At 46.6% G+C, this 142,015-nt stretch overlaps 1 protein-coding gene and 1 long non-coding RNA gene across 2 annotated transcripts; one reads left to right on the forward strand and one right to left on the reverse strand.

Moving 5' to 3' along the window:
* Nucleotides 1-16,921: 16,921 nt before the first annotated feature.
* Nucleotides 16,922-27,655, reverse strand: LOC140391944 (uncharacterized). The gene is made up of 3 exons (XR_011935218.1): nt 27,313-27,655; nt 26,441-26,539; nt 16,922-17,984 (listed from the first exon to the last, which is right to left on the reverse strand). It is a non-coding gene; the product is annotated as an uncharacterized lncRNA (long non-coding RNA).
* A 71-nt stretch (nt 27,656-27,726) lies between these two features.
* rfc3 (replication factor C (activator 1) 3) lies at nt 27,727-90,860 on the forward strand. Its single transcript, XM_072477013.1, has 9 exons — nt 27,727-27,903; nt 39,149-39,286; nt 50,696-50,763; nt 61,777-61,874; nt 68,589-68,770; nt 71,982-72,118; nt 72,556-72,654; nt 88,178-88,247; nt 90,459-90,860. Exons 1-9 carry the CDS (start codon nt 27,817-27,819, stop codon nt 90,648-90,650), a joined length of 1,071 nt encoding a protein of 356 aa, XP_072333114.1. The 5' UTR covers nt 27,727-27,816; the 3' UTR covers nt 90,651-90,860.
* The last annotated feature ends 51,155 nt before the right edge of the window (nt 90,861-142,015 follow it).

A 142,015-nucleotide genomic window follows, 5' to 3' on the forward strand; every position in this document is an offset into this window, starting at 1 on the left:
AGGCACCACTACCCTCTGTGTAAAAAACTTGCCTCGTACATCTCCTCTAAACCTTGCCCCTCGCACCTTAAACCTATGCCCCCTAGTAATTGACCCCTCTACCCCGGGGAAAAGCCTCTGACTATCCACTCTGCCTATGCCCCTCATAATTTTGTAGACCTCTATCAGGTCGCCCCTCAACCTCTGCCGTTCCAATGAGAAGGGTGGGGTTACTGGGTTATGGGGATAGGGTGGAGGTGTGGACCTTGGGTGGGGTGCTCTTTCCAAGAGCCGGTGCAGACTCGATGGGCCGAATGGCCTCCTTCTGCACTGTAAATTCTATGATTCTATGAGAACAAACCGAGTTTATTCAACCGCTCCTCATAGCTAATGCCCTCCATACCAGGCAACATCCTGGTACCTTACCCGCCCACACAAACCCCAATATCATCTTATCCACCCTATTTAAAAAGCACTTGGGCACAAAAATCGTAGGATTCTGAAACACAAACAAAATCTTCGACAGCACTGTCATTGTTACCATGGACCCTTCTAGCCAATGACAAAAGCAACACATCCCACCTCCTAAAGTCCTCTTTCATTCCCTCCACTAGCTTTGCCAGATTCAACTTGTGCAGCTGGGCCCAGCTCTGTGCCACATGTCTCCCAAGATAACGACAGCTCGCCCCTACCAACCGAAACCGCAAATTCCTTAAACTCCCCCCCACCCCCACCCCCCGCCCTCGGGGTTGATCGGGAATACCTCACTTTTCCCCATATTGAGCTTGTACCCCGAAAAAAGACTGAACTCCCCCAAGATTTCCATAATCCTAAGTGCCATTGCCAACAGTTCAATTGCTTGGGCAAAGAACACAGGGGAGCGCGGACACCTCTGCCTTGTCCCCCGGTGCAGCCCAAAATACTCTGAATTGACACTATTGGTCTGAACACTCCCCTTAGGAGCCCTATACAACAATCTCATCCAGTCGACAAACCCTTGACCAAACCGAACCGCCCCAGTACCTTGAATAAGTACAGCCACTCCACACAGTCAAATGCCTTCTCTGTGTCCATACACACAATCATCTCCACCTCCTGGTCCACCCAGGGCTTCATTATCACATTCAATAGCCTCTGAACATTGGCCAATAGCTGCAGGCCCTTCACAAACCCCATCTTGTCCTCCCCTATCACACCAGGCATACAATTCTCTATCCGCACAGCCAACATCTTCGCCATTAGCTTTGCATCCAATGGTACGGGCGCTACAACCCACACTGCTCCGGTTCCTTGTCTTTCTTAAAAATGAGCGAGATGGACGTCTGGCACAGCGTGGGGGGAAGCTCGCCCTTCCCCGTCAACTCATTGTATATCTCCACTAACAGGGGCCCCTGCTCCGACCCAAACCTCTTATAAAACTCTGCTGGGAATCCATGCGGGCTCGCGGCCTTCTCCGACTGCATCGACCTCACACAATCCATCACCTCCCCCAGTCCAATCGGGGTCCCCAGCCCCTGTACCCTCGCCACATCCACCCTCTGGAACTCCTGGCCATCCAGAAACTGCCTTATGCCCTCATCTCCCGCCAGCGGCTCCGAACTGTACAATTTCCAATAAAATGTCTCAAACACCTCATTTAGCTCCTCCGGCTCCATTCCCAGCCTGCCAACCGCCCTCCCCACCTCCCCCCCGCCACCACCCACATCCCTCATCTACCCAATCTCCCTCGCCACTGCCTGCCTCCCAGCTGATGCGCAAGCATCCTACTTGCCTTCTCCCCATACTCGTGCATTGCCCCACTGACACTGCGCAGCTGTCCCACCATCTCCCCCATCGACACGAGCCCAAACTCCATTTGGAGCTTCTGCCTCACCTTCAGCGTCTCCTCAGGCGCCGCCATGTATCTCCGGTCCACCACCAGAATGGTCTCCATCAGCCTCAGCTTCTCTGTCCGTTCCGCCTTCACCTTATGTGGTCTAATCAAAATAATCTCCCCTCTAACCACTGCCTTCAACGCCTCACACAACATAGCCGCAGAGAGCTCCCATGCCTTATTATGCTTATATAGTTCCAGATAGCCACCTCTATCTTCTCAAAGAGATCCTTATCGGCCAATGACCCCACATCCAACCTCCACTGCCGCATCTGCGAGCTCACCCCCTCCACCCACAAGTCCACCCAGTGTGACGCATGGTCAGACACCACGATCGTCGAATACTCAGTCCCAACCACCCTGCCAACAGAGTCTTGCCAGAACAAAAAAAAATCAATCAGGGAATACTCGCTGTGGACATGCGAAAAGAACGAAAAATTTTCGTCCTCGGCCTCTCAATCCTCTATGGGTCTGCTATCCCCATTCGTCCCAACAACTCCTGCGCCATTGGCGACATCCTCATAGATCTGGGGCAGGACCTATCCAGCATAGGATCCAGGGCCGTATTAAAACCCCCTCCCATGATCAGCTGGTGAGTGTCCAAGCCTGGGATCTTCGCCAGGACTTGCCTCATAAACTCGAAACTGTTCCAATTTGGGGCATAAATGTTCAACAGCACCACCAACCTCCTACTCACCATCACAAATCTACCCCCAGGGGCCATCATTATGCTCGCCACCACAAAGGACACTCTCTTATTAACCAGCACTGCCCCCTTCATCTTCATATTCAGCCCCGAATGAAACATCTGTCCCACCCATCACTTCCTCAGCTTTGTCTGATCTAAATGAGTCTCTTGCAAAACCACCACGTCCGCTTCAAACTCCTCAAATGCATGAACATGCAAGACCTCTTCACCGGCCCATTTAATCCCAGAACATTTCATGAAATCTGCCGGGTCGGGGGGGGGGGGGGGGGGGGGAGGGGGGGGTTGCAGCACACACTCCCCTCTGGTCAGCTGTACCTCCGCTTTAACCAGCTCCCCCAGCTCCGTGGCTCGCGCTCCCCTCGGGCCTCCCCAAGATGTCCGCAGCCATCACCCCTGTAAAGGAGATTACAATGGGATGAGAGAAGAGCTGGCTCAGGTAGACTGGGAGTAAAGACTTTATGGTGAAACAGTTGAGGAACAGTGGAGAATCTTCCAAGCGATTTTTCACTATGCTCAGCAAACGTTTATACCAACAAAAAGGAAGGACAGTAGAAAGAGGAAAATTCGACCGTGGATATCGAAGGAAATAAGGGAGAGTATCAAATTGAAGGAAAAAGCATACAAAGTGGCAAAGATTATTGTGAGACTAGAGGATTGGGAAATCTTTAGGGGGCAACAGAAAGCTACTAAAAAAGCTGTAAAAAAGAGTAAGATAGATTATGAGAGTAAACTTGCTCAGAATATAAAAACAGATAGTAAAAGTTTCTACAAATATATAAAACAAAAACGTGGCAAAAGTAAATATTGGTCCTTTAGAGGATGAGAAGGGAAATTTAATACATAGAACATAGAACTTACAGTGCAGAAGGAGGCCATTTGGCCCATCAAGTCTGTACCGGCCCTTGGAAAAAGCACCCCACTCAAGCCCCACACCTCCATCCTATACCTGTAACCCTAGTAACCCCACTTAACCTTATTGGACACTAAGGGCAATTTAGCATAGCCAATCCATCTAACCTGCACATCTTTGGACTGTGGGAGGAAACAGGAGTACCCAGAGTAAACCCACGCAGGCACGGGGAGAATGTGCAGACTTCGCACAGACAGTGACCCAAGCTGGGAATCGAACCTGGAACCCTGGCGCTGTGAAGCAACCGTGCTAACCACTGTGCTACCGTGTTGTACATTGATGATTTGGAGTTGGGGGCCAAGTGCAATGTGACCAAGTTTGCAGACGACACTAAGATGAGTGGTAAAGCAAAACGTGCAGAGGATACTGGAATTCTGCAGAGGGATTTGGATAGTTTAAGTGAATGGGCTAGGGTCTGGCAGATGGAATACAATGTTGACAAATGTGAGATTATCCATTTTGGGAGGAATCACAGCAAAAGGCATTATTATTTAAATGATAAAATATTAAAACATGCTGCTGTGCAGAGGGACCTGGGTGTCCTAGTGCATGAGTCGCAAAACGTTGGTTTACAGGTGCAACAAGTGATTAAGAAGACGAATGGAGTTTTGTCCTTCATTGCCAGAGGGATGGAGTTTAAGACTAGGGAGGTTATGCTACAACTGTATAAGGTGTTAGTGAGGCCGTACCGGGAGTATTGTGTTCAGTTTTGGTCTCCTTACCTGAGAAAGGACGTACTTGCACTGGAGGGTGTGCAGAGGAGATTCACTAGGTTAATCCCAGAGTTGAGGGGGTTGGATTACGAGGAGAGGATGAATAGACTGGGACTGTACTTGTTGGAATTTAGAAGGATGCGGTGGGTTCTTATAGAAACATATAAAATTATGAAGGGAATAGATGGAATAGATGCGGGGAGGTTGTTTCTACTGGTGGGTGCAAGCAGAACTAGGGGGCATAGCCTCAAAAGGGGAAGTAGATTTAGGACTGAGCTTAAGAGGAACTTCTTCATCCAAAGGGTTGTGAATCTATGGAATTCCCTGCCCAGTAAATCAGTTGAGGCTCTTTCATTAAATGTTTTCAAGATAAAGATAGAAAGCTTTTGGAAGAATAAAAGAATAAAGGGTTATGGTGTTCGGGCGGGAAAGAGGAGCTGAGTCCACAAAAGATCAGCCATGATCTCATTGAATGGCGGAGCAGGCTCGAAGGGCCAGGTGGCCTATTCCTGCTCTTAGTTCTTATGTTCTTAAGCAATTGCGCCACACCAACACCATCCCCACATCAGCAACCCCCCACCCATCCCTAACAGAGAAAAAGAGAAAGAAAACACCCCCATCACAAATCTATCCCCACTTCACTCCTGTTAACTGACTTATCTTTTAGTATGGTGGCCCCCCCTCGAGGCAACAGTTTTCCCCCCCAAACCCCCCCCCCCCCCAATCCCTTGCGCGTGCTCCTCCACATTCCCACTTAAACCCACAACTCAATGAAACCACATGATATAAAACATGATACAACATTCAACCCAGCCGAAAAGCGCCAACGCTCCCTCCACTGGTATCTCCATAGTCTGAAGTTCTTACAAGTCCCCAAGTCCATGATCTCGAAAAAACCTGCTCGCCTCCTCAGCGTGCCCATGTAGAACTCCTGGCCCTGGTATGTGACCCACAATTGGGCTGGTACAGCACCCCAGACTTCACTTCATCCTTGAACAGGACCACTTTGACCATGTTGAACCCAACCCGGCACTTCGCCAGCTCCGCACCCAGATCCTGCTAGACCTGAATCACATTCTCTTCCTTGGTGCACTTCCTCATCTCCTTCGCCGACCGCAGCATCTTCTCCTTGTCCAGATATCTGTGTAGTCGTATCACCATCGTCCTCAGCTGCTCCCCCATCTTCGGCCTCCTCCTCAGCAACTTGTGCGCTCGATCCACCTCGAGAGTCGGTCAAAGATCCCCTCCGCCACCAGCTTCCCAAGCATGCTCACTACATATTTGAGGCTTGTGTTCCCTCAAGGCTTCAGGCAATCCAACAATCCAGATATTCTGCCTCTTCGACTGATTCTCTAAATCATCCAGTTTCCCCCTCAGCTTCCTTTGGCCCTCCGCCACCAGCATAACCAGCGGTCCTCATGATTCACCTTCGATTTTCCACTTTTTGGAGCGATGCACGATGTGCCTCCAACCACTGCTCCACTCTCTCAGTGGCTGCCCAAATCGGGTCTGCCATTTTAGCCAGATCCTCTGAGGCTTCTTGCCTTTGCTGCTGGGATTTGGCCGTCAAAAATTTCACCAATTGTTCCGTGAACCACTGAGCAGGTAACAACGCCCCAGGGCTCTCTGACATCTTTCCTTCTGGTGCACTTCACGCAAGCTCCTGATATGACTGTTGCCCCTTTACAGTTGCACTCCTTGCTTGATAGGGCTGAGACATGGCCACCCGAAGGAGAATTCCTAGCTCTGTCTGTTCCTCTGTTTGCACCCCTGTGAATGGGTAACAAGGACCAAACAATTCAGGCTCAAGCAGGAACCACCAAATGTGCGACCACTCACTCCATGGTCGTCAGCAGAAGTCAGCTGACTGCATAAACTTTGACATGCACCAAGCCCAGCAAGATGCCTGGGCAGCAGGATTCTCTGCCATTGCTGGGATACCCCAGGTCTAGGCGGTAATTGATGGCACACATGTCACCTTGTGAGCACCGGGGCATCAGGGAGTGCCATTCATTAACAGGAAAGGGTTCCTCTCCCTAAATGTTCAACTCAGGTGCAACCACCACCTCCAGGTCATGCGTGTATGTGCAAGCTTCCCAGGGAGTGTGCACGACAGCTCCAGATTTTTATTTTTTATTTTTTATTACTTTATTTCAAAGCCAGAGCTCAAGAGTGTAGACAGGGGCAAACCCCTAATCCAGCTCCTGGCCTTCTCCAAAAACCAATTCAAATTGAATCAAGAGAGACATACCAGATCCAGGCATTACACCTGACCTCACGCTCATCTGTCCTGGGGCAGTCGGAGATCCCCAGCGTCTTTGAGGAACACCTCAGGATGATGGGTTGGCTGGTGGGGGATAAGGGGTTCCCGCTGAAGTCCTGGCTAATGACGCCAGTTCAGAGGCCATAGACCGATGCAGAGACTCAGTATAAAGAGGCCCATGTGTCCATCCATGCTGTCATTGAGCGGTGCATCGGACTGCTCAAAATGTGGTTTTGATGCCTCGACAGTTCTGGTGGTGCACTGAAGTACACCCCCAGGAGGGTCGTCCTCCACAACCTGGCGCAGCAGCAGGATGACATGCTGGAGGTAGAGGAGCAGGGACGTGTAGCCTCATCTGAGGAGGAGTATAACGAGGGGCTGGACCAGGAGGGGCTGGCGGATGAGCCAGGGAGGACCCACAGGAGCGGCCAATGGATAGAGGACAGGCAGCAGCGATGGTCCTCGAGGACCAGGAAGGACCAGGAAGGCCCTCATCCTCACCTGCTTCTCATCGGACAAGGCTTCGTCCGACATCTCATTTCCTCTCCCCTTCCCACCGATTCCCGCTCTCCCTCGTCCTCTCCTCACCCCCATCCACCCACCCATTCCCCCCTCTTTCCACACGCCCCAACCACCCTGTTCCACCCTCCCAGGGTTTGTGCTACATCACTCCAGGGTGATGAGCTATGTCGCCACTGTCAGTATACAAGGCAGGAGGGTGATGATAACCCGCTACAAGGACAATTCTGGTGCTCCTCAATCTATGCCATAGTCTTACTCCTTGTAACTGCATTAACCTTTCTATAGTCCACACACAACCGTTGGGTACCGTCTGGTTTAGGCACCATCACTATGGGTGAGCTCCATTGGCTGCAAACCACTTCAATTATGCCATTTTTAAGCATACTCTCAATCTCTTTGTTAACCTGTGCCAATTTTAAAGGTTTAAGTCTATATGGACGTTGTTTGATTGGAACAGCATTTCCCACATCTACATCACGTATAGCCATTTTAGTACTTCCCAATTTATCTCCACAAATATGCCCATGTGATATCAATAACTCTTTCAGGTCAGTCCGTTTTTCCTCTGGAAGGTAACTCAACAATTTATCCCAATTTTTAAGAACATCCTCATTTTTCAATTTAATTTGAGGTATGTCAAATTCACAGTCATCTGGATTTAGTTCGTCACTTTGAGTTAGAATCACTAAAACCTCCTCCTTTTTCTCCCATTCTCTTTCAAAGTACCTTTTAAGCATATTCACATGACACACTCAGTGAGTCTTCCTTCTATCTGGTGTTTTTACCACATAATTCACCTCACTTAATTTCCTGTCAATCTGATAAGGTCCACAAAACCTTGCTTTTAAAGGTTCACCTACCACTGATAACAATACTAAAACTTTAGCTCCACTGGCAAAACTACGAACTTTGGATTTCTTGTCCGCTACCCGTTTCATCACATTTTCTGCAACTTTTAAATGTTGTCTAGCCAATTCACCTGCTCTATTTAATCGTTCCCTAAAATTTGACATGTAATCCAATAATGTAATTTCTGATTTCTCACTCACCAATTTTTCCTTAATCAATTTATGTGGTCCTCTTACCTCATGACCAAAAATTAGTTCAAAAGGATTAAATTTGGTGGACTCATTAGGTGCATCCCTAATTGCAAACAGTACGAATGGAATTCCTTTATCCCAATCCTCTGGATAATCTTGACAACAAGCCCTCAACATTGTCTTTAATGTCTGTTGCCACCTTTCTAACGCTCCCTTCGATTCTGAATGGTGCACAGTTGATTTAAATTGTTTTATTCATAATCTATCCATAACGTCTTTGAATAACCTGGAGGCAAAATTTGATCCTTGATCCGATTGTATTTCTGTGGGTAGTCCATATCTAGTAAAGAATTTAAGTTACTCCTCCACAATCTTTTTAGCTGTAATATTACGTACTGGAATGGCCTCTGGAAACCTAGTAGACACATCCATTATCGTCAAAAGATATTGATTCCCACTTTTCGTTTTTGGAAGCGGTCCTACGCAATCAATTAGGACGCTTGTGAAAGGTTCCTCAAATGCTAGAATGGGTATTACGGGCGCTGGTTTTATCACTGCTTGAGGTTTCCCTATCACTTGACATGTGTGATATGATTGACAAAATTTAACTACATCTTTACGTAGTCCAGGCCAATAAAAAAGGTTTCGGGATTTTAGCTTGAGTTTTCCTTATTCCCAAATGACCTCCCACTGATACCTCATGTGCAACGCGCAACACCTTCTTTCTATACCCTACCGGCAATACTACTTGATGAACTTCTGCCCACTTTTCATCCGCCTGCATATGCAAAGGTCTCCATTTTCTCATCAAGACATCACTTTTACGGTAATAACACTCTGGTATACACTCAGATTCCTCTTCCGTATATGCTTTCTGATACATCCGTTTTAATTCTATATCTTTCTGTTGTAACTCTGCCAATTTTCCTGAACTAAAAATATCCGCCTCATCCTCCACCTGTTCTTGTTCTTTTTCAACCATCTGATCAAAAATCGTTTCTGATAATTGAACTTCCACTTCATCTTCACTCTTTGATTTCTCCTCTTGTCTTAACCTGTGACTTTGAAACCTTGTTACGACACAATCTGGAAAAATCCCAGGATATTCGTCCTTCAACATTTCAGTTGTCTGATTCTCCAGTGGCTTATCAACCACCGTAGGCATCACTCCCACCTGCGATCCAGCTATATCATTACCCAAGATAAATTGTATTCCTGGACAAGATAGTTTCTCTATTACACCTACTACCACTTCACCACTCTTCACTGGACTTTCCAACCTCACCTTATATAATTGAACAGTACTCCTCTCATCCTGAATTCCACATATTATCACCTTTTCTGGCAAAATTCTTCCCAAACTACATAATTCCTCATCTCTTACCATTAAAGATTGACTAGCTCCCGTATCTCTTAAAATTGTGACTTCTTTATCTGCTCCTCCTGATACACATGAGTAAACTTTACCCACACAAGTAAATTCTTTAGAGATCTGGCACCTTCGTATCAATCACCTCTTGATCACGCTGTACAATATTTTGCACCTCCTTCGCTTCACTTGGGCTTTCCTTTACCACTTTCACAAACCCCACTGTCTTATCCTGTTTTACCACATCAGCCTTCCCAGTGCTTTTCTTCAACCAACAAAACTGTGACTTTATATGGCCTAGTTTATTACAGTGAAAACATTTGAAACTTTAAATTTCTCTTCCAACCTCCTGGATTTCTTTTTTAATTTGAGGTACACTCTCCGTATTATCTCCCATCAGATTACCTTTACCTTTACCACTTGAGTATTTCTCATGTCCCCAGTTTCTATCCCTCACAGGCTGAAACTGATGTTGGAAACCAAGCTTTGATTTATTAACTAATTCATAATCGTCTGCCATTTCTGCTGCTAATCTTCAGTTTTAACCCTCTGCTCTTCCACACAATTTCTCACTACATCAGGAATTGAATTTTTAAACTCTTCCAAAAGTATAATTTCTCTGAGTGCTTCATACGTTTGGTCTATTTCAAAGCCCTTATCCACCTATCAAAATTACTCTGTTTGATCCTTTCAAACTCCATGTACGTTTGACCAAATTCTTTCCTTAAATTTCTAAACCTTTGTCTGTAGGCTTCAGGCACTAGTTCATATGCATCCAAGATGGATTTTTTTCACCTCCTCATGTGTCCCAGATACCTCCTCCGGTAGTGATGCAAACACTTCAGACGCCCTACCTACCAGCTTTGTTTGAATCAGTAATACCCACATGTCCTGTGGCCATTTCATTTGTTTCGCTACCTTCCCAAATGAAATGAAAAAGGCTTCCACCTCCTTCTCGTCAAACCTTGGCAATGCTTGGACATATTTAAATAGATCCCCACCAAGCCTTTGACTATGATGCTCTTTCTCATTATCCTCATCATTATCCTCCAACTGTACGTTTCCCTTTACGGCTGCCAATTTTAACTGACTGTTATGTTACATAGCCATTTTTTGAAGTTCAAACTCTCTCTCTTTTTCTCTTTCCTCTCTATCTCTTCCTTTTCCTCTCTATCTCTTTCTTTGTTTCTTTCTTCTCTCTCCTTTTCTTTTTCCCTGATCTGTATCTCCCTTTCTCTTTCTTTTTCTCTCATTGCATATTCAAGCTGCTTTAATTCTTTTTCATGTTCAAGTTGCTTAATCTGCAACTGGATCTTTGCCATTTCTAATGAGTCAGACTGTATCTCAGGCAACTTTAAATGCTCAGCCACCGCCATAATTACCTCATTTTTTCACATTTTGTCAGGTAATGTTAACTGCAATGTTTTGTCCAAATCTAACAGTCTGCTTTTAGTCTCTGTCCGTAAGGTACTGTGTGTGACCGTCTCCACCCCCAAAAACTTCAGAGCCTCTGAAAGAGCCATTGTCCACAACACACTTCCCTATTTAACTGAAATACCACACCTGAATAGCACCCACAATATGCTCACCGTCTTTACGTTCACTAAGCCAATTCAACAAATAGACTTTTATCCCACTCGAGTCTCCAATTTGTTATGGGCCAGGGTTTAGAGAACCCCAAAGTGTATCATGGAGTTCACCTGACCCACAACTTTTAATAAATTGTGGTATGGGGAGCACACGGCCCACTCTCCAGGTGTGGCACAGCAGAAATGGAAAAGTATTTTTTTAAACAAAACAATGTTTATTCTATGAACTCAAGTTAACCTTTTTAAAACATTCAGTGAACATCTTAGCAACCATTAATTCCAATACAACCCCCAAAGACTACAACACTAAGTAAGCCTTTAAGCTTTCCTTTTTAACATCCATATGACTTAAAACACCTTTTACCAGAAGCACATCAGGTTAAAGTCACTACTGTTATTAGTTTTAAATCACCAGGATCGATTTACAGTCCTTAGATTACAGAGAGAGATTCATACACCTTCTGGCTGTGACTGCAGCTATCCAGCTCTGAAAACGAAACTAAAACACACCCTGCAGCAAACAGCCTGAAACGTGAGTAAAAAGCTGACAGACAGCCTTGCTCCAGCAACTCTCTGACATCACTGCAGTAGTAAACACCCATTTCTTGAAGATATTCTCACTCCAGATATTTATATACACACCCATTTATAAACACCCATTTCTTAAAGGTACTGTCACATGGCACATGGAACGTCAATATGCCTGTTAGTAGTCACAGACATTCTTTCTCGATTTGAGCATATTGACATTCTGTTGGTGTCATCGCTCTGGATGCATATGCAACAGGAGCCCAAGATGAGCTGTTATCTCTTTGCAACAGTACTGCTCCTATTCCATCCTAACTTGCATCAGTGGATAATTCCGTCTCCCTTTTTGGATCAAAAAAGGCTAAAATAGGTGCAGTCATTAGTTGAACTTTTAAATCTTGCCACTCTTTTTGATGGTCATCTGTCCACTCAAAAGAGGTAGATTTCTTGATTGAGTGTCTAAACTGGCTTTGAAAGCAGACCAAGGCAGGCCAGCAGCATGGTTCAATTCCCGTAACAGCCTCCCCGAACAGGCGCCGGAATGTGGCGACTAGGGGCTTTTCACAGTAACTTCATTTGAAGCCTACTTGTGACAATAAGCGATTTTCATTTCATTTCAAAAGCTATTGTTCTAGTGGACAAATTAGGTATGGATTTGCCTAAGAAGTTGACAACGCCTACAAATCATAGTACTGCTTTTTTCAGGTACTTTCATGTCTTTAATGGTGAAATTTTCTGATTGTCTGGTTGCATACCATGTTCAGATATCACCCAAAAACTTGAGCGTAGAAGTTCCAAAAGTGCATTTGGATTGGTTTAATTTGAGACCATATTTGTTTATACGCTGAAACACTTGTCTCAGTTGTTCAATATGCTCTTCTTTTGTCGATGACCATATTATAATGTATATCCGAACACCGTCTATTCCTTCCGTCATCTGTTCCATGATGCGGTGGAATATCCCAGATGCAGAGATTATTCCGAAAGGCACAAGATTAAAATAAAATCTTCCAAAAGGTGTATTAAAGGTGCAGAGTCGTCTGCTTTAGTCATCCAGTTGCATTTGCCAGAAACCATGCAATGCATCTAATTTTCTGAAGATGCGTGCATTTGTCATCTCGCTGGTGATCTCCTCATTTTGGAATGGGATAGTGTTCCCTCATGATGTTTTTGTTGAAATCCTTAGGATCAATATAGATGCGTAGATCACCTGAAGGTTTTCTTCGCGCATACCATCGAATTGACCCGGTCAGTCGGTTTAGTGACTCTTGAAATTATCCCTTATATAGATTATATAGAATTTACAGTGCAGAAGGAGGCCATTCGGCCCATCGAGTCTGCACCAGCTCTTGGAAAGAGCACCCTACCCAAGTCCACATCTCCACCCTGTCCCCATAACCCAGTAACCCCACCCAGCACTAAGGGCAATTTTGGACACTAAGGGCAATTTAGCATGGCCAATCCACCTAACCTGCACATCTTTGGACCGTTGGAGGAAACCAGAGCACTCGGAGGAAACCAATGCACAGACAGTGACCCAAGCCGGGGATTGAACCTGCGACCCTGGAGCGGTGAAGCAACTGTGCTAACCACTGTGCTATCGCGATGCCCTGTGCTACTGTGCTGTCCTGGTACTACCGTGCTGCCCTGGTGCTACCGTGCTGACCTTGGTGCAACTCCTTGCAGGCTTGTGCATCCAAGAGTGATGATTTATCTGACTTGACAATCTCAAATCTTAGTGACGTTACAATATTCTTGTTGGAGACCTTTAAATGGCAGGACCCAATCGATGAAATTGAAATTCCATTGTAACCTTTCAGCCTACAGGCTGCTGGAAGTATCTCAGGTGCATGTTTAAGCTTGTTGAGATCTAGCTTTGAGAGCAAGTTGAAGCGCCAGTATCCAATTTTAATTGAATTGGACAGTTATTAACTTTGACAACTGTGATCCATTCAGTGTCCAAATTTAGAGAATTGATTAGTTCAGGATGTTTTGTCATTTCAGTGAATTCTTCACATTTCTCTATTATCCCAACAAATAACGTGTTTTCCAGTGACTAAGTATCTGTGTCAGATGAAAAATTCTCTTCTTCGGATTCCACACTACAGACATTAACCTGTCTAGAAGTCTGTTTAGCAGATTTAAATGTGAGCGATGATCTGCACTGAGCAGCAAAATGGTTTAATTTGCCACATTGTGAGCATTGTTTTCCTTCTGCAGGGCATTTTTTTGGGAAGTTGTTGTTGAAAACTCACCACTATTCTTAGAAGTCCCCCTACACCAAAAAGGACCGACATACTAAATGGTGAACAGGGATTCTCACTCCCTGACTCCGATGCAGGCTTTAGTGGGTGCTATTCAGGTCAAACTATATTTTCAAGTTATCCCCCAGTATAACCCATACCTTCACTGAAGATTTCATCTACTTACCACTTAGTAGCATCGATCCTGGGTCCCGCATTGCTAAGTAAGTAAAGTAGACTTTGGAATAACCACTGTTTCAGGTTCAAACTGTTCAGTTATTTTATTATTATATTTTTTCTTTTAAAAGCTGCAATTACTGTCTTTACAGAAAGGTAAAAAGATCTTGCTTCTGGATCCTTCTGGTTGGTTGAAGGGACCTTCAGGCCCAACTTAACAATCAATCTTCTTTAAAGTCTGGTCTTCTTTAGATGTATTCATTGTTCTGCTTGGTTGCTATGTCCCATGTACCGAGCTGTGAGAGCTGCCTCTGCTGGCTATCTCTGAGCTGACTCTGCCTCCTCTTTAAATTCTAGTCTTCCTTAGATGTATTAGCTGTTTTAGCTCAGCTGCTATGTCTTATCTTTCCCATGACCGAACTGATGGTCAGCTGACTCTGCTTGCTTCTCTTGTTCCTTCTCTTCTTCTCTCTCTCTCTCTCTCTCTGAGTTCGGGTAGTTCCTGCTCTGGTCTCTGGGTTTCTATTCTCTTTCTAACAGTTATGAAGTGTTTATGGCTTTATTGTAAAGTAACTTTTATTTCACTTGGATTGTAAAAAGTATCTTTGATCTAAACATTCTAATACAACTAAGTATTCATTTTGACATAACCTCACCTCTCAGGTCTCTGATTACATTGTTTCCTTTGTGATGTTCAAAGTTCCTTTGTGATATTCAAAAATGCTTTTGTTTCAATAGAGGTGTGAATTTTGGTTTGGTTCCTGTCATTTTTATAGTTTTATTTTCCAATTGTGCCCCCATCTCATAATTTTGACTTTGATTTTGGCTTTAAATTATGTTTCTCTCAGACTGATAGTCTCCAATTTTCTTTAATTTACTTGGTGTTAGCAGAATTTCACACCTATATATTTGCCTCCCTAGTCATTCTTTTCCATCTGCAGATTTCACTTCAATGAAGGTGTGAATCATTGCTTTTAGCTGTATGCTAAAAATCCACTTGGTTATAACTTGAAAGGTTTACATTTATCACCTAACTCAAGTGAAACCCTCATCCATGCTTTTCCAGATGCTTACTAAGATGGTAATTTCAATGAAGGTGTGAGCCATTGTTTTTATCTTCATACAAAAATCCTGTTTGCTAAGCCTGTTTGGAAGAAGGAATCTGCATTTTACAATCCTGCTCTTTGCAGCTGCTGTTAACCCTTTGTGGGATCTTTCCCTGTATCCTCTCATGTTTCTCTCAGACCAGATATTGCCAGACTTCCATGTTTCAAATGACACATCTTTCCATATTATCAATTACAAAGTGGGAGGTTGCACACCATGAACACGTCATGCCGTCGACGTCATTACGCACGACACTTCTTCGCGCATGCTCAGATTGGCTCTCGTCCGTCTTACATTCTTCATGAAGTGCGCATGTGCAGAGTTTGAGTGCGCACGCGCAAGATGGCTGCCATCCGAAACATGCATCTTCTTCAACTGGGACACCGCTTTTACACACTCAACTTCGTGGTGAATTTTCGTGCCCTTTTCACGGATATAATACTCTTGGTACTGATTCTTACATTGTTGATGAGCAAGGCTTTTTTCGATCGCGATTTCTAAAGTTAAATCCTTTTGTCTCAGTAATCTTTCTCTAAGTGCTCATCATTGATACCAAACACTATTTGGTCCCGAATTAAAGAATCATGCAGTGCTGAAAAGTTACCGGATTGTGCTAGCAGTCTTAGAAGTTGTTAAACGATTCCTCCTTATTTTGTAATCTTTTATGAAAAATGAAGTGTTCAAACTTCTCATTAGTCGAATTTGTTAAGAATAATATCAAACTTTGTTTTGTCCTGACCGGCAGAGTATCGAAAAGAGTTGTAAATTTCTATTGCATGTTGACCAGCCATAGTTAATAGCAGTGCAATTTTGTGAGCATCGGTTGCATTAGTTAAATCAGATGCTTCCAGATAAATTTGAAATTACTGTTTAAACAGCTGCCAGTTTGCATTCAAATTACCGGTTATCCTTAGGTGTCGGGGAGCTTGACCTTTGTCCATCGAGTCATTTGTCTTCAAAGGTCTGTTATTTGCTGATGATGCTTCTCGGGGCGAATAGCTACTAAGGTTTCTTCTTTTTCTGATCTTACTATATTACTCTAGCTAGTTTACTGAAGCCAAATTCTGGTACCATGTTATATTACTCATTGGTAATATGTCGTTACTCTTTGCTTTATACTTTCAGAATGGTCTGATGCTGTGATTCTAAAGAAACTACCAATCTTTAACTTGAAGCAAAATAAGTTTAATGAATAACGAATTGAATAATGTTGAGTTTGTTTACACTTACAGAACTATAACTAGTGATTAAGTAATTCAGAATAAAGTATTAACCATATTTAACTACACGTGCTAACTATGCTATTATCTATCTCTCTAATACACTGCTATCTAAACACTTCTGGTTCGAAGAGACCCAAGATTCTTTGAGTTCACATAGTTTTACATGAATATAGTGCTGCCATCTAGTGGTTGTCTTACACTATGATGTAATCATTAATCCTTTATATATCTCTATCACTACATCCACTTTTAACTATCTGTTCAGCACTCTTTTGAAAGTTATTTCTGAATCTGCTTCCACCACCATTTCTGGCAGTGGAGTTTGTGATTTCATAAGTATCCTCTTCTAAACTTGTTCATGGAATGAGAGCACCACCAAAAGGCTCATCCTTAGTTTCCCATGAGAGATTGGTGGTAAACTGCCTTCTTGAACTGGGGAATGTTGAGCGGGATGGGGTTGGGAGAATAAGCAAGCGTCAGTGGGATCAGGGGGTTTGGGAGTGAGAAGGTCAGGAGAGCCAGCGAGCAGGATGGGAGACTCCCCAAAGCCGTGCAAGAACCCCAAACAATTTTTTCCATTTGTAAAACTGTGAGAAAAAGGTACATCACCGCAGGAGTGATGAACCTGACCAAGAGGTATATTTTATGTTAAAACAAACTTTAATTTAAACACAGAATTAACCACAACAACAACAAAGATAGCTTTACAGTGATCAGTTAAGCAATTCTTAAAAAGGAGATAAATTGAACTTACTGTATATCTCTGGTACTAATTCCAATTAAGCAACCCAATACAGTTCAAATGCCACTTATAAATAAAGTTAGCAAAACAGGTTACTTGCTTAGCTGTGTAGGGACTTGAGAGAGTTTCTTTCAAGGTCAGATCCAATATATTCCTGCTCAACCTAACTGCTTGTTCTTCAACTTAAAATGCTATAACAGACTGCAAAACTACAGACAGGCATGGTTCCTCCAATTAATTACATCATCTGTATCCCACTAAGTTGAATGCCCGATTTAGCTTGGACAAAATACAATCCCTCATAAATTATCTACAGTCCAGGGAATCTCCAGCAATCAAAACGTGATTTCATTAGCCTTTTATCTATAACCAAGTAAGTGGTTAGAATGAATGATTGCTTCCTCTTTTACGACTTCTTAATTACAGCTTTAGTAGAGACACTGCCTGTATATATTTGAAACCAGGGTTGTTTTTAATAACATTACTGCCGCAAATATAAAATATATAACAATTTCTATATTCACCACATTTTCCCCTTAAAAAATGACTCAGCAATGTGAAAAGGTGGCTTCATTTTCCAAAGCATTTTCAACTTTAAACATTACAAATTATTAAACGCTACAATTATACTATATGATGCATATCTCATCATATTTTTGCATGCAAATTTAAAAATCAGTGTGGTCCATTTTTGTCTTCCTTTCCCAACTTTGAATGTTTCATTCTTCTTGCATCTCAAAGTCATGATAAAGCATCGGCAATCACATTCTCACTTACTGCTAAATGTATAATTTTCAAGTTAAATGATTGCAGCAATAAATTCCATCTGAACAATCTTGCATTTCTACCCTTAATCTTCTCCAGAAACTTCAATGGATTATGGTCTGTATAAACAATTGTCTCCGATGAATTGTTAGCAACATAAATGTTGAAACAGCGATACAAACTCAATGTCTCCTCGATGGTCGAATACTTCTTTTGATGAGTATTTAGTTTTCTGGAAAAATAACCAATATCTTTCTATAACATATTAGTCTTCCTGTAACAGTACAGCACTAACACCATATCATGCGTATCAATAGCTACCTTAAATTGCTTGTCATAATTCGGTGTCACCAAAATTGGGGCGTAGTTAACACAGTTTTCAGATTGTCAAATGCCTCTTGCCATTCTGATGAAGAAATTTCCAGTTCTATTTTATAAGTTATTACTGGAGCAACCACACGGCTGAAAACTGGCACAGATTTTCTGTAGAAACAGCTTATGCCCAGAAATCGCAGAACTTATTCTTATTGATGGTATTGGGAACTCCTCAATAGCGTTCATTTCAGATTTGTTATGAAACGTAGATATTAGGAACTTGCGTCCAGAAATGAGATCTAAGATGAAGCAGGTAATTTAAGGGTTCAACAGACTGAGGGGGAAAAAACTTGTTAGCACGGAGTCAGAGGGATAAGCCCACACCTGGCCAAGTTGCATTGTCCCAGTCAGACTTAAACTCATCAGTGGGAATAATACCAATAATAATAATCGCTTATTGTCACAAGTAGGCTTCAATGAAGTTACTGTGAAAAGCCCCTAGTCACCACATTCCTGCACCTGTTTGGGGAGGCTGGTATGGGAATTGAACCCACGCTGCAGGCATTGTTCTGCATTACAAGCCAGCTCTTTACCCACTGTGCTAAACCACTGAATACACAGGATGCCCCAGATCTATTGTCCTTCAGGCCACTCCTGTCTAACCAGTTATTAGCCCAGTAGTCTGATGGGCTCTTTGTCTGTCAATGGGAGGTTAGTTGCATTTAAATAGCATACTCTGTTCTTTTGTATAAACAGGAATGAGCCATCAAACAGCAAAGATAATGATGATAAGTTCAAGGCTGAAAACCCCAGACTATCTTTGTTTGACGGGGCCGGTTGGAACTTAGAGAGAGAAAGACTGCTGTTTTAACAGGTACAAGAGAAGGATTTTGAAAATTGACCGAGAGGTCATGAAAATTGCCACCGAGGCAGGCTTTGGAAAAGGATTCTGAACAAATGTCCCTACCAAAAGAAAAATTACTTTGTAAATGCAAGTATTTCCTTGGCCTTCCTGTGTAAGTAGCATGAGAGCTCCATGTTCTGTTAAAGTGCTGCTTAATTGGAACTAGTGTCTTAAGGTTAAGAAACTGCATGTAATCTATTATTGTGAGGGTGGAAGTTTAAATATTGTTTTCTTTTATTTCAACAAGGTTTGTTTTTAAAATAACCAACCCCAATTTCTTATATTATCACTCCTGGAAAGAATCGATCTTTCCGCATCATCTTAAAAAAAAAATTTAAGTTATGGTTTTGGTCCAGTCTCGTAGCCAGTTAAGAGCTGACCAGGCATCCGTCACACATTCCATGGGGCCATCTGATCATGTCCAACAGTATGGTCTAAGAATATGACTTCGGCATTTGCAAACTCACTTTTAGTCAAGTTTACTACCAAGCCAGCCGCCTGTAGTCGATCGAATAATTCCTTGAAATGTTCCAAATGCTCTTTCCACGTTTGACCGAATACCACCATATCGTCTATGTACACTGCACAATCTTTAGTCCAGAAATGACCTTGTTGGTTAGCCTTTGGAAAGTTGCTGATGCATTCTTCATTCCAAATAGCATAACTTTAAACTCATACCAGTCCTTCGCCCTTTCTGGAAAGGTACTTGCCAGAATCCTTTAAGTCAATTTTGGTAATAAACATTGCGAATCCCACTTTTACAATTGTCTTTCAAGCGAGAAATAGGATAGGAAACTGACTTAGTAACTGCATTGACTTTCCGATAGTCCACAAACCATTGTTGCTTTCCATCTGTTTTGAGTATCATCACAATAGGTGAGGTACAATTGCTGCGACTCACTTCAATCTGTGAGTTTTCCTTCTAACTGCCGTTCTTATCAAATAATTCACCTCACTCAATTTCCTTTCAATCTAATCTTGCTTTTAATGGTTCACTTACCACTGCTAATAATACACATACTTTCTCCCCACTGACAAAACAACTTTTTGATTTCTTATCCGCCTCTTCTTTCATCATATGCTGTGACAATTTTAAATGCTTTCTACTGAACTCACCAGCCCTTTTTAATCTCTCCCCAAAGTTTGATACAGAATCCAACAATGTAGGCCCAGAACCTTGACTCACCGATTTCTCATTAATCAATTTAATTGATTCTCTTACCTCAAGGCCAAAAATCAATTTGAATGGACGGAATTTAGTTGATTCATTAGGTGCACCCCTTATTGCAAATAGTACAAATGGACTTCCTGTATCCCAATACCCTGGATAATCCTCGCTATAGGCCCTCAATAGAGGGACAGGTAGTATTGAGGAAGCAAGGGGGCTGCAGAAGGATTTTGACAGGCTAGGAGAGTGGGCAATGAAGTGGCAAATGAAATACAATGTGGAAAAGTGTGAGGTTATGCACTTTGGAAGGAGGAATTTAGGCATAGGCTATTTTCTAAATGGGGAAATGCTTAGGAAATCAGAAGCACAAAGGGACTTGGGAGTCCTTGTTCACAACTCTCTTAAGGTTAATGTGCAGGTTCAGTCGGTAGTTAAGAAGGCAAAAGCAATGTTAGCATTCATGTCAAGCGGGCTAGAATACAAGACTATGGATGTACTTCTGAGGCTGTATAAGGCTCTGGTCAGACCCCATTTGGAGTATTATGAGCCGTTTTGGGCCCCGTATCCAAGGAAGGATGTACTAGCCTTGGAGACGGTCCAGAGGAGGTTCACAAGAATGACCCTGGAATGAACAGCTTGTCGTATGAGGAACGGTTGAGGACTCTGGGTCTGTACTTGTTGGAATTTAAAAGGATGAGGGGGGATCTTATTGAAACGTACAGGATACTGCGAGGCCTGGATAGAGTGGACGTGGAGAGGATGTTTCCACTTGTAGGAAAAACTAGAACCAGAGGACACCACCTCAGACAAAAGGGACGATCCTTTAACACTGAGATGAGGAGGTATTTCTTCAGCCAGAGGGTGGTGAATCTGTGGAACTCTTTGCCGCAGAAGGCTGTGGATGCCAAATCACTGAGTGTCTTTAAGACAGAGATAGATAGGTTCTTGATTAATAAGGGGATCAGGGGTTATGGGGCGAAGGCAGGAGAATGGGGATGAGAAAAATGTCAGCCATGATTAAATGGCGAAGCAGACTCGATGGGCGAGTGGCCTCATTCTGCTCCTGTCTTATGGTCTTATAGTGCATTTGCAACTATGATGTGCTTGCCAGGAGTGTAAATGAGATCAAAATCATACCGCTGGAGCTTCATCATCATTCTCTGGATACTGGTGACATCTCACTTAATTTATTTCTGGCAATGGCTACTAATGGTCTGTGATCTGTTTCAAGCAGCAAAGTCGGTCGGCCATACACATAACTATGAAACTTTTCCAAGCCATTAACTAATCCAAGACATTCCTTCTCAATTTGAGCGTATCGACACTCAGAATTGGTCATCGACCTAGATGCAGAGACAACTGGTTTCCAATCTTCTCCACTTTCCTGCTGTAATAGAACTGCACCTAACCCATCTTTTGACGCATCAGTCAAGATTTTTGTTTTCTTGGTCAGATCAAAAAATTTTAGCATTGGAGCTGTTGCCAAAGCTGTCTTCAGAGTAAGGCGCTACACAAGAGGTGTATCGAAAGGCTTGAAGCCCTGGAGAACAGCTCGAGGAGGAAGAGGGGGAACACGGAGAAATGTGGGCGCCGGTGGAAAAAGGGACTGAGAGGGGGGATGGGGAATGAGGGAGCTGCGCCATAGGGGGCGGGGCCGTCAGGAAAGCGTGGGGTTTTTCCCACGCTATGGAGATGATGGCGGGAAGATAGGCGCAGGAAGGAAGAGAGTTCCACACACAGGGGGGTCAAAGAGAGAACGGGGGAAGCCGGGGTCAGTTAGAGTTAGCTGACTTTCGGAAGCATCATGGGGGGAGCAACCATGCTAGATGGGGATCTAGTGGGGGGACTAACTGGGTTGCTGCTGCTGAGAGCAAGGGGGAGCTGGCAAGAGGAGAGGTAGTCGGGGCGGGAAGGCGCCGCCTGGGGGATGGGTGGATGCGCGGGACCCGGACGGGGGGCTGGCCTAGAATAGGGGATGGCTAGTCGGCAGGGAGGGGGGGTGGCCCCCCAATCCGGCTGATCACGTGGAATGTGAGAGGCCTGAATGGGCCGATTAAGAGGGCCCGAGTGTTCGCGCACTTATAAAGACTGAAGGCGGATGTAGTCATGCTTCAGGAGACGCATCTGAAGGTGGCGGATCAGGTTAGGCTAAGGAAATGATGGGTGGGACATGTGTTCCACTCAGGGTTGGACACGAAAAATAGGGGGGTGGCGATATTGGTGGGGAAACGGGTGTCGTTCGAGGCTAGGAATACAGTGGTGGATAACGGGGTTAGATACGTGCTGGTGAGTGGTAGATTGCAGGGAAAGGTCGTGCTGGTAAATGTATATGCCCCGAACTGGGATGACGCGGGATTTATGAAGCGGATGCTGGGACGTATCCGGGACCTGGAGGTGGGAAGCCTGGTAATGGGGAGGGATTTCAATACAGTGCTGGATCCAGGGCTAGACCGGTCTAGATCCAGGACCGGAAGAAGGCCGGCAGCGGCCAAGGTGCTCAGGGGGTTCATGGAGCAAATGGGGGGAGTGGATCCATGGAGATTTGCTAGGCCGTTGGCCAAAGAGTTCTCCTTTTTCTCCCATGTCCACAAGGTATACTCCCGGATAGATTTCTTTGTTTTGAGTAGGGCACTGATTTCGAAGGTGGCAGGAACGGAGTACTCGGCCATAGCCGTTTCAGACCATGCCCGCACTGGGTGGATCTGGAATTAGGAGAGGAGAGGGAGCAGCGCCCACTCTGGCGACTGGATGTGGGACTATTGGCGGATGAGGGGGTCTGTGGAAGGGTGCGGGGATGTATTGAGAGGTACCTGGAGGTCAATGACAATGGTGAGGTCCAGGTGGGGGTAGTATGGGAAGCGCTGAAGGCGGTGGTTAGGGGAGAGCTGATCTCCATTAGAGCTCACAAGGAGAAACAAGAGGGCAAAGAAAGGGAGAGATTAGTGGGGGAGATTTTGAGTGTGGATAAAAGATATGCGGAGGCCCCGGATGAAGGACTATATAGAGAAAGGCGAAGACTTCAGACGGAGTTTGACCTGCTGACCACAGGAAAGGCAGAGGCACAGTGGAGGAAGACACAGGGGACGAGATATGAGTATGGGGCAAAGGCGAGCCGGCTGCTGGCCCACCAACTTCGCAAGAGGATAGCGGCGAGGGAGATTGGGGGAGTTAGTGATGAAACGGGAACTACGGAGCGGAGAGCAGGGAAGGTAAATGAGGTGTTTAAGACCTTTTATGAGAGGCTGTATAAGTCCCAACCCCCGGAGGGAAAAGAGGGAATGCAACAGTTTCTGGACCAACTAAGGTTCCCGAGGGTGGAGGAGCAGGAGGTGGCAGGTCTGGGGGCGCCAATTGAGGCGGATGAGGTGACTAAAGGACTGGGGAATATGCAGGCAGGGAAGGCCCCGGGACCAGACGGGTTCCCGGTGGAATTTTACAGGAAATATGTGGACTTGTTGGCCCCGCTGCTGGCGAGAACCTTTAACGAGGCCAGAGAAGGGGGGACTCTAGGGACTCTACCCCCGTCAATGTCGGAGGCGACGATATCATTAATCCTGAAGCGGGATAAAGATACGCTGCAATGCGGGTCATATAGGCCTACCTCACTCCTAAATGTAGACGCCAAGCTGCTGGCAAAAGTGCTGGCGACGAGGATCGAGGATTGTGTCCCGGGGTGGTGCATGAAGACCAAACAGGGTTTGTAAAGTGGAGACAACTGAATGTCAACGTTCGACGGCTGTTGGGGGTGATAATGATGCCTCCAACGGAGGGGGAGGCAGAGATAATGGTGGCGATGGATGCGGAGAAGGGTGGAGTGGGAGTATTTATGGGAGGTGTTGAGGAGGTTTGGGTTCGGGGAGGGGTTTGTCAGTTGGGTCAGACTCCTATATGGGGCCCCAGTGGCAAGTGTAGTCACAAACCAGCAAAGATCGGAGTATTTTCGGCTACATAGGGGAACAAGGCAGGGGTGTCCCCTGTCCCCATTACTGTTCGCGTTGGCAATTGAACCACTGGCCATAGCGTTGAAAGACTCTCAGAAATGGAGGGGGGTGGTTAGAGGGGGAGAGGAACATCGAGTGTCGCTCTACGTAGATGACCTACTGCTATATGTTGCGGACCTTGTAGAGGGGATGAAAGAGGTTATGCAGATATTGAGGGAGTTTGGAGATTTTTCGGGATACAGGCTAAATATGGGGAAGAGTGAGCTTTTTGTAATACACCCTGAGGACCAGGGAAGAGGAATAGACGCCCTGCCGTTAAGGAGAGTGGAAACAAGCTTCCGATATTTGGGGATCCAGGTAGCTAGGAGCTGGGAAACTCTACACAAACTTAATCTGACGCGGCTGGTGGAGCAGATGGAGGAGGATTACAAGAGGTGGGATATGCTGCCGCTCTCATTGGTGGGCAGAGTGCAGGCGGTAAAAATGATGGTTCTCCCGAGGTTTCTTTTCGTATTTCAATGTCTCCCCATTCTGATCACGAAGGCCTATTTCAAGAAAATAGACAGGAGCGTTATGAGTTTTGTGTGGGCAGGGAAGACCCCGAGGGTAAGGAGGGGGTTCCTGCAAGGTAGCAGGGACAGAGGGGGACTGGCGTTGCCGAACCTGGACGACTACTACTGGGCCGCCAATGTGGCGATGGTTTGTAAGTGGATGAGGGCGGGAGAGGGGGCGGCGTGGAAGAGGCTGGAGATGGCGTCCTGTAAAGGAACGAGCCTAAAGGCGCTGGTGAAGGCGCCGCTGCCGCTCTCCCCGAAAAGGTATACCACAAACCCAGTGGTGGTGGCAACCTTAAGGATCTGGGGGCAGTGGAGGCGACACAGGGGGGTGACGGGTGCCTCGGTGTGGTCCCCGATCAGGAACAACCATAGGTTTGTCCCAGGAAAGATGGATGGAGGGTTCCAGAGCTGGCAACGGGCAGGAATTAGGAAACTGAGAGATTTGTTTATAGACGGGACGTTTGCGAGCCTGGGAGCGCTGGAGGAAAAGTATGAGTTGCCCCCGGGGAACAATTTCAGATACATGCAAGTGAGGGCGTTTACGAGGCAACAGGTGAGGGAATTTCCGCTGCTCCCGACACAGGGGATCCAAGATAGAGTGATTTCCGGGGTATGGGTCGGGGAGGGCAAAGTGTCCGAAATATATCAGGAGATGAGAGACGAGAGGGAGGCGATGGTAGAGGAGCTGAAGGGAAAATGGGAAGAAGAGCTGGGAGAGGAGATTGAGGAGGGGCTGTGGGCTGATGCCCTAAGTAGGGCAAATTCCTTGTCTTCGTGTGCCAGGCTTAGCCTGATTCAATTTAAGGTTCTACACAGAGCACATATGACGGGAGCAAGACTGAGCAGGTTCTTCGGAGTGGAGGACAAGTGCGGGAGGTGCTTGGGAAGCCCGGCGAACCACACACACATGTTCTGGTCGTGCCCGGCACTGGATGAGTACTGGAGGGGAGTGGCAAAGTGGCACTATTTTTTTGTTACTTTGTTAGCTCACTTTTTTATTTAAATAATGTTATTTATCAGTTACTGTGCTATTTTTATGTTGATTTGTAAAGTGGAAAAATTCTGTTTGAAAACTTTAATAAAATATATTTTAAAAAGAAGGAATTTAACGCAGAGAAGCATGAGGTGATTTATTATGGTAGGAAAGACGAGGAGAGCTATATAGAATAAAGGGTAAGGAGCAGGGACACCTGGAGATGCTTCACAGCTCCCAGGTCCCAGGTTCGATTCCTGCTTGGGTAACTCTCTGTGCAGACTGCACAGTCTCCCTGCGGCTTTGTGGGTTTCCAGGTGCTCCGGTTTCTTCCCACAAGTCCCAAAAGACGTGCTTGTTAGGTAAATTGGACATTCTGAATTCTCCCTCAGTGTACCAGAACAGGCGCTGGAGTGTGGTGACTCGGGACTTTTCACAGTAACTTCACTGCAATGTTAATGTAAGCGTACTTGTGACAATAAATAAAGATTATAAGATTATTATTCTCTCATATTCACAATACTTCGGAGATTTGTCTGATCCTCAAATTTAGAAATTGTGCCCTGCACACAAATACAATATATAACAAACCCTGGGAAATGTAAACAAAGGAGTCTATTGAAACTGAACGACTGAAACTGGAAACCATTTTTTTCTTTTTCTAAGATGTTCTGTCAATCAAAGAAGTCCAGGAGCAGGTAAGGCTTTCTGCAGGTTTTTATTTTATTTTAAAAGGACCCTGGGCATATAAATCACTTCAGATTATTACACTAGAGACATCAATCACTGTAGCAAAACACCTTTTATTGACACTCCATCATATAACTTACATATAACATTCTGAATTCTCCCTCTGTGTACCCGAACAGGTGCCGGAATGTGGCGACTAGGGGCTTTTCACAGTAATTCATTGCAGTGTTAATGCAAGCCTACATGCGAAAATAAAGATTATTATTATTAACTATTGAAACTGAAATAACCATTTTTGTATTTCAAAGCTTGTCGATGAATGAATTCCAGGTGCGGGTGACATTTTGGGGCGTTGGGAGTTTCCTCACTTGGAACAGATGTTCCCCGTGCTTCACACCTCCTCTGAGTGACCGTGATCTATGTCTAATTACTGAAGGGCCCAACCTCACTAAAATGTTAGGGTGGGTGAGGTGGCTAAATTGCCCATCCCGACAAGGGTGGGAGTGCTGCTCGTGGGCAGCCTCATCCCTTGCTGATGTAAATTGCCAGAAACGTGAATGCATTGGGAATTCAGGAAATGGGTCTTGTCCACCATTTTTAAAGGCCACTTGAGTCACCCAACTTTGCAAGAATCTGAGCCTAGGTCATTGTTGCACTATCATAAATGTAAAGAACTGCAAGGCTTAATGTAATGTCTAAATTAACTACTAGACGGAGCTCGATGAGCCTTGTGGTGAGAGGTTGAGGAGAAATCTAGAAAACAGGCTGAAGGAAAGGTAGTGAGAGCAGATCATAGTTAATGTAATAGTGTAGAGATTAGTAGATGAGCGTAGATTGTATGTTTATTATCAACTGTGTATAATACAGGAGTAAGTGTTGAATCCAATTAAGTAGTGTTAATAAATTGATAGCGTTGTTCAATTTAAAGCTATTTGTGGTCTTTGCCAACCATCCTAAAATTAGCAACACAAAAAACACCAGTGGTCTTGACCTGCAAAACCTCAATATTTACCTTCCAACAATTGTTCATCACCATGATATTCTGTTTCCTGGTGCTCAGCCGACTTTGTATCTATGCTGCTTCTATAGGCGTTAACTTTGCTGAAATATCTGTTATGTGGTACTTCAAAAGAATTTTCAGCAAGTACACATCAACTCCATTTACCCTCATCAACCTTCTCTGTTACCTCGTCAAAAAAAACTGAGCCAAGTTAGCTGACACAATTTACCCTTCGCAAAATCCTCAATTAACTCACTCTTGCCCAAGTGACAAATTGGCCGGATTGGATTTGTCCTGCTTTCTGTGTGGCATAACCATTCAGCGTTAAACTTGTTATAAAATAAAACTTTTTGCCTCAATGAGAAGGAGAGAACCCAATGCCAACGAGGGGCAAGGCGCTGGTTGGCTGTGGTCGGTCACGTGGGCGCTGTGGCGCGCTACGCGCGCGGGCGGAAGCCTGTTTGAGACGAAGCGCGCGGAGAGGTGGTTGGTGCGCGCGGGCCGGACGAACGGACCATGAGCCTGTGGGTGGACAAATACCGGCCGACGGCCCTCGCCAAACTAGACTACCACAAGGAGCAGGCCAGCCAGCTCCGCAGCCTGGTGAGTGACGGCACCCAAGTGCGGGGACCGAGCACTAGCTCCTTCGGTTGCCGACATAACCTCCTTCCACAAACCCCTCTCCCCGATCCAAGTGTTGACTTTACATTGGAGAGAAAAGGCCTGTGTGTTTAATTCTGCGGCGTGTGGGTCAAATAGCAGGTTTTAAGCACCACCCATTGTTGCTGCGAAGAAGGAGCCAATGCTGTGCTGCTGTATTCAGTTTTTTGCTGCCTCCCGTCCTTGGATTGCTGCATTCGATTGCCAAAATGGTTTTTACCTATTGCGTCTAACTCAACATTTTATATTTTAAAATGTAACTTTCTTAAATGCACCTTGGCCATTTTCATATTTCCCCTTTTGTCGGCTTTCCCCTTACCTGGGAGGTCATCGTTTCTTGTGAATCTGGACAGTTTGTATGTCAGTACCAAGCGCAATGCAGCCTTCAAATGAACAGGCCTAATATTAAATTCCTCCCACCCTATGACAGGCAAGGTTAAAGACTTAAACATTGGACATATGATTTGCATTCTGATCTTTTTAGCATAACCAATCCACCTAACCTGCACATCTTTGGATTGTGGGAGGAAACTCGGAAGGAAACCCACGCAGACACTGGGGGAACCGCAGGGATCGGTGCTCGGTCTGCAGCTATTCACAAGATATATTAATAATTTAGATGAGGGAACTAAATAATCATTATTGTCACAAGGCTTACATTAACACTGCAATGTAGTTACTGTGAAAAGCCCCTAGTTGCCACATTCCTGCACCTGTTCGAGTACACGGAGGGAGAATTCAGAATGTCCAAATTACCTAACCGTGCCTTTTGTGACTTGTGGGAGGAAACCGGAGCACCTGGAGGAAACCTACGCAGACACGGGGAGAATGTGCAGACTCTGCACAGACAATGACCCAAGCCAGGAATTGAACCTGGGACCCTGATGCTGTGAAGCAACAGTGCTAACCACTATGCTGGCCACTAAATGTAATATCTCCACATTTGCAGATGACGCAAAGCTGGGTGGGAGGGTGAGCTGTAAGAAGGCTACAGAGATGCATCAGTGTGATTTGAACAAGCTGACTGAGTGGGCAAATGCATAGTAGGTGCAGAATAATGAGGATAAGCATGAGGTTATCCACTCTGGTAACAAAAATAGGAAGGCAGATTATTATCTGAATAGCTATAAATTGAGAGGGAAATGTGCAACGAGACCTGAGTGCCCTTGTACACCAGTCGCTAAAAATGAGCATTCAAGTGTTGGAAGGGGGTAAAGAAGGCAAATGGTATGTTGACCTTCGTAGCGAGAGGATTTGAGTACAAAATCAGGCATGTCTTTATGCAATTATATAGGGCCTTGGTGAGACCACGCCTGGAATATTGTATGCAGTTTTGGTCTCCTTATCTGAGGAAGGGTGTTCTTGCTATAGAGGGAGTGTAGTGAAGCTTTACCAGACTGTTTTCTGGGATGGCGGGACTACATATGAGGAGAAATTGAGTCAATTAGGATTATATTTTCTGGAGTTCAGCATATTAAGGGGGACCTCAGAAAACAAAAAAATTGTAACAGTAATAGAGTGCGGGAAGGATGTACCCAATGGTGGGGAGTCCAGAATCAGGGGTCACAGTCTAAACATACGGGGTAGACCATTTTAAGACTGAGATGAGGTGACATTTTTTCGCCCAGAGTGGTGAGCCTATGGAATTCACTACCACAGAAAGTAGTTGAGGCCAAAATATTGTGTGTTTTCAAGAAGGAGTCAGACATAACTCTCGAGGCGAAAGGGATCAAAGGATATGGAGGTGGGGGAAGGCAGGAATAGGCTATTGAGTTGGATGATCAGCCATAGTCATAGTGAATGGTGGAGCTGGCTCAAAGGGCCGTATGGCCCACTCCTAATTTCTATGTTTCTATGAAACTACTGACATTTGCTTCACAAGAGATTCACTTCCTCCACTGACCCCTTTGAGAGTGCTCTCACCATCTGCTTTGAAAAAAAACCTGTATAGCAGATTCTGTTTGATAAAAATAAAAACATTTAGAATACCCAATTCATTTTTTTCTCCAATTAATGGGCAATTTAATCCACCTACCCTGCACATCTTTTGGGTTGTGGGTGAAACTCATGCAAACACGGGGAGAATGTGCAAACTCCACACAGACAGTGACCCAGAGCCGGGATCGAACCTGGGACCTCAGCGCCGTGAAGCCGCAGTGCTATCCACTGCACCACCGTGCTGCCCTCAGATTCTGTTTCTAATGCCCTGTTATAATTTTATCAATTCTATCAAGCGTTCTAAAACCATTCCTGCAGATCCAGCTAGTTTTTTGTGAACCTTATTTAAAGTTTTGTTAAATTCTGCAAAAAACCATCAATGCTGTCGCTGTTTATCTACACTTTTGCTGAGTGAAAACTTTCTATTAAATTAGTCTGGCATGACCTTGTATACCTATGCTTATTCTGATGAATTAGTTTGTATCTCCCTCAGTGGTCCACAAACTTGTCCTTAACAATTTGTTTTGTTTCCTTGTGCTGATGTGAAATTAACACAACCATAGTTTCAGATATGCTTCTAAATAAGGGTAATTTATTTGTTGGTTGCCAATCCTCTGGCACAATACATTTATCTAAGCAATTGCTAAATATTTGTAAATAGTTCTGCCAGCTCCAGCACTCTTTATGTCCATTTCCTAACTTCCCTTGCAATTTTAAATAATATCTTTCACCACTTTAACTGTCCTTTTGATTGGAAGGTGTTTCTTTCTACTTCTATTATCTGTTTTTTTTTAAATAAATATTTTATTGAAAATTTTTGGTCAACCAACACAGTACATTGTGCATCCTTTACACAATATTATAACAACACAAATAACAATGACCTATTTTATAAACAAAAAATGAATAAATAACAAAAATGAAAACTAACCCTAATTGGCAACTGCCTTATCACAAGTAACACTCTCCAAAAATATAATTTAACAGTCCAATATATAATTATCTGTCGCAACGACCTATACATATTATACAGTATATATTAACAACCCTGAGAGTCCTTCTGGTTCCTCCCCCCCCCCCCCCCCCCCCCAATCCTGGGCTGCTGCTGCTGCCTTCTTTTTTCCATTCCATCTATCTTTCTGCGAGGTATTCGACGAACGGTTGCCACCGCCTGGTGAACCCTTGAGCCGACCCCCTTAGAACGAACTTAATCCGCTCTAGCTTTATAAACCCTGCCATGTCATTTATCCAGGTCTCCACCCCCGGGGGCTTGGCTTCTTTCCACATTAACAATATCCTGCGCCGGGCTACTAGGGATGCAAAGGCCAAAACATCGGCCTCTCTTGCCTCCTGCACTCCCGGCTCTTGTGCAACCCCAAATATAGCCAACCCCCAGCTTGGTTCGACCCGGACCCCCACTACTTTTGAAAGCACCTTTGTCACCCCCATCCAAAACCCCTGTAGTGCCGGGCATGACCAAAACATATGGGTATGATTCGCTGGGCTTCTCGAGCACCTCGCAAACCTATCCTCCACCCCAAAAAATTTACTGAGCCGTGCTCCAGTCATATGCGCCCTGTGTAATACCTTAAACTGAATCAGGCTTAGCCTGGCACACGAGGACGACGAGTTTACCCTGCTTAGGGCATCTGCCCACAGCCCCTCCTCGATCTCCTCCCCCAGCTCTTCTTCCCATTTCCCTTTTAGTTCATCTACCATAGTCTCCCCTTCGTCCCTCATTTCCCTATATATATCTGACACCTTACTATCCCCCACCCATGTCTTTGAGATCACTCTGCCCTGCACCTCTTGTGTCGGGAGCTGCGGGAATTCCCTCACCTGTTGCCTCGCAAAAGCCCTCAGTTGCATATACCTGAATGCATTCCCTTGGGGCAACCCATATTTCTCGGTCAGCACTCCCAGACTCGCGAACTTCCCATCCACAAACAGATCTTTCAGTTGCGTTATTCCTGCTCTTTGCCACATTCCATATCCCCCATCCATTCCCCCCGGGGCAAACCTATGGTTGTTTCTTATCGGGGACCCCCCCAAGGCTCCAGTCTTTCCCCTATGCCGTCTCCACTGTCCCCAAATCTTCAATGTAGCCACCACCACCGGGCTTGTGGTGTAGTTCCTCGGTGAGAACGGCAATGGGGCTGTCACCATAGCCTGTAGGCTAGTCCCCCTACAGGACGCCCTCTCTAATCTCTTCCACGCCGCTCCCTCCTCCTCTCCCATCCACTTACTCACCATTGAAATATTAGCGGCCCAATAATACTCACTTAGGCACGGTAGTGCCAGCCCCCCCCCTATCCCTGCTACGCTGTAAGAATCCCTTCCTCACTCTCGGGGTCTTCCCGGCCCACACAAAACCCATGATGCTCTTTTCAATCCTTTTAAAAAAAGCCTTCGTGATCACCACCGGGAGGCACTGAAACACAAAGAGGAATCTCTGGAGGACCACCATCTTAACCGCCTGCACCCTCCCTGCCAGTGACCGGGATACCATATCCCATCTCTTGAAATCCTCCTCCATTTGTTCCACCAACCGCGTTAAATTTAACCTATGCAATGTGCCCCAATTCTTGGCTATCTGAATCCCCAGGTAACGAAAGTCCCTTGTTACCTTCCTCAACGGTAGGTCCTCTACTTCTCTACTCTGCTCCCCTGGATGCACCACAAGCAACTCACTTTCCCCCATGTTCAATTTATACCCTGAAAAATCCCCAAACTCCCCAAGTATCCGCATTATTTCTGGCATCCCCTCCGCCGGGTCTGCCACGTATAGTAGCAAATTGTCCGCATACAAAGATACCCGGTGCTCTTCTCCTCCTCTAAGTACTCCCCTCCACTTCTTGGAACCCCTCAACGCTATCGCCAGGGGCTCAATCACCAGTGCAAACAATAATGGGGACAGAGGGCATCCCTGCCTTGTCCCTCTATGGAGCCGAAAATATGCAGATCCCCGTCCATTCGTGACCACGCTCGCCATCGGGGCCCTATACAACAGCTGCACCCATCTAACATACCCCTCTCCAAAACCAAATCTCCTCAACACCTCCCACAAATAATCCCACTCCACTCTATCAAATGCTTTCTCGGCATCCATCGCCACTACTATCTCCGTTTCCCCCTCTGGTGGGGCCATCATCATTACCCCTAACAGCCTCCGTATATTCGTGTTCAGCTGTCTCCCCTTCACAAACCCAGTTTGGTCCTCGTGGACCACCCCCGGGACACATTCCTCTATTCTCATTGCCATTACCTTGGCCAGGATCTTGGCATCTACATTTAGGAGGGAAATAGGTCTATAGGACCCGCATTGTAGCGGGTCCTTTTCCTTCTTTAAGAGAAGCGATATCGTTGCTTCAGACATAGTCGGGGGCAGTTGTCCCCTTTCCTTTGCCTCATTAAAGGTCCTTGTCAATACCGGGGCGAGCAAGTCCACATATTTTCTATAGAATTCGACTGGGAATCCATCCGGTCCCGGGGCCTTTCCCGCCTGCATGCTCCTAATTCCTTTCACCACTTCTTCTCCCTCGATCTGTGCTCCCAGTCCCACCCTTTCCTGCTCTTCCACCTTGGGAAATTCCAGCCGATCCAGGAAGCCCATCATTCTCTCCCTCCCATCCGGGGGTTGAGCTTCATATAATTTTTTATAAAATGTCTTGAACACTCCATTCACTCTCTCCGCTCCCCGCTCCATCTCTCCTTCCTCATCCCTCACTCCCCCTATTTCCCTCGCTGCTCCCCTTTTCCTCAATTGGTGTGCCAGCAACCTGCTCGCCTTCTCCCCATATTCGTACTGTACACCCTGTGCCTTCCTCCATTGTGCCTCTGCAGTGCCCGTAGTCAGCAAGTCAAATTCTACATGTAGCGTTTGCCTTTCCCTGTACAGTCCCTCCTCCGGTGCTTCCGCATATTGTCTGTCCACCCTCAAAAGTTCTTGCAGCAACCACTCCCGTTCCTTACTCTCCTGCTTCCCTTTATGTGCCCTTATTGATATCAGCTCCCCTCTCACCACCGCCTTCAACGCCTCCCAGACCACTCCCACCTGGACCTCCCCATTATCATTGAGTTCCAAGTACTTTTCAATGCACCCTCTCACCCTTAGACACACACCCTCATCTGCCATTAGTCCCATGTCCATTCTCCAGGGTGGGCGCCCTCCTGTTTCCTCCCCTATCTCCAAGTCTACCCAGTGTGGAGCGTGATCCGAAATGGCTATAGCCGTATACTCCGTTCCCCTCACCTTCGGGATCAACGCCCTTCCCAGCACAAAAAAGTCTATTCGCGAGTAGACTTTATGGACATAGGAGAAAAACGAGAACTCCTTACTCCTAGGTCTGCTAAATCTCCACGGGTCTACATCTCCCATCTGCTCCATAAAATCTTTAAGTACCATGGCTGCTGCCGGCCTCCTTCCAGTCCTGGACTTCGACCTATCCAGCCCTGGTTCCAACACCGTATTAAAATCTCCCCCCATTATCAGCTTTCCCATCTCTAGGTCCGGAATGCGTCCTAGCATCCGCCTCATAAAATTGGCATCATCCCAGTTCGGGGCATATACGTTTACCAAAACCACCGTCTCCCCCTGTAGTTTGCCACTCACCATCACGTATCTGCCCCCGTTATCCGCCACTATAGTCTTTGCCTCGAACATTACCCGCTTCCCCACTAATATAGCCACCCCCCTGTTTTTCGCATCTAGCCCCGAATGGAACACCTGCCCCACCCATCCTTTGCGTAGCCTAACCTGGTCTATCAGTTTCAGGTGCGTTTCCTGTAACATAGCCACATCTGCCTTAAGTTTCTTAAGGTGTGCGAGTACCCGTGCCCTCTTTATCGGCCCGTTCAGCCCTCTCACGTTCCACGTGATCAGCCGGGTTGGGGGGCTTCCTACCCCCCCCTTGTCGATTTAGCCATCCCCTTTTTCCAGCTCCTCACCCGGTTCCCATGCAGCTGTATCTCCCCCAGGCGGTGCCCCCCCCCCCCCCCCCCGCCCATCCCCTCCCATACCAGCTCCCCCCTCTCCCCAGCAGCAGCAACCCAGTAATTACCCCCTCCCACCCCCCCCCCCCCGCTAGATCCCCCGCTAGCGTAATTACTCCCCCCATGTTGCTCCCAGAAGTCAGCAAACTCTGGCCGACCTCGGCTTCCCCCCGTGACCTCGGCTCGCACCGTGCGACACCCCCTCCTTCCTGCTTCTCTATTCCCGCCATGATTATCATAGCGCGGGAACTAAGCCCGCGCTTCTCCCTTGGCCCCGCCCCCAATGGCCAACGCCCCATCTCCTCCACCTCCCCTCCTCCCCCCATCACCACCTGTGGAAGAGAGAAAAGTTACCACATCGCAGGATTAGTACATAAAACTCCTCTTTCCCCCCTTTTTAACCCCCCTCTTCGCCCCCCACATTCGCCCCACCACTTTGTTCAAACGTTCTTTTTAATAACCCGCTCATTCCAGTTTTTCTTCCACAATAAAAGTCCACGCTTCATCCGCCGTCTCAAAGTAGTGGTGCCTCCCTCGATATGTGACCCACAGTCTTGCCGGTTGCAGCATTCCAAATTTTATCTTTTTATGAAGCATCGCCTTGGCCCGATTAAAGCTCGCCCTCCTTCTCGCCACCTCCGCACTCCAGTCTTGATAAACGCGGATCACCGCGTTCTCCCATTTACTGCTCCGAGTTTTCTTTGCCCATCTAAGGACCATTTCTCTATCCTTAAAACGGAGGAATCTCACCACTATGGCTCTGGGAATTTCTCCTGCTCTCGGTCCTCGCGCCATCACTCGGTATGCTCCCTCCACCTCCAACGGACCCGCCGGGGCCTCTGCTCCCATTAACGAGTGCAGCATCGTGCTCACATATGCCCCGACGTCCGCTCCCTCCGCACCTTCAGGAAGACCAAGAATCCTCAGGTTGTTCCTCCTTGCGTTGTTCTCCAGTGCCTCCAACCTTTCCACACATCGTTTCTGATGTGCCTCATGCGTCTCCGTCTTCACCACCAGGCCCTGTATGTCGTCCTCATTCTCGGCTGCCTTTGCCTTCACGACCCGAAGCTCCCGCTCCTGGGTCTTTTGTTCCTCCTTTAGCCCTTCGATTGCCTGTAGTATCGGGGCCAACAGCTCTTTCTTCATTTCCTTTTTGAGCTCTTCCACACAGCATTTCAAGAACTCTTGTTGTTCAGGGCCCCATGTTAAACTGCCACCTTCCGACGCCATCTTGGTTTTTGCTTGCCTTCCTTGCCGCTGTTCTAAAGGATCCACTGCAATCCGGCCACTTTCTCCTCCTTTTTTCATCCGTATCCAGGGGGGATTCCCTTCTGGTTTACCGCACAGTGTTTTTAGCCGTCAAAATTGCCGTTGGGGCTCCTATCAAGAGCCCAAAAGTCCGTTTCACCAGGAGCTGCCGAAACGTGCGACTCAGCTGGTCATCGCCGCACCCCGAAGTCCTTCTATTATCTGTTAATAAATAACTTGCAATATTTAAATGCACCCCCTTTATTTCTAGTAACTTTAGTTTAAATTTGTCTCTCACTAAAATTCTGTGCAATCACTGTTCCCAATATTTGTTTTATATATTCTTGGGACGATTTAACGCATCACAATATGGTTCTGTACCATTAAGTAACAAATGTGTCTGTGGCGTATAAATTGCGTGTCGTCATAAACAAATCTGAATAACAGCAGCAGGTGATTTGAAGATGAGACAGCGAACTGCACATTGATAATGCAGCTGCAAGGAAACAGATCTTTTCTGTTGAAAGATAACGTTCAGTTTAAAAGTTTACTTTTGCTGATAGAATCTCTTTAATAATAGAAATAGGATTAAGCTTTGTTCTAATGCTCAGCAAAATTGCCTTCAAAAAGTGGGGCAGCACAGTGGATAGCACTGGGATGACGGCGCTGAAGACCCGGGTTTGAATCCCGGCCCCGCGTCACTGTCTGTATGGAGTTTGCACATTCTCCCTGTGTCTGCGTGGGTTTCACCCCCACAACCCAAAAAGATGTGCAGGTTAGGTGAATTGGCCATGCTAAATTGCCCCTTAATTGGAAAAAAATAATAATTGGGTACTCTAAATTTTAAAAATAAATAAATACTTTCTGTGACGTTCCTTGAACTGGAAGCCTATATCATGATGACATTCTCTTTGACCTTTGTGTTGTGCCAGGTGAAGCATTAAGATTAGTGCAGAGCTTGAAGGTATGAATTTCTGTACTAGGTTAAGAATTATTTAATCAAAAGTACATGGTGAAGAAAGAAAACATTCATGTGCCAAAGATATCCTGAAGTTAACCATGATCAAGCAATTGTGCTCAATTTTAAAGAATGAAGCACGTTTATTTGATTGTATCTGTGTGAAGATACTTTCCTTTGGTTCTTTCTTCCGATCCCCTTTCCTGTCAAAATTTATAACATCCGAGTAAGACATTTAGGCTGAAAGAAGTGTAACAGATAACAACACAGTTAAAGGTTAAATGATTTTACTTGCAATAAGGAGAGAGGCCACTGGAATCAAGGGTCGCAGCAGGCACACTCTGAGGAACATGAGGGACGTATGCACAAAAGAACCCCACCCTCCCCCACAGGCGATACATTGATAATTGCTGAGCCTTTCAGTTGGCTTACACAGAGACAAAGGTACCATTCTGATACAAAGAGAGGGGTGATCAGATGACGTCAATGTCGACTGCAGTAATTCTACAGAGATGAATATCTCTGTGAAGATACTTTTCTTTGGTTCTTCATCTGTCTTCTTATCCCCTTTCCCCAAACATGGGACACGTCCAACCCTGACCAAAAGGCACCTTATAATGTGGAAGCTCTAGTTTCTCACAGAACATGTAATACTATGTATGCTGGAACAATGAAACTTGCATTAGCATTGTTTCAAGGCACCTCACAGAAGAATTATCAGGCACAGTTTGACACCCAGCTACATAGGGATGATAGGACAGGTGACCAAAGTCATGGTCAACAAGGTGGGTTTTAAAAAACAGGCATGTGTATATATCTGCATTTGCAGCAATGGTCATTGTTTTAGAAGAAGTTAGGATGAGACAGTGTAGCTGAGCTTGGTACCCACTCCCATACAGTGTACTGTGGGGAGTTTTTAAGTTTGATCTTGTAGACTGGGAAAAACAAATTAGCAAAGTAGCTTGGAGAACTAGTTCGTGAAATGCATTCAAAGACAGTTTACTTTAGAACAATATGTTGAGGAATCAACCAGCAACAGGCTATTTTAGATCAAAGATTGTGTATTGAGACAGCTAATTGGTAATCTTGTATTAAAGGGTCCTCTGGAGAAGAGTGATGATATCAAGGTTTAAGTGATATGGTTAATTCCAAAACTAGGCTGTTGAACATTTTGTATATGCTCCTTTGCACATGAATCACTTCACACTTAACCTTCACTCGACTTGTTACCTGTGTTTTGGGGAGCAAGTACAAAAAAACCGGAGGAGCATTCCCCTTACCCCATTTCTAACCTGCACCTACACCCTGCCTTGAAAAGGATTTATTTCAAAATAAACATTTCTATTGAAATAAAAGCAAATTACGAGGAAAGAAACTGGATTTGCCTTTTGACTTCTCCCTCCCTCACCTTTTCATAGATTTTTTTTTTTTAATTTTCAATGGGCCTATGCCATTATCATTGAATTGAGTGCAACACAGGGGTAATTCTTGATAATTGAAAGCTCAACATTTAACTGCATCGGCTCAATGGTCTATTTCGCTGAATGCCATTTCTGTCTTCCAGTTGTTGGTCATCCTTCTTATTTTGGTGTAATTCTCAAGTTTGTGAGAGAAAGAAAGAACTTGTTTACATAAACATTTCATAGTCTCAAAACCTCCACAAATGTTTCATTCCCAATGCTGTACATTCAAATGGGGTCAAAAAAGGTGTTGGAAGCAGAATTGATGGTAACCCTTAAAAAGGAAGTGGACAAATATTTGAAAAAGTATAACTGAGAATGTTTTAGGGAAAGTGGGTGGGACTAAAAATATAGTGCTCTTAAGAGCAAATATGGTAGGATTAATTGCCTTGTTCTCTGTTGATTTTAATATATTCTTAACTTACATTCAATACTGCCGCTGAAATAAATGATCTATGGAATTCTTTTGTCTGGCTCTTTGGAAACTTTAGTTTATAACAGTGATTTCAGAAAATACTGGTCAGAATAGTACCATCCTCACTCTATCACATGAAACTCTGGCTGAATATGACCTTTGTTTTGTTCCTACCAGGTTCAATATGGTGATTTCCCTCACTTGCTGGTGTACGGACCTTCAGGCTCAGGAAAGAAGACGAGGATAATGTGTTTACTTCGTGAGCTTTATGGTGCAGGAATAGAGAAGCTAAGGATTGAACATCAAACAATAACAGTAAGGAATTGGTTTGAATGTTTAAATGTATACTTCAGCAAAATGATGCTATTTAGAACCTAAAAAGATAATGATAAACAAAGGTGTGTGTGTATAATATTTTCAGTTTCACTTGTGTCCAGATACATAACGAAAACAACTCTTCTGGGAATTGTGAATTTTGTGGAAGGTCCCTTGGGAAAACTCTTTTGTTCAAGTATTGTTACATGATAAAGCAACTAATTCCTATTTTTATAACTTCAATCTATTTGGAGCACTTTACACTATCTTCAGCTATCCCACATGACAGATTTCCTGGTTCCTTTGGCACAGTATCCACAACTTTCAAAATACCTCCACTTCCTTCCAAATGGCAAAGCAATTTTGGTGCATATTTTATTATTGGATAATTCAAGTTCAAACTGTGTCCAAATTAAATTTGATTGATAATGGATAAGTATGGAGGAGGAATGTTCCTTCCCCATATCCACTCTCTATGTAAGCATGATGCTAGTGATTTTGTAAATCTAACTGCTGATTTGTGTTTCTTTGGATTTCTTGCTTTTCTACTCTGTCTCTTTAAAGCCCACAATTCTGTATGTCATGTTAACCATCTTCAATGGTGTGTGCACTTTTACTCTTGGCCCCTCTGTTTCGCACCCCCTTTAGAATTGTACCTTTACTTCATATAAAATATATCTTTTCAAAAATGTACACTTTTCTGAAATAATCTACCATGTGGGTATCCATTCCAACTGTCTTGTGTCCTCATTAAGTCGATGCTTATCCTCCTCACATTTCACAATATTTTCAAGTTTAGCAACATTTGCAAATTTTGAAATCGCGCCCTTTAATATAGAGTAAAAGAGCAGCAGTCCTAACATTGAATCTTCCTCCAGTCTGAAAATCAGCAGTTCACAACAAATATTTCCGGTTTCTTAGCCAACTTTATGTTAATGCTGACGCTGTCCCTTTTATTTCATGCCTTCAAGTTTGCTGACAATGGCACTTTATTAAGTGCCAGGCTCTTTTGTCCCTATGCCAGCCGAAAATGAGGTATCTAGCCTAACTCCACTTTTCTCATGGTCTGTAGCCTCATTGATTATAGCACTTCCAAGTGTATATGTCAAGTATTTTTAAATATGATTTGGATTTCAACCTCTACCACCTATTTAGGCCATTCCAGACAAAGGTTTCTCCTCAATGTTCCTCTTAATTTTTTGTGCCTGTGGTGAGATGCCTGATGCCTTTATGGTAGCCAGCAATGTAAAACAGGACGATCGTGGTTCCCCAACTCTTCAATCTCTTTGCTGAAATACTTAAGGAAGCTGTCAGCGATGTCCATGCAGCCATGAACGTTCGGTTCCATTCAGGGAAACTCTTGAAGCTTCATACTGCCTGCCTCCACCTATGTCATAGGCAGTAATCGGAGAGTTTCTGTATCTCAGTGACTGCCCTAGCTGTCCACAGCAAGGAAGTCATCCAGACTATGGCAAACATATGCTCAAGTGCTGGAAAAAAAGCGTTGGTCTCCAATACTTAAGTTCTGATTCAACCAGAACAAGACATGACTGTTGATGGCATCGTTCTCAAGACTGCAGAATAATTCTCACTCCTTGGTTATGTGCTCTCTAGGGATGCCACTATTGATGAAGCTATCTGTACATGCATCCAGAAGTAGACGTTGCCGGAGCGCCAAGCCCAAGAGAGATCGAACACGTGGTGGTCTCTCTTTTTATTCTTGGGGAGTTTCGCAATCTTTTGGGCGGTCCTTCGGTTTGGACCCTATTCATTGGGTAATTCTTGATCACTGGATTTGATTTGAGCCAATAAAGGGGCGGGTGCCTCGATGGCTGAGCGTGTCCTAAGCGGTCATTGACCCTGTTGTTGATGCGTCCCGGGTACAGGGAGTGGCGCCGAAATGTCTGGGATTGTATCGGTTACTCAAGTATCATTCTTTTGTCTTACGGAGATGGGCCATCAAAATGCTAATCGGTTCGGGGTTTCGATGCTGTCTGGATTCTTCGCTCACAAATATACATTCAGGCTCTGAGCCTGCCTGAACCTTGCATTGTCCATTTTTCCCGTTATGCTTTGCGACCGTCCATGTTTCTTATTGTAAGTGGCCATCCCAGATAGCTGCAGTCCGTCCTCTTGATCCTCAACGCGAAGCGTGAAGGATCACACTACTGAATCTTCTCCTGTTCTCAGATATGTCGGGCACACTCAATCAAGGACAGGTTCTATCCTACTCTGTCCTATGGGTCGAAACATTTTCCTAAATTTTCCCTAATACCACGCACTAAAAATTCTAAAGGGCGCTATGGGGAACCTCTATCTGCCCTTAACTAAACTACACTCATGCTGCTATCTAATAACCAAAGAACTTATATTACAGTACAAAATAAACGATAGCAGCATCACATTCCTACTTAACACTAATGTCAATGTACAGAGAAAGTAACTTTATTAACAAACCAACCGTGGAATTTATTAGGGAGGAAAAGTTCAGAAAGAGTGTGGGGTTTGCTGGAGTCCGAGAAAGGGGGCTCTGGGTGTGTATACTGGAGGGCGGGAAGCTCTCCTTCGCCATTTCCGAAGTCTGATCGTCTGGATGACACTGCAAAATATAGCTATAATCAATAGGGCTTCTACTGTGTACGAAAGGGAATACCATTTTATGTTAGTATCACACCATGTAGGGGTATCAGTGGCTGTGTCTATGTATGGTGTAGTGTCCGGACTAGGGGTGTCGTGTTGGGTGGTCATGTTTAGGGCCTGTGTGGTGAGGGGTGTAGGGGCGGGTAACGGGCGCAACTGTATTGATCCAACGGCGATCATGATGCAGATTATCAGGTCCGTCTTCATCTTGCCTGTGCCGCCTTCTGTCTTCTGATATATCCGTATCTTCCTGGGGGTACAAGCATAATATCTGTTATTATCTTGTTGTTTAATATCTCGTTTGTCTGTCTGTTTCCCCTTAATCATCAATTTCCCATTTAGAATCATCAAGTGACTCCCTCATTTTTTGTTTAAAAAAACAACCATTTGGGAGACAAGACATCCGGAAAAAAAATTCTGTCACAGTGCGAGCCCTCTCGCAGCCTGTGTTTGATGGGCTGAGTGGGCGGACAAGTTCTCCGTCCCGTGTAGATCGTTTCAACCAATTGTTTTAACATGTAAATAGCAGGTGGCGGATAGCAACCGAAGGGTCACTGGAAAGGAAACTAAAGTTGTGGCAAAGTGCATTCTTTAAACCACATTTTTAAAAGAACTGCAAAAGAGTTGAAAAGAATTTTCAGGGTGCGTATGAGCCGCGGCAGGGCAAGAATGGGTGGAATCCCCGGGTCGGGCGGTGATCAGTGCCGTTCCTCCACTACCCGAGCTTGGCTGGCCAAATACATTGGGGGTCCTCAGGTAGGGCAGGGATAAGTGCGTCAAAGGAGTAGTCATAACTGTATCAAGAAAATGCCTGAGATCGACACACAAAGTCGTACAAGAGAGAAACATTCAACATTAAAAAAACAAACCAAAGAAGAAAGCAGACAGGTTCCATCAGGAAATAGGACACCGTAAATCTCAATCTGTTCCTTTCATCATCTGGACACCTCAGGGTTCCATTCCAAAAAGGGTCTCAAAGGGTTTAGCATGGTGGGAGTCAGACTCTGAGTCATCACCATCTCCCGGGTGCCAAACTCGTGCCTGGAGTTTCAGTGCCAATGCGGCGTGGGCCGATGTGGGATCCATCTCGGCGTTCCTTGTCAGACGATAAGAATTGTCATGGTGCCATTTTTTAGTATTCTGTAGGGCGGTAGGGGCAAGCGGGGTGTCGCTATTGTCGGGTGGTGGGTCAGGTTCTGGTAACGGCAAATAAATTGTGTCTGAGGGGCCGAACATATCGTGGTCTGTGTCACTTGGGCTGTAGTGCCTGGGGTCTGTCTTTCCATTGGTCGGGTCTACCAAGGGTGTCCGTTGTGCTTTCGCTGTCGCTATCACTAGCAGCCGAATCCAGTGTCAGAGTGAAATTTGACTCTGGGGGTGGGGTTGAGGTCGTGTCTGTGGATGTGCTGTCCTGGCTGGGGGAGGGCAGCATTGGGTTGTCAGTGGGCGGGTCTGTGTTGTCTGCCATTGCCAGTGAGAGGTGGTGTGAGTGGCTGCACTGCGTTCCTTAAGCTGGTTTATATGGAATCATCCCGATTTTCCATTTGGATATGTGATCTTATAAACTGATTGGGCTTACTTTATCGGAAATTGAGTAGGGCCCTGCAAATTTGGGGGAGAGGAATGAACTAGGATTGTACAGGGAGATCATGACTCGCTGTCCGACTGTATATTCTGTCGGGTGTACTGTTTTATCAAAGCAGGCCTTACTCTGCTTTTTCCGAGCGCCTAGTCGAACAGCTGCAGCAAGCTGAGCTGCTTTAATATTCTCCATTATGCTTTGGACCGTTTTTTTGTGGGTAAGGGCGGTGACTGCGGGGCTGGCCAAATCAAGTCCAAAAAAATACTCTGTACCCTTCATAGGTCGTCCGGTCATGAGGGTATTTGGGGGGGGGGGGTGTCCTGTCGAACTCGACACCGTGTTTCTAATAAACGTCAGTGCGAATGGGAGCACTGTGTCCCATGTCGTGTTATGCTGCTGTACCATCTTCCTAAGTGTTGCCTTTAGGGTCCGATTCATGCGTTCCACAATGCCGCTGGACTGCGGGTGATAGGCAATGTGAAACTTCTGTTTTATGCCAAATATCATCAGGACATTTTTCATGATTCTGCCTGTGAAGTGCGAACCTTGGTCCGACTCAATACTATGGGGGAGTCCCCATCTAGTGAAAATGTGCTCGGTTAGAATTTTTGCCGTGGCTTTGGCCGTGTTTGTTCTTGAGGGGAATGCTTCTACCCATTTTGTGAATGTGTCGATGATGACCAACACATATTTGTATCCATTTCTGCAGGGGGGGAGGGGACCAATATAGTCTAACTGCAAGTTCGTCCATGGGCCAGTAACAGGGTGGGTGTGTCTTAGCTGACCTTTCTTTGCATATCTGCCTGGGTTGTTCTGGGCGCAAATCAAACGATTCTCAATGTAATGGGTTACGTCAGCTTTTAAATCGGGCCACCAGCAGAGAGGTCTGAGGTGGGCAAGGGTGGATTCTATCCCTTGGTGTCCATCATGAAATTGGCAAATAATCTGGTTCCTGTCCTGGGTGGGGACCACATAAATACCGTCCTTTAAAATGATTCCCTCATGGATCGTTAACATGTCTTTAAACTTATCATAGGGAGTTTGGAAGTTTTCTTCCAAAATTTCCTTTCGCGTATCATCTTTTTGTGCCTGGGCTAAATCTTGAATATTGGTCTGTGAGACCTGAACTGCGTGTCCTGCACAATGTAAGCAATGGCAGCTAACTCGGCTGCCTGCGAACCTAAAGGTCCAGGCAATTTTAATGAGATTTCCTCTAAAGCGTGTCCCTGCGCATCCGCTACATAAATTCCACATCCTGTAATCTTTTTACCATCTAGAACTGTGGAGGAGCCATCTACATAAATTTTTAGAGCTTTGTCTGTGGGCTGGGTCGTCTGTGGTTGGATGCCTGTCTTTTTCGGCACCGATTTGGGAACAAAGGGCCTGTGCTGTGCTTGGGTGCAATGATCTCGCACTCGTGGGGTTCCTGCATAGTGTAAATTGTCAGCCAGAAACGTGTGCGTCTTTGTCCTTTTTACCGTAAGTCGTGTCCTTGTAGGAGTAGGGTCCAACGTGCTGCTCGAATTTGGCTTATGTGCCGTCTTTTAGCCTACCGTCTAATAATAGCTGTGTCAGGGTGTGCTCGGTCAAAATGGTTACGCCGTTGAGTCCTGTTATGTATGAGAAGTGTTGAACAGCCCAAAAAACTGCGAGCAAGTGCCTTTCGCAGGCTGAAAATCCCTGCTCTACGGGATCTAAAACTCGTGAGGCATAGTCTACGGATCCTAAACGATCGTGCCTTTCCTGTAGGAGTACGGCCAAAAGGGTTCGGTCGGTGGTCGCTACCTCTATCACGTATGGGGAGTGTGGGTCTGGGGCCTGGAAAGCGGGAGGTGTGCTTGGGGCGCGTTTCAATGTATCTACGGCATCCGTGTGCTGTGGAAGCCATTTCCATGGGGCCTGTTGAGCTCGGAAAGTGGGGCTCCTTTTGTGGCGAAACCGTCTGTGTGGTTCCTGCAGTAACCGACCAGTCCTAAAAATGACCGGAGTGCTGTAACATTTTGGGGCAAGGGCAATTTTACAATTGAATCTATCCATTTCTGTTCTATCTCACGCTTACCATGCGTGATGACCGTACCTAAATAAGTGACCTTTTCCTGGAGAATTTGGGCTTTTTGGGGGTCAATTTTGCATCCAATTTCTGTTAGGAGTCCTAATATTTCCGAAAGAAGCGAAATGTGCTCTTCCTTGGTGTCAGTCTGTAGGAGCAAGTCGTCCACATACTGAACGTGGTATTCAGGTCGGGAAAATTTTGCTAATCCGTTCGCCAATTGTCTGAAAAATGGAGGGGGAGTTGTGGAAGGCACGTCCACGTGTACTGCTGTCCCTGGAAAGTGAACGCAAATTTGTACTGGCACGTTTTGTCCAAAGGAATGGACCAAAAGCCATTGCTCATGTCCAAAGCCGTGAAAAATTTTGACTGAAGTCCCTGTTTTAACATGGTCTCGGGACTCGTGGCAACAGTGGGGGCTGCGAACGGAGTCACTTTGTTTAATTCCCTATAATCGATGGTCAGTCGCCATGAACCATCTGGTTATCTTACGGGCCAAATCGGGGCATTGTTCGTTGAGGCTACGGGCCGAATTACTCCTTGGTCCAATAAACTCTGGATTACTTTGGCTATCTCTCCCTCGGCTTGCTGTGGAAAAACGTATTGTTTCTGGGGCTTAGGATCGGGACCTGTAATGTTGACCACTCCTGGGATTTTACCGCAATCGTGCTTGTGCTGGGCAAATTATGCTTTGTCTCTTCAAGACGTCCCTGACTGTTTTGCCCGTGGTAATGGTTTGTGGATCAAACCAGTACTCTCCCACTGAGCTAATCCTGTGTGCGTAGTCTCCTACTGTGAGCGTGGTGGGGGCTCGTGCTGCTCTAGCCATTTTCCACACACATTTATTTACGGGGTCGAAAGAAAGGTGCGTGAGCTCATAAAATCTATTTCCATGATGTGTTCTGCTGTCTAGGATAAATCTACCAAAAGGACTGAGTGCTTAGTTTTAATGTTACCGATCTGGATATCCACAGGGGCTGTAATGTGGCCCTGCTGGAGGTGACCTGTAAAGCCACGAAGGGTGATGGTGTCCGCAGTGGGCCATATATCTCGCTGGTACATCGTTGAGGAGTTTCACGTGGTTCGGGACCCTCCTGTGTCCCAAAGGAACTCTACTGGGTGTCCCCGGACTGTGCCTGCAACTACCGGTCTTCCGGACTTATTCCAAAGTGTGTCGCAGACCCAAGTTGGGGAGTCCGAATACCGTCAATCGGTGCAATTTATGGCCAAATTGTCTGCACGGGCGCTAACGCTGTGGATGGGTCTGGCATTGTTCCTAGGGGGGGGGGGCATTTGTGGGCTGATTCCGTTGCTGCTTCGGGGGGGCATTGCATTCTCGGGCGTAATGTCCCTCGTGTCCGCAATTGTAGCATCCCTGCGCTTCAGGGTGCTGTGTGTTACTTCTGCCTTCATTTACCCATGCGGGTGTGCCCTTACTGGATTCATGTTGGCGTCTACTCTTTCCTGCTCTGTCTTTTTCTGTAGGGACTGTTCCCAAGCTCTAGATAATCGCTTCAGTACCCACACTTCATTGTGTGCCGGGTCTGAGGGGTCGTAATTCGCACATGCCTTCTGTCCTGCCTCTGTGGTGTGGGAGACTAGAATACGGGTCCATTTGGCCGTATTGACTACAGATAAATGGGCGTGTGTTAAATCACCGAATACTGCGATGAAGTGGATCCAGAGGCGTCCAGCAAATACTGTTGGATGCTCTCCCTTTTTCTGTCTGCACTGGTTGAGTCCTACTGGATGATCTCTATTGTAGCCAATGGCATCTAAGATGGCTGTTTTCATATCTTGGAGGCTACCTCCTCCTACATTTTGTGGGTCGGGAAGGGCTGAACTAACAGACGGGTCAAGGCTCATTACTAAGAGTTTTACTTCTTCCTGCTCGTCCAGACCGTACATGACGGTCTGTCGCCTAACTCATTCGAAAAAGTGGTGTGGGTCTGACGTGGGGTGAAAAGTTTCAGTTTTATCGCGGGCATCTCTTAACTGGGTGATGGTATGTGGGGTGGTGTACACAAAATCGGGTTGGTCTTCTGTTGTTACTCTACGCTGCATGGTGATGGGATTCATTGGGTTGGGTGCTGCCTGTGCAGTCGGTGGTGCGGGTGCTTTTCCTTTTCAAGGCCTGGGAGGCTCTATTCTGACTTTCTGTCTCGTTCACATATCTATGGGCCGTTTCATTAAGTTCCTGCCAATCGGGGCCATCTTCCTGATCTAACTGTTGGCCAAAGGTATCTCTGAACCCGTTCTGAACTGAGAGCAGTGGTTGCAATCTTGCAATTTGCTGCCTGCACTTGGCATGGTCCACCGAACTCTGCCTCTGTTCCGTGGTGGAACTGTGGAGTGCTCGTAGGGCTGCCTTTAAATCCTCACATTGTTTTCTCAACTGTTCTGCTTGGTTTTCCGTTTCCTCTCTTACCAAAACCGCACGTTGCGTGTCCTGGTAGGCCTTATCGTATTGAATCTGAAAGCTACTTAGGTGAGTGAGACAAGATTGGTGTGCCCGTTTGACATTAGCCATCTCCTTGTCCTTCGCCGCTAGCTGCTCTCTGAGTTGCTCATTTACTCTTTCACATTCGCTAACATTTCCCTCTCTACTCCTCTCTTTCTCCTCAAGCAGTCTATGGAGCGTCCTCACGACCTCCTCTGTGCCTCGCAATTGTGCCAAGCAGGACACGATTGCCATCGGCTTACGAACTCTACTCAAATTCTTCTTGTGGATCTCGGTCAGGTTGTCCCACCAAGTTTGTCCTATGCTACCAGGACCTGTTTCCTCATTTGCACAAAACTTGGACCATAGGGGCCATCCTTTCCCCTTTAGGTATTTCCTAATCTCCTCTTCCCATATGGGACACTGTTCTGCTCTGTTGGTCGCTGCGACCTTGGGCTCTTGTGAATGCAGAAAGCGTCCCATTGCCTTCATTGCCATCTCTACGATTATCTCTGTTTCTACCGGGAATTTGGGACAAGGGGAATAAAGCGGTGGTGCAAACACGGGTACGGCTCAAGCTATTTTCCGATTTACGCAACTCCCGAAATCTTCACGCAACAAAATCTATCGAGGTTACCTGACATCCTTTGTTAGTACGCATGCAAATTACACACTTCCGAATCTTGGGGTTTTGATCGATACTGGTCTTACGCTTGTGGTTTCTTTTACTTTGCCAATTTGGATTTCTGATTCAAACGTTTTGTGGGTTCTCTCGGAGGACTGAAAAGGTTTGATCTTAATCCATTGGTTGGTTGTGGATTGCTTAGCTCTGCTAATCGCATTCTGAGCTAACTGTTTGGCATGCAAGTAGTCCTGGGTTGCAGCTTCACTCCTGCACTGGCAGAGTGAGGATATGCCAGCCATGAGTTACAGTTTGTGACCGTATACAATTGATGTTTCTGCCAATTTTACCGTGATAGCCACTCTGAAAGAATTAAAGGAAAACAATTCAGTTGTAACTACAGAGTAACTATTTAAACACCCAGGTTGAGCCTTGAATGGGACACTCCGTACCCACACAACCCCATCCTCAGGAGCGGGATAGTACCCCGCCCCTCTTCCCGGTCGCACCCAGATTGTCTGGACCACATACCTTCTCCCTTTAAATTGTCCTTTTATACATCTCCTTTACGGCAGAAAGTGTGTAAAAAGAAGGCGATCCTTTCTTCCCTGTGCCCCAGTTACTCCTCGCTGATGCAACCAGGAGCACACTTTGCATCTTCTGTGTCACCAACCTGAGTGACGACAAGATGGGTGTGTCATGTGAGAGTACCTTTAAGAAATGGGTGTTTATAAAATAGCTGTAGTGGATGTACCTTTACGAAATGGGTGTTTATCAGTGAAGTCCGAGTGTGGGTGGAGCTGGGCTGTCTGTCTGCTTTTACTTTCGCTTTGGGCTGTCTGCTACAGGGTGTGTTTTAGTTTCATTTTGAGAGCTGGATAGCTGCAGTCACAGCAAGAAGGTGTATTAGTCTCTCTCTGCAATCTAAAGACTGTCTCCAGATCCTTTGGTGATTTAAAAATAATACCTGTTTCTGTAGAGAAGTTAAACCTGATGTCTTTCTGTAAAACATTTTTTTTTGTCTTATGGATGTTGCACGGAAAGATTAAGAGTTACTTATGAGTATTGTATTCTTTGGGGGATTTATTGGTGTTGATATTTGTTAAGATGTTTACTGTGGGTTTATAAAGTGTCAACTGGTTTCATAAATAAACATTGTTTTAATTTAAAAGTACTTTAACTTTCTGTTGCGCGACACCTGTAAGGGAGGCCCGTGTGCTCCCCATAACCACAATCTATTAAAAGTTGTGGGGTCAGGTGAACTCCATGATACACTTTGGAGTTCTCTAAACCCTGGGCCATAACAGGTGCTTTGAAAGTTCAGCGAGGCTAAGTCCACCCAGAGTGGCAATCGGACAGAAATTGCCACTCTAGAGGAAGTTATGGGCTGTTTTCTGCCCTTAATGTTTTTAGTTTAGTTCTGCCCAAATTGATTCCGAATTGAAATAAAATCCTTTTCCATTGCTGTCTTTAACCCCATCTATTGTTAATGCTACCGCTCCTCTTTTTCAATTTTGCACATCTCATCAAAAAGTTAAGGAGTAGAACAGTTGCTTTACAGCTCCAGGGTCCCAGGTTGGATTCCTGGCTTGGGTCACTGTCTGTATGGAGTTTGCACATTCTCCCCGGGTCTGTGTGGGTTTCCTCCGGGTGCTCTGGTTTCCTCCCACAGTCCAAAGATGTGCAGGTTAGGTGGATTGGCCATGATAAATTGCCCTCAGTGTCCAAAAAGGTTAGGTGGGGTTACTGGGTTACCGGGGATAGGGTGGAGGCATGGGCTTAAGTAGGTGCTCTTTACAATGGCCGTTGCACACTCGATGGGCCGAATGGCCTCCTTCTGCACTGTAAATTCTATGATTCTATTACAGGTCACAATGGTTCAAGAAGACAGCACACCAGCATCATCCCATTGGCAATTGGGGATGGCCAGCAAAATCACCATCCCATAAACAATTTTTTTTTTTTTTTTTCTTAATTGTGGTCACTTCACACTACTATTGAAGCCCTAACAAATCAAATCAGCATGAAACTATTAATATTGTAACTTCTCACTATTTTATTGTACATCTTTACAGACACCATCCAAAAAGAAACTGGAAATAAGCACAATAGCAAGCAACTATCATCTTGAAGTTAATGCAAGGTAAGTGCTTACAAAGGATCACTTTTGTTCAATAACCTTCAATTTTAAGTGTGTAATCTAAAAAGGTGGGGCACTATTGGTGATTGTAACGCATTTTTCTTGCACTTCAATTGTGAATTGAAGTATTGTGTTTCCTACGCATTCTGACATGTGAGGCCAATTTTCCACAATAACTGAAGTATACCAATTTCCAGATGTTTAAACATGGTTAAAAGAGGTGGAGATTTCTGCTTTTGTGCTTCACTGACTGTGAGCATCCCCAGGATGTTGATGGCATACACCTGCCTCTCAGATGGCTTGTATGTAAATGATATTTGAGTGACTTTGGAGTGCTTTCTTTGTCACTTCTTAGGATCATATGCTGCAACAACTTTATTTTAAAGTGGTTGACTCTTACGCTTTATTGATGATTGTAAAAACGCATAGAGACAATTATACAAAAGCAAAATACTGGGGGTGCTGGAAATCTGAAATAGAAACAAAAATTGCTGGAAGTACTCAGCCGGTATGGCAGTTTAGATGGATGGTTATCCACCTGAAGCGTTAACTCTATTTCTTACCCTATAGATGCTGCAAGATCTGTGCATTACCAGCGTTTTCTTTTATTAGAGACATTTATATTGGGAGAAACCGTAGTATAATGGTCATGTTGCTGAACTAATAATCCATAGACCCAGCTAATGCTAATGGTCTGGGAACACAAGTTCAAATCTGACCATGGCAGTAGGTGGAATTTGAAATCAGTTAAAAATTATCCACGATTGTCATACATATCCATCTACTTCACTAATATACTTATAGGGATGGAAATCTGCCATCCTTGCCTGGTCTGGTCGACATGTGACTCAAGATCCACTGAAATTTGGTTGACTCTTAACTGCTCAAGTGGCCTAGCAAGCCAATTCAGTTCACGGGCAATTGGGTTGGACAACAACAAATGCTGGCCTTGTCAGTGATGCCCATAGCCCACGAAAGAATAAAGAAACAAATTTCAGCCCTCTGGACTAATTTGAATACGCCTGGGGGCGTGGAGAGATAAAAGGTGAAGATTTCACTTTACTTTGCACTTCCAGAATATTATTAATTAATTGATTGATTGTACCGAAAGTACAGTGAAAATGATTTTTCTGTGGCCAAGGAACCGTACACAGTAGACAAAAAAGAATAATAGATAGTTACAGTGAATGTGAAAAAGTACACAGCACAACGACAAATAAGTAATTGGTTACAGTACGGAACACGGGCCAAACACAGCAAATATGACATGAGCATGAGCAGCATAGGGCATCGTGAATAGCGTCTTACAGGGAACAGATCAGAACGAGGGAGAGTCGTTGAGTCTAGTAGCTGTGGGGAAGAAGCTGTTGCTCTGTCTGGATGTACAGGTCTTCAGATTTCTGTATCTTCTGCCTGATGGGGAGGGTCTGGAAGAGGGCAAAGCCTGGGTGCGAGGGGTTTCTGTCAATGCTGTCTGCCTTCCTGAGGGAGCGGGAGGTGGAGACAGAATCAATGGGAGGATGGTAAGCTTGTGTGATGCGTTGGGCTGAGTTCACCACACTGCAGTTTCTTGTGATCTTCAACCGAGCAGTTGCCATACCAAGCTGCGATGCAGCCGGATAGGATGCCCTCTGTGGCATATCTGTAGAAGTTTGTGAGAGTCAATGCAGACATGCTGAATTTCTTTAGCTTCTGCATTAGAAAGTTATTTTGCACTGCCTTCATCTATGACTGGTTATCATGGTGCATGATGATCTTTGGGAAATGAATATTTTTGCTTTCAGCACCGAATGTGAATATTCCAGTTCAGATATATGGCAGTGTAAATGTACAATGGCACTTACATTGTGAAACCAGAATTGTTAGAGCATGTGGTAGGTTGAAAATCTTCCCCTTTGATATCCCAATCTACCAAGGGTGTCTGTGCAACATGCCACCATGATTGGCTTTGTGAGATGTGGAGCATTGTAATAATCATCAGTAGCAGCATTCCAGTGGTATGCCATCTAATAAACATAAACAGCTTTGCCTCTCTCCTACCCTTTCTACCTCAATTTCCTAGGAACTGCACAATCAATTGTGCTTGTATGAACTTTTCTATTTTCCCACATCAACCATCCTCATGACCCATCTGAATAACTTGCATTGATGTTAAATGTGAACAATTTGTGCTGTTTATCGCAGATAACAAGGAAATGGATAAAACGATCGTTTGGTAGTACGAAATTTGAATATTACAGAAAACAGTGATGTGTTGCCAAATCTATACATCTTGGCACACATCACGACAAATGCAAAAATGCCAAATTTCAGGTGATCAGAGCTATTTATACCACCGGAGAAAAGAATACCAATTGGCTGGCAAGTCAACTGATTGGCCGAGGCGTTGCCGTAAGAAAGCAACAAGGTTACCCATGCTTCTAGGTAATTGAAAAAAGGTGCAAGGTTTGACCATATTCCTTTTTGTTTGCTGTGAATGGGTCACTGGATATGTATGTCATTTCTAGCAAATGTAAATGAACCACGTTATGAGCTTGACTGATAGCTACAATAACACCCATTTTAAGTTATTACTGCATTCTGGATTGTTCAGCAAGTAGTGCCAATCACAGATATCAATATAAAGAGCTCATATAAACTTAGCGAAGCTGAAGGAATTCTTCACTGTTCATGGAAAACTCACTTAAGGACTGGCTGTAATAATTCATTCAACCATTTGATCAATTCATGCTGTGCAGAACTGATAAAACAGTGTGTAATGGGCCATCATTTTCGTGTGTCTGAGGTAGCTCATGCCTGTGTGGATATAGTGAGCCATGAGGACAAATCCCATCATGTACACTGCAGAGCAGCTCATTACTCATAAGTCACACTCTTGCATAAGTCAACCAAGTGTTTTTGTGTCTTGCTTTCAAGCAAGGCTGCAAATCCTATACATAGGAATTTGGAACATCATTAAAAAGAGAAGAATAGGCTCTTCATGCTTCCGTGAAATTAGACCATAAGACTTAGGAGCAGAATTAGGCCACTCGGCCCATCGAGTCTGCTCCGCCATACAATCATGGCTGATATTTTCTCATCCCCATTCTCCTGCCTTCTCCCCATAACCCCTGATCCCCTTGTTAATCAAAAACCTATCTAAATTTTAAAAAAAGCACAAGGCTCATTAAGAACGCTATGCATTCCACCAACATGATGTGCTTGTTTAGAATAACCATTCCGGTTGCTTTTGTCACGTTGCAAATATGTATGTCTGGATTGACTCAGGCCGCATAATGCCTGATGCATGTGAAAGTCAGACCACAACATGCATGCGCTAGATCCATTCAGCCCAGTTTCAAGGACTCGTCATCTACGTAGGACACAGGTTTGTGGTAGGATAATTGTGAGTAGAGGAGTGAGGGACGCAAGCACACAAGTTGAAAGTTGTATGGGCTACCTAAGGCACACAAGTGTCATTGCCCATTACACCCTTTTTATCAATGACCAGTTTTGGATAGCATAAGTTGCCCAAGTGGTTAAATTAATTATCACCTGAGTTTTCCACATACGCAATGAAGAATTCCTTTGCAAAGACTATGTGCAACCTACATATTGATAGCAATGCCTTGTCTATGTGCGTGTTTTACATTGTTACCTTATTTACGAACGTGTCGCTGAAGGAAGCCATCGACATTAGTGCCGGGACGCTTTACCATTTCCTGAATCTATGTTCATTAAACTTACGAACTTGGCAATTTGTGCAGTCGAGTTCAGTTTTAATGACGCCATGTTTGCATAAATGGTGGTGTAACCATGCAATCCACTCAAGGTAATCTCCCCATGCTAACATTTGTATCAGTTTCCACAAGTGGCATGAGCACTAATCTGCCCTGTGCTATTTCTGATACGTGGATGATGTGTTTGTGATCTTGCACTGAGTGTGCTAATAGCTACACTAACAACCATTTTAAGATTACCAGTCAAGATCATAACTTGATTATTTACACTTTCTAGAAGCAGCATATGTTCATACTCACTGACCCATTCGCGAAACAAAAAGAAACGGGGCTGGTTTAGCACAGGGCTAAATCGCTGGCTTTGAAAGCAGACCAAGGCAGGCCAGCAGCACGGTTCAATTCCCGTACCAGCCTCCCCGAACAGGCGTCGGAATGTGGCGACTAGGGGCTTTTCACAGTAACTTCATTTGAAGGCTACTTGTGACAATAAGCGATTTTCATTTCATTTTCATTTCATATGTTGAAGGCTTGTGCTTTTTATTTAATTTCACGAAAGCATGAAGAGCCTATAGATCTCTGCTTTCTCCACAACAACGCCTCAGCCAATCAGAGTCTATTTGCAAATCTATCAGCATCTCTAATCTGTGGTATGAATTGTTGCGACCGCTTGAAGTTTGGCATTTTCCCATTTGCCTGATGAGTGCGAGACACATTGGCAGCATGTCTCTTTTTAGCAATAAATATTCAAACGCTGTGTGAACTAGTTTTACATGAGACCCCTAGAGTTAGCAAAACATTAATTTATTTTTGCTCCCAATCTGGGCTGAATTTAAACAGATCAGAGAAAAGGTGAGTTTTTAAGCCATTTTCCACATTACTTTGTTTTTCTTTCTTGACACTGACACGTGACAATTAATATTTCTATACTTTATTATATTGGTACTTGACGTAGTTGACACGCATGAATTGGTACTGCCCTACCTTTTCAGATGCTCTTTTTCAACAAATATGCATGGCACTCAAATGAACGAATGTGTTTTATTCTGCTTCTCTAGTGACTAAACTGAGCATATCTACTAAGTAAATTAGTCATAGAGTGGTGGTGCTGGGATAACTCCCCGATCTTGCATTGGTCCTGGGATTATTACAATTTTCATCAAAATTCCTGGACTTGGGAAAGATAAAAATCAGCTGGAATTCCTGCTCTTGTTAGCCACCCAATGACCCTGGATTGATGTGATTGAGGGTCAAATCATCTTTGTTCTGATGTCTCCTTCGTACGTTCACTAATGCCTTCTCAAAACTCATGAGAATAAAGGCTTCTTGGGTGGAATATTGGAGAGCATCAGATTTGCTTCACTCTCTTCATCTTCCAACTATGTTATCTCCAATTTTAAAGTAGATTAGAATTCTTTTTTTTTTTATAAATGTTTTATTGAAATTTTTTTCCCAAACAACAATTTTTCCCCTCTTACAAAGCAAACGCAACAATAACAATACAGAAATTTTAAACAATACACAAGGAACAAAACCCCTTTATCTTTGACCTAAACTAAACCCCCCCCCCTGGGTTGCTGCTGCTGGTCATCTGTCTTCCCTCTAACGTTCCCCTAGGTAGTCGAGAAATGGCTGCCACCGCCTAGTGAACCCTTGAGCCGATCCGCTCAGGGCAAACTTTATCTGCTCCAGTTTAATGAACCCCGCCATATCATTTACCCAGGCCTCCAGTCCGGGGGGTTTCGCCTCCTTCCACATGAGTAGGATCCTGCGCCGGGCTACTAGGGACGCAAAGGCCACAACATCGGCCTCTTTCGCCTCCTGCACTCCCGGCTCTTCCGCAACTCCAAATAGAGCTAACCCCCAGCCTGGTTTGACCCGGGCCTTCACCACCCGCGAAATCACTCCCGTCACTCCCTTCCAATACCCTTCCAGTGCCGGGCATGCCCAAAACATATGTGCGTGGTTTGCCGGGCTCCCGCCACACCTCCCACATCTGTCCTCCACTCCAAAGAACCTGCTCAATCTTGCTCCCGTTATGTGTGCTCTATGTAGCACCTTAAATTGAATCAGGCTAAGCCTGGCGCATGAGGAAGAGGAATTTACCCTGCTTAGGGCATCAGCCCACATATACCCTCCTCTATCTCCCCCTAGTTCTTCTTCCCACTTTCCTTTTAGTTCGCCCACCGACTCCTCCCCCTCTTCCCTCATCTCTCGGTAAATCTCTGACACCTTGCCCTCTCCGACCCACACCCCTGAAAGCACCCTGTCCTGTATCCCCTGTGTCGGGAGCAATGGAAATTCCCTCACCTGTTGTCTAGTAAATGCCCTCACCTGCATATATCTCAAGAAATTTCCCCGGGGCAACTTATACTTTTCCTCCAATGCTCCCAAGCTCGCAAAAGTCCCATCTATAAATAAATCTCCCACCCTCCTAATTCCCAACTGGAACCAGCTCTGAAATCCTCCATCCATTCTTCCTGGGGCGAACCTATGGTTGTTCCTGATTGGGGACCCCACCAGGGCTCCCCGCACCCCTCTCTGTCGACTCCACTGTCCCCAGATATTCAATGTTGCCGCCACCACCGGGTTCGTGGTAAACTTTTTAGGTGAGATCGGTAGCGGCGCCGTCACCAGCGCCTCTAAACTCGTCCCTTTACAGGACTTTCTCTCCAGTCTTTCCCACGCCGCTCCCTCACCCTCCATCATCCATTTACGTATCATTGCCACATTGGCGGCCCAATAGTAATCGCCCAAGTTCGGTAGTGCCAATCCTCCTCTGTCCCTACTACGCTGAAGGAACCCCCTCCTTACTCTCGGAACTTTCCCTGCCCACACGAAGCTCGTGATGCTCCTGTCTATTTTATTAAAAAAGGTCTTAGTGATTAGTATAGGGAGACATTGAAATACAAATAAGAACCTCGGGAGGACCATCATCTTAATTGCTTGCACCTTGCCCGCCAGCGATAGAGGCTGCATGTCCCACCTCTTGAAGTCCTCCTCCATTTGTTCTACCAACCGTGTCAGATTAAGTCTGTGCAAGGTTCCCCAGCTCCTAGCGATCTGAATCCCCAGGTATCGGAAGTTTCTTTCCACTTTCCTTAGAGGCAAGCCTTCTATCTCTCTACTCTGGTCCCCTGGATGTATCACAAATAATTCACTCTTCCCCATGTTTAGCCTATACCCCGAGAAATCCCCGAACCCCCTCAAAATTCGCATAACCTCTATCATTCCCCCCGCTGGGTCCGACACGTATAACAATAGGTCATCCGCATATAACGAGACTCGGTGTTCTTCTCCCCCTCTAATCACCCCTCTCCATTTCCTGGAGTCTCTCAACGCCATGGCCAGAGGTTCAATTGCCAACGCGAACAACAATGGAGACAGCGGGCATCCCTGTCTTGTTCCCCTATATAGTCGGAAATACTCCGATCTATGTCGACCTGTAACTACGCTTGCCGTTGGAGCCCCATAAAGAAGTCTAACCCAGCTAATAAACCCGTTCCCAAACCCAAACCTCCTTAACACTTCCCATAAATACTCCCACTCCACCCTATCAAATGCCTTCTCTGCGTCCATTGCCGCCACTATCTCTGCCTCCCCCTCCACTGGGGGCATCATTATCACCCCTAATAGTCGTCGCACGTTGACATTCAGTTGTCTCCCTTTTACGAACCCTGTCTGGTCTTCGTGCACCACCCCCGGGACACAGTCCTCTATCCTCGATGCCAGTACCTTTGCCAACAATTTGGCGTCCACGTTCAACAATGAAATGGATCTATAGGACCCGCACTGCAACGGATCTTTATCCCTCTTCAAAATTAACGATATCGTCGCCTCCGACATCGTCGGGGGTAGAGTCCCCCCTTTCCTGGCCTCATTGAACGTCCTCACCATCAACGGGGCCAACAAGTCCACATATTTTCTGTAATACTCCACCGGGAACCCGTCTGGTCCTGGGGCCTTCCCTGCTTGCATGCTTCCCAGTCCCTTAATAACCTCGTCCACCCCAATCGGTGCCCCCAGGCCTACCACCCCCCGCTCCTCCACTTTCGGGAACCTCAATTGGTCCAGGAACTGTCGCATCCCCTCCTCTCCCTCTGGGGGTTGAGACCTATACAGTTCCTCATAGAAGGTCTTGAACACCTCATTTATCTTTCCTGCCCTTCGCACCGTGTCTCCCCTTTCGTCTCTAATTCCTCCTATCTCCCTCGCTGCCGCCCTCTTTCGCAATTGATGAGCCAACAGGCGACTCGCCTTTTCCCCATATTCATACCTCCTCCCCTGTGCCTTCCTCCACAGTACCTCCGCCTTTCTGGTGGTCAGAAGGTCAAATTCCGTCTGGAGTCGTCTCCTCTCCCTGTACAATTCCTCCTCCGGGGTCTCTGCAAATTCCCTATCCACCCTTAAAATCTCCCCCAGTAATCTTTCCCTTTCCTTGGCCTCTGTTTTCCTTTTGTGGGCCCCAATGGAGATCAGCTCTCCTCTGACCACCGCTTTTAGTGCTTCCCATACCACTCCCACAGGGACCTCGCCGTCGTCATTGACCTCCAGATATCTCTCAATACACCCCCGCACTCTTGCACACACTCCCTCATCCGCCATCAGTCCCACATCTAATCGCCAGAGTGTTCTCTGCTCCCTTTCCTCTCCTAATTCCAGGTCCACCCAATGTGGGGCATGATCCGAAACCGCTATGGCTGAGTACTCCGCTTCTTCCACCCTAGAGATCAACGACCTTCCCAAAACAAAAAAATCTATCCGGGAGTACACTTTATGGACATGGGAGAAGAAGGAAAACTCCCTAGCCCTAGGTCTAAGAAATCGCCATGGATCCACTCCCCCCATTTGGTCCATAAACCCCTTAAGTACCTTGGCCGCTGCCGGCCTTCTTCCGGTCCTTGAGCTGGATCTATCTAGCCCCGGGTCCAGCACCGTATTAAAGTCCCCTCCTAAAATCAAGTTTCCTACCTCCAGGTCCGGTATACGCCCCAGCATCCGTCTCATAAATCCCGCATCGTCCCAGTTTGGGGCATACACGTTAACCAACACGACCTCCATTCCCTCCAGCCTGCCACTCACCATTACATATCTACCTCCGCTATCTGCTACGATGTTCTTTGCTTCAAATGCGACCTGTTTCCCCACCAAAATGGCCACCCCTCTATTCTTTGCGTCCAGTCCTGAGTGGAACACCTGTCCCACCCATCCTTTCCTTAGCCTAACTTGGTCCGCCACCTTTAGGTGCGTCTCTTGGAGCATAACCACGTCTGCCCTTAGTCCTTTCAAATGCGCGAGCACTCTGGCCCTTTTTATCGGTCCGTTCAGGCCTCTCACGTTCCACGTGATCAGCCTCACTAGGGGGCTACCTGCCCCCCTCCCGTGTCGACTAGCCATTACCTTCTCTAGGCCAGTCCCATATCCCGCCTCCGCGCTCCCGCTCGCTCCCCCAGCGTCGCACACCATCCCCGCCCACCCACTCTTTAGCCATTTCCTTTTGGATTTCCGCAGCAGCAACCCAGTTGTCCCCTTCCCCCTCCCTCCTCCCCTCCCCGCTAGATCTCTTTCTAGCATGATTGCTCCCCCCATATTACTTCCGTAAGTCAGCTGACTTCAACTGACCCCGGCTACTCCTGCTCACTCCTCGACCCCCCCCATGTGGGGAACTCCCATCCGCCTTGCGCCTGTCTTCCCGCCTTATTCTTTCTGGTGCGGGAACATCCCTTTACCTGACCCGCCTCTTATGGCGCAGCTCCCTTTCCCCTCCCCCTCCCCTTCCCCATTCTCCAACTATGTCCCGTCTTTCCCCCCTCACCGGCGCCCACATTTCCCCAATGTCTCCCCCCTTCCCTGTTTACTTCTCAATTAACTTCCACCGTAACATTAACAATAACATTTCCTGCAGCATCAGTCCCTCAGTTCCGATCCAATTTCTCTTCTTTGATGAAGGTCCATGCTTCCTCCGCCGTCTCGAAATAATGGTGTCTCTCCTGATACGTGACCCATAGTCTTGCCGGCTGCAGCATCCCGAACTTCACCTTCCTTTTATGCAACACCTCTTTGGCTCGGTTGAAGCTCGCCCTCCTTCTCGCCACCTCCGCACTCCAATCCTGGTATACCCGTACCACTGCATTCTCCCATCTGCTACTCCGCACCTTTTTAGCCCATCTCAGGACCTCTTCTCTATCCTTAAGGCGGTAAAATCGCACGATTATCGCCCTGGGTGGTTCTCCCGCTTTTGGTCTTCTCGCCGGAATCCGATTTGCCCACTCCACCTCCAAGGGGCCCGTAGGGGCCTCAGCACCCATCAGTGAGCTCAGCATCGTACTTGCGTACGCTCCACAGTCCACTCCTTCCACACCCTCAGGGAGACCCAGTATCCGAAGGTTCTTCCTTCGCGCTCCATTTTCTAGGGCTTCGATCCTTTCAGTACACTTTTTATGAAGTGCCTCGTGCGTCTGTGTCTTAACCGCCAGGCCCAGGATCTCGTCCTCAATATCTGTCACCTTCTGCTCCACCACACGGAGCTCTGTCTCCTGGGTCTTTAATGTCTCCTTGAGCCCCTCAATTGCCTGTAGCAACGGGGTCAGCACCTCCCTCTTCAGCAGCTCCACGCACCGTCTCACAATTTCATGCTCAGGCCCCCATGTCGCCTGCGCTTTCTCCACCGCCATCTTGTACTTCTCTCTTTCTGACCCTTTGGTCGACGATTCCTCGCGCTGCAGCCGCCGCCGCCGGTTTTTTCCTCCTTCGTTTGGGGGGGACTCCCTTCTCACACGCCCCACACCGGGTTGCGTCGTCGAAAAATTCCCCGTTGGGGCTCTTAAAAGAGCCCGAAGGTCCGTCGGAGCTGGAGCCGCCGAAGCGTGCGGCTAGCTCGGCATCACCGCAACCGGAAGTCCCTTCAGTGGCCTTGATGAGGTCTTTTCACAGTTGTTCCCTCTGCTGCTAGAATTCACTTTTGATACAGGCCCTCAGGTCAGCTTGCAGCTTTAAGCTTGCCCTTCCCCCGCCTGCATGCTGGAAGAGGCCCTGTTTATCCTGCAGTTGCAGCCAAATCTTTTACTGTTTCTGCGTGTGTCTGGCAACCAAGAGACATACCCTTCCTGGGGGACACTGTCGGGGGAATATTGCCGCCTTCTTCCCACACCGGGAAATGTCAAACAAATGCCGTGGGGGCCCTATAAAAGAGCCCAAAAGTCCGTTCCAAGCAGGAGCTGCCGAATATGCGACCTAGCTCTGCATAGCCGCACCCGGAAGTGAAGTAGATTAGAATTCTAAGGTTATATTTCTGTTACAGTGATGCTGGGAACAGTGACAGAGTGGTTATTCAAGAATTGATTAAAACAGTAGCACAGTCTCAACAGCTTGAGACAAGTACACAGAGAGACTTCAAAGGTAAGAGATTAAATAATTGAGATCTAATTTATCGATTTCACTCATTTAAAAGTATTGTGTACACTTGCGTTTCAATCCCCATGGAGATCAACAAACCTAAAGAACTGAATTTACCAAGCAATCCCAATGAAAAAAAATCAATGGTAAGATTTCACTTTTTTATAACTTTAGCAATCATACCAACTATCTTTATCAACACAAATTGAACTTGAATTAACAGATAAATGACAGTCAATATAATTTGCACATTAAATAGCAGATGTACCGGGTAGTCCACGCAGTGCTTATGATACCATTCTTGCCACAAAGTCCTTAAGGTAGAATTCAAGCTCCTTTCCTTCAGATTCCCATTGGATATTAGCTACCTCTCAACCCAAGTTCCACCAGTACAGACTTCAAAAAAATGGTGCATTTCGCCCAAACCTCCTTCAGCTCTGCCGACTACTGTCTTGATGGTGTGGGTCCACCAATATCACCTTTTATTCAAACTCCGTGAAAACCCTGTGCACTGTATAGCCAATTCCAGTTGATAAATTCAATTAAAATAATTGCAATAGTGGCAGCAGCAACATTTTTTTTCCTGATCCCCAGATCCAGGATTCACATTTTCTTTTGTTTTAAATTGCTCCACAACCTTCTACCTTGTATGGGCTAGTTTTTGTGTTATACCCGAGGTCACGTGGGCCCGTTTCATGCTCTTTTGGAAGCTGAAATCCTGGGAGAACTGGCTGCTGGTCACCGCTCTCACCTGAAGCCTCATCCAGCAAAATACCCATACGTTTCAGAATAACATCACTGGTGTTATTGAGCCCTAGGACAGACAGCCGCTGCCTCTGGCCAAGCTTCAACTGCTTCCACCCCCTGCATGTGCCCCTGCTGCCTTCAGCTGACCAGCTCACAGCAGCTTCACACAGAATTGGCACTGGATACCATAACATTTGTTATCTGTAAGCAATTTTGTTCAGCTGAGTACAAAATAAAATTCCTAAAAGCTAGAATAAAATGCCCTAGTTGTGGTTGACCTAACCTCTGCCAATTTATCACAATGAAAACGTTTCCATGTGTAAAACCAAAAAAGCTGCCAAATGTATATTGCCCTTTACTGCTAAGATATGTTTGTCTTCAGAGATGCCATTATATTTTGAACCATAAGTGTCAGCCAGTACTTTGAAACTGAAAAGCTGACTTGGCAGCTGGCTTGGCCACACCTTGACAAAAGTTTGTTCATTTTCACCATAGGCCATGTAATGCTGATTCTCTGGCTTCAAGACTCCTTCCATTCAGGTCTCATAACGTTATCCGCCTATTAGATTTTTTTCTTCTTCCCTTTTCCGTTTTTACCTTCAAATTCTCCTTCAATTGTTGCCAGGGATAAGGCTGTTGGGTCTTTATTTCCAATGTCTGTATTTGGCTACCTTTCTCTCTCTGCTGTATTTATCCTTTTGATTCTTTAATTTCTACTCTTGATCTAACCCGCTCTTTGTCTTTCTGTCAATCCAGTTGATTTTGAACACCCTCTGCCACATTTCAAAAGTCATTATCCTCCTCTCATCCTCTTTCAAGTCAAGTCTTGCATTCATAGAGTGCATCACTCCATGTTTGTGACTGTACAAGACATTCTTTCAGCTCCATGCTGATGCTTTTGGACTTGGAGGCTAACTCACTGGTGGTGCCTCTTTCTGTAGTTAATCTTAACTGATATTACATTCATGGATGTAACATTGTTTATCATGGGGACAGCTTATCATCGAGTCAGTGTACTTAAATTTGTCCACTGCCTCTATCTCGGTGCTGCCAATCTTGACTTTTCCATTGCCATTTAGTGCTATTAAATTAGTCTTTACCTCATTTACGTTCAATCCAAAAGACTGTCTTTTGACTAGGCCTACCATAGTCCTATAGTTATTGTAGACTTTGCTCTTGTTAGGAATATGGGAAGTTAACGAGATTAACAGTGAACTTGAAATGAAAATAAAGGACGCGATCTACCAGCCACGTGGTACTCGAGCGAGGGTGTGGCCGGTAGATCCCAGGAGAGGCCTTCCTCTGGCCAACCGGCAGCCTTTACACCTCACGAGATCCACCCAGACCTCGTGAGGTGTCTGAATCAGAACCCCACCCAAAATGGGCGTGACAAAACAGTGCATGCCTAAGTACGGTTTCAACCTACTTGGGCGAGCTTACCCAGTATCTGTCGGCCTCCCTGCAGCTGGGTGCCATTCAGTACTGGTCCACACAAACGGGACCAGGCAGAACGGCGTCTGGGGGGTCTTTCAGGCTATCGAGGGTCCTTGGTGGGACAGGGCAGGGTGGCCCCTGGCCTCCCCCTGGAGCGTGCCAGGGTGACAGTGCAAGTGTGCCAAGATAGCACTGCCAAGTGTCAGGGCCTATGGGGGGGCGGGGGGGGGCATGTGCAGGACAGGTAAGTAGCCGTCTCTTGGGAAGTTGGGGGGGGGGGGTGGTTATGCGTGGGAGTCCAGGAAGGAGAGAGCCTGAAGAGGGAGCCCCCCTCCCCCTCCCCAGGGACCCCATAGCAGGGTGTCCAAAAGACCATAAGACATAGGAGTGGAAGTAAGGCCATTCGGCCCATCGAGTCCACTCCACCATTCAATCATGGCTGATTTCAACTCCATTTACCCGCTTTCTCTCCATAGCCCTTAATTCCTCGAGAAATCAAGAATTTATCAACTTCTGTCTTAAAGACACTCAACGTCCCGGCCTCCACCACCCTTTGTGGCAATGAATTCCACAGACCCACCACTCTGGCTGAAGACATTTCTCCTCATCTCTGTTCAAAAGTGACTCCCTTTTATTCTAAGGCTGTGCCCCCGGGTCCTAGTCTCCGCTGCTAATGGAAACAACTTCCCTACGTCCACCCTATCTAAGCCATTCATTATCTTGTAAGTTTCTATTAGATCTCCCCTCGACCTCCTAAACTCCAATGAATATAATCCCACGATCCTCACGTTCATCGTATGTTAGGCCTACCATTCCTGGGATCATCCGTGTGAATCTCGGCTGGACCCGCTCCAGTGCCAGTATGTCCTTCCTGAGGTGTGGGGTCCAAAATTGCTCACAGTATTCTAAATGGGGCCTAACTAATGCTTTGTAAAGCTTCAGAAGTACATCCCTGCTTTTATATTCCAAACCTCTTGAGATAAATGACAACATTGCATTTGCTTTCTTAATTACGGACTCAACCGGCAGGTTTACCTTTAGAGAATCCTGGACTAGGACTCCCAAGTCCCTTTGCACTTTAGCATTATGAATTTTGTCACCGTTTAGAAAATAGTCCATGCCTCTATTCTTTTTTCCAAAGTGCAAGACCTCGCACTTGCCCACGTTGAATTTCATCAGCCATTTCTTGGACCACTCTCCTAAACTGTCTAAATCTTTCTGCAGCCTCCCCACCTCCTCAATACTACCTGCCCCTCCACCTATCTTTGTATCATCGGCAAACTTAGTCAGAATGCCTCCAGTCCCGTCATCTAGATCGTTAATATATAAAGAGAACAGCTGTGGCCCCAACACTGAACCCTGCGGGACACCACTCGTCACCGGTTGCCATTCCGAAAAATAACCTTTTATCCCAACTCTGCCTTCTGCCTGACAGCCAATCGTCAATCCATGTTAGTACCTTGCCTCGAATACCATGGGCCCTTATTTTACTCAGCAGTCTCCCGTGAGGCACCTTATCAAAGGCCTTTTGGAAATCAAGATAGATAACATCCATTGGCTCTCCTTGGTCTAACCTATTTGTTATCTCTTCAAAGAACTCTAACAGGTTTGTCAGGCACGACCTCCCCTTACTAAATCCATGCTGACTTGTCCTAATCTGACCCTGCACTTCCAAGAATTTAGAAATCTCATCCTTAACGATGGATTCTAGAATCTTGCCAACAACTGAGGTTAGGCTAATTGGCCTATAATTTTCCATCTTTTTTCTTGTTCCTTTCTTGAACAGGGGGGTTACAACAGCGATTTTCCAATCCTCTGGGACTTTCCCTGACTCCAGTGACTTTTGAAAGATAACTAACGCCTCCACTATTTCTTCAGCTATCTCCTTTAGAACTCTAGGATGTAGCCCATCTGGGCCTGGAGATTTATCAATTTTTAGACCTCTTAGTTTCTCTGGCACATTCTCCTTTGTGATGGCTACCATATTCAACTCTGCCCCCTGACTCTCCAGAATTGTTGGTATATTACTCGTGTCTTCTACTGTGAAGGCTGACGCAAAGTACTCATTTAGTTCCTGAGCTGTTTCCTTGTTGCCCATCACTAGATCACCAGCGTCATTTTGGAGCGGCCCAATGTCTACTTTTGCCTCCCGTTTGTTTTTAATGTATTTAAAGAAACTTTTACTATCATTCCTAATGTTACTGGCTAGCCTACCTTCATGTTTGATCCTCTCTTTCCTTATTTCTCTCTTTGTTATCCTTTGTTTTTGTAGCCTTCCCAATCTTCTGACTTCCCACTACTCTGCCACATTATAGGCTTTCTCTTTTGCTTTGATGCATTCCCTGACTTCCTTTGTCAGCCATGGCTGCCTAATCCCCCCTCTGATAACCTTTCTTTTCTTTGGGATGAACCTCTGTACTGTGTCCTCAATTACTCCCAGAAACTCCTGCCATTGCTGTTCTACTGTCTTTCCCACTAGGCTCTGCTCCCAGTCGAATTTTGTCAGTTCCTCCCTCATGCCCCTGTAGTTACCTTTATTTAATTGTAACACCTTTACATCTGATTCTACCTTCTTTCTTTCAAATTGCAGATTGAATTCTACCATATTATAATCACTGCCTCCTAAGTGCTCCCTTACTTTAAGATCTTTCATCAAGTCTGGCTCATTACATAACACTAAGTCCAGAATGGCCTGTTCCCTCGTGGGCTCCATCACAAGCTGTTCCAAAAAGCCCTCCTGTAAACATTCAATGAATTCCCTTTCCTTGGGTCCACCGACAGCATTATTTACCCAGTCCACCTGCATATTGAAGTCCCCCATGATCACTGTGACCTTGCCTTTCTGACATGCACTTTCTATTTCGTGGTGCATTTTGTGCCCCTGGTCCTGACCACTGTTAGGAGGCCTGTACATAACTCCCATTATGGTTTTTTTGCCTTTGTGGTTCCTCAACTCTACCCACACAGACTCCACATCATCTAACCCTATGTCGTTTAGTGTTGTTGATTTAATTTCATTCCTAATTAACAAGGCAACCCCGCCCCCTCTGGCCACCTCTCTGTCTTTTCGATAGGTGGTGAATCCCTGGATGTTTAAATGCCAGTCCTGAACCCCCTGCAACCACGTCTCTGTGATGCCTACCACATCATACCTGCCAGTCACAATTTGGGTCACAAGCTCATCTACCTTGTTCCGTACACTGCGCGCATTTAAATATAGCACCTTTAATTCTCTATTGACCGTCCCTTTTTGATTTCTTAGTGTGGTGGACCTTGGTTTACTGAGCCTTTCCATACACTGTGTCATATTTTGTGAGATGGGGACTATCGTAACCTCTCCTGAGTTCTGTCTTTTCGTGCGTTTTTGTATTCCTAAGCAGCTATGTTTCCCACTGATTACTTCACCTCTTGGTTCCCTGACTTTCCCTTCCCTCACGGGGGATGTGGGGTAATGTCTATATATGTGGGATGGTGACATTGCCCATGAGTGGGGGGTATAGGGGACCCACAAGCTCACTTGGAGATTAGGGCACCCATTCAAAATGGCGGTCCGATCTGAGTTCAGCTCCCCAGTGTAAGTGTGGGATAAACCGGTGAGAAATGCCCCAGGGTCCAAAGAAGGGACAACATCTTGTTAGATAGCGGTGGGGGACTTGCCGGCATACCCGGCTGGAGACCCTCAGAAAAACCCATCGCAAATGACACAAACGTTTCCGTTAGATCGGGCCCCAAATAACAGACAAGTAACAAGACTAGCAGGAGTTTAGAGAAATTGAGGTGTGAATGGCCATATCAGAAACCGTGTACCAGGAGATCAGTGGGGCTATAAAAATATCAGAGAGACTGAACAATCTAACTGCGAGCATTCATCGGGGAGAGAGGCTATTTCTACATCCAACAGTAGGCACAGAGGTCTGTTCCATCAAACATTTAGAACCACGGCATATTGCAGATATTCTCCTCTTAAAAGATGCAGTTTTTTGCCTTTGATGAACCAGTAAGAGACATTTTCCCAGACTTGGTCACCTAAGCGATATTGTGTGGTAACTATTAACTGGTTTTGACTATAGAGTAACAAAACATTGATGTTGATTGGAAAAAGAAGTGATGTGGAGATGCCGGCGTTGGACTGGGGTGAGCACAGTACAAACCTGTTGGACTTTAACCTGGTGTTGTAAGACTTTGTACTGGAAAAAGAAGTGTCTCAGTAAGTTCAGGGATCATGGGAATATTTTAGTTATTTATATATTTATTTAAATGTCGTAGTGTATATTAGTCTTGTGTTGTGTGTTTATTCTTTTACTTGGACTGGTTCCTCACTGGTTGGACATGGTTCCTCACATTATTCCAAACTAAAATACACCAATAATAACCAGTGTTTCAAGTTAGCCTTTGAGGTTTTGAGAGACACTCACATAACATCAGCAGGGTTTTTAACGTTATAATAGTTATTGTAGTCATTGGTGCTCTACATGTACATTGTAGGAAAGAAGCTAAGCAACTAATGAAATGTTCTAATTTTAATCATTTTGACAGTTGTGCTGCTGACAGAAGTTGACAGATTAACAAAGGATGCCCAGCATGCTCTGAGGAGGACTATGGAAAAGTACATGTCTACCTGCAGATTAATTCTTTGCTGTAACTCAACATCAAAAGTTATTACTCCTATTCGTAGTCGATGTCTTGCAGTGCGAGTCTCTGCACCCAGCATTGAGGAAGTAAGTGTATTTGGCTTAATGCAATTCTTAGTTTTAGATTTTTAGCAATGGATTATTTTGGCAATGGATTCTTAAATAAGCCGTCTATTACATTTTTCAAAAATTGCATTACCAGGGATGTATTTCAAACATTCTACAATTATACATGATTTCAACTTTACATATTAGCATCAGAGCTCAGCTTGAACTTCTGAGTTTTTTATCTGATTTTTTTATTAAAATATCTTATCTCGTCTTCTGTAATGTGAATTTGTGGTCCTAGTCTCCTCACTGAATGAGACCAAGTATTCATATTCTGCCCTGCATGTTAGCAAGGAGAAACAAGGCTTGAAAATTGAGTCATTTAAGGTACATTTTTAGTGCAGCCGTTGTCAGTGTTGGTGAGTGATCAAAAAAGAACAATACCTATTATAACTTTTGTTTTATGTTCTGTAATCTTCACAGATTTTGTTTAGCAAGTGAGAGTGATGGAACTAGGTGTGTTTTCACTTTTGCTACCAGGCAAAAGCCTGTTTTTCATTTCTATTGAAGCCAATAGAAAATGTAAAATGGGCAGTGTATAATCAAAAACTGTCCTGCTCTTTTTCTCTCATGGATTTTTTTTAAATCTAGCTTTTCAAACAATTTTGAAAAACTTCAGTGATAACTATAATGTTCTATCAGTGGCACTGATACATCCCAGAAAATTGGGCAGACTATTCAAACCATGTTATTGTGGGCGCAATGCTCCACTCCCACGCCGGTTGGGAGAATCGCCTGGGCCGCCAAAATTTCCGGGGACGCCGGTCCGACGCCCTCCCGCGATTCTCCCAAGCAGCGGGAACGGCCCGGTCGAGTTTCGCAGGCCAGAGAATCGCCAGAGACACCCAAAATGGCGATTCTCCGGCACCCCCGCAATTCTGAGGCCCAGATGGGCCGAGCGGCCAGGCCAATACGGCTGGTCTTTCTCCCCCCCCCCCCCCCCAGCGCCGTCCACACCTGGTCGCTGCAGTCGTGGGCGGTGCGTGAACGCTGTGGGGGCGGCCTGTGGGGGGGCGAGGGGGGATCCTGCACCGGGCTTCACCTGCAATGTGGGGTGGCCCGCGATTGGTGCCCACCGATCGTCGGGCCGTCCTCTCGGAAGGAGGACCTCCTTCCTTCCGCGGCCCCGCAAGATCCGTCCCCCATCTTCTTGCGGGGCGGATTTGGACAGGACGGCAACCACGCATGCGCGGATGACGTCCGTTATGCAGCGCCGGCCGCGTCATCTATGCGGCACCACTTTTACGCGGGCGACAAGGCCTGGCGCGGGTAGATGACGCGGCCCCGATACTGGCCCATTGTCAGGGCCTGAATCGGTCTGGCCGGGGCCGTTCCGCGCCATCGTGAACCTTGACGGCGTTCACGACGGCGCGGCCACTTCGGCGTGGGAGTGGAGAATCCCGCCCTCTGTCTTTACGACCAACAGAAAAGGCAGTCTGTTCTGTAGAAGAGCCATTTGGATCCAAACATTAATTCTGTTTCTCTCCACAGATGCTGCCAGATCAGCTGAGTTTATCAAGCATTTTCTGTTTTTATTTAGGCAAATAAAGTGTCTGTTTAAATATTAATTGGAACGATTTTCCAATGTGTTTTCCAATATGACCCCATTTTTATCACTTGAAAATTAAGACATCAGTAAAAAGAAAATCGCAATAAAGCAGCATGGTAACGTTCAGAGTATAAATATTGAAGTTCACCTATATAGAGCAACATATTTTTGACAAATAACTTTTAAAAACTCATTTTATTTATAAATATATATATATATATATATAATCTATACAATGAGTTTTTAAAGTTATTTGTAAAAAAAAATTATTTGATGCATCCATGTAGGTTTCAGCCGAGTTCTCCATTATTCCCTGATGACAAAAGTCAACCCCCCCACCACCACACACTCTCTCACACACACACACACACACTAATCAATTCCCCCACTACATGGAGGCTTGCATGTGCACGCATACACTCCTCTTCTGCAAGCCACACACACACAAACACAGAGCGTATGCAGCAGAGTTGCTATCCTGGGGTAAGGAACTTGTACCAACAGACAGGAGCAGAAATGTAGTGAAGTTTGAAACCACCACTCGCCTTCCTCACTCAATTGCATAACCTCTCGGTTTACCCAGCACTTTGGGCATAGTCAGTCTCTGCCAGCCTCTATCTGTGCTAAGTCGGATCATAAATATCTCTGGCCCACGACAACGCAACTGCCAAAAGTGTTTCTCATATTAAAGAACACTTGAGCTCACCATATGCTCCTTGTTATTTGGTGGCAACGATCCAGGGAGTCCACAACTGTCTAGTCAGAGTCTCCAGGTCTGGTCGTCTCTACTCCACAGTTGCCATTGCTACTCAGGAAGGGAAACTCGCAACCCCAAATGTGACCCCATCCATTTAGTTTGGGAACTCCTGAACCTAGAAGCTAGAACTAATTTCATTGCAAAAGAAAAAGGGATCTGATATATGCGCTCTCAATTAAGAATTTTGGTAAGGTACACAGGAAAAAAATCTTTCCTCTTGTCAAACAATCAGTAATTGGAGAGTTTAAAAGTTTGTTTGGGGTTTTTAGAAAAACATTTTGAAGAATGAATTTTGACTTATCCAATTGTTCTAATGTTGCTCTAAAGTTATCACTTATGTTGAAGGCCTTGGGGCACAGTGGTAGCGCCCCCACCACTGGACCAGAAGCTCTGATTTCAAGTCCAATGCCTGGACTTGTTGGCCACAGGATGAGCGTTCAACACGGTTCAACGGGCTAATAACCAGCTCTAGTATCCTTCCACTACTTCCCCCACTGTTCCCCAAATGGTAAATCGAACAGTATATGTGTGAAGATACACTAACAAAACAACTTAGATAGCAGCAACATCCCTTTTATCTAACAGCAAAACAAATGATTCACTATATGCCTTGTCATTGGAGTCTTCAAAATTTTACCAAAGATGGGTAACCATCGTCAATATCCCTTTCACAGTAGTCCCTTTAAATACTTCAAATTCTTTTGTATTTCTGACCATTTAGTAATTGCACCTAGTGACTGAAGTGATAGCGTAAAGTGGTATCTGGATAAAACTTGGGAAATGGTGGCCTGAATAATGAAATTGCAGTATTTTATGTGGTGTAAAGTATTCTCTGAATTTGAGGTGATGTGCAAGAGTGACAATTAGAGCTCATTTGTTCCCAGATTTGTCATGTGCTAAGTGGGGTTTGCAAGAAAGAAGGTCTCTTACTTCCTCAAGAACTGGCGAAGAAAATTGCAGAAAAATCAAATCGCAACCTGAGAAAAGCATTGCTTATGTGTGAAGCCTGCAGGGTTCAGCAGTAAGTTGAATTGATTTTTTTTTCTAACATAATTCATTCTTTGGTTGTGGGCATCATTGGCGACACCAGCATTTTGTTGCTTCTTCTTAATTTCTCTTGAGAAGGTGGTGATTTATTAATTTGCCTGAATTCAAATTCTCAAACTATCATTGTGTGATTTGAGCTCTTGTTCTCTGGATTGTCCATGCCTGGATTACTCATCAAGTAACATAACTTCTATGCCACCATACTCTTCAGTGTGTACTTTGTGAATTTGTAGACTTTGAATTTTCACAATCCTACAAAGAAAAATTTAAAAATGTACATTTAATATAGCAAAATTGAAAATGCACTAATATCTACCAGTTCCAGCTACTGTGCATTTGACACCCAAAAATAGTAAATGTGGCAAGATTGTCTAGATGGTTCTTGATTTCTAAATATTTTTATACTCTTAGATATCCATTTTCAGCAGAACAGGATATTCCTGAGACAGACTGGGAAATATATCTCCGAGAAACTGCTAATGCTATCGTCAGCCAGCAAACACCACAAAGGTAAACCTCCATTAAATTTTATTTTTCTACCACGAAAAATGGAGGAATTTACACTTGCATTTTCGATGAGCTATGTGGAACTGCTTCTGCAAATTTCTTCTTCTTATCTGATCGTTTTCAAAGCTGAGAGAGTTAATGCTTGACCATTCATTCTGAGGCTCAATTTGGTAATTGAACTTTCCATTCTTCCAGGGAAGTTTCACTTCTTAGCTGGGTCTCTAAAGTCAGCACTTGGAAGTACAATTTATGTCTATTTTGTCTCATTGTATGCTTCTCAAACCAGCTGATTGAGGGGAAGGTGTGTCAGATCCAGTACTGATGCACATGGGTAGCAGTGAAAATGAGTAAACTTAATGGTGCGGGAAACTGAGGTAGCCAATTGAGAGATTTGGCGATTGCGAGCAGAATTGGTTTTTAAGAAGGATCTTTAAAACAGTGGGAATTCTTAAAGAACAAAACTAATGTTGGGGCAAAGCTGGGAATGTATTGGTTTTGGAGTGAGAGCAGGTGAGGTTGCAGATCTGGAGGAATGAAACTGCACACAACAAATGCTATTCTGACAGTCTTAAATTTGAGATTAAAATTGAGAGGCCTGGAGCCTATGTAAGTCTGTGAAGTTGGGTGCAATGGATAGCAGAACTTGACCCGGGTTAGGGAACTTGACCCAGGTTAGGGCACATGCAACATTTTAATTAGTTGATTTATGGAAGATGGAAAATTCAAGACTCGCCAAGAGAATTAGACTCAAGTAGTTCCTTGTACTGCCTTGAGCAATTTGCACTTACATGCTTTTAATGTAGTAAAATGTCCGAAAGCACATTCAGCAATTAATCAGACAAAAAGTGACACTGCACGAAAGGAGACTTTGGGGCAGTTGACCAAATGTTTGATCAAAAGAGGTTTTAAGCAGCGTCTTGAAGGAGACGAGAGAAGTGAAGACGTTTGAAGGGGAAATTCCAGCGCTTTGGGGCCTTGATATCTGATGGCAGTCCAAACAATGACCGGGTGAAGGAAGTGGTTGATTCACAAAAGGCCAGAGTTTAATGAATGCACTGTGCTCTGTTGTTGGGCTGGAGAATGTTAGTGAGAACTACAGCCTTGGAGGAATTTGAATGCTAGGATAAGAATTTGGGCCAGCACAGTGGTTAGCACGGCTGCCTCACGGCGGCAGGGATCCAAGTTCAATTCCAGCCTTGGGTGACTGTCTGTGTGGAGTTTGTACATTCTCCTTGGGCCTGGATGAGTTTCCTCCGGGTGCTCTGGTTTCCTCCCACAGTCCAAAGATGTGCAGTGATAGTAATCAACTATTTCCTGATAGATCTGATAGGCAAATTAAGACTATTTAATGTAAATATTAAGACCCAGTTTTAATACCCATTTTAAAATGAGGATTTCAGCACTCATAATCTCAGGTCATGACAAAACACATAGCTTCAACAGAGGCACAAAAAGCCTGACACATGCATAAACTAATTGGAGATAAAAACAACATTTTCACTAAGCAAGATGAAAAAGCTATTGTTCTAATAAACATATTTTCAAAGATAGTTTGACATTAAGAAATGAGCTGTACCAGCAATCAGATCAAGGACGAAGCAGGCACCATATCATAATGTGGATAAAGCAAAGTCAGCAGAAAACTAGTAGAAACTAGTCTTGATAATAGCACAGAATTGCATTCCATAACATGCACAAATATTCAAACATGAAACATTCAGAACGTATGTTGCACATTAAGGATTGACAGCTAACCATCGAATCAAATGTATTTGATTCTAACCCAAACCAATTAGGATGACATAGAGGTGTAGATAGATGGCTCAAGACTGATAAGATTTCCTTTAAACATGATGGTCCGTACGGCCATCTTTATCCAGGATCATCCTATACTTTGATCTAACTACTCGCTATCCTTATTTTCACTTTTCCACTTTTAACACTTGAAGTAAATGCAAGTTGTTTTGCCGTAAGCAAGAAACCATTTCTGTATTATTTTGAAAGTTAAATTGTTTATAAGTTACTTCTCTTTAAGTCCTTTTGCTAGCCGGACTTTATTGAGAATAAATTTAAGTTTCTCTCAATTGTAAACAAATAGAGGCAATAAAGATTCTTGTTTGCATCCGAGAAGTTTAACTCCAATTTCTACTGAATTTTTGTGTCGCAAGACTTCACTAAATCCGCATGGTAGATCTCATCATGCAGGTTAGGTGGGGTTATGGGGATAGAGATGGGGAAGTGGCCCTAGGTAGGGTGCTCTTTCAAAGGGTCAGTGCCGAATGGGCACTGGCCCTTTGAATGGACCGAATGGCCTCCTTCTGCACTGACCGGAATGCTATGGAATTTTAAAATTAGGCATTAATGAACTGCGAGCTCATGTACGTTGCTGAGGATAGCAACAATGAGTAATTTGGATTTGGTGCAAGTTAGATTATGGGTAGCATTAGCAATAGGACAGAATTAAATCATTTTTCAAATTAATTCCATTGATCTCCTGGGAAAATGTTTAAAATTAATTCATGGGATGTGGGCATTACTAACTAGGCTTTCATTTATTGCCCATCCTTGATTGCCATTGAGATGGTGGTGCCATTGAGAGCTACCTTCTTGAACTGATGCAGTCCACGTATGTAGACACAGCCACAATGCTGTTATGGGGGGATTTTGTACTGATTGCAGTAATAAACCTATTTCCTTGTAACTTTATGGTGGGAGGGAGGAGGGGGAGGGTGGTGGATGGTGCTGACCTCCACCCAAACAGGACCCACCTGTGAGCAATCATCGAGGCAAAGGCTAAAACATCTGCCCCGGCACCCGTCTGCAACTCCAGCAGGTCTGACACCCCAAATATGGTCGCCAGGAAACCAGGCTCCAAATCTACATGTAAAATCTCTGACAAAGTGCTAAAAGACGACCCCCAAAATTAGTCCAACTTCAGGCAGGACCAGAACATATGAACATTATTAGCTGAGCCCCTCCTGCACCATTCGCAGCTATCTTCCACCCGCTCAAACAACTGGCTCATCCTCACCTTCGTTAAGTGCCAGGGTCCCAGTCGCAACGCCAGGGTCCCAGGTTCAATTCCCAGCTTGCGTCAGTGGCTGTGTGGAGTCTGCACGTTCTCTCCGTGTCTGCGTGGGTTTCCAACTGCAGCTCCGGTTTCTTCCCACACTCCAAAGATGTGTAGGTTAGATGCATTAGCCATGTTAAATTGTCCTTAGTGTCCAAAAAGGTTAGGTGGAGGTACAGGGTTATGGGGATAGGGTGGAAGTGTGGGCTTCGGTAGGGTGTTCTTTCCAAGGGCTGTTGCAGACTCGATGGGCCGAATGGCCTCCTTCTGCACTGTAAATTCTATGATTCTATTCTTTGATAAGTGCGCCCTGTGCATCATTTTTAATTGAATCAACCCCAGCCTCGAGCACAAGGTTGAAGCATTAACCCTCTGCAGCACCGGGCACCATAATCCCTCCTCCAATACCACCCCCAGCTCCTCCTCCCACTTGGCCGTAATCTCTTCCATGGACACCTTATCCTCCTCATGATCCTACCTTAAATCACTGAAACAACCCCACCCTCCAGCCCCATCAGCTACAGCACCACTTCCAGCAATGAAGAGGACAGTGCCAGACTTCCGGTTGCGGCGATGCACTGCTAAGCCGCACATTTCGGCAGCTCCCGCTTTAACGGACCTTTAGGCTCTTTTTGGGAGCCCAAACGGAAATTTTCTCGAACCAAACCCAGTGTGGGGTGACGAAGTGAGGAGTCCCCCCTAGTGTGTATGGAAAAGATCGGTGGTAGTGGCCAGATTGCGAAGGATCCTCTGGAGCAGCGAAGAGAAGGAAGAAGCAAGACGGCGACGGATGGAGACCAGACGACATAGAACATAGAACAATACAGCGCAGTACAGGCCCTTCGGCCCACGATGTTGCACCGAAACAAAAGCCATCTAACCTACACTATGCCATTATCATCCATATGTTTATCCAATAAACTTTTAAATGCCCTCAATGTTGACGAGTTCACTACTGTAGCAGGTAGGGCATTCCACGGCCTCACTACTCTTTGCGTAAAGAACCTACTTCTGACCTCTGTCCTATATCTATTACCCCTCAGTTTAAGGCTATGTCCCCTCGTGCTAGCCATTTCCATCCGCGGGAGAAGGCTCTCACTGTCCACCCTATCCAACCCCCTGATAATTTTGTATGCCTCTATTAAGTCTCCTCTTAACCTTCTCTCTAACGAAAACAGCCTCAAGTCCATCAGCCTTTCCTCATAAGATTTTCCCTCCATACCAGGCAACATCCTGGTAAATCTCCTCTGCACCCGCTCCAAAGCCTCCACGTCCTTCCTATAATGCGGTGACCAGAACTGTACGCAATACTCCAAATGCGGCCGTACCAGAGTTCTGTACAGCTGCAACATGACCTCCCGACTCCGGAACTCAATCCCTCTACCAATAAAGGCCAACACTCCATAGGCCTTCTTCACAACCCTATCAACCTGGGTGGCAACTTTCAGGGATCTATGTACATGGACACCTAGATCCCTCTGCTCATCCACACTTTCAAGAACTTTACCATTAGCCAAATATTCCGCATTACTGTTATTCCTTCCAAAGTGAATCACCTCACACTTCTCTACATTAAACTCCATTTGCCCCCTCTCAGCCCAGCTCTGCAGCTTATCTATATCCCTCTGTAACCTGCTACATCCTTCCACACTATCGACAACACCACCGACTTTAGTATCGTCTGCAAACGTACTCACCCACCCTTCTGCGCCTTCCTCTAGGTCATTGATAAAAATGACAAACAGCAACAGCCCCAGAACAGATCCTTGTGGTACTCCACTTGTGACTGTACTCCATTCTGAACATTACCCATCAACCACCACCCTCTGTCTTCTTTCAGCTAGCCAATTTCTGATCCACATCTCTAAAGCACCCTCAATCCCCAGCCTCCGTATTTTCTGCAATAGCCTACCGTGGGGAACCTTATCAAACGCTTTGCTGAAATCCATATACACCACATCAACTGCTCTACCCTCATCTACCTGTTCAGTCACCTTCTCAAAGAACTCAATAAGGTTTGTGAGGCATGACCTACCCTTCACAAAGCCATGCTGACTATCCCTGATCATATTATTCCTATCTAGATGATTATAAATCTTGTCTCTTATAATTCCCTCCAAGACTTTACCCACTACAGACGTGAGGCTCACCGGTCTATAGTTGCCGGGGTTGTCTCTGCTCCCCTTTTTGAACAAAGGGACCTCATTTGCTGTCCTCCAGTCCTCTGGCACTATTCCTGTAGCCAATGATGACATAAAAATCAAAGCCAAAGGTCCAGCAATCTCTTCCCTGGCCTCCCAGAGAATCCTAGGATAAATCCCATCAGGTCCCGGGGACATGGGGGCCGGATCAGCAGGAGTTCCTTAGACAGTGTGTGGAGGAATTAAAGAAGGAGGTGCTGGCGCCGATGTTGTTGGCAATCGAAGGGCTAAAAGAAACGCAAAAGGCACAGGCGATAGAGCTCCGTGGGGTGAAGGAGAAGGCAGCTCAGAACGAGGATGAGATTCTGGGCCTTGCGGTTAAAAATACGGGTCGGAAGAGGCATGGACCTTCATCCAAAAAGAGAAATTGGACCAGAACTGAGGGACTGATGCTGTGGGGGAGATGACGATGTTGATGTACAGAAATGTAAATTGGGGAATGGGAGGTTCGCCGCATCGGGACGATGGATGGGGAGGGGAAAGGGAAGAGAAGAATCCCTTTTTTCTTTGACGGGGGGGGGGGGGGACACTGAGAAATGTGGGTGCCGGTGGAAAAAGGGACATAGATGGGGAATGGGAACGGGGCTGTAGGGGGAGCTGCGCCATAGGGGGCGGGGCTGATCTAGGAAAGCGCGTGTTTTTTCCCACGCTAGGGAGATGATGGTGGGAAGATAGGCGCAAGGAGGATGAGAGTTCCACACACGGGGGGGGGGGGGGGGGGGTGTCAAGGAGAAAGCGCGGGAAGCCGGGGTCAGCTGGAGTCAGCTGACTTTCGGAAGCACTATGGGGGGGAGCAACCATGCTAGATGGGGATCTAGTGGGGGGGGGGGGGGGATCACTGGGCTGCTGCTGCTGGCATCGAGCGGGAGCTGGCAAGGGAAGAGGTGGTCGGGACGGGAGTGTGCCGCCTGGGGGACTGGTGGGTGCGCGGGACCTGGACGTGGGACTGGCCTAGAGTAGGTGATGGCTAGTCAGGGGGGGGGGGGGGGGGAGGTAGCGGGTAGCCCCCAATCCGGCTGATCACGTGGAATGTGAGAGGCCTAAATGGGCCGATTAAGAGGGCCCAAGTGTTCGCGCACATAAAAGGACTGAAGGCAGACGTGGTCATGCCTCAGGAGACGCATCTGAAGGTGGCGGATCAGGTTAGGTTAAGGAAAGGATGGGTGGGACAGGTGTTCCACTCAGGGTTGGACGCAAAAAATAGAGCGGTGGCTATATTGGTGGGGAAACGGGTGTCGTTCGAGGCTAGGAATATAATAGTGGACAACGGTGGCCGATATGTGATGGTGAGTGGTAGATTGCAGGGAATGGAGGTCGTGCTGGTAAATGTATATGCCCCGAACTGGGATGATGCGGGATTTATGAAGCGGATGCTGGGACGTAACCCGGACCTGGAGATAGGAAGCCTGGTAATGGGGGGGGGGTTTCAATACTGTGCTGGATCCAGGGTTAGATCGGTCTAGATCCAGGACCGCAAGAAGGCCGGCAGCGGCCAAGGTGCTCAGGGGGTTTATGGAGCAAATGGGGGGAGTGGATCCGTGGAGATTTGTTAGGCCGTTGGCCAAAGAGTTCCTTTTTCTCCCATGTTCATAAGGCTTACTCCTGGATAGATTTCTTTGTTTTGAGTAGGGCACTGATTTTGAGGGTGGAAGGAACGGAGGACTCGGCCATAGCCGTTTCAGATCATGCCCTACACTGGGTGGATCTGGATGTGGGACTATTGGCGGATGAGGGAGTCTGTGGAAGGGTGCGGGGATGTATTGAAAGGTACCTGGAGGCCAGTGATGATGGTGAGGTCCAGGTGGGGGTAGTATGGGAAGCGCTGAAGGCGGTGGTTCGGGGAGAGTTGATCTCCATTAGGGCTTACAAGGAGAAAAAAGAGGGCAAAGAAAGGGAGAGATTAGTGGGGGAGATTTTGAGTGTGGATAAAAGATATGCGGAGGCCCCGGACAAAGGACTATATAGGGAGAGGCGAAGACTTCAGACGGAGTTTGACCTGCTGACCACAGGGAAGGCAGAGGCACAGTGGCGGAAGGCACGGGATGAGATACGAATATGGGGAAAAGGCGAGTCGGCTGTTGGCCCACCATCTTCGTAAGAGGTTAGCGGCGAGGGAAATAGGGGGAGTTAGGGATGGAACGGGAACTACGGTGCAGAGTGCAGGGAAGGTAAATGAGGTGTTTAAGACCTTTTATGAGAGGCTATATAGGTCCCAACCCCCGGAGGGAAAAGAGGGGATGCAACAGTTTTTGGACCAACCAAGGTTCCCGAAGGTGGAGGAGCAGGAGGTGGCAGGTCTGGGGGCGCCAATCGGGGTGGACGAGGTGACTAAAGGGCTGGGGAACATGCAGGCAGGGAAGGCCCCGGGACCAGACAGGTTCCCGGTGGAATTTTATAGGAAGTACGTGGACTTGTTGGCCCGCTGTTGGCAAGAACCTTTAACGAGGCCAGAGAAGGGGGGACTCTACCCCCGACAATGTCTGAGGCGATGATATCATTAATCCTGAAGCGGGATAAAGATCCGCTGCAATGCGGGTCATACAGGCCTATCTCGCTCCTGAATGTAGACGCCAAGTTGCTGGCAAAAGTTCTGGCGATGAGGATCGAGGATTGTGTCCCGGGGGTGGTGCATGACCGGGTTTGTAAAGGGGAGACAACTGAATGTTAACGTGCGACGGCTGTTGGGGGTGGCAATGATGCCCCCAGCGGAGGGGGAGGCAGAGATAGTGGCAGCGATGGATGCAGAGAAGGCATTTGATAGGGTAGAGTGGGAGTATTTATGGGAGGTGCTGAGGAGGTTTGGGTTCGGGGAGGGGTTTGTCAGTTGAGTTAAACTCCTCTATGGGGCCCCAATGGCAAGTGTTGTCACAAATCGGCAGAGATCGGAGTATTTTCGGTTATACGGGGGAACGAGGCAGGGATGCCCTCTGTCCCCATTACTGTTCACACTGGCAATTGAACCACTGGCCATAGCGTTGAGAGACTCTAGCAAATGGAGGAGGTGGTTAGAGGGGGAGAGGAACACCGAGTGTCACTCTACGCAGATGACCTACTGCTGTATGTGGTGGATCCTGTGGAGGGGATGACAGAGGTTATGCAGATATTGAGGGAGTTTGGAGATTTTTCGGGATATATGCTTAATATGGGGAAGAGTGAGCTTTTCGTAGTACACCCCGGGGATCAGGGAAGAGGGATAGACGACCTGCCGTTGAGGAGAGCGGAAAGGAGCTTCCGATATTTGGGGATTCAGGTAGCCAGGAGCTGGGGAACTTTACACAAACTCAATCTGACGCGGCTGGTGGAGCAGATGGAGGAGGATTTCAAGAGGTGGGGTAGGCTGCCGCTCTCATTGGCGGGCAGAGTGCAGGCGGTCAAGATGATGGTCCTCCCAAGGTTTCTTTTTGTGTTTCAATGTCTCCCCATTTTGATCACTGAGGCCTTTTTTAAGAAAATAGATAGGAGTGTCATGAGTTTCGTGTGGGCAGGGAAGACCCCGAGGGTAAGGAGGGGGTACCTGCAGCGTAGCAGGGACAGAGGGGGACTGGCGTTGCCGAACCTGGACGACTACTACTGGGCCGCCAATGTGGCAATGGTTTGTAAGTGAATGAGGGAGGGAGAGGGGGCGGCATGGAAGAGGCTGGAGATGGCGTCCTGTAAAGGAACGAGCCTAAAGGCGCTGGTGACGGCGCAGCTGCCGCTCTCCCCGAAAAGGTATACCACAATCCCAGTGGTGGTGGCAACCTTAAGGATCTGGGGGCAATGGAGGCGACATAGGGGTGTGACGGGTGCCTCGGTGTGGTCTCCGATCAGGAACAACCATAGGTTTGTCCCAGGAAGGATGGACAGAGGGTTCCAGAGCTGGCATCGGGCAGGAATTAGGAGATTGGGAGATTTGTTTATTGACGGGACGTTTGCGAGCCTGGGAGCGCTGGAGGAAAAGTATGAGTTGCCCCCGGGGAATATCTTTAGATACATGCAAGTGAGGGCGTTTACGAGGCAACAGGTGAGGGAATTTCCGCTGCTCCCGACACAGGGGACCCAGGATAGAGTGATTTCGGGGGTATGGGTCGGGGAGGGCAAAGTGTCCGAAATGTATCAGGAGATGAGAGAGGAGGGGGAGGCGCTGGTAGAGGAGCTGAAGGGAAAATGGGAAGAAGAGTTGGGGGAGGAGATTGAGGAGGGGCTGTGGGCTGATGCCCTAAGTAGGGTAAATTCCTCTTCCTCGTGTGCCAGGCTTAGCCTGATACAATTCAAGGTTCTACACAGAGCGCACATGACGGGAGCGAGGCTGACCAGGTTCTTCGGGGTGGAGGACGGGTGCGGGAGGTTCTTGGGAAGCCCAGCGAACCACACACATGTTTTGGTCGTGTCCGGCACTGGATGAGTACTGGAGGGGAGTGGCAAGAGTGATTTCAAAGATGGTGAAGGTCCGGGTCAAGCCAGGTTGGGGGTTAGCTATATTTGGGGTAGCGGATGAGCCGGGAGTGCAGGAGGCGAAAGAGGCCGATATTCTGGCCTTTGCGTCCCTGGTAGCCCGGCGAAGGATCTTACTCATGTGGAAGGAAGCGAAACCCCCCCGGCGTGGAGGCCTGGACAAACGATATGGCAGGGTTCATAAAACTGGAATGGATGAGGTTTGCGTTGAGAGGATCGGTTCAGGGGTTCTCCAGGCGGTGGCAACCGTTCCTTGACTGTCTCGCGGAATGTTAAGGGAAAATAGATCGTCAGCAGCAGCCCAGGAGTGGGGGCAACCTGTTTTGTTCTGGCTGAGGTGGCGGGGGGGGGGGGGGGGGGGGGGGGGAGGAGCCCTTTTTTTGTTACTTTGTTAGATCACTATTTTACTTAAATTGTTATCTATTATTGTTATCTTTTTTGTTGATTTGTAAGGTGGAAAACTTGTGTTTGAAAACTTTAATAAAATATTTTTTTTTTTTAAAAGAAGAGGACAGTGCCACTGGAAAGTTCTGGAAGACCTTTCTCGCGAGTTTTACATTTAATTCCAACTTTCAATTCCATGAGCAGTCTTCATGGAAAATGCATCAATGATTTCCTTTGAGATCTAAGCACTATATCTCACTTTTTTACTGTCATTGCGGAATGTCATTTTCTCAAAAGAAATCAAGCTTCAGCAAGCAACACTATCTTCTAAAGCAGTGCCCTACTATTTATTTGAATATTCTCGTTTAAGCATCCCTTAACTTGCTCTGATAATTCTTACTATGTTGTCAGATATTGATGTTCGACTGGATTTGTAGTTTGTCGCTTTTTTCTTGTGTTCTAGTTACTTAGCTCAAGTCTTTGACTTAGAAGATCATGGATTCAAGCCCTGCTCCAATATTTGAGCATATAAACTAGCCAGACATTTTAGTGCCAATTTTAGAAATGAACTGGGTTCCCTTGCCCCCTCAGGTGACCTTGAGGGGCAGTATTCAAAAAAACAATGGAATTCTCCCACCATTTACCTTCAAACATCCCTCTCTAGCAACTTTCCATCTCCTGAGATAGTGGCTTGTGTTTTTGTGATCAACCCTTGAGTTAAACATTGCCTGATGAGGCTTTGGAGGCCCAATTGAGCATGGTACTGTCTCATTTGCTGTAGTTGAAGGCAGTGGACAGAAGAAGGTGCAGGATTACTGGCCTCTGTTTTTCCTATGCTCTGTTCTCAGCCATCTGAGCTTTCCATTTCTCCTTGCCTCTTCCAGTCTCTCTTCAGCCAGCCTCCAGAGCCCACTGCCATCAGCAACTATCTCCCAGTTCTCAGTGTCATCGTCCGCCAACTTCATATTTTAATTGCAGGTCCTTGTCGCAGATGTATGGATGTCCAGAAGATCTTGACCCAGCAGCTTGTTCACAGTGCAAAATGTCTTTGAATATGCAGTTGTCATCCATCTGATGAATGTGACCAAGCCACCACAGACATTCTTGGCTTAGTAATGCACATATGTTGATGGAAGTAGCATACTCCAGGCCCTCTGAATTGGTAATCTTTCCCTGCCAGAAGATGCCAAGGATACATCTGGGACAGCGAAGTACAGAACTGTTCAACCTTTTTTTCCTGCCGAATATGTGTTGTCCAGGCTTCAAGCTTGGTAGATTCACTGTTTGATGTTCTCGGTCAGGTTGAGGTTATACCACTTTCTTACTCAATCTGGACACAAACAGCTGCAGCTTTTGCAATGTGCATGTTGATTTCAGCATCAAGTGCTAGATTACTAGTGATTGTGGAGTGAAGCTATCAACAACCTCCAGCATCACATTGTCATTGCTAATTCATGCTGATATAGCAAAATCCTGGCCCATGACATTCGTCTTCCTGATGTCAACTCAAACTCTACAGGCATGAGAGAATCTGTTCATTTGCAGCTGATGGTGTTTCTTGGTATGGAATGCTAGTGTGACATGTCAGTATGGTGCAATTCGAGGAGTTGACACACTTTTGCCTTGGATCGCGGGCAGGCAAGGCTGAACAGCTTTGTCAATTCCAGTATGCAAGTAGACATCCACTGTAGGTGAACTGAAGCATTGTCACAGCAGCGAAGAGAAGAATATGCCAAACAGTGATACCAGAAAACAATCCTGTTTGATCCCACTGACGTTCTCGAGGGGTTTCAGTGTTGCTCATCATAACTTGCCCATCATGTCACAAAGAGGAAATTACACTGACCAGAATTTTCTTCAGCTTAAATAAGCTGTTTCTGCTCCCATTGTCAATTGCCTTGGTAAGATCACGATAAAGCTAATTAGGGTGGTCTCCTTTGTTCACTACATTTCTTTTGCAGCTTCCGGACTTAAGAAGATCATATTGATTGTCGATTTTCCAATTCCAAAACCGCTTTGGGATTTGGGATAGATGCTTTCAGCCAAAATCTGCAGTCTGACCAGGGCAGCACAGGCACTTCTTTTCCCACAAAATGCTTAGCAGTGAGATGCCTCGATAGTTGTTGCAATTACAGCAGTCACCCTTGTTCTTGTACAGGGTTAGTATCCTATCATCTCACACATCCTGAGGCACTACCCACTCCTGCCAGCAGAGAGATGTTCGTAGAGATGCGATAGGAGTGCCAAATTCCTGTACTTGTTTAGGCAGCATAACATCACCTGAAGTTTTGCTGGAGGCAAGCAAGCTAATAGCTTTGCTAAGCTCTGCACTGTGGATTTGGTATCCAACTCTTGTAACAGTTGGGCCCTCTATGGTGTCCAGGGCTTCCTTGGTGATTGTTCTCTCAAATTAGTGTTCCACCTTTCTCTCCAGCCATTTATTGCAGTCGGTTACCCTGTCTTTGTTCTGAGGGGGATGTTTCCTTTGTTGATGGACCTGTTGTGTTTTTAATTCAATAATACATGTCTCTAGCATTCCTAAATATTCTGGCAAAGTTGTAACTAGTAGTCACTGTTAAGTCACTAAGCAGTTTGTTGGGTATTACTTCAAGCAGTTTTGTGTGTTAATGAGTCTTCTTGCTCGATTTCTCTTGCAGTATTGTAAATGTTATCCCTAAGTATGTTCCACTTGCTTCTGCATTGTGTGGGCCTGCCGAACAGCGTTTGGTAAATCAAGTCTGGGAACTATCAGTTCTTACTGGGATAAGCAGTATGATTGATGTTATGAGGACAGCCTTACTGCTTTGAATTAAAGAGCTTCCAGAGTTGCATCCTAACCCTGGTGCACACGAGTGATCTGTATTGCAGGCAGCACCGTTGTAGCCTCCTGTGTTGAGAATACTATTGAGAGTGGCATAAATGATCAGGTCTTGTGGTGCTAATGTCCTGATCTTTGAATGCCTACAGAACACGTTGAGACATGGTTTGTTTCTGAAAAAAGGTGTCAGTTACACAAATGTTAGTCTCTGTCCACTTTCATTTATCTTTCCTGCGCTATGATGTTTGAAGCAGGAGAACCATGCCGAATGGCCTGAGCTGACTCTTGAACTGAAATAATAACAATCGCTTATTGTCACAAGTAGGCTTCAATGAAGTTACTGTGAAAAGCCCCTAGTCGCCACATTCCGGTGCCTGTTCGGGGAGGCCGGTACGTGAAATCCCTAGTGGGTAACGATACTCTGTAACTGACTGGTCTGTTGTCCCTAGTCCGTTGTCTCTGGTGCAGCGCAGAGTTGGAGCATAAACATAGTGATGTTAACTGGCCCTGTTTGAGTTGAGAGAGAGCACATAATGAACTATTTCTGCACGTTTCTATCATTGAGAACAAACTCTGCTCACCTGTTTCCTTTGCTTCCCTGCCAGATGAAAATATGTTTTTCTTTCGGGGATCCATTCTGAGTGAGACCTGTCTGTTGTAGGTATTCAGCCAAAGAGGTTCCATGTCGACAGCATCTGTTTTGCATGCATGATTGACCAGTTGCAAGTGATTTTGCTCCTGTGCCACGTGGTCCTGACCTTTCAGCTTGCCAGTTAGAGTTGGCACCTTTTTGTTGGTCCAGATTGCAGTCAGCAATGAATGGCACTCGGGTTATCGGTCATTGAATCTTGGATGTCTGAAACAGTGCAGTTACTTCTACAGTGGAACTTACACCTTTTGTGAACAGGACAAAAAACAACGTGTCAACCTATCAGATTGAATTAATTTCTTGGGTCTCGGGTCGCAGTGAAGTTTCATCAATGTTGACTGTGTACAAGAAATGAAAGATAGATGAGATTGAGGGAGCGATGAGGCAAAGAGAAAGTTAAAAAAATATATACTTTTGTTAAATCTCCAAGAGTAAATAAAATTTGAATATCCAATCTCTCCTGAGCGACTGATTTAAGACAAAATTGGGAAGAGCCTAAGAAATTGGATAGCAGGTCCCTGATTTTCATGTTTTTGTGTGGGTGAGCAGGTGCCAAAGGTCCAATTTATTGTATTTCCTATCGACTGTAAAGTCTGACCGAGTAATACATTTACAAAATTTCTCTTTTTTAAATTTAAAGTACCCAATCGTTTTTTCCAATTAAGGGGCAATTTAGCGTTGTCAATTCACCTACTCTGCACATCTTTCGGTTGAGGGGGTGAGACCTACGCAAACTCCACAATGACCCGGGCCGGGGTCGAACCCGGGACCACAGTGCTGTGAGGCAGCAGTGCTAACCACTGCGCCACCGTGCTGCCCCTTATCACATTTTGGTTTATGGAACTTAGCTGTGAAATTAATATTGTTTGCCTACATCACTATGATCACTTCTCTTTAAAGGTAATCCATTGCCCATGAACAACAATCTTAAGTACACGATAGGTGTAATCATTAAATGGTATTCCCCTTCTTTGTTTTCCTTTATTTCCTTTCTTGGCAACTTTTACATTTATTGGATCCCTTTCATTACTGTTAGCACTTGATAATTTTTTATTCCTGGGATCTCAATATTCTGTAGATGGGAACATAATAGTTCAGTGATTTGTTTTGATTCCTTCCTCATTTTTCCTTTAATTCCCCTCCGCACCCCTGCATCAGAGAATCATGTTTTTGTGTGTCATTAGGCAATGGTAAAGAGCTAAAGGATATACTTGCACAGTAAAACTTCATATGGAGATATATGAATATTGTAAAAAAAAAACTTTTAAATGTACATGTTCTATACTTGACTGTCTCATTAATGATTTTACAAATATCTCTTGCAGGAATTTTTAATGTAGCATTCCTCGTCTTTCTGGTTTGGCAATGTTGTTTAACAGCATAAAATTTCATGGTATCAGTAAAATTTCTAATAAATTTTGTAAACTCTGGTCAAATAAAGTATGATCCACGTAAATGCTGGACTGTTGGAAATAAACTTGCATGAGATGGACATCTCAGACTAAAGGGACGATCCTTTAAAACAGAGATGAGAAGGAATTTCTTCAGCCAGAGGGTGGTGAATCTGTGGCACTCTGCCGCAGAAGGCTGTGGAGGCCAATTCACTGAGTGTCTTTAAGACAGAGATAGATAGGTTCTTGATTAATAAGGGGGTCAGGGGTTATGGGGAGAAGGCAGGAGAATGGAGATGCGAAAATATCGTCCATGATTGAATGGCGGAGTAGACTCAAATGGGCCAACTGGCCTAATTCTGCTCTTATGTCTTATGTAGCATTTTTGAGGCATTTTGTAGGAACGCAATGAAGGAAATTCTGTTGCCTCCATTTGTTAAAACACATTAATTGGGATATATTCCTTCAATCTGGGGAAAAGCATAATTAGTGCTAATATATTTGTTTTGCTCCTAATACAAATAAAATTTGATGTTTCATTGAATTTATCATGTCTAAGATATTCATATCTCCTTTTAGGCTGCTTGAAGTACGTGGACGGTTGTATGAGCTTCTGACCCACTGCATACCCCCTGAAATAATAATGAAGGTATATTACAGAAGACCATTTAATCCTATCATTCTGTCACACTTTACTTCCCCAATGTTGAAGAAAGAAAATTGCTGGCATAATTGTACAATTTGGACAATAAAGTTTAATTCTAGAATGGTGGTACAATATGTTGGGGGGACATTAACTTTTACCGTGTCTCAAAGTCCTTCACAATTGATAAGTTACTCTGTGGCCTAATTTTTACACATCTCAATCCAACAAACGGAATCAATAAACCAAGATTTTGCTTTGGTGGAGAAAGGGTAGGAAAAATGCAATTTTTACACCTCAAGTCAACAAATCAAATCAATAAGCTAAGATTTTGCTGTTGATGGAGATAGGGTAGGATATAATGAATCATTAGCAGTGGTCCATGATTTACCATCAAAACAGAGTCTGATGTGAAAGTATTTGCTTTGAATTGGCACCCAGGTTTAGAATGGAATTGAAATTACAACCTTCTGGTTCATTGCAACAAGTTCAACTGGTATATTAGCCCATGTTATTCCACAGAATGATGGAACTCAGATGCTAATCTACCATTTAGCACAGCAAGTTGCTGATTTTCTTGAATCCCTACAGTGCAGAAAGAGGCAATTTGGCTCATGGAGTCTGCACCAACCCTCTGAAAGAGCACTCCACCCAAGCCCAGTCCCCTGCCCTATCCTAATAACCCTTAACCTAACCTGCACGTCTTTGGGACACTGGAATGGCCAATCCACCTAACCTGCGCATCTCTGGACTGCGGGAAGAAACTGGAGCACCCAGCGGAAACCCACGCAGACACAGGGAGAATATGCAAACTCCACACCGAGGCACGCAGTTACAAGGAAAATGTGCAAACTCCACACCAAGACAGTCACCCAAGGCTGGAATTGAACCCGGGTCCCTGACGCTGTGAAGCAGCAGTGCTACCACCGTGCCACCATTCCTGGAAGCAAGCTGCAGCTTGCTGGGTAGGTGAACGGAAGAGGGTGGGAGTCAACTTTTTTCATTTATCTGCATAAACTGATCAGGAAAATTCTCTCCTAATTTGGTCAGGGAGTGATGTAAAGAAAATTCTAACTCATTGGAGAATGAATAATGAGATGTGTTAGTTTTGGTTTCACTTCTGAGGGTTCTGACTATTACTTTTCCAAAAATGTAAATATTAAATGTAATTCTTTAATGGTGCTGTCTGACAGCAGAATTTTATCAAGCTATGGGTAAGGTTAACTACCTTGACATCCAATTGTCTCAACTTATTGCTTAGTTTAGCAAGATCACATTGCTACTACCATATGCTACAAAGGGGTGAAATGACATCAACCAAAATGAATGAAACTTTTTTGTAATATTTATTCATCAACCTTTGATTTCCATGATTGCCAAGTGACTTGTCTATGGATACAACAAGCACTACACACATTCACCAAAAAAATAACTGAACTCAAGGTCATTTTTATTGCAGTGCTTTTCGATTGAATAAAATGAATGATCCTATCAAGCAACCTATTCTCTCTCAATCGTGTTGATTGGATGATATTTTAAATTGCAATTTATACATCAAAATATCTTGTTCACTATGTTTTATACCTTTGATTTGGAAAAATAGTAAATGAAAAGGTTTTATTGCAATACAGTATAGTGCTTTGTGACACAATTTTCTTGATTGTAATAGTGACCCAGCAGTTATGGAATTGCTCCTTTAGTTTGAGTTAGTCTGTAATATACAGCAAAGTGCTATTATTGAAGTGATGACTTCTGTAAAATACATTTCTATTGCTAAAATTGTATATAATGTGCACTAAGGAACAATAATTTTGGATTTAAATGTCCAAATAGTATTTTTATTCATCCATGGGTTGTGGACATCGCGGACTATGCCAGCATTTATTGCCCATCCCTAATTGCCCTTGAAGCAGTGTGAACTGCCTTCGTCCATATGTAATAGGAACACCCACAGTGCTGTTAGGAAGGGGATTCCAGGATTTTGACCCAACGATAGTGAAGGAATTTATGCCCAGCTAATGAAGATAAAATTGTGTCGTGTGAAAAGAAAGAGCAAAATTAATTGAAATGTCACCACTTGTGATGCCCGTTAATCAAGTAAAATATGGATTCTTAAAAATTTGTCTTCGTACGTAATGTGATCTGAGTTGGTTCAGACTGAGTAAATGAAACAATATGCAAATTTTCAGATTCATTTGTTTCTATTTTCTGTTTCAGGGTCTCCTGTTAGAGTTGTTAAACAACTGTGATGGTCTGCTTAAAGGGGAGGTTGCACAGATGGCAGCCTATTATGAGCATCGTCTGCAACTTGGCAACAAGGCCATTTATCACCTGGAAGCTTTTGTGGCCAAGTTTATGGCTATTTACAAGCAATTCATGGAAGATGGTCTGGAAGCTATGATGTTCTAATGAAATTTCTGTTCATGAAGATGTTCTGACTGTTTTCATTTTGGGGAGGATGTGAATATAACTGGGTGATTCTCATTCAATGTTATAGAAATTCAGCTAAAACGTACAAAAAGTTAGTTGACTGAATAAATCCCGACTCCCTGCTTTGTCCTATTATAATAAACCTACTGTAAATAATTGTCTGAGTCCACAATAAACAATTCTAATGAAGATTGGGTTTCTGTTTTGTGTATGTTTTTAAATCTCATGATTTCAAGATGGCAGACAGCCACTGTTTGGAATTCTTTTGGGATATTAGAGGAAATGTTATGAGGAAAAGTGCAAAATCACATTCTCTGGTTTGAAAATATTTTTCATTGATTTCATAAACAACACAAATCAAAATTGTTTCTAAAATTAAACATATATTACTATCCAGGACTAGACCCCAACATTTGATCGGATACCGGTCACGCACTCCCAACGCTTACTTTTTCATTTGCAAAACTGAGGAAAGGATACTTCGCTCCAGGAGTGATTCCACACGCAAATAAGGATATTATACATTAAAGCAAATTTTATTACTAAGACTATTAAACTACCTTAACATCACAAAAATATAGCTTACAATTACCAATTAAACAAACAATAAAATTGAACAGTAACTCCTAACTGATACCTCCTTTATTTTCAATCAAGCCAAACCCATCACTGATCAAAAGCCACTTTTAAATAAAGTTAGCAAACACAGGGGGCAAAATTCTCCCCCAACGGCGGGATGCCCGCCGACTGGCGCCAAAGCCGGCGCCAATCAGACGGGCATCGCGCCGGCAAAAAGGTGCGGAAGTCTCCGCATCTTTGGCGGCCTAGCCCCAACATTGAGGGGCTAGGCCGACGCCGGAGGGATTTCCGCCCCGCCAGCTGGCGGAAATGGCGTTTGTTGCCCCGCCAGCTGGCGCGGAAATGCGGCGCATGCGCGGGAGCGTCAGCGGCCGCTGTCAGTTTCCCAGCGCATGCGCGGGAGCGTCAGCGGCCGCTGTCAGTTTCCCGCGCATGCGCAGTGGGGAGAGTCTCTTCCGCCTCCGCCATGGTGGAGGCCGTAGCGGAGGCGGAAGGGAAAGAGTGCCCCCACGGCACAGGCCCGCCCGCGGATCGGTGGGCCCCGATCGCGGGCCAGGCCACCGTGGGGGCACCCCCCCGAGGTCAGATCGCCCCGCGTCCCCCCCCCCCCCAGGACCCCGGAGCCCGCCCACGCCGCCTGGTCCCGCCGGTAAATACCAGGTTTGATTTACGTCGGCGGGACAGGCAATTTCTGGGCGGGACTTCGGCCCATCCGGGCCGGAGAATCCAGCGGGGGGTCCCGCCAACCGGCGCGGCCAGATTCCCGCCCCCGCCCAATCTCCGGGAGCGGAGACTTCGGCGGGGGCGGGATTCACGGCGGCCAACGGCCATTCTCCGACCCGGCGGGGGGTCGGAGAATGACGCCCCTCATTACTAGCCGGCCTCTGGATTGTTCTTTTAAAGACTGCTTGGAGAGAGAGATCATTTCAGTAAACAACCTGTAGAACCCTGTCTGTCAGATTAATGCTGAATCTCTGACCGCCTTCAGCAGAAGCTGCTGTTCAGATCACAGCTTTCAGCAACACTAATTCAAAACTGACTGCCGCAGACCTGGCTCCTCCCATTACTACAACATATTTATCCCACGACCTAATTAAGTTTAGATGCAATAGGTGGGATCCACTGACCAACCCGCCGCCTGTTTTCAGCGGCGGAGGCAGCCTGCCAGTAGGATTTACTGACCTTGCCGTTGTCAATAACAATAAGAATCTTTATGTCACAAGTAAGGTTACATTAACGTTGCAATGAAGTTATTGTGAAAATCCCCTAGTCGCCATACTTCGGCCATGCTCATGTACACTGAGGGAGAATTCAGAATGTCCAATTCCCCAAACAAGCACGTCGGAGCACCTGGAGGAAACCCATGCAGACACACTGAGAACATGCAGACTCCACACAGACAGTGACCCAAGCCGGGAATCTAACCTGGGTCCCTGGCGCTGTGAAGCAATGGGATTTCCCGGTGACTGCACTCCTCATCGCCAGGAAACCTGTGCGCCGATGTGGGACCGGAATATCCCGCCAGCATGAACAGCCGGAATATCCTGCCCAATATCTCTAATTATCTACACCACAAAAAGCATAACAAAACTCATTAGGCCTCTCCTTGTAAACATAAGCATGGTTTGAAATAAAGATTATCTCACTTTTATGGCATCTTAATTGCCCTCTTCAGCCACAAAGTCCGTCTGTCTTTTAAACCAGGTTTTTTCCCCCAAAATTATCGCAACAGAGATATACACACCCTAACTCAGGCTTTTAAAATCTATACTGCACCAGATACACACAATACAATAGATATACTAATTTCTTGCATTCATCACACATCCTTGAAAAAAGTCAACAAAGCTAAATACTGCAGATGTTGGAAATATTTAGCAGGTCTGGCATCCTCTGGAGAGAACCAGCTCATGTTTCAGGTCAATATGTTATGTAATCCCAAGATCCACAAACAACTGTCCTGATAGATCCACCATTTCATCTTGTTCCTGCCCCACTGAACTGATTTCTCACCATCTTGGACTCTTTCCCTTTCCTTTGTCCAATGTCTCCTCACCTACATCTGTGACTCTTCTGAATATCTCCATCACTTGAACAGTTTCAAATTTCCTAGCCGTAACTGTTTTCACCATGGAAGTCCAATCTCTGTTCCTCCATCCCCTATCAGAATGGTCTGAGGGCAGGGCAGCACGGTGGCACAGTGGTTAATACTGCTGCCTCACGGCGCAGAGGTCCCAGTTTCAATCCCGGCTCTGGGTCACTGTCCATGTGGAGTTTGCACGTTCTCCCTGTGTCTGCCTGGGTTTCACTCCTGCAACCCAAAGATGTGCAGGGTAGGTGGATTGGCCACGCTAAATTGCCCCTTAATTGGAAAAAATGAATTATGTACTCTAAATTTATTTTTTAAAAAGAATGGTCTGAGGGCTCTCAGCATCTTCTTTGAATGGAGATTTGACCAGTTTCTATCGAACACTCTCCTGGCTGAACTTGTTGTCCACATTGAATAACCTCTCATTTAATTCATTTCATCAAATAAAATGTGTTGCTATTGCTGCCAACATGGGTCCTAGCAATGCCTTTTTTGGGGGTATGTGAGACAATTCCTTTTCCAGTTTGACTTGGGTAGCATCATCTGTCTCTGGTACATTGACTATAATCAGTGCCGGAGCGAGGCGATTTCTTGCAAGCAACCTGTAACTCTATCTTTTACTCTTGTTCTGTGCTTCTAAAACTTCATTCAAGCTCTTTTAAACTCTCTTAACAATGTTAATGGACCTACCTCGTATTAAGTTGATCTTTTCTCTACACCCCAGCTATGACTGTAACATTACATTCTGCAGTTTCTCCTTCCCTATGTACGGGATGCGTTGTCTGTATAGCGAGCAAGAAACAATACTTTTCACTACTAATAAATGTGACAAATCAAAGTGCCTTACTCTTGCCCTAAATTTGAAAACTTTAACATTATTTTGAATTTCAATCCTCTCCCCTTCCCTTGGTCATTCTCATTTCCTCATTTCTTCCCTTCCATGACTTTAAAGCCTATCCCCAGAAATTGACAAGCAAAAATTAATTTATAAGCCCTGACTCCCACAGCTACTTTGACTACACTTCCTCACACCTTGGAAAAATTCCATTGTTTTCCCAGTTGCTCCGTCTATCACATTGATGGTTTAACCACCTTACTAGAGCCTCTGATATGTCTTCCTTTTTCCTCAACTGAGGATCTTCCCTACCCCCACCCCCTCCTCACCCACCCCAAATGTTGATGGGGTCCTTGATTTACTGCCACATTTCCAGCACTTCTGCTCTCACCCCTTTCCCTCCCTCTGAGAACCACGGTTGGGGTCTCCTTACCCTCACCTTGCACCCCACTAGCCTTCATGTTCAATAAATAATCACCATTTTGTCATTTCCACATTGATGCCATCACCACAGCCCCACCTCTCCTCCCCTCCTCCTCTTTCAACATCCCGATTGGAATGTACCCCTCACGCCACCCTGGTCCATTCCTGAATCATCGCCAACACTGTCCCCTTCCCAGAGCACCTTTCCAATTAAAAATATTTTTATTAAAAATGCTTCATTAATACAAACATGCCATCAACATTAAACAGCTCAGAAAGTGGCTCATACAAATTACAGTATCATGATAAAAAGCAAAAGAAACCCACAACCGATCTTCTAACTCCTACCAATCCAACAAAAATACCCTGCTCCCAACAATAACCCTCCCCAACAGCAGATGGCTAATGGCCACCACCGATCGCCTAATGGTATACTTGACCTATTCCAAATATATAAATTCATAGAATTTACAGTGCAGAAGGAGGCCATTCGGCCCATCAAGTCTGCACCGGCTCTTGGAAAGAGCACCCTACCCAAGCCCACACCTCCACCCTATCCCCCTAACCCAGTAACCCAACCCAACACTAAGGGCATTTTTGGACACTAAGGGCAATTTAGAAAGCCAATGCACCTAACCTGCACATCTTTGGACTGTGGGAGGAAAATGGAGGAAACCCAAGCACACATGGGGAGTTTGTGCAGACTCTGCACAGACAGTGACCCAAGCCAGAAATCGAACCTGTGACCCTGGAGCTGTGAAACAATTGTGCTAACCACTATGCTACCGTGTTGCTAGGAGGTCACCCAACAAGGCCTAGGCACGATGGTGTAGCAGAAGATCACCATACAAGCAGAACTCGCCTTCAAGTGTAAAAAAGTTCCACGGGTCTGCTCTCAGAATCTGTCGGAGACGATAGGCTCCAGTCGAGGGCAGTAGAGCGGAGCTGCTGATTGGCTGTTGCGGGGGAAATTTGCATACGTGCAGTGTGGTCACCGTAACTTGAAGGTGTACCTGTGCAAGAGACCCTCGCTGTTCAAGTGAAGACAAGCATCCAGCAGAGGGCAGTAGAGCGGAGCTGCTGATTGGCTGTTGTGGGGGAGATTTGCATATGTGCATTGTGGTCACCGTAACTTGGAGGTGGTTTGTGGAGGAGCTGTTGTCAAGGAAGGCTCGAGGGCAGGTAGAAGTAGAAAGAAGTTGAACCGTGATGTCACAGCCTGCAGGTAAGTGATTGGCTGTGACTGGTAAGTAGTTTTTCTTTTCCCTGAGGTGTTATCGTGCGGGGCGCAGTGGTTGCTGAGTGAGTGCTTGCTGAGAAAGGGAGTAAATTTTTTAAAAACTTACTGTAGGGAGTTTCCAGCTGAATCCAGTCGGAATGAGGACAGAGTGACTGCTGGGTAAGTAGTAAAGATTTAAATTGTTTGCGCAGGCCTATACCAGCTGATTGCTGTTTTCGTGTGGGGCGCAGTGGTTGCTGGTTAAGTGTTTTAGTTTTACCTGTATTTAAGTTGGGCAGTTTCTAAACCCGAGACACGACACTTGTAGAGTCCCCCACCCTTCCACCTCCTTTAACTTAAGGGGTAGAGTGAATAACAGGTAAGCTCTTTCTTTTTTCTTTAACCTAGAGGGGATGGCAGGGAAGGCAGTGCAATGTTCCTCCTGCAGAATGTTTAAGGTGAGGGACGCCGTCAGTGTCCCTGCTGATTTCATCTGTGGGAAGTGCACCCATCTCCAGCTCCTCAGAAACCGCGTTAGGGAACTGGAGCTGGAGCTGGATGAACTTCGGATCATTTGGGAGGCAGAGGTGGTCATAGATAGAAGCTTGAGGGATGTAGTTACTCCGAAGAATAAAGATAGATGGGTGACGGTGAGTGGGGCTGGGAGGAAGCAGTCAGTACAGGGATCCCCTGTGGTTCCCCTTAGTAACAAGTATACCATTTTGGATACTGTTGGGGTGGGGGGGGGGCTTATCAGGGGTAAGCCATGGGGTACAGGTCTCTGGCACAGAGTCTGTCCCTGTTGCTCAGAAGGGAAGGGGGGAGAGGAGTAGAGCATTAGTCATTGGAGACTCCATAGTTAGGGGGATAGATAGGAGATTCTGTGGGAACGAGAGAGACTCGCGGTTGGTGTGTTGCCTCCCAGGTGCCGTGATGTCTCGGATCGTGTTTTCGGGATCCTTAAGGGGGAGGGGGAGCAGCCCCAAGTCATGGTCCACATAGGTACCAACGACATAGGTAGGAAAAGGGATAGGGATGTAAGGCAGGAATTCAGGGAGCTAGGGTGGAAACTTAGATCTAGGACAAACAGAGTTATTATCTCTGGGTTGTTACTCGTGCCACGTGCTAGCGAGACGAGGAATAGGGAGAGAGAGGAGTTGAACACGTGGCTACAGGGATGGTGCAGGAGGGAGGGTTTCAGATTTCTGGATAATTGGGGCTCTTTCTGGGGTCGGTGGGAGCTCTACAAACGGGATGGTCTACACCTGGACCAGAGGGGTACCAATATCCTGGGAGGGAAATTTGCTAATGCTCTTCGGGGGGGGGGGGGGGGGGTTAAACTAGTTCAGGGGATTGGGAACCTGAATTGTAGCTCCAGTATACAGGAGGTTGGGGGTCGTGAGGTCATGAGTAAGCTTTCAAAGTTGCAGGAGTGTACCGGCAGGCAGGAAGGTGGTTTAAAGTGTGTCTTTTTCAATGCTAGGAGCACCCGGAATAAGGTGGGTGAACTTGCGGCATGGGTTGGTACCTGGGACTTCGATATTGTGGCCATTTCGGAGACATGGATAGAGCAGGGACAGGAATGGTTGTTGCAGGTGCCGGGGTTTAGATATTTCAGTAAGCTCAGGGAAGGTGGAAAAAGAGGGGGAGGGGTGCATTGTTAGTCAAGGACAGTATTACGGTGGCAGAAAGGACGTTTGATGAGGACTCGTCTACTGAGGTAGTATGCGCTGAGGTTAGAAACAGGAAAGGAGAGGTCACCTTGTTAGGGGTTTTCTATAGGCCTCCGAAAAGTTCCAGAGATGTAGAGGAAAGGATTGCAAAGATGATTCTGGATAGGAGCGAAAGCAACAGGGTGGTTGTTATGGGGGACTTTAACTTTCCAAATATTGACTGGAAACGCTATAGTTTGAGTACTTTAGATGGGTCCGTTTTTGTCCAATGTGTGCAGGAGGGTTTCCTGACACAGTGTGTAGATAGGCCAACGAGAGGCGAGGCCATATTGGATTTGGTACTGGGTAATGAACCAGGACAGGTGTTAGATTTGGAGGTAGGTGAGCACTTTGGTGATAGTGACCACAATTCGATTACGTTTACTTTAGTGATGGAAAGGGATAGGTATATGCCGCAGGGCAAGAGTTATATCTGGGGGAAAGGTAATTATGATGCGATGAGGCAAGATATTGGATGGAGAGGAAACCTGCAGGGGATGGGCACAATGGAAATGTGGAGCTTGTTCAAGGAACAGCTACTGCGTGTCCTTGATTCAGCATGTACCTGTCAGGCAGGGAGGAAGTGGTCGAGCGAGGGAACCGTAGTTTACTAAAGCAGTCGAAACACTTGTCAAGAGGAAGAAGGAGGCTTATGTAAAGATGAGACATGAAGGTTCAGTTAGGGTGCTCGAGTGTTACAAGTTAGCGAGGAAGGACCTAAAGACAGAGCTAAGAAGAGCCAGGAGGAGACATGAGAAGTCTTTGGCAAGGTAGGATCAAGGATAAACCTAAAGCTTTCTATAGATATGTCAGGAATAAAAGAAGGACTAGGGTAAGAGTAGGACCAGTCAAGGACAGTAGTGGGAAGTTGTGCGTGGAATCCGAGGAGATAGGAGAGGTGCTAAATTAATATATTTTGTCGGTATTCACACAGGAAAAAGACAATGTTGTCAAGGAGAATACTGAGATTCAGGCTACTAGACTAGAAGGGCTTGAGGTTCATAAGGAGGAGGTGTTAGCAATTCTGGAAAGTGTGAAAATAGATAAGTCCCCTGGGCCAGATGGGATTTATCCTAGGATTCTCTGGGAAGCTAGGGAGGAGATTGCTGAGCCTTTTGCTTTGATCTTTAAGCCATCTTTGTCTACAGGAATAGTGCCAGAAGACTGGAGGATAGAAAATGTTGTCCCCTTGTTCAAGAAGGGGAGAAGAGACAACCCCGGTAACTATAGACCAGTGAGCCTTACTTCTGTTGTGGGCAAAGTCTTGGAAAGGTTTATAAGAGATAGGATGTATAATCATCTGGAAAGGAATAATTTGATTAGAGATAGTCAACACGGTTTTGTGAAGGGTAGGTTGTGCCTCACAAACCTTATTGAGTTCTTTGAGAAAGTGACCAAACAGGTGGATGAGGGTAAAGCAGTTGATGTGGTATATTTGGATTTCAGTAAAGCGTTTGATAAGGTTCCCCACGATAGGCTACTGCAAAAAATACAGAGGCATGGGATTCAGGGTGATTTAGCAGTTTGGATCAGAAATTGGCTAGCTGGAAGAAGACAAAGGGTGGTGGTTGATGGGAAATGTTCAGGCTGGAGTCCAGTTACTAGTGGTATACCACAAGGATCTGTTTTGGGGCCACTGCTGTTTGTCATTTTTATAAATGACCTGGAGGAGGGCATAGAAGGATGGGTGAGTAAATTTGCAGATGACACTAAAGTCGGTGGAGTTGTGGACAGTGCGGAAGGATGTTACAAGTTACAAAGGGACATAGATAAGCTGCAGCGCTGGGCTGAGAGGAGGCAAATGGAGTTTAATGCAGAAAAGTGTGAGGTGATTCATTTTGGAAGGAATAACAGGAAGACAGAGTACTGGGCTAATGGTAAGATTCTTGGTAGTGTGGATGAGCAGAGAGATCTCGGTCTCCATGTACATAGATCCCTGAAAGTTGCCACCCAGGTTGAGAGGGTTGTTAAGAAGGCGTACGATGTGTTAGCTTTTATTGGTAGAGGGATTGAGTTTCGGAGCCATGAGGTCATGTTGCAACTGTACAAAACTCTGGTGCGGCCGCATTTGGAGTATTGCGTGCAATTCTGGTCGCCGCATTATAGGAAGGATGTGGAAGCATTGGAAAGGGTACAAAGGAGATTTACCAGAATGTTGCCTGGTATGGAGGGAAGATCTTATGAGAGAAGGCTGAGGGACTTGAGGCTGTTTTCGTTAGAGAGAAGAAGGTTAAGAGGCGACTTAATTGAGGCATACAAGATGATCAGAGGATTAGTTAGGGTGGACAGGGAGAGCCTTTTTCCTCGGATGGTGATGTCTATCACGAGAGGACATAGCTTTAAATTGAGGGGAGATAGATATAGGACAGATGTCAGAGGTAGGTTCTTTCCTCAGAGTAGTAAGGGCGTGGAATGCCCTGCCTGCAACAGTAATGGACTCGCCAACACTAGGGGCATTCAAATGGTCATTGGATAGACATATGGACGATAAGGGAATAGTGTAGATGGGCTTTAGCGTGGTTTCACAGGTCGGCGCAACATCGAGGGCCGAAGGGCCTGTACTGCGCTGTAATGTTCTATGCTCTATGTTCTAGTACACAATTAAAGTCCCCTCCCAGGGTGTATACAGAGCACTTCTCACGAGGGCGAGGATGAGCCGATTCTTTGAAGAAGTAGAAGATGTGTGTGAACATTGCAGGGCGGGGGGGGCCCTGCAAATCACGTTCATATGTTTTGGTCCTTCCAAAGCTGGAGGATTACTGGAAGGAGGTTTTTAGGGTAATCTCTAAAGTGGTGCACGTGAAACTGGACCCGGCCCTCGGGAGGCCATATTCGAGGTGTCGGACCAGCCAGGGTTGGAAACGGGGGCGGAGGCAGATGTTGTAGCCTTCACCTCGTTGATCGCCCGAAGGTGGATCCTGATGGGTTGGAGAGCAACATGTGCCCTGGCGTGGCAGGGCGACCTGTTGGAATTCTTGACTCTTGAGAAGGTTAAGTTTGAACTGAGGGGAAGGATGGAGGGGTTCTACAATTCATGGGCATTATTCATTATGCACTTTCAAGAACTGGATAACATCGAACATTAGTTGGGGGGAGGTGGTGGGGAGGGTTGGGGGAGGGAGACTGCATGTGTTAATAGTGACTATGGGTGATTCATGATTCCTTTTTGTCATTTGGTTATGTGAACATGCAGGCTAATGTTTGGGGTTGGGTGGGAGGATGGGATTGTTGTTATTGATATGGGGATTGACATATTTGTTACTGATTATTGTTTATTGTTGGTGGGTGTAAATTTGGGAGAAAATGTGAAAAAGGAGGAGAATAAAATATTTTTTTTTAAAGTTCCCTCCCAGAACCAGCTGGTGCGTGTCTAGTAAAGGGTTGGAAGCCAGCAGATTCCTAATAAACACCACATCATCCCGGTTGGAAGCATAGACATTTACAAGAACCGCCAGAGACCCACTGACCACCAGGTACCTACCGTTAGGACTGCCACGATCCTAGTGGCTGACAGGGAACCCGCTTATTAATCAAAATTGCTCCACCTCGAGCTCTTCCATCAAAGCCCAAGTGAAATACATGTCCCACCCACCCCTTCCACAGTCCGGTCTGATCTCTTACTCGCAAGTGAGTTTCCTGCAAAAACTCCACAGCAGCATTCAGATTCCTTCTCTCGACCTCCTCACTGGGCCACCCAACCCCCTTACATTCCTGGTGACCAACTGAATTGGGGGTCTCCCACCCCCTCTCAACCCCATTCCTGAATCAGCCTTTCCACCATTACGCACTACTAAATAAATATTCAAGAGGAACGGCCGAAAGGCCCTCCCAAAATGGCTCCCAACCCCACTCTCAGAGTAAAACAGAGAACCTCCTATAGCCACCATCAGCAAACTTACCCCACCCCCCACCCCATGCTCTCGCTCACCACCTCACCCAAAGACACAAACTAAAACCCCAAGCCAAAATCAAAGCCCCCTCCCCCACCCTTCCATGCCCCAAACCAGATGCTAAATTCGTCAAACCTGACCAAATTGGTTCAATGGCTGAAGATTCCCCCCCACCCCCTCCCCCATCTCAGTCCTGTTTATTGGTAGTGAGGCAGTTCCCCCGCAGGACAAAGGACAGTGATATTGCCCAGCCCGAAGATAGACTATGCCTCATACCACAGTCCCCTACCAAACTAAATTTCCAACGGGAGACCTATATCGACCCAGCCCATCTCCCAGCCATCGGCTCTCCCCAACAATCATACCCCATACATCATAAGCAATACCCCCATCAACCCCAAAAACAGAAAAACAAATTTTATCAACAAATAACCACTTAATACGAGATATTCCAACACTCAAAGCAACCCACAGAAATCAAACAACCTATACAATACATTCAACTACAACCAAGTCCAAGCTTATTAATAAAGATGTGCGCTTCCTCCAGTGCCTCGAAATAATAGTCCTTGAACTCATATGGGTCTCGCAACCTTGCCAGGTACACCACCCTGAACCGAACTCCCTTCTTTTACAGAACGGCCTTATCCTTATTAAAGGCCCCCCAATTCCTTGCCAGCTCAGCCCCCATGTCCTGATAAATCCTAACAGGGTTTCCTTCCCAATTCGTGTAACTGTGCTCTTTGGCCCACTTTAGGACCCTCCTTCTCCCGAAACTGTGGAACCGAATAATGATCGCTCAAGCTGATTCATTCTTCCGATGCTTCTGCCAATGCGCCTGCTGGGCCTTACCCAGCTCCGAGGAAGAGAGACCACCATCGGCCATCATCGTCCCAAGCACCTGCAACAGATGTTCAGTGGGATTCGGGCCCTCCATCCCCTCCAACAACTCCAGAACTCTGAGGTTCTGCCTTCTTGACCGATTTTCAAGATCTACAAACTTAGCCTTCAAACTTTTATTCTCATAGCCACCACCGCCATCTCGGCTTCCAGCGATGCAAGCTGCTCACCGTGCCTTGTCAGCATCTTCTCCTTACCCTCTAGTACCTCACCATGCTTCTTTACCACCTCAACGCTCTTATCAAGTTTAATCCGACAAGGCCCAGTGCTTCCTTGATCGATTAAACATCGCAGGGCACTTCATACGCGCATTATACAATGAAATATGACACTGGGCCACAAAGGAGACATTAGGTCAGATGACCAAAAGCTTGCTTCAGGAGTTAGATTCTTAAAATAAATTTAGAGTACGCAATTATTTTTTTTCCAATTAAGGGTCAATTTTGCATGGCCAATCCACCTTGGGTTGTGGGGGTGAAGCCCATGCAGATATGGGGAGAATGTAGAATGTGCAAATTCCACACAGACAGTGACCCAGGGCCGGGATTTGAACCCAGGTCCTCAGCGCCGCAGTCCCAGTGCTAACCACTGCGCCATCGTGCTGCCCTCAGGAGTTAGGTTTTAATAGGTTTCTTAAAGGAGGAAAGCAAAGAGATGGGAGGTGTAGAGAGGGAATTTCAGGGTTTAGGGCCGAGGCAACTGATGGCACAGTGACCAGTGGTGGAGGAATTCTGATTGGAATATAGAAGAATCCAATACTAGAGGAGCGCAGATATCTCAGAAAGTTGTGGAATTGGAGGAGATTACACACATAGGGAGGGGCAAGGCCATCAAGGGAGCTGAAAACAAGGATGAGAATTTAAAAATCAAGAACTTGTTTGACCGGGAGCCAATGTAGGTTAGCATGCTGAGCGATTTATAAGGCAATAGGGAGGGCAGCACGGTGGCATTGCGGTTAGCACAATTGCTTCACAGCTCCAGGATCCCAGGTTCGATTCCTGGCTTGGGTCACTGTCTGTGCGGAGTCTGCACGTTCTCCCCGTGTGTGCGTGGGTTTCCTCCGGGTGCTCCGGTTTCCTCCCACAGTCCAAAGATGTGCAGGTTAGGTGGATTGGCCAAGCTAAATTGCCCTTAGTGTCCAAAATTGCCCTCAGTGTTGGGTGGGGTTACTGGGTTATGGGAATAGGGTGGAAGTGTGGAACTTGGGTAGGGTGCTCTTTCCAAGAGCCGGTGCAGACTCGATGGGCCGAATGGCCTCCTTCTGCACTGTAAATTCTATGATTCTAAATCTATGAATAGGACTTTATCCAGTCAACCCACTGACTCCCTATTTCTACAGCCATTAGCAGTTAGACTAAAATCAAAAGAACTGGGACGCGATTCTCCCTTTCCCAACAGCGGGATTGGGAAACACGATTGTGCACTTGAACCGAAAATCGTGGCCGGCACCAGGCACCTGACAGAATGCCATGCTGCAGTGCCTTGTCAGTGGCGTCAATGCATTCTACATGTACAGTAAACGCCATTGGCATATCATTAATGGGCCTGATCGGGTATTCGCTGGGGCCTCCACGATGCTCCGCCTCCACCAGGAGGAATTACTGACGGCGCGGTTCATGTGTGGTTTTAAAAATCGGGAAACCGGTGATGCAGCTGATGAGGAAAAGGGAGGAGGTAGGATATGTTCCCGGAGGTGTGGTCGTGGTGAATGTATAATTACTGATAATTCACCAGTGCCCTGTGTTATGTTATTAACCCTGTGGGCTCTACCTATGGCCTATTGTGTGGCTTCACCCACAGGGGATATGTTGGGGCATGTATGGGCTCCGCCCATGGCTCCACCCCCTTTACAGGAAGTATAAGAGCTGCTGACCTGTGGGGCCGCCTTCAGTGTTGTACAGGTCACAGGCTGGCTCAGTTCTAAGCTGATTAAAACCACGGTTTACTTCTCCACGTGTCTTCGAGTGAATTGATGGTCGCATCAATTAAATCAGCTTTAAGTACTACTCTGGAATTAGCCCTCAAACCTGACAGACTGGAACTCGATCCACAGGCCGCGGAGGTGAAATAAATTTTTTCACATTGGCTTTGATGCTTCAAGGCCTATCTCGCCGCGTCGTCTACGCCATCCGTCACTGACGAACAGAAGCTGAACCTCCTCCACGCACGGGTGAGCCATCGCATTTCTGTCCAGCTCGACGAAGCCGCTTCCTATACAGAGGCCCTCGCACTACTCGAACGCCTCTATGTGCGGCCTGTGAACGAGGTATACACGTGACACGTCTTCACCACTTGCCGCCAGCGCCCTGGGGTGTCACTACATGATTACCTACGCGACCTCAAAGCCCTCGAGCGCAACTGTAACTACCAGGCCGTTACGGCCACTCAGCACATGGAGCTCGCCATCCGAGGCATTTACGTGGCGGGGGTCCGATCGAACTATGTGAGACAGCGCCTGCTCGAAAAAGGGGCCCCGGACCTGGACGACACGGTAAAACTGGCTACCTCTCTGGAGGCTGCATTCCAGAGCCTTACTGAGTTCCCGGCCGATCACGCGACCCCCTTGTGGGCCGCGCGGCTGCCCGCCCATAATGGGGGGTTACCCTGCTACTTTTGCGGCCAGTCCCAACACCCCCGACTGCACTGCCCGGCCCGCAACGCGAACTGCAGCAGCTGCGGGCGAAAAGGACATTTCGCCAAAGTCTGCCTGGCCAGGTCTAAGAACTCAAACTCACAGACCCTAATCCACAGACTCATAGGCCCGCAGACCCCGCAAGGTGGCAGCTTGTCTGCCGACTCCGCATAACATGTGCGACTCATGGGAGCCGCCATCTTGGCCATCCTCCCCCACGCGGCCGGCCACATGCGATCCATGGGGGCCGCCATCTTGGACGCCATCTTCCTCACCGTCCGTCACGCTCGACCAACGGGGGCCACCATCTTGGCCGCCATCTGCTACGCCCCTCAACGCGTATGACCTACACAGACAGCCATCGCGGGGCCGCCCCAGCACCTCCAATCACGCCGCCGGCTACCCACACCTCAGCGCGGTCACCCTGGACCAGTCGCGACCTAAACACCTCCGGAGCTCCATGATGGCCGTCCGGGTTAACGGGTACGAGACACCTTGCCTTTTCGACTCCGGGAGCACAGAGAGCTTCATTCACCCGGATATGGTAAGACGCTGCTCGCTCCAAATATTCCCGACGCAACAAACCATATCCCTCGCCTCTGGGTCACACTCGGTGCAAATCTAAGGGTGCACTACTGCAACCCTAGCGATACAGGGCGCTGAGTACGCTAATTTTCAACTATATGTGCTCCCAGACCTCTGCACTCCTCTCCTTTTGGGACTCGACTTCCAGTGCAACCTCATGAACCTAACTCTTATGTTCGGGGGGCCCCTGCCCCCGCTCACCATATGCAGCCTCGCGACCCTAAAAATCGACCCACCCCCTCTTCGCAAACCTCACCACCGATTGCAAGCCAGTAGCCACCAGAAGCAGGCGGTATAGCATGCAGGACAGGACGTTCATTAGGCCCGAGGTCCAGCGTCTCTTGCGGGAGGGGGTCGTAGAGGCCAGCAATAGCCCCTGGAGAGCTCAGGTGGTGGTCGTCAAGACCGAGGAAAAGTTCCGGATGGTGGTTGATTACAGCCAGACCATTAACCGGTTTACGCAACTCGATGCGTACCCCGTTCCCCGGATTGCAGACATGGTAAATCAGATTGCGCACTACCGCGTGTTCTCCACGGTGGGTCTAAAGCCTGCATACCACCAGCTCCCAATCCGCCCAGAGGACCGCCACTACACGGTGTTTGAGGCAGACGGCCGCCTTTTCCATTTCCTCCGGGGGCCCTTTGGCGTCACGAACGGGGTTTTGGTGTTCCAACGAGCGATGGACCGAATGGTGGACCAGTATGGGCTGCGGGCCACATTTCCGTACCTGGACAATGTCACCATCTGCGGCCATGATCAGCAGGACCACAACGCCAACCTCCACCGATTTCTCCAAACCGCCCAAAAACTCAACCTCACCTACAACAAGGAGAAATGCGTTTTCCGCTCAACCAGGCCAGCCATCCTCGGCTACGTCGTGGAAAACGGGGTCCTAGGGCCCGACCCTGACCCTATGCGCCCCCTCCTACAACTCCCTCTCCCTCACTGTCCCAAGGCCCTGAAGAGGTGCCTTGGATTTTTCTCCTATTACGCCCAGTGGGTCCCCCAGTATGCGGACAAAGCCCGCCCACTATTTAAGGCCACCCTCTTTCAACTGGCAGCCGAGGCTCGCCAGGCCTTCAACTGCATCAACGGGGACATCGCCAAAGCTGAGATGCACGCGGTGGATGAGTCCGTCCCCTTCCAGGTGGAGAGCGACGCCTCAGAGGTCGCTTTCGCCGCCACCCTCAACCAAGCAGGCAGACCGGTAGCGTTTTTTTCACGCACTCTCACCACCTCCGAAATTCGACACTCCTCGGTCGAAAAAGAAGCCCAAGCCATCGTGGAAGCCGTGCGGCACTGGAGGCACTACTTCGCTGGTAGGAGGTTTACCCTCGTCACCGACCAACGATCGGTTGCCTTCATGTTTGACAATAAGCAGCGGGGCAAGATCAAGAATGATAAGATCTTGAGGTGGAGAACCGAACTCTCCACCTATAACTACGATATCGTATATGGTCCTGGGAAGCTCAACGAGCCCCCAGATGCCCTGTCCCACGGCACATGCACCAGTGCGCAAGATGACCGACTACGGGCTATCCACGATGACCTATGCCACCCGGGGGTCACTCGGCTCGCCCATTACATCAAGGGCCGCAACCTGCCCTACTCCACCGAGGAGGTCAGAGCTATAACCAGAGACTGCCAAATCTGTGTGGAGTGTAAACCGCACTTCTATCGACCGGATAAGGCCCACCTGGTAAAGGCATCCCGGCCCTTTGAACGCCTCAGTATCGATTTCAAAGGTCCCCTTCCCTCCAATAACCGTAACACGTACTTCCTTAACATCAGAGATGAGTTCTCCCGCTTCCCGTTTGCCATCCCCTGCCCTGATATGACCACCCCCACTGTCATTAAAGCCCTGCATAGTGTCTTCACCCTGTTTGGTTTCCCCAGTTATGTCCACAGCGACAGGGGCTCGTCGTTCATGAGCGACGAACTGCATCAGTACTTGCTCAGTAAGGGCATCGCCTCGAGCAGGACTACCAGTTATAACCCCAGGGGAAACGGGCAGGTGGAGAGGGAGAATGCGACGGTCTGGAAGACCGTCCTACTGACCCTGCGGTCCAGGAATCTCCCAGTTTCTCACTGGCAGGAGGTCCTCCCCAATGCGATCCACTCTATTAGGTCCCTCCTTTGCACGGCCACAAACCAGACACCTCATGACCGTTTGTTTGTTTTCCCTAGGGGAGCTACCTTAGGGGCCTCGCTTCCACCCTGGCTGATGACACAGGGTCCAGTCTTCCTCCAAAAACATGTTCAGAGCCATAAGACCGACCCCCTGGTAGTGAGGGTCCAGCTCCTGCACTCCAACCCACACTACGCGTACGTCGATGGCCAGCAAGATACCGTCTCCCTTCGGGACCATGCGCCCGCAGGCTCCAACACCACTCCCATTACTGCATCCCCCACACTATGTCCCGTCCAACCTCCCATGTTCAGCGCCCCCACCCCTATATGGTTCCCGCGCTCCCTCCCACCCGCCGCACCGGTCCACAGGAATGAAGCTCCGGAAGAGCCGCTCCCAGAGTCCATGCCTGTGCCTGCTCCGGACCCACTTCCACAGCTACCCGAAGCGGCTGCTTCGGCAGTCGCAATGTACGATCCGGGCACCGGACCGACTGAATCTATGAGCCCATCACCCCCGTCGGACTTCATTTTTAAACAGGAGGTGAATGTGGTGAATGTATAATTACTGATAATTCACCAGTGCACTGTGTTATGTTATTAACCCTGTGGGCTCTACCTATGGGCCTATTGTGTGGCTTCACCCACAGGGGATATGTTGGGGCATGTACGGGCTCTGCCCATGGCTCCTCCCCCTTTACAGGAAGTATAAGAGCTGCTGACCTGCGGGGCCGCCTTCAGTGTTGTACCGGTCACAGGCAGGCTCAGCTCTAAGCTGATTAAAACCACGGTTTACTTCTTCGAGTGAATTGATGGCCGCATCTGGCTGATGGACCTGCCATCAGCAGGGCTGGCTGGGGCCACAAGAGGGTGCGGGGGGGGGGGGGGGGGGGGGGGGGGGCGGATTGTAGAGGGGGTGTGACCAAGGGATGGGCCATGAGTCGGGGTGACCGCTCCCAGGTCTTGGGTTTCCAGACACAGACTGTCATTGCCGCAGCCTGCAAGGAAGCCATCTTGCTGCGCACACCTCTGACTGCCCACCATGGCCCATGGTTGCATAGAGTGACACCAGCTGTACGGGTGCCCTCACCCAACCACCCTTGTACTCCACTCTCCCCCCCCCATTTCACCAACCACTATACCTCCATTCCACAAACCATCCCCTCCTTCCCACAACCGAGCGCCACCTGCCGGCGTGGCATCACGTGACCCACCAAGGGCAACGGCCACATTAACCCTTACAGGCACCAATGGGATCAGTGGTGTGGTGCAGAGGGCAGTGTTTCAGGGGGAACGGCTGGGGCTGGGCTTGGGGATGGCAGCGGAGAAAGGGGATGGAGGTGGACTTGCAGGGGCAGGGGCTGCAGTGCAGGCCGTTGCCCATTGGGCCTGGTTGGGCACGGGGATATGCACCATGCTAACATGCCTGCCTGTCACCTCCTGTAGACAATGGACTTCGGAATTCAACCAGCCATGGTGGCTTTCATCCTATCCACCGCAGCCCTGGAGCGAATGCACTGAGGCTGTATGAGCAGGAGCAGCTCGGGGAGGACTCTGCAATGGCAAAGCCTGCCCCAGAGGAACAGGAGGCAGCTGGTGAGGATGTAGAACCCACTGCCCCACAGGCCGAGGAGGAGGTGGGAAGGTGGCGCCATATCAGGCCTCGGGTGCATCAGCAGCACCTGTCATTCGAGGACTTGCTGGATTGGGCACATCGTCAAAGACTCCGGCTGAGAATGGACATCGTATGGCATACCTGCCAGATCATGGTGCACCTGGAACCGCGGGGGTATGGAGGAGGATAGCTGCTCCCATTGACTGTCAAGGTGACGGTCACCCTGAACCTTTACACCACGGGGTACTCCCAGGCTCCAAGTGGGGACCTGACTGGGATCTCGCAGACCTCAGTGAACAGGTGCATCTGTGCTATCACGCAGGTCCTACATGCCCGGTCAGCACAATATATCAGCTTCAATGTGGGCCAAACCCATCAGGATGCCGGGGCAGCGGGGTTCGCTGCTGCTCAAGTCCCAGGGATGATCGCAGGGATGCACGACCCCCTGTGAGAATGGGCCGGTCTTCACAAACTGAAAGGTGTTCCACTCCATGAACGTGCAGCTGGTGTGTGACCATGAGCTAAAGATGAAGCACATTTGCACCCATATCCAGGCAGCGTGCTCGGGGTTTACCCCCGGGTGAGGGGTTGGCTCCTGGGCGACAGAGATTATCTTGGTCGTGGCTGATGATGCCTATCTGCAGGCCACAGACCGACGCTGAGACCTGCTACAATGATGCACATGCCATGACCAGGGGCATAATCGAGCGGTGCATCGGCATCCCGAAGATTTCCCATTATGGGCACCCGCATGCCGCTGTAAAATCCGCAGGCATGACTGCGTTGTCAGTGAAACAGAAGATCACGCCGATGGACACACCAGCCCTTAGTTTTTTCAACAGAATCACTGTAGACTATGGGGTGAAGTCTCCGCCTCCCCAGCTGCTTATTTCTCCGTGGGGCGCCATCGCTGGCCAATGGGATTTCCCATTGTAGCTCCTCCACACCATCGGGAAACCCACGGGCAGGGGTGCGCTGATGGCAGAACTGAGAATCACGGCGGCAGAGAATTCACCTATATGTCCATTCCCTGGCCTGTTATTTACCATCTTTGGCATTCCCTTTTAGGATCAGTTTTGAGCTATTTTGCAGATTGCTGTTAAATAACAAGTTATTGGGGACACGACCATTCTCTTACAATCCATATTTGAAAATGTATTATTGTCATCCACGTCGATAGCTGCTGAATCTTTAATTAGACTCATTCCTCGCTAAAAATTCATTTATTTTACTTTATAGCTGCTGCCTTCATTGAAAGCCAATGTATTCTTTTGGGTATTGCTGTTTTAATGATATGTGCATTCCCACATGCTCAGCTCCAAAAGTTCTCATTAGCGTACTTGCATCAATCTTGATACTGTATTGAGCTGAAGGCACACTTTACCTCTGGCAAAATCTTGCATAATATCATTACCCTTTTATTCATTTGGTGTTCACAAGGTTTCCTTAAGGCTACATTAATGAATTCTTATCACTTTCTCATCTGCTAATACAGTGGAGACCTCTTACTTTTAAATCCAATTTGCTGTCAACATGAAAGATCTCTAATATTAGCAAGCTGACATTAAATGAGTTATAAAACAGATGAGAAGAAAAATAATTAAAATAATAGCAGAGAATAAATATATCAAAGACCATGTAAAAAAAACTCAGGGATGCGATAAAAACTGGCACGTAAAAAGAAATGAAAGACTTGTAAAGGCTTGCATTTATAAAGCACTTTATACAGCCACTGGACGTCTCAAAGTGAATCTGCAACAAATGTAGTTATTGTTGTAATTTAGGACACACTTGGCCATCTCCCTCAACCTGCAATGTGATAATGGCCAGATAATATATATTTGAAATCTTGACAGAAGGATAAATATTGTACGGGACAGCAGCTCCCCAGTTCTTTTTCAAAATAGTGCCATGGGATAGAATCTATAGAATCTCTACCATGCAGAAGGGGGCCATTTCGGCCCATCGAGCCCGCACCGTCCCTCCGAGAGAGCACCCTTCCTAGGCCTAATCCCCGTAACCCAAATTAGCCTGCACATCTTTGGACACTAAGGGGCAATTTAGCATGGCCAATCCACCTAACCTGCGCATCTTTGGAAACCAAAACACCCGGAGGAACCGCACGCAGACATGGGAGAATGTGCAAACTCCACACAGACACGTCACCCAAGATCGGAATTGAACCCACGTCCTTGGTGCTGTGACGCAGCAGTGCTAACCACTGTGTCACCGTGCCGCCATCTGAGAGACAGACAGGGCCTCTGTTTGGTATCTCATGCGGAGGACAGAGGGCTGGATTTTCACTTTTGAGGTGGATAGCTGGATTCGGAACATTTCCCGGCTCACAGCACCCGCCTCAGGTGAAAGTACCTGTAAAGGAGGGATTTTTGCTCTGGAGATGTGGAGGGCAGGTGCTGACTGGAGTGAGTTCCACTTCCCTAAGAAAGAGTTCAAAGGCAGCCACATGGGCTGTGAGGTCTGAAGCAGGCTTTTTAGTTACTGGGATTTCTTTGCAGTTAAAATAAAATCAATAAAACAAAAAAAAACAGCTCTTTATCCCTCGCGCCTCCCAACCCCCACCCTACACACTCCCCTTGTTCCATCCTTGCTGCCTCATGCCTCCCATGGTCCCTCGTACCCTCTATGCGAACTATGGAATCTCTATGCCCATTCACCCAGTGTACACTCTGTACAGAACCAGAGAACCCCATAGTAACAATAGCATGAGAAAGCTTTAATATCCAGTTATTGATTCATAAAAATTACTTGTACTACACCCCTATAAAGTGTCAATCATCCATATTTCTGGATGTTTCCGTAGCAGAAACTGCAAGCACCTGAAACCTCGTCACCTTGTGTTCATTAACATTGTGCAATTAACAGAATAGATCAGAGAGAAATAGCTGTCAATTAAGGCATGTTTTCCCTTGGGTGTAGTTGTTTCCACAGAGTAATGGAAGTCATGAGCTTTCATCCGAGCCTCATTATACATTCTTGACTGACGGCCCAGAATTCCATTTTGTTGTTGAAATAGCTGGGCCCCAGGGAAAACATTGTATGCTTCAATGAGATTATCTCTTCTTCTTCTAAACTATAGGTAGAATAGCCCAATTTATTTCGATACATATTTAGTGAGCCTTTGTCCTACTGTCTCCAATGCAAGTATTTCCTTCCTTACATAAAGAAACCAAAACTGCACACAGTACTCCAGGGATGGTCTCTGCAAAGCCCCACCCATTTGTAGGAAGAATTTCTTAATATTATACCCCAATCCCCTTGCAATAAAGTCAACATAACATTTTCCTTCATCATCGTTTGCTGTACCTGCGTGCTAACCTTCTGTGTTACTTGCATGAATATATCCAAGTTCCTGTGATTTTAAAAATGTTTCACGCTTCTTAAAAAAATATTTGGCTTTTCTTTTGTAACTACTGAAACAGAATAACCCCACATTTCCCCAGTGTACTCCATCTGCCACTCACTTAATCAGTCTTTATCTCTATGCAGCCTCTTTGTGTCTTGCTCAGAGCTTCCATTCCCACCTAACTTTATATTGTCAGAAAACATGACCAAATTACTTTTGGTCCTTTCATATAAGTCATTATTATAGATTGTAAACAGCTGAAGCTCCAACATGATCTTTATGGCAGTCCGCTAGTCACAGCATGCCAACTTGAAATTGTTTAATTTATCACAATATTCTGATTCCCCGATATCTGTTGCTCTTGTCCTTCTAGATGGTAGCGACCATGAGTTTGGAAGGTGATGCCGAAGGAACATTGGCAAGTTCCTGTGGTGCATCTTCTACCTGGTACACACTGCTACCACTGTTCGTCGGTGGTGGAGGGATTGAGTATTTGTGGAAGCGATAGCAATCAAGCAGGCTGCTTTGTCCTGGATGGTGTTGAGCTGCACTTATCCAGGTAAGCAGAGAGTTTTCCATTACACTCCTGACGTGTGCCTTGTAGATGGTGGACAGGCTTTCGGGAGTCAGGAGTGAGTTAGTCACCACAGGATTCCTAGCCTTTGATCTGCCCTGGTAACCACAGGATTAATATGGCTAGTCCAGTTCAGTTTCAGGTCAATGGTAACCCCTAGGATGTTGATTGTGGGGGATTTAGTGATGGTAATACCATTGAATGTCAAGAGGTGATGGTTAGGTCCTTTCTTGTTGGAAATGGTCTTTGCCTGGTACTTGTGTGGCGCACATTTTACATGCCATTCATCAACCCATGCCTGGATATGGTCCAGGACTTGCTGCATTTGGACATGGACTGCATCAGTATCTGAGTAGTCACAAATGGTACTAATCATTGTACAGTCATTAGCAAACAAACCCATTTCTGACTAAATGATGGAAGGAAGGAGCTGAAGATGGTTGGGCATAGGAAACTACCCTGAGGAACTCCTGCAGTGATGCCCTGAAGCTGAGATAATTGTCCTCCAACCAACACAACCATCTTCCTTGATGCCAGGTATGACTCCAACCAGCAGAGGGTTTTCACCCCGATTCCCATTGACTCCAGTTTTGCTGGGGCTCCTGTGATACCATACTCTGTCAAAAGCTGCCTTGGTGTCAGGGTACAGACAATGAGGTGGCATGGATGGAACATGGGGAATGCATAGTGGTGAGCAGGTGTGAGGAGTGAGGGCTGATGGTACGTTTTATGTTTTAATTGTTTTTCCAGTTTTTGGAAACAGCACAGAGCCCCGAGGCAGGCCTTTCACACAGTCCACCTCTGCATCTGAATTCTTTTTGTAAATAAATTTAGAGTACCCAATTCATTTTTTCCAATTAAGGGTCAATTTAGCGTGGCCAATCCACCTAGCCTGCACATCTTTGGGTTGTGGGGGCGAAACCCACACAAACAGAGGGAGAATGTGCAAACGCCACATGGACAGTGAACCAGAGCCGGGGTCGAACCTGAGACCTCGGCACCATGAAGCAGCAGTGCTGTTGCCAATCGGCACCGGAGACGCCAGTAATGTTGCTCTTTTTAATGAGTGGAATACTGTTCCACCAGCGTCACCAATAATGTTGCCAGGTTTGGGGTATCTACTTTATTCATCTGGCGTGGCTGGGTCTGAAGAAGTGACTTTGTTTCTGCTGGGCTCATCCGTCTGGTAGCGGTCGTTGATCTTGAACATGCTTCTGGTCGTGGTGCTGCAATTGGTATCAGGTGTAGGCCGGGCCAAGAGAGTGCTGGTGCGCCGGGGCCAAAGGAGACTGAACACATGGCAGTGTCTCTTTTTATCCTTTGGGGGTTTCGCGCTCTTTTGGGTGGTCCTTAGCTTTGGACCCAATAATTTGGCAGGCTTCGATTACTTCCTTAGATTTTAGCCAATAAAGGGGTGGGTGCCTTGATGACTGGGCGTGTCCTGAGCAGTCATTGACCTTGGCTGTTTGGGCATCCTGGGTGAAGGGAGTGGCGCTGATGCGTCTGGATCTGTATCTGATACCGGAGTACAAGTCTTTTGCCCTGGGGAAATGGGCTATTAGAATGCAAATCGGCTGGGGGTTTCGATAGTGTCTGTTTATCTAGTGGAAAATATACATTTAAGCTCTGAGTTCGTCTGGATCCTGCAGTGGCCATATTTCCCATGATTCTTTGCAAGTGGCCATACTTCCCTTTGTAAGTGGCCATGTTTCCCTTTGTATGTGGCCATCACAGATGGCTACATCCCGTCCTTTTGATCCCAAACGGGAAGCGTGGTGGATCACACTATTGGTCCTCCATCTGTCTTTGGTGTGCCGGTTACCCTTGGTCAAGGACAGGTTCTACACTACTCTGTCCTATGTTCTTGGAGCATTTATCTCAGTTTTTAATACATCACACATTCATAAATTCTAAGGGGCCACTATAAACATTTAATCATACATTTAACTTATTTACTCAAGGGAACCTCTAACTGTCATTACCTAAGCTACACTCATGCTGCTGGCAAATATCAAACGGAACTTATAATACAATACAAAAATTTTAAACAACAGCAGCATAACATTTCTACTTAAGTCATTACACTCATAGAAAAATACAACCTTTATTTCATCAGGAAAAAGATTTAAAAGGTTTGTGGGGTTTGGTGGATTCCAAGGAAAGGGGCTCGGAGTGTATATATCGGGGAGCGGGAGGCTCTTCTTCGCCATTTGCGGAGTCTAAGCGCCTGAACGACACTGCAGAGTATTGCTATTACCAAGAGGGTAGGAGATATGGTTATGTTCGGGGCCGGTGTGGTGTGAGGGGCGACATTAATTAAACCATGTGAGATCGGAAGAATGAATGTATCAAGAAATTCCATGTCGAAGTGACATTAACTAAAACCATGTAAGATCAGAAAGAAAGAAAGAAAGAAAGAAAGCGGGCAGGCTCCATCAGAAAATAGGACACCGTAAATCTCAGTCGGTTCCTTTATCTCATCATCTGGACACCTCAGGGTTCAGTATCAAAAAGCGTCGCGAAAGGGTTACCGTAACGGGAGTCAGCCTCTGAGTCATCACCATCTCCCCTGTATAGGAGAGGGATTACCACTTTCCAATGTTCTCGCACCATGTGGGGGTATCATTGTTTATTTTCATGTGAGGTGTGGTGTGGGGCATCGTGGGTTGTGTGGTTATGTTCGGGGCCGGTGTGGTGTAGGGGGTAAATGCGTACAACGCGCGCAACTGTAGGGATCCAACGATGATCATAATGGAGGTCATCAGTTCTGTCTTCATCTTCTTGTCTTTTTGTTCTTCGTATATTCCTGGGGGTGCAAGCATAATATCTGTTATTACCCTTGGTTAATATCTCATTTTGTTTGTCTTTCTCTTCTGAACTTCAATTACCCATTAGAATCGTCACCACGTGTGACTCCCTCATTTTTTTTAAAATAACCATTTTGGAGATAAGACATCTGAAAAAAATCAATATTCTGTTAAAGTGCTTGGAATCTCGCAGCTTGTAGTCGATGTGTATAGCAGCGAATTTTGTTACAACCAAGTGTGATGAACATGTAAATAGCAGTTGGGGTAGCGACCAAAGAGTTGCTGAAAGTAAAGAGTTGAGTGCAGAGACTGTGACAAAAAGCATTCTTTAAACCACACTCAAAAAGAACAGATAAGGGGAAACAAAGACCTGCCAAGGACAGTAAGGAGTGTTAAGAACTTTTCCAAATTACTCGCAATGACGGGAACATGGGGTGTGTGTGAGCCGCGGCAGGGCAAGAAGGGCAGCACGGTAGCATAGTGGTTAGCACAATTGCTTCACAGCTCCAGGGTCCCAGGTTCGATTCCCGGCTGGGTCACTGTCTGCGCGGAGTCTGCTCTGGTTTCCTCCCACAGGCCAAAGATGTGCACGTTAGGTGGATTGGCCATGCTAAATTGCCCTTAGTGTTGGTTGAGTGGGGTTATGGGGATAGGGTGGTGTGGGCATGGGTAGGGTGCTCTTTCCAAGAGCTGGTGCAGACTCGTTGGGCCGAATGGCCTCCTTCTGCACTATAAATTCTATGAAAATTAAATTCTATGACTTCCTCGGGTAGGGCGGTGATCAGTGCCATTGCCCCACTACCCGAGCTTGGCTGACCGAATACATAGGGGGTCCTCAGACAGGGCGGGGATTAGTGCCGTTACTCCACTGCCTGGGTGACCTTACACGAGCGGAAAGAATTTGTAACATATGGACACCGACAATGTGCAGAAGAGTAATCATGACTAGATCAAGAAATTTACTAAATGGGCGACATTAATTAAAACATGTGAGATTGGAAGAATGGACCGTATCAAGAAATTCCATGTCGAAGTGAATTAACTAAAACCATGTAAGATCAGAAAGAAAGAAAGAAAGAAAGCGGGCAGGCTCCATCAGAAAATAGGACACCGTAAATCTCAGTCGGTTCCTTTTTCTCATCATCTGGACACCTCAGGGTTCAGTATCAAAAAGCGTTGCGAAAGGGTTACCGTAACAGAAGTCAGACTCTGTGTCATCAGCATCTCCCGGTTGCCAAACTTGCGTCTGGCGTTTTTGTGCCATGGCCGCGTGGGCCGTTGTGGGATCCGAATCGTCGTTCCTTATCAATTGATACGAGTTATTGCGGTGCCAATGGGGAATTCTTTGGTCATGAGGGGTGGTAGCTCAAATGGCAAGTTTCTCTCGTTGGGCAGTGGCGGTGGCTCTGGCTGTGGCAATGAAAGGGGGTATAGGGGGCCAAACATGTCTTGGTCGTGGTTGCAGGGTCTGGAGCGACTGAAGCCTGGGCAGTTGTGCCATTAGTCGTTGATTTCAAATAATTCTGGAGTGCTGCCACTAGCGTCTGAATCAAGTTCAAGGTGGAAAGTCGTTCCTGTGGGCGGAGACACAGTCGAATCTGTGGATCTGCTGTCCTGGCAGGGGAGGTTTGGTCTAGGTTGTCAGTGGGCGGGGCGTACTCGTCTGCCATTGCCAGGGAGATGTGGTGTGAGTGGCTGCATTGGGTTCCATAAACTTTAAGCTGGTTGATATGGAACCAACCATTAGGGTACGTTATTTTGTATACAGAGGGGCTCACTTTATCCGAAATGGAGTAGGGTCCTGCAAATTTAGGGGAGAGGAATGAACTTGGGTTGTATAGGGAAACCATCACTTGCTGACCGACTGTATACTCTACTGGGTGGACTGTTTTATCAAAGCAGGCCTTACTCTGCTTTTTCCTAGCGCCTACTCGGACAACTGCAGCGAGCTGGGCTGCTTTAATATTTTCCGTGACTTGTTGGACTGCTTTTTCATGGGTGAGGGCGGTGACTGTGGGGCTTGCCAAATTAAGTCCTAATAAATATTCAGTTCCTTTCATGGGTCGTCCGGCCATGAGGGTGTGGGGGGTGAATCCTGTGGAACTTGATACTGTGTTCCTAATAAACATAAGGGTGAATGGGAGAACTGTGTCCCATGTGGTGTTGTGCTGTGGCACCATTTTCCTAATAGTAGCTTTCAGTGTCCGATTCATACATTCCACAAAACCGCTGGATTTGGGGTGGTAAGCAATGTGGAATTTTTGTTTTATTCCAAAAATCGTTAGGACATTCTGCATTACTCTGCCTGTAAAATGAGAACCTTGGTCCGATTCAATACTGTGGGGGAGTCCCCATCGTGTAATATCTGCTGCGTTAAAATCTCGGCTGTTGCCTTAGTCGTGTTTGTCCTGGAGCGAAATGCTTCCACCCATTTTGTGAAGGTGTCGATCACTACCAACACATATTTAAAATCATTTCTGCAGTGGGGGGAGGGAACCAATATAATTAAGCTGTAAATTAGTCCATGGGCCATTAACAGGTCGGGTGTGCCTTAACTGACCTTTCCTGGAGTATCTGTCTGGCTTATTTTGTGCACAAATTAAACAATTTTCAATATAATGCGTGATGTCTGCTTTTAAATCGGGCCATCAGCACAAAGGTCTTAAATGGGTAATGGTGGTTTCTATCCCCTGATGTCCGTGTCCGTCATGAAACTGGCAAATTATCTGGTTTCTGTCCTGGGTGGGGACCACATAAATTCCATTCTTTAAAATTATTCCGCCCTGTACCGTCAGTGTGTCCTTGAATTTGTCGTAGGGGGCTGGGAAGGTACCGTCTAAAGCTTGTCTAAGAATGTCATCTGCCTTTTGGGCCTGGGCTAAATCTTCGATATTTGTCTGGACCTGGACTGCGTGTATCAGCTCACTCTCGAGGGGTTGCCAAAAGTGACCGTGTCGTGATCCTGCCTTTGCTAGGGCATCTGCCTTTACGTTACTGGGTGGGACGAACGATGATGGCTTCTGAGTTTTATTATGCCATATGTGCGGTCTTTAGCTGTTTCAAGAATGTGCTTCAATAATGGGGCTGAGGGTAGGGGTTTACCATCAGCAGATATAAATCCTCTAGATTCCCACAGGGGCAGGAATTCTGTCAAACTGTTACAGACATATAAACTGTCCAAATATATATCTGCGGGGGTCGGGAAATAATCTGGGTGCTGCACTATATATGCAATTGCTGCCAATTCAGCTGCCTGCGATCCTAAGAGACATGGCAATTTTAGCGATATCTTCTCTAATGTGCGTCCCTGCGCGTCTTCCACATAAATACCGCATCCTGTTATTTCCATCGTCAATGGTGGAGGAACCATCTACATAAATGTTTAAAGAGTTATCCGTGGTCGAAGGATTCTGTGCTTTACTACCTACACCTAGGTGTAGCGATTTTGGAATAAAGGGTCCTGTGTGGTGTTTGGCTGCAATGATCTGGCACTCATGTGAGGTTCCTTCATACTGTGTGGGTCTTTATCCGTTTAACTGTGATGTCCCTTCCTTGTAAGAGCAGTGTCAAGTGAGCTGCTCTGATCTGGCTAACTGAACCGTCCTTTAATCTACCATCTAACAGTAGCTGCGTTGAGGTGTGCTCGGTTAAAATCGTTACGGGGTTGAGCCGGTGATATATGTGAAGTATTGAACTGCCCAAAAAACTGCGGGCAAGTGCTATTCGCAGGCTGAAAGCTCCACTGGATCCAAAACTCGTGAGGCATAGGCTACGGGTCCTAAACGATCATGTCTTTCTTGGAGTAGTACGGCCGATAGGGTTCGGTTGGTGGTCGCTACTTCTATGGCGTATGGAAAGTGTGGGTCTGGTACCTGCAAAGCGGGGGCTGTACCTAGGGCGCATTTTAATTCATCGATGGCGTCCATGTGCTGAGGAAGCCATCCCATGGGGCGTTCTTTTTAAGGAGCTCGGAAAGTGGGGCTGCCTTTGTGGCAAAACCATCTATATGGTTCCTACAATACCCAACTAATCCTAAAAATGACCGGAGTGCAGTGACATTGTGGGGCAAGGGCAATTTAACTATCAATTCAATCTGTTTCTGTTCTATCTCTCTTTTTCTGTGTGTGATAATGGTGCCTAAGTAAAGGACCTTTTCTTTTAGGATCTGGGCTTTTTTCGGGTTAACTTTACATGCAATTGAGTGTAGGAGACCTAGTAATTTGGAAAGAAGCTTAATGTGCTCTTCCCTTGTGTCAGTTTGTAGGAGCAAGTCGTCCACATACTGAATGAGGCATTCCGGTCGGGAAAATTTGGATAGTCCGTTTGCCAATTGTCGGTGAAAAATGGAGGTGAGTTGTGGAAACCTTGCAGAAGGCATGTCCACGTATATTGCTGTCCTTGGAACGTGAAGGCGAATTTGTATTGGCAACTCTTATCTAAAGGAATGGACCAAAAGCCATTGCTAATGTCCAGTACCATAAATTCTTTGACTGCAGTCCCTGCTTTAGCATTGTTTCGGGACTCGTGGCAATGGTGGGGGCTGCTAATGGAGTTACTTTGTTGAGTTCTCTGTAATCTATGGTTAGTCTCCATGAACCGTCAGGTTTTCTTACGGGCCAAATTGGGGCATTGTTTGTTGAGGCTACAGGCCGAATTGTGCCTTGGTCTAGCAAACTTTGAATTACTTTTGCAATCTCTCCCTCAGCTTGCTGTGGGAAACCGTATTGCTTCTGGGGCTTGGGATCGGGACCTGTAATGGTGACTGTTCCTGGAATTTTTCCGCAATCGTGCTTGTGCTGGGCAAAGGATGTTTTATGACTTCTTAGGACCTCTCTAATCATCTTATCTGTGGTAATCGCTTGTGGGTCAAACCAATAATCTCCCACTGAGCATATTCTGTGTTCGTAGTCTCCTACTGTGAGCGTGACGGGGACTCTTGCTGTTCTGGTCATTTTCCAAACACACTTTTTCACGGGATCAAAAGAAAGGTTGTGTGAGCTCATGAAGTCAATTCCTAAAATGTGCTCTGCTGTTTGGGGCAAATCCACTAAAACAACAGGGTGCTTGGTATTTATGTTTCCAAGTTGAATATCTACGGAGGCTGTAATGTATCCCTGCTGTACATGTCCTGTAAATCCACTAAGAGTGATGGTGTCTGTGGTGGGCCATTTGTCAGACTGAAACATTGTGGAGGAGTTTAAAGTGGTGCTGGACCCTCCTGTGTCCCAAAGGAACTCTACTGGATGTCCCCGGACTGTACCTGTGACTACTGGTCTGCCTGATTTGTCCCAGAGTGTGTCGCAGACCCAAGTTGGGGAGTCCGAACACCGTCAATCTGTGCTATTGGCCGAATTATCTGGACAGCCGCTAACACTGTGTATAGGCCTGGCAGTGTTCCTAGGTGGGGCGTTCGCTTGCTGGTTCCGTTGCTGGTTCGGGGGGGGGGGGGCATTGCATTCACAGGCATAATGTCCCTGCTGTCCACAATTATAGCATCCTTGTGGTGCCTGTGCTCTGGGGTGCTGTCCTTCATTTCTACCCTCATTTACCCATGCGGGGTGCTGATGTGTCCTTACTGGGTTCATTTTGGCTTCTGCCTTCTCCTGATCTGCCTTTCTATGTAGGGGCTGTTCCCAAGCTCTGGAGAGTCTCTTTAAAACCCACACTTCATTATGTGTGGCGTCTGCGGGATCATAATTCACACAGGCTTTTTGATCTGCTTCTGTGGCGTGGGAGACTAAAATACGGGCCCATTTGGTTGTGTTGTCGACATTTAAGTGAGCGCGGACTAAATCCCCAAAGACCGCTTTAAAGTGTATCCAAAGGCGTCCTGCGTATGCAGTCGGATGCTCTCCCTTCTTTTGTCGACAATGGTTCAGACCTTCTACGGGGTCTCCTCTGTTGTAACAAATCGCATCTAAAATAGCTGCTTTCATGTCCTGGAGGCTTCCTCCTCCTACATTCTGTGGATCGGGTAATGCTGAACTAACGGATGGGTCAAGGCTCATTACTATAAGCTTCACTTCCTCCGGTTCGTCCAGACTGTACATAATGGTCTGTTGTCTTATTCGCTCAAAGAAATGATGCGGGTCTCCTGTGGGTTGGAATGGTTCTATTTTGTCGCAGGCATCTCTCAATTGGGTGATGGTTAGTGGGGTGGTGTAAACGAAATTGGCTCCTCGCGGTCCTGTGACGTGCACTGTGTGGTGAATGGATTCATGGGGTTGTGTGCTGCCTGTGCAGTCAGTGGTGCGGGTGCTTTCCTTTTCGGGGCCTGGGGGGCTCTATTCTGATTCTCAGTGTCTTCTACATATCTATGGGCATTTCATTGAGTTCCTGTCAATCGGGGTCATTTTTCTGGTCTAAATATGGTCCAAAGGTGTCTCTGAATCCGTTGTGCACTGAGAGCAGTGACTGTAACCTGGCTATTGGGTGCCTACATTTGACGTGATCTACTGAACTCTGCCTTTGTTCCGTTGTGGAACTGTGGAGTGCTCGTAAAGCTGCCTTCAAATCTGCGCATTGTTTCTTTAACTGTTCTACCTGTTGTTCCGTCTCTTCTCTGACCAAAACTGCGCGTTGTGTATCTTGGTAGGCCTTATCATATTGTGTCTGAAAGCTGCTTAGGTGAACTATACAAGATTGGTGTGCCATTTGACATCAGCCATCTCCTTGTCTTTAGCTGCTAGCTGCACTCGGAGTTGCTCTGTAACTTTCTCGCATTCACTAAAATTTCCCTCACTCTTTTCCTCTTTCTCCACAAGCTGTCTGCGGAGCGTCCTCACGACCTCCTCTCACAATTGTGCCAGACAGGACACGATTGCCATCGGCTTATGAACTTTTCCTTCATTCTTTTTATGTATCTCAGTTAGGTTGTCCCACCAGGTTTGTCCTATACTACCTGGACCTGACTCTTCATTTGAACAAAACTCGGACCAAAGGGACCATCCTTTCCCCTTCAAGTACTTTCTCAATTCCTCTTCCCATATGGGGCACTGCTCTGCTCTACTGGTTGCTGAGACCTCGGGTTCCTGCGGATTCATTAGGCTTTTCATTGCCTTTACTGCCATTGCTAATAGTGTCTCTTTTCCTTGACCGTAAATTTGGGACAGGGGGAAATAGGGCGGCGATTCGCGGGTATGGCCTAAGCTATTTTCCGGTTCACAATACTCCCGATAGTTTAACGCAACAAAATCTAACGAGTTTACCTTATATCCCTGTGAGTACGCATGCAAGTTAATACACACGTCCGAATCTTGGAGATTTGATCGATACGGGCCTTACACTTGTGGTTTCTTTCACTTTTCCCAATTGGATTTCTAACTCAACATTTTGTGGGTTCGCTCGGAGTGACAAAATCACTTCTAGGTCGAGTCCCGTCAGATGTCGCCAATAATGTTTCCAGTCCCACCAGAGTCGCCAATAATGTTGCCAATTGGCACCGGAGACGCCAATAATGTTGTTCTTTTTAATGAGTGGAATACTGTCCCACCAGAATCACCAATGATGTTGCCAGGTTTGGGGTATCTACTTTATTCAGATATTAATCTGACAGTTACTAATGAGGATATTGCTTTCAGAGTCGCCAGGTATCAGATGATACCACCACAAGGTTTAACCGGATATCGATCAAAGACCCAACAACCAGTTAGTTAGTTCAAGTTCAATGATAGTTTATTTACACACAAGAATTACTCCAACATGCAACATAAAACACTATGAGCTAAAATACACCTAACACTACAACAACCTGTACTTAACTTCAGGCACCAGGCTTTATGCAGAGGAACAAGGCCTTTGTTTGGATCTGGTGTGACTGGGTCTGAAGGAGTGACTTTGTTTCTGCTGGGCTCATCCATCTGGTAGCGGTCGTTGATCTTGAACTTGCTTCTGGTCGTGGTGCTGCAATTGGTATCAGGCATAGGCCGGGCCAAGAGAGTGCTGGTGCGCCGGGGCCAAAAGAGACTGAACACATGGCAGTGTCTCTTTTCATCCTTTGGGGGTTTCGCGCTCTTTTGGGCGGTCCTTAGCTTTGGACCCAATAATTCGGCAGGCTTCGATTACTTCCTTAGATTTTAGCCAATAAAGGGGCGGGTGTCTTGATAGCTGGGCGTGTCCTGAGCGGTCATTGACCTTGGCTGTTTGGGCTTCCTGGGTGAAAGGAGTGGCGCCGATGCGTCTGGATCTGTATCTGATACCTGAGTACAAGTCTTTTGTCCTGGGGAAATGGGCCATTCAAATGCAAATCGGCTGGAGGTTTCGATAGTGTCTGGTTATCTAGTGGCAAATATACGCTTAAGCTCTGAGTTCGTCTGGATCCTGCATTGGCCATATTTCCCGTGATTCTTTGCAAGTGGCCATACTTCCCTTTGTAAGTGGCCATGTTTCTCTTTGTAAGTGGCCATCACAGATAGCTACAGTGCTAACCACTGCACCATCTTGCTGCCTTTGCACCTGAAGTCTTCTGGGGTCACCCACTCTGACTTCTTCCGAGGTCACCCATCCTGACTTCTTCCGGGGTCACATAATCTGATTTCTAATCTAGCCCCACACTGGATGGAAATGGAAGCTCAAGGTCATGTTTGGTGACTGAATGAAGGTGTTCTGCAAAGCAATCACCCAATTTAATTTGGTTTCCAGAATGTAGAGCACATAATATTTAGTATACTAATTTAAAGAAGTACGCTAAATCACTGTTTTTCTTGGAAGGAGTGTTTGGGTTCCTGGGTAGTAAGATGGAAGGAAGTAAAAGACAGGTGTAGCATTTTCTGTGCTTGCTTGGGAAGGCACAATAGAAACAGTGGAGATGTTGATGATGATTGAGGAATAGAGCAGGCTGTCACAGAGGGAATGGTCTCATCAGAATGTTGAAATGGGAGCAGATGATGCTTGTGGTGGTGAAAGTATGTAGGAAGAGGAGGAAATGACTGAGAATGATCTGCTAAATCTGGAGGCTACCTCATGGTAGACTGGTACAAAAGGTAAATTCACATGGGATCAGAGGAGAGCTGGCAAGTTGGATACAGAACTGGCTTGGGCACAGAAGACAGAGGGTAGCAGTAGAAGGGTGCTTTTCTGAATGGAAGGCTGTGACTAGCGGTGTTCCACAAAGATCAGTTCTGGGGCCTTTCTTATTCGTGGTTTATGTAAATGATTTGGAAGAAACGTTCGCAGATGACACAAAAATTGGTGGAGTTGCGGATAGTGAAGAAGCTTGTCAGAGGATACAGCAGGATATAAACTGGTTGGAGCCCAGGAGTACTTAGCCCCCTACTCTACTCCCTGTACACACACGACTGCGTGGCAAAACTTGGTTCCAACTCCATCTACAAGTTTGCTGACGATACGATCATAGTGGGCCGGATCTCGAATAACGATGAGTCCGAATACAGGAGGGAGATAGAGAACCTAGTGGAGTGGTGTAGCGACAACAATCTCTCCCTCAATGCCAGCAAAACTAAAGAGCTAGTAATTGACTTCAGGAAGCAAAGTACTGTACACACCCCTGTCAGCATCAACGGGGCCGAGGTGGAGATGGTTAGTAGTTTCAAATTCCTAGGGGTGACCATCTCCAAAAATCTGTCCTGGTCCACCCACGTCGACGCTACCACCAAGAAAGCACAACAGCGCCTATACTTCCTCAGGAAACTAAGGAAATTCGGCATGTCCACATTAACTCTTACCAACTTTTACAGATGCACCATAGAAAGCATCCTATCAGGCTGCATCACAGCCTGGTATGGCAACTGCTCAGCCCAGGACCGCAAGAAACTTCAGAGAGTCGTGAACACCGCCCAGTCCATCACACGAACCTGCCTCCCATCCATTGACTCCATCTACACCTCCCGCTGCCTGGGGAAAGTGGGCAGTATAATCAAAGATCCCTCCCACCCGGCTTGCTCACTCTTCCAACTTCTTCCATCGGGCAGGAGATACAGAAGTCTGAGAACACGCACGAACAGACTCAAAAACAGCTTCTTCCCCACTGTCACCAGACTCCTAAATGACCCTCTTATGGACTGATTTCATTAACACTACACCCTATATGCTTCATCCGATGCCAGTGCTTTTGTAGTTACATTGTATATGTTGTGTTGCCCTATTATGTATTTTCTTTTATTCCCTTTTCTTCTCATGTACTTAATGATCTGTTGAGCTGCTCGCAGAAAAATACTTTTCACTGTACCTCGGTACACGTGACAATAAACAAATCCAATCCAATCCAATCCAAAGGAGTCTTGGCGGAGAAATGGCAGATGGAGTTTAATCCGGACAAATGTGAGGTAATGCACTTTGGAAGGTCCAATGCATGTAGGAATTACACAGTAAATAATAGAACTCTTGCGAGTACTGACAGGCAGCAAGATCTGGGCATGCATGTCCACTGATCACTGTAAGTGGCAATGCATGTGGATAAGGTGGTCAAGAAGGGATACGGCATGCTGGCCTTCATCGGTCGGGGTATTGAATGTAAAAATTGGCAAGTCATGTTGCAGTTAGACTGGACCTTAGTTAGGCCCCATTTGGAATATTGTGTACAATTCTGGTCACCACACTACCAGAAGGATGTGGATGTTTTGGAGAGGGTACAGAAGCGGTTTATTAGGATGTTGCCTAGTATGGAGGGTATTAGCTATGAGGAGAGGTTGGATAAACTCGGTCTGTTCTTACTGGAACGACGGAGATTGAGAGGCAACCTGATAGAGATCTACAAGATTATGAGTGGCATGGACAGAGTGGATAGTCAGATGCTCTTTCCTAGGGTAGGAGAGTCAAGTACTAGGGACATTGGTTTAAAGTGTGTGGCGAAAAGTTTTGAACAGATGTGTGAGGCAAGTTTTTTACACAGAAGGTGGTAAATATATGGAATGCGCTGCCTGGGGAGGTGGTGGGAGCCGGTACGGTAGTGGCATTTAAGGGGCATCTAGACAAAGGGTGGGAATGGAAGGATACGGACTCCATAATTGCACACGGTTTTAGTTTAGGCAGGTACCATGTTCGGTGCAGGCTTGGCGGGTCGAAGGGCCTGTTCCTGCGCTGTATTATTCTTTGTTCTTGTTTTTTGAGTGGAAGCTCGGGACAAAGGAGAGAGAGGGAAAGGGGTGCGAGCAGAAGTATAGGAAATCAAATGGACACCATGGTGAAGAAGAAACCTTGCTTGGGGATAAAGGAAGACATCAGAAGCACTAGCCTGGACTGTGGCATTGTCAGACAGATACGACGGAGTCGGAGAAACTGGGATAACAGAATAGTGACCTGACAGGAAGCAGGCTGAATTTGAACACTGAATTTCCAGCCTGTCAGTGGAAGGTCAAAGAAAAGCACCTCAACTTTCAGTTAGACATGTTGCTTAATACTGACTTCATTAATTGCAGATCAGACCTGTGGCATTCCGGAGTGTGGCGACTAGGGGATTTTCACAGTAACTTCATTGCAGTGTTAATGTAAGCCTACTTGTGACAATAATAAAGATTATTATTATTATTTTCAGATAGTAGCTACTGATGCTAATTCTATTCTTCTCATTTTCACCTCCTCTAGACTTTAAAAAAAATATCTTTACGAAGCCAGAACTTAGAGTGTGGGTGGGAGCGAATCCCTAATCCAGCTCCTTGCCTGCTCCAAAAACCAATTCAAATTGAATCCAATTCATAGTCCCCACAAGAGAGACATACCAGATCCAGGCATTACACCTGACCTTCTCTAGATCCTGCTCGCTTCTTTGTTTGTTCCATTAACATCTCTGTTTGCCTTAAGGCAGCATCAACCCTTGTTGTCTTTTCTCTCCTTCCGTCCACCTTAGCACAACCATTTCCTTTTGCCCTTCCCTCCCTCTCTACCTTTTTCTAGTTCTAATGAATGGGCAGCAATCTAAAACGTTAACTCTTTGTTTCTCTCTCTCCACAGATGATGCCGGACTAAATATTTCCAGCATTTTCTGTTTACATTTCAACCTTCTGAATGTCTTGCTTTTGAACCTCAAAACACTAGATGGCAGCACACTACACTATCGCTGCTCAGATTTCTTGCACAAAGCAATGAAAGCCCAAAGATAGTTCCAAATATATCCATTTGTATTAACAGCATGATGTTTTACAGAATTGTCACGAGTAAAAGTAAATCTTATTTTCTGTATCTATCTTTTTGTCACATTGATCATAACATCATAAATTCCCGACAGTGCTGCGGGAGGCCATTGAGCACATTGAGTCTGCATCAATCCTATGAAAGAGTACCCTACCTTATCCCCATAATCCCACCTAACCTGCACATCTTTAGACACCAAGGGGCAATTTTTAGCATGGTGAAATCCACCAAGCCTGCGCATCTTTGGTCTTTGGAAGGAAACCGGGACACCCAGAAGAAACCCACGCTGGCATGGGGAGAATGTGCAAACTCCGCACAGACAGCCACCCAAGGCCGGAATTGAACCCGGGTCCTTGGTGCAGTGAGGTAGCAGTGCTAACCACTGTGCCACCCGATCCTCAAGATATTCTCACTTATCATTCTGGTTCTTTTTCCTGTTATTCCTCTCATTCTTTCTGTGAGTTTTTTTCTCTTGCATATGTCTCAAATTGTTCACTATATACTTGAGCTCATATATCTTTTTCTTTAACAAATAAACTGAACAGTTTTGCAGGGTGGAGGCTGCCAAAGTGTAGCTGCAGCACGTGGGCAAGAGAGAAAATGGTTGGGTGGCCTGCCGCTGCCAATCCTGTGGCTGAGAGTGTCATAATATCCACTCATGTATATAATGAGATGCATACAGGCAGTGATTGTCACATAGGATGACCGGTAAGCATACAACACAGCACAGCCAATCACCCGACAGGACACTACCACTATAAAGCCAGAGGGCACCAGGTTTCCCGCTCTCTCGGGAACCCAGCTACTGAGACAGTCAGAGTCCACGAGCTAGCAAGCACAAACACCATGCGGTAGCTAGTAAGTCTGGGCAGGCTACTACAAGGTCTCCAGTCAGTTCAGTATAGTGTCGACCCACAGCTGAATATGTACAGCAGTTCATCTAGTTGAATAAAACAGTGTTGGATCTTCTCCTGTGTTAGGCGTCTGTTTCTAACTTCCCTGCATCGAGTGCAGTCCACATCAAACCAACCTGCCTAACACATCAGAGAGGAAACACATGTTAGAGTTGATGAGTGAAAGAAATTAGGTGGAAGTCATTTGGGGCTGCAGGGTGTGGGAATAATTATTGGAATCCGGGAACACTGAGGTCAGGCAACACTGAAGGCTGGGAAATGGTGTGATTGGGAGGGTCTGATTGTCAACATCACTTCAGAAGCCTGGGATTTCGAACATTCAAATAAGTCAGAGGACCGGAGCACTCAGAAGTAGAGGAAGAAATGAGATCTGGGAACACAGAAGCACGAGGTTGACCTGGGAATTCCTTGGGTGCTGTTCTAACTCCGCAGGCGTTCCTTTGCGAACAGTGTGGTGTCCACAACGTATCCAGCAAAGTAAAGCCAGTAGAGCAGGGTAAACACAATGTATTGCCTGGACTGCTGTCAGTACCTTAAGTAAATGGATTAATAATGCAGGTCATCTGTGTGGTAGTCGATATTGTTTATGAGGAAAGGTTTGACAGGCTAGGCTTGTCTCCCTGGAGTAAGAGGAGTAAGAGGTGACGACTTGATTAAAACACATAAGATCCTGAGGGATCTTGACCAGGTGGATGTGGAGAGGATGGGGGTATCTAGAACTAGAGATGACTGTTTAAAAACAAGGGGTCGCCCATTTAACACAGAGAGGAGATGCCATTTTTTCACTCAGAGGGACATGAGACTTTGGAACTCCCTTCCTGACAAGTCTTTGGGTACTTTTAAGGCAGAGGTGGATCAATTCTTGGTAAGCAAGAGGTGATAGTTGTGGTAGTCGGTATTAGGGGTATTACGGTACCTAGGTTGAGGCTGTAAGAGCATTGGTGTGGGAGGTACCTGAGACAGGAGGATCATTGGTGAAGCCTGCCTGCTGGTTCCGCCCAGTAAGGTGGAGTATAAGAGTCTGTGTCTCCCTAGCAGCTGCATTCTGTACCTGCGCTGCTGGGGGAAACATCTAGTCCAATAAACCTTCAATTGTCATCCAATCTCGCTTCTGGAGTCATTGATAGAGCATCAATTTATTGGACTAGATTTTAAAGAATGGAATTCCGAATCAAGCCGGAGTGTTTGCAACTCAGCCCCCACGCGGCAAACTCAGCGGCAACCTTCAAACACTGGCTGGCGTGCTTCAACGGGTACCTCAGGACGGCCACGACTGCACCCACGGAGGACCAGAAGATACAAGTTCTCCACTCGAGGGTGAGCCCAGAGATCTACACCCTCATCGAGGATGCGGACGATTTCGAGGCCGCGATGGCCCTGTTGAAAGGACACTACATTCGCTCAGTAAACCAGGTTTACCCCCGACATCTGCTAGCGACAAGGCGACAAAGCCCGGGAGAATTGCTGGATTAATTCTACCGTGCGCCCCTGGTACTAGGTAGGAACTGTGACTGCCCACAAGTTTCAGCCAGCGACCACACAGAACTTTTAATCCGTAACGCATTTGTTGCAGGTATGCTGTCATCCCAAATCCGTCAGTGTCTGCTGGAGAAAGAGACACTAGGCCTCAAGGAGGCACGGGCCCTTGTTAGCTCCCTGGATGTGGCCTTCCGAAACACCCGCGCATAGGTCCCCGACCGCACGGCAGCGCCTTGGGCAGCGTGGAACCCACCCACGGCCAACCCCGATGCATCCCCCATCCCCCCACAAGCTTGTGCCGCACGGCTACTAGGCAACCCGGGGGGCCCCGCTGTTATTTTTGCAGGCAAGCCAAGCACCCCCAGCAGCGCTGCCCGGCCCACTCCTCCACCTGCAAAGGTTGTGGCAAAAAGGGCCAATTCGTGGCGGTATGCCAGGCCCGGGCGGTCGCTGCTGTCTCCGGGGGCGAACCGGGGCCGCCACCACAACTCTCTCTGCGGGCCACGGGCGCCGCCATCTTCATTTTCCTGAGCCACGTGTGGGCCCCGGGCGCCGCCATCTTGTTCCCCAGGGACCACATGCGATGCATGGGCGCTGCCATCTTGCCCACCCCCAGCCATGTGCGAACTGTGGGTGTCGCCATCTTGGCTGGAGTCTCAGGACCCCGATTTGGATGACCACACACTGCCCGAGGAAAATCTTCAACTTTTACCACGACTCGCCTCGGTGACCCTGGACCAGTCTCGGCCCCGAATGCTCTCGACCGCGACGACGACCGTGCTCATCAACAGGCGCAAAACATCCTGCCTGATCGACTCCGTGAGCACAGAGAGCTTCATACACCCAAACACGCTAAGGAGCTGTTCTCTTCCCATACATCCAGTTAACCAAAGAATCTCCCTGGTCTCCGGGTCTCACTCTGTAGAGATGAAGGGGTTCTGCGGAGCAAGCCTCATGGTCCAGGGAAGAGAATTAAAAAATTTCCGACTTTACGTCCTCCCTCACCTCTGCACTGCAACACTCCTGGTATTGGACTTCCAATGCAACCTCCAGAGCTTAACCTTTAAATTCGGCAGCCCTATACCCCCCCTCACTGTCTTCAGCCTCGCGACCCTCAAGGTCGACCCACCTTCCCTTTTTGCGAACCTCACCCCGGATTTCAAACCCGTTGCCACCAGGAGCAGATGGTACAGTGCCCAGGACCGGACCTTCATTATGTCGGAAGACCAGCAGCTACTGAAGGAAGGTATTATCGAGGCTAGCAACAGCCCCTGGAGAGCTCAAGTAGTGGTTGTAAAGACCGGGGAGAAGCACAGGATGGTCATCGATTATAGTCAGACCATCAAAAGGTATACGCAGCTCGACGCGTACCCTCTCCCCCGCATATCTGATTTGGTCAGTCAGATTGCACAATACAGGTCTTTTCCACGGTGGACCTCAAATCCACCTACCACCAGCTCCCCATCCGCCCAGGCGACCGCAAGTACACTGCATTCGAAGCAGATGGGCGGCTCTACCACTTCCTAAGGATTCCCTTCGGTGTCACAAATGGAGTCTCGGTCTTCCAATGGGAGATGGACCGAATGGTTGACTGGTACAGTTTGCGGGCCATGTTTCCATCCCTCGACAATGTCACCATCTGCGGCCACGACCAGCAGGACCACAACACCAACCTCCGCAAATTCCTCCATACCGCAAAAACCCTTAACTTAACCTACAACAAGGATAAATACGTGTTCAGCACCGAACGTCTAGCCATCCTCGACTACGTAGTGCGTGATGGAGTCATAGGCCCAGATCCCGAACGCATGCGCCCCCTCATGGAGTTTCCCCTCCCCCACTGCTCCAAGGCCCTGAAACGCTGCCTGGGATTTTTTTCATATTACGCCCAGTGGGTCCCCAATTATGCGGACAAGGCCCGCCCACCAATCCAATCCTCGGTTTTCCCCCTGTCGGCAGAGGCCCACCAGGCCTTCAGCCGCATAAAGGCGGACATCGCAAAGGCCACGATGCGCGCAATCGATGAATCCCTTCCCTTCCAAGTCGAGAGCGACGCATCTGACGTAGCTCTTGCGGCCACCCTCAACCAAGCAGGCAGGCCCGTGGCCTTCTTCTCATGCACCCTCCATGCTTCAGAAATCCGTCATTCCTCCGTTGAAAAGGAGGCCCAGGCCATAGTAGAAGCTGTGCGGCACTGGAGGCATTACCTGGCCGGCAGGAGATTCACGCTCCTCACTGACCAACGGTCGGTAGCTTTCATGTTCGATAATGCACAGCTGGGTAAGATAAAGAACGATAAGATCTTGCGGTGGAGGATCAAGCTCTCCACCTACAACTATGAGATCTTGTATCATCCCGGGAATCTGAACGAGCCTCCTGATGCCCTATCCCGCGGCACATGTGCCAACGCACAAGTGGACCGACTCCGGGCCCTCCATGAGGACCTCTGCCACTCGGGGGTCATTCGATTCTTCCATTTTATCAAGACCCGCAACCTGCCCTACTCCCTCGAGGAGGTCAGGACCGCCACCAGGAACTGCCAAATCTGCGCCGAGTGCAATCCGCACTTCTACAGGCCAGAGAAAGCGTACCTGATAAAGGCTTCCCGTCCCTTTGAACGCCTCAGTATGGACTTCAAAGGGCCCCTCCCCTCCACCGACTGCAACACGTACTTCCTGAACATGATTGACGAGTACTCCCGGTTCCCATTCGCCATCCCCTGCCCCGACATGACTGCAGCCACCGTCATAAAAGCCCTCCACAGTATCTTTACCCTGTTCGGTTTCCCCGCCTACATACACAGGGGGTCCTCCTTCATGAGCGATGAACTGCGTCAATTCCTGCTCAGCAAGGGCATCGCCTCGAGCAGGACGACCAGTTATAACCCCCGGGGAAACGGACAGGTAGAGAGGGAGAACGGAACGGTCTGGAAAACCGTCCTCCTGGCCCTACGGTCCAGGAATCTCCCAGTCTCCCGCTGGCAGGAGGTCCTTCCCGATGCACTCCACTCCATCCGATCACTGCTGTGTACCATGACAAACGAAACATCTCATGAAAGTCTCCTTGTCTTCCCTAGGTCCTCCTCCGGGACATCGCTCCCAACCTGGCTGGCAGCTCCTGGACCCATTCTGCTCCGCAAACACGTGCGGGCCACAAGTCAGACCCATTGGTAGAGAGGGTCCACCTCCTTCACGCTAACCCTCAGTACGCCTATGTGGTGTACCCAGATGGCCGGCAGGATATGGTCTCCCTATGGGACCTGGCGCCCACTGGATCCCCACCAACACACCCCCCCCCCCCCCCCACCAACCCCACCCTCCCTCCCATCGGCGAATCCTACAGCTGCCCCCTTTCCAGGTGGATCGGTTCTTCTACTGGTCCCATCCAAGGGTGATGAAGCTACAGAAGAAGCCGAAGTCTCGCTCCCGGAGCCGGTGCCTGCATCACCGCCGAAACTGCGACAATCACAGAGGATGACCAGGGCCCCCGATCGACTAATTGCTTCATTCTGATATGTACATGTAAAATGAATACTGTAAATAGTTGTGACATGTAATAAAGAAAAACACTGTACCACCAACGGTTACCACCATAATCTCTGCCACTGTATGACACGAGACCACCACCCCGCCGGACTCTTTTTTTAAACAGGGGGTGAATGTGGTAGTCGGTATTAGGGGTATTACGGTACCTAGGTTGAGGCTGTGAGGTCATTGGTGTGGGAGGTACCTGAGACACGAAGATCATGGGTGAAGCCTGCCTGCTGGTTCCGCCCAGTAAGGCGGAGTATAAGAGTCTGTGTCTCCCTGGCAGCTGCAGTCTGTAGCTGCGCTGCTGGGGGAAACATCTAGTCCAATAAAGCCTTCAATTGTCATCCAATCTTGCTTCTGGAGTCATTGATCGAGCATCAATCTGGAATACAATACGCAACAACATAATGTCTTGTGTATCAATCTGTGCTGCTCTATGGGTCAGGCAGCATCTGTGGAGAGAAACAGAGTTAAAAAGTGTGATTTTACCCCGCATTGTTCCTGGTGCCAATCCCTTTGAGCTGGGAGCATCGCGGGAGAGACCCAAATCAAGCTTCATGCCAGACACAAAATTGTAATTGAACCACCTGACCCATGGCACCTGCCCCGATCTGGATCCCCAGATAATCATATTTAAATGAGTCAATAGGCTCATTTAAATTTGCATGGCCTACTTGAGGCCGTATTCTCTCAACCCCCAAGAGTCACCGGCCGCCAGCAAGACCTCACCCGGGCGCCGATTAGTACTGGTCTTCACAAGCGCAGATCAGGAGTGATGGCCACTCCGGCAGTCTCAGAGGCCATTAGAGCCCCCCGGTGGTTGGGGACAGGGCAGCACAGTACCCTGCACTCTCCCGGCACATAGGCACGGGTGCCAGGCTGACAGTTGAAGGGTGTCAGGGTGCCAGGTCGACATTGCCAAGGGTTGGGGCTGGAGGTAGACCATGCCCATGAAAGAAGGGTGAAGTGGGGTTATGAAGGGTGGGGAGGGGGTAGTGAAGGGGGATATAAAGGGACTTCGTATGAAGGGGGGGGGCTTCAGCGACCCTATTGCAGGATGTGCTCACTTGGGCAGGTAATGCCTATGTCTGCGGGGGCTAACAATGTCTGTGGGTGGAGTTGTGGGGGACCCTCAAGCTCACTTAGAGATTAGAATGCCGTTTCAAAATGGCGTCCCGATCTCCGCGGAACCGGTCATGCCAGTGAGTTCAGCTCCCCACTACTGAAATGTTTTTAAGTGTGGGCTGGACCGGTGAGAAACTTCTCAAGCCCCAAAAATATGACTAAGTGTCCGGCGAGAAATATCCTGCCAAATCCGGCCAAAATGACACTTAGTGTGCGATTCAACTAAATGGGAACAAAGTCCCATAGCGAGCATGTTTCCCGGCGCTCGCAGTGCCCAAGCTGCTGAGTACTTCCAGAATTTACTATTTTGGTTTCAGATTGGCAGCATATGCAGTATTTTACTTTCATATCAGGCACAAAATTATTGAGAACCGAGGTAATTTTCAACAACGAAATTTGTACTTTGTCAGAAATGTGCATTAAAAGAAACAGAAAAATGCAGAGTGTGGAAATGTTCAAACATTTCTTTTCACTCTTCCTCTTTTTCTCTTTGAATTGTACCGCCAGTATTGCCTATGATGAAGTGAAGAGGACAGGATGAGCAGATCATTGTCAGAGCAGACAAGTATGTGAGCAATGGGAGAAAGAGCTCACTGGGTTACGATGGGTTAAGGCAGTGCAGCTAATTAAAAGATTAAAAAAGGACATCCACTGTTATCAGCGAGGATGAGGGAGGATCAGGGTAATGGAAGTGAGAGACACTGAGCATCATTCAACATCATGGGTTGCAGTTTGTAACCAACTGAAGTGGGTGGGTTAGGTGGAAGAACCTTAAAAGAGGAAGCCCTGATATATAGGTTGGGAATAATTGGGCAGGATTCTCTGTAGCCCGATGCCGAAATCGAGAACGGCGATCGGGTGGAGGATGGCTCCCGACGCCAAAATTGGGGCAGGTGCTGGTTTGACGCTATTTCGTGATGCTCCGCCCCTCCAAATCGGCATCATCGGGATGCGCGTCGTGCGCAGTCGCAACCCCGTTGGAGCGTCATCAGCTGGCCCACCCGCGATGCTCCACCTCTGATGGGCCAAGTTCCCGACGGTGCGGGCCGCGTGCAGTCCCAGGGGTGGGGAGCCTGGAATGCCAGCTGCGGACAGCGTCCAGCAAAGCCACACACAGCCGAGATCCGTGCCGCTAGCCAGGGGGCTTCTGCTTGGGCTCGAGCGAGTGGTGGGAGTTGGTCAGGAGGTGGGCTGTGGGGTCAGGATGGGCGCATACGCAGTCCAGCATGTTTTCCAGTGCGACTGGTGCGTGTGTGGGGGGTGTCAGTGTGCGCAGCTGCAGCCTGTCAGCCCTGCACATGTGCGGCCCGGAACCTGGCGATTCTCCAACCGTTTCCCGCGCGTTCCGCGGGTGCTTCACGCAGCACCGGTGCTAGCTCCTCACCGGTACTGGAATCGTTGAGGGTTTTGCGCCTATCTTCCTGTTGTGAAACACCATGGATCCTCCATTGGCGCCGGCACTTAGCCCCAGGAACGGAGAGTCTAGCCCATTGTTTTTGATGGGTCAGATTCAACAGCAAGTAAAGGGTCTGCACAACTGGTAGTCATAGTTAAGAAAGTTGATGGGGTTAGGGCAGCATGGCGGCGCAGTGGTTAGCATTGCTGCCTCACACCGCTGAGGTCCCAGGTTCAATCCCGGCCTTGGGTCACTGTCTGTGTGGAGTTTGCACATTCTCCCAGTGTCTGTGTGGGTTTCACCCCCCACAACCCAAAGATGTGTAGGGTAGGTGGATTGGCCTTGCTAAATTGCCCCTTAATTGGAAAAAATGAATTGGATACTCTAAATTTATAAAAAAAGAAAAGAAAAGAAAGTTGATGGGGTTAAGGATAGAGAATTTGGGAGTTTATGGAGGACAAAAAGGGAAATCTATATTTTTGTTTATGTTACTACAGGAGTGAAAGGGGAAGATTAACTGGACTGACTTGAATGGGAATTCAATTTCAAAATTGATTAGTCTTTATATTAAAGTTATGTTCACTTTTAAGACTTTATTCGTGAAGTGGGAAATTAAATTGTAAGTGTTCAGCAATTTAAAGATAATGAAGATGACTGAACTTTTCAACTGAAAATGACCTTCACAGCACTGGCAGATTGTAATAAGTGGTAGTCACCCGATTAATGAAAATCATAGTTTACTGAAAGTGGATCACTACTTCTAAATTAAAAAATGGAAATTATTTCCTCAAGTTCTCTCGGGATTCATACTGTAGTTATTGCATAATTAAGTGTTTATTGTTTTCTAATGGACCACTTTGGCCTTCCTTTAATGTTTTATACAAACAGCTAAATATCCCAACCATTATCTGATTAAAAGTACTACACAGTAAGAAATGGTAGTCTAACGATTTTATAAGAAATGTATTAAATACTATGGAGATGGCTTCCTCGCAGTAAATAATCTTTAAGCAACCTACTAGAAGAGACAGTGACAGTCAGGATTTTTTTCAAGATTTATTGTCTCTGTCAAGGAGATGACTCTGAGCACAAGCTTTTGTGCAAGCATTTCTGTGCTTGATATTATGGAGCAACATGTCCACATTTCTAAAACAAGGTATCTGGGAGAAGGTAGCAAGATGTCCATACAAGAGATGTTCAAGAAGATGACTGAATTACCTCAGCATTGGAATAGAAAAGGCCCAAAATGGTTACCTATCTCCTAGTAATCAGACAATTGGATGGAAAGACATAACTAAACGAGTGCTTAGCATATGATGTTCACCAGGCCCTAAAAATAAAGTTAAGAAATTGTCATCCAAGAAGAAAAAGATGACACTGGAGAGAGGAATTAAGCTCCCTTGAGATGGTTTAACACCTTCAGCATTTTAAAAGTGGGAGAGGAGCCGGAGATTTAAAAGCGGGAGAGGAGCCGGAGATTTAAAAGCGGGAGAGGAGCTGGAGATTTAAAAGCGGGAGAGGAGCCGGAGATTTAAAAGTGGGAGAGGAGCCGGAGATTTAAAAGTGCAGAAGAGGAGCCACCTCCTCTAACCTAAGGAGTTGAGTGATTATCAGGTAAGCTCTTTCTTTCTTTTTCTTGTTTTATCCACAAGTTATCTAGAGGGGATGGCAGGGAAGGCAGTGCAATGTTCCTCCTGCAGAATGTTTGAGGTGAGGGACAATTTTATCTGTGGGAACTGCACCCATCTCTAGCTCCTCAAAAACCACGTTAGGGAACTGGAGCTGGAGCTGGATGAACTTCGGATCATTCGGGAGGCAGAGGTGATCATAGATAGAAGCTCCAGGGATGTAGTTACTCCGAAGAATGAAGATAGATGGATGACGGTGAGAGGGGCTGAGAGGAAGCAGTCAGTACAGGGATCCCCTATGGTCATTCCCCTTAGAACATAGAACCGTACAGCACAGAACAGGCCCTTCGGCCCTCGATGTTGTGCCGAGCATTGTCCGAAACCAAGATCAAGCTATACCACTCCCTGTCATTCTGGTGTGCTCCATGTGCCTATCCAATAACCGCTTGAAGGTTCCTAAATGGGTCCTAAAATCTCCCTTTTGGCACCAAATGGTGTCTAATAACATGGCATGAATTACAACAAGTTCCTCCCACGCAGTGGCACTTTGGATACTGGTGGGGGGGGGGGGGGGGGGGGGGGGGTACTTACCAGGGACAAGCCATTGGGTACAGGTCTCTGGCACAGAGTCTGTCCCTGCTGCTCAGAAGGGAAGGGGGGAGAGGAGTAAAGCATTAGTCATTGGGGACTCCATAGTTAGGGGGACAGATAGGAGATTCTGTGGGAACGAGAGACTCGTTGGTGTGTTGCCTCCCAGGTGCCAGGGTCAGTGATGTCTCGGACCGTGTTTTGGGGATCCTTAAGGGGGAGGGGGAGCAGCCCCAAGTCGTGGTCCACATAGGCACCAACGACATATGTAGGAAAAGGGATGGGGATGTAAGGCAGGTATTCAGGGAGCTAGGATTGAATCTTAGAGCTAGAACAAACAGAGTTATTATCTCTGGGTTGTTACCCATGCCACGTGCTAGCGAGACGAGGAATAGGTAGAGAGAACAGTTAAACACGTGGCTACAGGGATGGCGCAGGAGGGAGGGATTCAGATACCTGGATAATTGGGGCTCATTCTGGGGTAGGTGGGACCTCCACAAACAGGATGGTCTACACTTGAACCAAAGGGTACCAATATTCTGGGGGGGAAATTTGCTAATGCTCTTCAGGAAGGTTTAAATTAATTCAGCAGGGGGATGGGAACCTGAATTGTAGATCCAGTGTGCAGGAGGTTGAGAGCAGGGAGGTCATGAGTAAGGTTTCAAGGTCGCAGGAGTATACCGGCAGGCAGGAAGGTGGTTTGAAGTGTGTCTACTTCAACGCCAGGAGCATCCGGAATAAGGTGGGTGAACTTGCAGCATGGGTTGGTACCTGGGACTTCGATGTTGTGGCAATTTCAGAGACATGGATAGAGCAGGTACAGGAATGGTTGTTGCAGGTTCCGGGGTTTAGATGTTTCAGTAAGCTCAGGGAAGGTGGTAAAAGAGGGGGAGGGGTGCATTGTTAGTCAAGGACAGTATTACGGCGGCAGAAAGGACTCGTCTACTGAGGTAGTATGGGCTGAGATTAGAAACAGGAAAGGAGAGGTAACCCTGTTGGGAGTTTTCTATAGGCCTCCGAAAAGTTCCAGAGATGTAGAGGAAAGGATAGTTGTTATGGGGGACTTTAACTTTCCAAATATTGACTGGAAACGCTATAGTTCGAGTATTTTAGATGGGTCAGTTTTTGTCCAATGTGTGCAGGAGGGTTTCCTGACACAGTATGTAGATAGGCCAACAAGAGGCGAGGCCACATTGGATTTGGTACTGGGTAATAAACCAGGCCAGGTGTTAGATTTGGAGGTAGGTGAGCACTTTGGTGATAGTGACCACAATTGGTTATGTTTACTTTAGCGATGGAAAGGGGTAGGTATATACCGCAGGGCAAGAGTTATAGCTGGGGGAAAGGCAATTACGATGTGATTATGCAAGACTTAGGATGCATAGGATGGGGAAGGAAACTGCAGGGGATGGGCACAATTGAAATGTGGAGCTTGTTCAAGGAACAGCTACTGCGTGTCCTTGATAAGTATGTACCTGTCAGGCAGGGAGCAAGTGGTCGAGCGAGGGAATCGTGGTTTACTAAAGTAGTTGAATCACTTGTCAAGAGGAAGAAGGAGGCTTATGTAAAGATGAGACATGAAGGTTCAGTTAGGGTGCTTGAGAGTTACAGGTTAGCCAGGAAGGACCTGAACAGAGAGCTAAGAAGAGCCTGGAGGGGACATGAGAAGTCCTTGGCAGGTTGGATCAAGGAAAACCCTAAAGCTATCTATAGGTATGTCAGGAATAAAAGGGCCAGTCAAGGACAGTAGTGGGAAGTTGTGCGTGGAGTCCGAGGAGATAGGAGAGGCGCTAAATGAATATTTTTTGTCAGTATTCACACAGGAAAAAAACAATGTTGTCGAGGAGAATACTGAGATACGGACTACTAGACTAGACGGTTTGAGGTTCATAATAGGAGGTGTTAGCAATTCTGGAAAGTGTGAAAATAGATAAGTCCCCTGGGCCAGATGGGATTTATCCTAGGATTCTCTGGGAAGCTAGGGAGGAGATTGCAGAGCCTTTGGCTTTGATCTTTATGTCATCATTGTCTACAGGAATAGTGCCAGAAGACTGGAGGATAGCAAATGTTGTCCCCTTGTTCAACAAGGGGAGTAGAGACAACCCCGGTAACTATAGACCAGTGAGCCTTACTTCTGTTGTGGGCAAAGTCTTGGAAAGGATTATAAGAGATAGGATTGAAAATCATTGAGAAAGGAATAATTTGATTAGGGATAGTCAACACGGTTTTGTGAAGGGTAGGTCGTGCCTCACAAACCTTATTGAGTTCTTTGAAAAGGTGACCAAACAGGTGGACGAGGGTAAAGATGTGGCGTATATGGATTTCAGTAAAGCGTTTGATAATGTTCCCCATGGTAGGCAATTGCAGAAAATATGGGTGTATGGGATTGAGGGTGATTTAGCAGTTTGGATCAGAAATTGGCTAGCTGTAAGAAGACATAGGGAGGCGGTTGATGGGAAATGTTCAGCCTGGAGTTCAGTTACTAGTGGTGTACCACAAGGATCTGTTTTGGGGCCACTGCTGTTTGTCATTTTTATAAATGACCTGGAGGAGGGCGTAGAAGGATGGGTGAGTAAATTTGTGGATGACACTAAAGTCGGTGGAGTTGTGGACAGTGCGGAAGGATGTTGCAGGTTACAGAGGGACATAGATAAGCTGCAGAGCTGGGCTGAGAAGTGGCAAATGGAGTTTGATGCAGAAAAGTGTGAGGTGATTCATTTTGGAAGGTGTAACAGGAATACGGAGTACTGGGCTAATGGTAAGATTCTTGGTAGTGTGGATGAGCAGAGAGACCTTGGTGTCCATGTACATAGATTCCTGAAAGTTGCCACCCAGGTAATAGGATTGTTAAGAAGGCGTACGGTGTGTTAGCTTTTATTGGTAGAGGGATTGAGTTTCGGAGCCATGAGGTCATGTTGCAGCTGTACAAAACTCTGGTGCGGCCGCATTTGGAATATTGCATGCAGTTCTGGTCGCCGCATTATAGGAAGGATGTGGAAGCATTGGAAAGGGTGCAGAGGAGATTTACCAGGATGTTGCCCGGTATGGAGGGAAGATCTTATGAGGAAAGGCTGAGGGACTTGAGGCTGTTTTCGTTAGAGAGGTTAAGAGGTGATTTAATAGAGGCATACAAGATGATCAGAGGATTAGATAAGGTGGACAGCGAGAGACCTTTTCCTCGGATGGTGATGGCTAGCACGAGGGGACATAGCTTTAAATTGAGGGGAGATAGATATAGGATAGAT

Source organism: Scyliorhinus torazame, chromosome 15 (genome assembly GCF_047496885.1).
Source record: "Scyliorhinus torazame isolate Kashiwa2021f chromosome 15, sScyTor2.1, whole genome shotgun sequence".
Lineage (NCBI taxonomy): Eukaryota > Metazoa > Chordata > Chondrichthyes > Carcharhiniformes > Scyliorhinidae > Scyliorhinus > Scyliorhinus torazame.

Coding starts and splice junctions, on each gene's coding strand:
- rfc3 (XM_072477013.1), top strand. CDS start 27,817: ATGAGCCTGTGGGTGGACAAATACCGGCCGACGGCCCTCGCCAAACTA. Junction 27,904..39,148: donor CCAGCCAGCTCCGCAGCCTG/GTGAGTGACGGC, acceptor TGTTCCTACCAG/GTTCAATATGGTGATTTCCC. Junction 61,875..68,588: donor TACACAGAGAGACTTCAAAG/GTAAGAGATTAA, acceptor TCATTTTGACAG/TTGTGCTGCTGACAGAAGTT.